Source organism: Scophthalmus maximus, chromosome 5 (assembly GCF_022379125.1).
Source record: "Scophthalmus maximus strain ysfricsl-2021 chromosome 5, ASM2237912v1, whole genome shotgun sequence".
Lineage (NCBI taxonomy): Eukaryota > Metazoa > Chordata > Actinopteri > Pleuronectiformes > Scophthalmidae > Scophthalmus > Scophthalmus maximus.
In genome coordinates, this window is record NC_061519.1 from 20382371 (window position 1) to 20522269 (window position 139899).

The window sequence follows — 139899 nt, forward strand, 5'->3', positions numbered from 1 at the left end:
GATTCCCAAAAGATGTCAGGAGATGAGAGGAAAAATGCAAACGCACCCAATTAAATTAGGGTGCAGAGGACTGGAACGTGTGAGCACGTCATGCTGCCGGAGTGAACGGTGAGGAGTTCCAGCAAAGACAAAGCTCAGAATAATTAGATTCAGGAGGCCCTTTGTCAAAGATAATTAAAGCTGACAGCCACTGTGGACTGGAGAAGAGGAGCAGAAAACCCCTTCAAAAGTACAAGCTTCACTTTAACACACTCCCTACATCGTCTTTAAGTCCCTTTAACACACACACGCACGCACACACACACACTGCAGTACCATTCATCATCCTGGCCTGCTTGGAAACTGCATCCTAGGCGATAAAATAGATGACAGATTAATAGTAAAAGACAGTTGTGGTATCTACACATCCGGTCCTTTTGAGCTCGAAATTATAACAATGTCATTATCAGAGGTGATGACAGTTACATTAGGTCCATGAATTGGCCTCGTGAAATTGATGCAGTCTAACTTGCTGACCAGCGACCCTCTGTGGCCACGTGATAATTACAGGATAATGGCACATTGAATTTTTCTCATTTTAAAGCCGCACCAATCAATCATTTTCATATCACCAGTGGATCAAATTAGGGCCCGAGCATTGCAACAGCATAATCAATTAGCTAGATTTTGTGAACATGTCAATTTGTGCAGAATGTGTCAACGAGTCGTGACTGTTTACATTCATCCCCACTTATGTCGGCTTCTGTGTCCGTATAATAATATTTAATTTAAGCTCCTCGTCATTTTGAATGAGTCACTCTCCTTTGGCCTTAAATTGTGTAATGAATACAGTGATGGGAAATCAATAACTATTACATCAGACAAACTTATAATAATAACAACTAATCTCTCCCTTAAAGTATGAAGACAATTTGGAATAATGCATTTGTGACATAAGATCTTCACGGTCTAAGGATACAACCCATATGTTTCCTTTTAAATTTCTTAACACATCTGAAAGCTCTCTCCAAGATAATGAGACAAACCGTAGATGGTTACATTTATTTTCATTTTACAAAATCATTTCTGAATAATCATGCAAATTAGGCTTTCCTCTACATTCTACCCGCCTAGTACAAGTCTGCAGGAATGCAATTTTTCATCCAGTTGTACATTTACTCAAGGTTTAAAGCAGCATCACATTTTCTTCAATTGTACCGTAGTTTTTTTTTAAGCTTGGCATCGACATAGACAATCTACGCTCTTGTACTCACAAATACACAGATCTACGGTTAATACAAAACCAGAAACAAAACTAGCTGAAGCCATAATTTTCCTACCAAACTGACACAAGTTCTCTGACTTAATTCATTCATCTCCAGTTTGGTTTTCTGACAGAAACCAGTGCCTTGTCTTACTGTCCACCAGTGTCCAAATGAAAGAGCCATGGAGGCTTAAGTGCGTCGTCACAGAGACCACCAGAGCCGCCGTAGGGAAGGCACTTGAGAGAAATTGTGATTGGCAGAGTTCTTTGTTGTAGTTGGTGACCTCCTTCCCTTTGTGAATGGAGGGGAGGGGAAAAAAAACAAACAATGGGGTAAATTTAAGAATACTGTTGGGTGAATTTCAGGTGGAACTCCTTGACTTTGTTCAGCAGAATCTGCAGCTTGTCTTTCAGTGGCAAGATGGTCATTCTGGTCAGAAGAGCGGAGGAAAGGGAAGAAAAAAATTTAATAAAAATAAATTCTGCTGGATGAATAAACACATTTTGAACTTTTCACCATTTTTGGACATACACAACAATCAAATCTTTTAATAGAGAAGATAATTGGAAGTTTAATTGATAATCACAAAGATCCGCAGTTGCAAAAAAATCAAGGGTTCTGTACCTGAAGTGGTAGGTTCCGTCCTTCTGGCCAAAGCCGCTCCCAGGGACGAGGCAGATTCCGGTCTCCTCCAGCATCTTCATGCAGTAGAACATATCTGGCTGCTGACCTAGGTCCTAATGGAGAGGAAGGGGAACACGATTGAACTATTTGACCTTAAATGTCCTGCTAGTTCAAGCAATAAGATGTAAATTGGGAATTTAGCAAACTTTTAGAACAAGTGCAGTTTTACTGTGCCAACAGGATAGAATGTCTTCATTAAAAAAATAGCCAGTGTCGGTTTCGTACTCAAAAGTGTTGTATGAACAGCCTCCTGTTTTGATTCACGACTTAAATTAGTGGAAAGGATTTTCAATTTGCAGAAGATCAAATCAATTTGAAGTAGAAGTGGGTCATACGACGACAGAAACAGCTCAACTGAGCATCTCTTTGTGACCAACAGTCCTTGCCAGTAATTATGCAGTCCTCTATTTCTTTCCTTTCAGAACTCTTTAAGTTAATTAATTTTCTACTGTTTCTACTTCATACTACAGTTTCATTGGGACAATTTTACCCCATTGTACATATTCAGAATTGTTTTAATTATCGTGGCCACAGTAAGGACACAGTAAAAGGAAACTGTAGCTTGATAATGAACAAAAAACTTAAAAGTAAGAGATGAGTAGTAATTAGGGCTAAAATAAATCTGAAGTATGTCCAATTTCCTTTGGATCAAAAGCTTTTGAAAACGTTATATATATATATATATATATATTAGTGATTGAGAATAGGCTTAACGAAATGCACAGCAGCTCTGGCAGTCGTAATGTTGACATGAAGAAAGTCCTGCGTCCAGGCGCTGCCTCTGACCTGACCCGACCCTCTGCACGACTAATCAGATTCTCAATGGCTCGCCTCGTTCACCCTCCATGAAATTCCTACTGAGCAGTCAACCACGGGACAGAATTGAAAAACCACGGACTATCGGAAATCAGTTGTTCCCTTTAGCCAACGGGGGGGGGGGGGGGGGGGGGGGGGGGGGGGGGGGGGGGGGTGTGCTGCTGCACAGTGTACCTGGTCAAAGTGATTAAATCCTGCACATGTTGGTTTTATGTCTTCCTGCACTATTTCCCCAAAGTAACTTAGTGCCGGCCGTGATTGCGGTGGTTTGAATTGGAACCGTATTTGTTTATTGAGGATTGTTGAGAAATAGTAAGGGGAATTATTTTAAGTGCACCAAATATTAAGTAGTATACTTATATTTATATCCTGCATAACTCAGAAGAGTCATCTATTTTAGGCCTCTCGTTCTTTCTGCCCCTGATCAATGTCATTTCCTTGAACCAAAAATACCATACAGATTTGAATCGCTGAAACATTCACAATAAGAAGGTTAAGGACTCACCATGGCCTCTTTGATGGCTTTTTCGGGGATGGTTATGCGAGGGAAGGAGTACATGGCACCCTGCACAGGATTGCAGCTGAGGCCCTGCACAGTGTTGAGAACCTGCTCTGTAAGTTTGGCCTTCTCCGCTAAGGCACTAAGGGTGGCTGTGCGCTCCTGGAAGTGGGAGGGAGAGAGCGAGGAGACAGAGAGAAAAATAAGCTGAGGAAAACCAAAGACAGAATCAGAAAAACACTGGCAACTACATCAGCAACGCATGTGACTGACAGCCCTTAAAACATTCGCTCAGCCCTTCCCATTAAGTGGTGTGGCGGAGATTTTTAGCCACAGAAAATAGTTTAGAAATAGTAAAAAGTCCTAAAGTGGTGTCAAAATGACCATTTCTGGAAATGATCACCTTTCAGCAATTGCAAGCAATTGTCCTTACTGTAGGGATTGAAAGGGAAATGCTGGCTCACTGTGTCTCTGGCCTTTTCTAATAAAGTTTTCTGCTTGAATTTTTTCCAGACATCTCGAAGCCGCGAGAAGGATGAATGCCCGTGCGAGATACGGAAGAACAAGTGTGAACAGATCATATCGAATGCGATTAAGAATAATTTTACTACACAAGATCATTTTTCACACCTACAAGAGGCCATGACTTTTGAGGGGTTTTCATGAGCAATCCACATAGTACACTGTAAAAAGGGATGTTGACGGTGTACCTTGATGAAGCTCTCGTATGAAGGCTCCCCCGGCTGCGGAGGGTTGACCACCAGGTCCATTAGAGCCTGACCAGGAACAGGAGGACACAGACGCACCGACACCAGCTTCGTCAGCTGGGCCTTCACCTCATCGTCCATGTTGATGATCTCCATGTAGCCTCCACGGAAGCCACACCTAAGAGGCAGGACAAAAACATTACGAAATGACCTACAGCAACAAAGAAAATGTACGGAAGAGAGAAAACCAAAGACAGAGAAAGAAACTCAACCAAACAAGTTACGGCAAACACACAGAGCTAGTCGTCGACATTGTTGTCACGAGGTCTGACAGATTAATCCCAGATGACTTACTCTCCCATGTAGCACTTTGAAGTGGAGTGGAAGGAAACCAGCTCCACTGTATCTGAGTACTCTGGCCCCATCTCAAACAGAACCTTCTTAAAAGAGTGGAACTGGCAACCGTCAGCGTACACATTGTCCTGGTACACCTGGGAGATGGGGACAGAGCGAGATTACGGCGAGAAATGGACAACGGAGCAGACAGATGTTAAAAGGAGATGCAGTACCTCATCAGCCATGAGGAAGAGGCGTTCCTGCGCTGCAAATCGGATTACATCTTCGATGCACTGTCTGCTCTGAACCTGACCTGTGAAACAAAAAGGAGGCTCATTATGGAGAAGGGATGGAAATGGGGATTTACAGCAGTTGCTGCCATCTAGTGGCTCCTCAAAGGAGAAGCACATGAAACCTGGGGTCATAGAACAATCACTTCAGGGTAGTATTCATCAATTTAACTACGTCGTCACCTACTGTTAAAATGTACATTTTGTCAGAAAATGAGGAGTTTAGAAGAATTCACCGGTGGGGTTTCCAGGGTTGATGATGCACAGGGCCCTCGGGTTGCAGTATTGCCGAGCTTCATCCAGGGCACGCTGCAGCTCGCTGATGTCCATGCTCCAGCAGTTTTCCTCGTTGAGATAATAGTTGATCTGCACGGCGCCCAGTTCGGCCAACGCTGCCGAATACAGGGGATACTGAGGTATGGAGATCATGACGCCCGTGCGGGCCGCACCTTCGCCGCACATCAGCAGCTTCAGCATGGTCTGAGAGGACGAGACAGGGGAGTCAGGTAAGACACAACACATGCTGTTGACTTGTATTGCATCACACAGAGATGTGTTTAGTCTACCGTTGTTAATAAAAAACAACAACTGTAAGTATAAGGTAGTACAATTAAACTACATCCTCCAAAATGACCACAAGTTCTGAAACAGCTTCAACAAAAAACGATTATAACCTTCATGAGCTGCTGTGTTAGACTGCATTAGTTTTAGCTGGGTGTCCCTAATAAACTGGCAACTGTGTAAGTAAACTCTTAAGTCATGGAATTTGAGCACCTGTTACTGCATGTGTGATGCGAGAGAACTCACTTATAAAATATGGACTTGAGACGACAGCTTCACACCTACACTTGTCAGCGCAGTTATGTAAATATTTGAGGTGACTCAAGGTCAAAGGTACAGTTAAGAGATGACGCCAAAGAGTTTTTTTTACCACAATGCCGTCGCTGGCCCCCGTGGTGAGGTAAATATTATCTGGGTCACAGGGCACACCGCCGTCCCGTCGCTCGATGTAGAGGGCCACATCCTGACGCACAGAGTCAATGCCCTGACTGGCGCTGTAGGAGCCTGAGGGAGAATTCACGAAGGGATAATGGAAGTCACTGTGACAACACAAAACAAAATACCACCGGGAAACATAATATTAAGAGTGTAAAGGTGATAATAAGCAGCCAGGGTTACAGAAAAAAAAAAAGGCTTATACACACCCATACTGTTCCCTCCACAGGACTGCAGAATGCGGCGGGCTCTACTTTTAGCATCCTCTGGGAATGTTTTGTCATTCAACAGTTCAGGGTAGGAGCACAGTGCCAACACCTTGAAATACAAAGGGACGTGGGAGTATAAAAGATTGAAGGGACATTATGTGCACAGATCACGGCATGACACAAGATAAACTGATAAGACACCAACTTATCTAAGAAGGAAGAGATGATTTTTAAAAAAGATGTTTAGACGTCAGAGGGGGAGGTGCTATATTTAGGTGACAGGGTATGGAAAGGGCTTAGGAGCAGACCTGTCGGAAGAAGGTGATTGGCTGCTGTCCCATAGCATGTGCGTCACCGATGTTGGCCTTGATGACCTCCACAAATGGCTTCTTCATTCCCTGCAAAGTATGAAGACAACGTAAAGATATGATTGTATATGTGAAGGGGGAGGGGGAGTGAACATTGGATATCAGTATTAAACTTATCATATTTTCAGAATTTTACAGTGACTGCCCATCAAAAAAAAGAATGGCCGTTGACTGAGAACCCCCGCTGCACCAAAACAACCTTGACCCCAGGCCTGCATGCATATATCTTCATCTCCATAAACACCAGAGGCTGTGAGCCCAGCAGCTGCGGAGCACACAGTGGGTTAGTGATTCGCTGGAATTATATTTAATGGCTGTTGTTTGTACTCAACCTCTTATTTTCCTGCAACTAAAGCAACTGAGGTTACCAAAAAATTCAAGAAGTTACAACTCTAAAAAGCTTGACTCTCCCTTTGACTTTCGGCGTCTACTCCCTCAAATTTTATGCTGTATGGACCAAAATTTAGCTCACGTAAGTGAAAAAGGTTTTTCCAGCTGCTTAATGACTAGTTACATGCATCCATTCAATTCCATCCTATAAAAAAAAGCAGTTCTCCTCCTGAATCTCTGATGAAACTTCACAAGTCAGATTTTCTGGGTAACAATATGAACTCAGCAAGACAGTTTCAAGGAAAACCATGTCAAATGTCAACTCTTCATTCTCTACTCTTCTCATACACAAAACGAGACAGCAACTGAGAATTCTCATGCACACACACATCTGTTCTACAAGGTGAACCGGGAGTATTCTGATGTTTACACAGCTACACTGTCCCAGGGACTTAGAGGTCATTGGTAAAAACACTTTAGTGCATCTGCAACAACCTTGACGTCAACAGTGCAGACGTGGGAACAAAGACGCGACCTTGGCAAACCACCTTATCATATCGCTACTGAGATGGAAAGATTGATGCAGTTGAATCAGGAAGACGGAGACCGTAGATGTCTTAAGCAGAAGTATTTGTTTCAGGAGCTCGATATTGAGGGGATTTCTAGTTCGTACAAATATCAAAAAAGTGTCAGTGCATGATGCCAAAAAGAAAAAGGATGTCTTAACTAAAATCTAAGACTATGGGGCTCAGAGACAGCGACGTCCAGAGACTGACCTGATCTGACCTGCCAAAGTTATGATGACCGTGCACAGTGCACCAAGAACAATCTCTTACACGTCCAGAGAGGAGGAAATTCTACCACATTCGTTAACCGCCTGACTGAAACACAGAGACGTACATTACACAGAGGTCGTTGACCTCTTTTGGTGTAGAGCGAAAGCAAAGCAGCAGTGAACCAAATTGTATAAATATATGTGACCAAAAATCAAGGTATCAGGTGACGCTCTTCCAGGCCAATAATATAAAATTTCAGAAAGATAATATCTCGGGCAGCTGTGAAAACTAATGAGGACAAACAGCAATGCAGGCTGACACAAGCACGAACACATGCTGTTAACATCAGATGTTAGAGACAGCAGGAAAAAAAAAACACAAGTGGAGCCCGGCACCCTGCTGTAATCAAAGCAGCCTGTGTGTTTGAATTGTCCGATCCTGTTCAGATTTTAGGAAATTGGAGTCTGGCTTTCTCATTGGTCGCTCGTAAGAGGCGTTGCTCAGCATGGACCAATCACATTATAGGGGGAGAATAACACCCCTGGGTTAAAGTACCGCCCATTGACCGAGGGGATCCTTTAGAAACGAACTGACCTCTGCTCCTGAGAAACAACTAGAAAGGTCAGTGCTTTGTAATCCTCCATCGGTGATAAAAAACAGCCCAGCAAACAAAGCCAAAGTCCCAGCAGAAGGTGAAACCCAGCTCTTGATGTAAAACCCGGCCAGGACTCCTTTTTCCCCCCTAAGGAATTGCAGCAGAGAAATTTCAATGAAGACGTAAAAACAGTGAAAGTCCTAGTAAACAACATTGTGACCTGAGCTGTAAAGTTCAGACAGTATACCACAATAAAAATAATAAATCACTTTGATCATTAAAATGTTTCCAGTTCTCAGCGAGTCAGTACTAACTACATCCAAACACTGAAAGGTGTCTTTAGAGGTTTACATGTGGCTTTTCACTCACGCAGAATATGTGGAAAGAATTTGACAAAAACTAGACTTGTGTATCGATGGTCTGTCCCACAGCGACTCTCTCAAATGGTCCCGCAATTGCCCGTCAGCAATTTGCTCATTAGGAATAAAAAAAAGACCCCAATTTATTAACTGCGTGAGAAGTTTTTATCTGTGCTCCTGTTAATTGGTAGACTCAAGTTGGCTCAAGGTTGGTCTTGTTTCTCTCCCCGTTTGGAAAAGTTCTAAACAATCCATCTCCAGTATCAGGGGAGGGGGAAAACAAAGAAGAACAGTGCATTCTTGTACTGCAAATGAAGGGGAGAGATCTCACTGGTGTGTCGGAAACCAGAGTAGAGGAGCAGAGTGTGCATTTTGTGTGCGTGTTTAATTCCCGGACAAAAGAGAGAAAACCACCGTGACCTGATTCCCAAAGAAACCAAACACCATCAAACAATTTGGAAAAGTACAGGCTCGTAAAATGAAAACAACTGAAACTCTTAAAAGCACAGTTCAATTTCTCCGAACACTCTTGGTGCACTGAGAGGACTGGAGCCGATTACTGGCGGTACATTTTTGCCTCCTGGCTTGGTGCTGTGCTATTGCAGAGACAGACAACGGGAACATCTGCAGTTAATGAATGAAGAAATTGCAGCGCCTTTACTTTCTGAAAGGGGAATGTGAAGAATAAAAAAACATTCGCAGTAGCACTAAGAAGTACTTTAACTATCTCATTGCCTCCGTGGAAACGCTCTGTCAACGCTCAATATCTTTTTACCAACTGTTTATAACATCTAAATATCAACGCGATAGTTTGCTGATCAACCTCTTACAGTGCTGAGAAGAAGAAAACATTATGTTGCGGGGGGGGGGGGGTCCAGCGTCAAATAAGCATTGTTCAGAACAAACAGAACAGAGTCATTGGTGCCGGTGGACCATCTGGTTAAAAAGGTCACTCCTGTCATTACGACAACTGCCGGCCATCGCCACTGCGCCTTTCACCTGTGCAAGAAGCTGTTCATATACTCGCCCCTTCCTGTGCAAAGCACTCAAGAGAGGAGAGTTTTCACACCAGACTGCACTCGGTACACTAACAGCTGGTTGCCACATCACCATAAACAGTGTCAGAAGAAGGGATCGCACTGTGCTTTAAAAAAAAAGAAAAAAGAAGAGGAATGTACAGAAAAAAGAAGAGGAATGTACAGATCATGTAGATTTACAATGTGTCAATAACCGGGAGAGGACCCAGGATATCTTTGATCTAAAACCAAATTACGAATTAAAAGTTCATACTTAAAATGCCTCAAGTGTGAAATAGAACATTTCCAGCTGATTTATTCTCCTCCTTTTTAAGTCTGAGACTACCATAACTACGTTCATGCTTTTGTGACAACTGAAATACAACTGTGGACACAGGGGCCAACTGGGACAGCTTGATAATTTGGACGTTGGAAACTTTTTAGAGGTCGACTGACACGTATCATCATCATCGGTAGTTCGGCAGAGAGTGAAACACAGACTTTAGACTTGTAACCTCAACTTTGCTATTCAACCAACCGTGCTTACAAAAACAGAGGAGGAAAGAAAACATGGGTTATAGATTAACACTGGGGACCAGCTGAAGACAGAGATGTTGAAATGTGTGGATTCATCACATAATCTGGAGCCCACCGGTCTATAAATCATCATACAGGGGGAATCTCTACAGGAATTACTAACTAACTGATGGACTTTGACACAACATGGGTGTGTACGCTGCCCACTCGAGTATCAAAATGAGTTTTTCTTTCGGTGGGGTAATGTTTGAATGTTAATGGTGAGAGGATTCTCAGGAAGAGAGAGTCTGTCAATCTTCAGTTATGAAGGACACTGGCCGGATTCATGGCCTCGCCAAACAACGGCTGCGTTCATCAGCAGCAAAACAAGCGTGCAGACTTCACAGTCAAACCCTCCATGTCATTGGGATTTTTTTTCAGGGACAAGTAAACGTGTAAGGTTCAAAGAGATTCGAGTTACAGTAAAGTAAAATAAAAATAAAATGTCTCTTAGAAAAGTTTCATACTGTCAGATGAAGTACTAGGTGTTCTCTCAAGAGACAAAAAACGGTGGATAACGGACGGATGTAATGAGTGACAGGCGAGACACACAATGGATTTTCACATGCAAAGAGGAGAAGATGAAGATGAGAGATGTGATGCGGAGCCTGGTCCACACGCACACAAACACACGCACGCGCGCGCGCGCACACGCACGAACCTCTGAGAGCTCGCGCTCCAGCTCCAGGGCCCGCTGCACGATGGGGCCCCGCACCGCGTACTCCACCTTCTTCACCGTGGGGTTCATGGTGTCGATGGTCAGCACCTTGGCCCGGGACACCACTCCGTTCTCGGACATCTTCCCCTGGGGCAGCCCGCGACGCGTGGCACTCAGACTCGACAGGGCCCTGCCGGGAGAGGAGGAGGAGGAGGAGGAGGACAGAGGGGGACAGGTCAGTGAGCGGACCCCGGGACCGCCGCCGCCGCCGCCGCCGGCGAACAACTCGGTCCGCCCGCGGCTCAGGAGCCGCACGTTTCTGGGTGACAGCAGCTGCATCCGAGTGGCTGACATACTGCAACAGAATTTGGCAACTTCTAAAAGAAAAAAAGAAAAAAGGAAGGATAAAAGAGTTGCGACAGCGACGACGCGCCGGTCGCTTCGCTCGAGGGGGAATGTGCTGCGTGGATCAAGTGGAGCCGCCGCCGCGCTCGGACCTTTGGACCCGACACGACACCAGACTACCACCGCTCCGCGAGGCGCCTCTCTTCGTCCACCTCGGACACTAACTCCCCCCACTGACTCGGACGGACTTTGTCGGGGTACATTCGCTGCGCACATGGCGGCGCCCCCCCCCCCCCCCCCCCCCCCCCCCCCCCCCCCCCCCCCCCCCCCCTTTTCTCTCTCTCTCCTTCTTTTCGCCTGGTCATCCCTCCCCTTGTCCCCCGGTAGACCTACCGCACCGCGAGGCCGTCCCTCAGGCTCGGTTCTCCGGTTACCGCGCGGGCCTGGACGCTTTTGGACTAACGCGCAGCGGTGCAGCCTCCGGACGTCGCGCCGAGCTCCACTTTCTCTTTGTTGTCCCGAGCTGCAGGCCCCTCTGGGAGGAGACTGCGGAGGACACTTGGAGATGACTGGTCCTATCTGGGGGAAAGTGTCCTTCATCTGCTGAGCAGGTTCCAGTGCTAATTCACTGGACAAGAATCTAATAAAATATAACATATGTCTATACATAGTGGCTTTAATGAAAAAACAGAACGAAAGGGGGGAAAGTTAAATGCATGAGGTCCCTGTTGTTCAGCTCGTGGGCCCCTGATGGGGTCAGATAGGGTCAGGATGAGTGCCTATAGTGGCACTGGTTCCTATTTCACATTTGTCGGGGTTAAACTTGGATCGGTCCCGTTCCCTCCGAGAACGTCGCCCCGACCACGTCATGGAACTCTAACGTACAAAATGAGCATTGAGAGCAGAGCATCTGATGGAAAACTGGGATTGGAAACTACTTACTGGTGCGTCACCGATTCCTCAGGGTGACTTTCAGTGACAATCTGCCTTCACACTGAAAAGTGAGAGCGAAAGGGTTTCTTCAAATGACCAGTGTGGATATTAATTAAAATTCAGTGTCACTATCATCATGGCATTATGTTATAAGCAAGACTTATAGAACAGATGTTTCCTTTAAGTTCAATACACTTAGCAGTCTAGTTCATCCATACTGTCTGCCGTCTCCGTTAGCTGCCAAGAAACTGTCTTGACATATGAAAAACATTGCATAATGACCATCTTTCATTAACAAGCAGTTTTAGTTGAAATATGAATATTAAAACAACTGAACCGAATCATTTTCTGCAAGTTTTGCAATGAAACATTCTACCAACAAAGTCCAAACGTTAATCGCTATCAAAACATTGGTACGGAAATTTGGGTTAAATCACTCAATGACACAAAAATGATAATAGAAACTGTATTTATGATCAGAACTAAGGCAACAAATCATTTAATACTTTCTGGGTTTTTTTCATTTTTATCCCAGTGTCAAATTTTCCACACGATTCTCTAATGCACTTACAGTGAAATCCAAGTTGTTAGTGTTAGTGTTCAGGAAAACCAACAGAACGATGCTGTGACAGAAACAGCTTTGGTATCAGTGACTTATCTCTTAAATGCAAAACAATGCTAAAATGAGTTCACCTTGGCATTTTCAATTGTTTCCATACTTTTGTTGCATGAAATAAGTAGCAGTAGTTTAGTAAAAATGCCTGGTGAGAATAACAGTGAGATATTTTTCTATTTAACTTCTTCAAGTGGTCTGTTAATCACACTGTCTTTAGAAAAGATGAAGAGGTGGAAGCAGATTTTTATATCCTCTGCTGTAGATCTTTTGGCCGATATGTAATTTTAGATGTTTGCAGTGATCAGTAAAATATATTGAAAAACTTAATATCAGCAGTGAGTTCACAGTACAGGTGAATAAGCTGTACACCGGGTAATTTATATATTATTAGGTCACATGGGAGGTTACAAGGTTCAGCCAAAATTGAAACCGTTCACTTAAAATCCAGTGGCTGCAACTATATCAGAGAGAGTCTGCGTGGCCACCGTGCGCAGAGCAAAGGTGGGGACTGATGGCGGGATGAGCAGAAAGAGCTGGTGCTGTGCTGTCTGAAGTCCGTAGCTTTTACACTCCTCTGTGACTAGGTAGCATTGTATTGGCTGGTGAGAGAATCCAAGGACAAAGTCTTCAGTGTTCACTCTCTGGGCCCTCTCCTCTGGGGAGACGCACAGTGTCTCCTCCTGGCTGAAGTAGTGCGTCGTGCTGAAGATGTAGAGCAGCTTCAGCAGCTTCCAGCAGCGGGCCTTAGAGGGCAAAGGAGGGTCGGTGGGCAGGTGACGGGTGGGAGTCCGCACACAGGAGACCGACCGACGCGTTTCACGGTTTATGAGAAGAAGTGCCAGCACATCGGGGCGCAGGGAGACGGACGCTGGCAAGCAGCGCTCTCCAACAGCCAGGCAGTCCCTCAGGGTCTCCACCAGTGGCGACCAGAAGCGACCCACCAGCCCACTCTCGGCTCTGTGCAGGGACGGGGTGGGACCACACAGCACGCACACGTCGGCCCCGGGCAGCAGCTGGAAGCGGAGCAGGCGGTGGGCCACGGTGGGGCTGCCGTGGGGAAGGAACACGGGGTAGTCGCAAGAGGCCGACCCAGAGGCCGAGAGCGACCGCGTCAAGGCAGAGAGCAGCACGACTTCCTGAGGGGCGAGGCGCCACCACTTCTCCGTGGCTGCAGCAACGCGCCCGTGGACAACAAGGCAGCCGAACTCGCTGTCGGCAGCCTGGGCGAAGCCGTCCACGGCCTCTTTGAGAAGAGCGGGATTGGGAGGCAGGAGTGAGTCGGCGCAGTGCGTCAGGTTGCCCAGGATGCCCTCTGGTCTCTCCTCCAGCAACTGATCGATGAGGTTGAAGCAGGACCGCAGGTCCCTCTTCAGCCTCTCCACGTTCCTGATGTTGGCCAGCTCCTCCTGCCCCAACACCAGCACCATGCAGTTCCACACATTCTCCAGCAGGCGCTGCAAGCGGACCTCCTCCTCCTTGCCGCCGCCGCCTGCACCACCGTGTCCTCCTCCGCCCACAGCGATGAGCATCACGCTGTCCCTGAACACTCTCCACACCACCTTGCCCCCGCCCTCCGTCTCGCAGCAGGACAACACGACCCCCTGGCCACCTCCGAACATGTGCACGCCGTTCAGGGAGCCGATGACGGAGAAGGGCAGCTGCTTGGCGGCTCCCCTCGTGAAGAGGGGGACCCCGCTGCTGGCGGTGAGGCAGAGCAGCTGGGTCGATCCGTCCTGGAGCATCATCGTGGGGGTTTAGCTAGCTCGTGTGACTCTCTCTCTCTCTTATAATTGAACCAGTCGACTGATGGTCTCCGTTGAACTGACTAATAAACTCACCCGCAGCAAACAGCTGTAGCCCTAGTGTTGCATCATGGGGGGGGGGGGAGAGACACCTTGCTGCACCATTAGCATCACGTAACGTTAAACCACGTTTCCTGCATCTGGATGAAACAGGTTCTAACCCAACAGCGAGAAGACAACAGATATCATGCAGCAAACCTGGCAACCGCGACCCCGGACTGAACGCGAACCACTGCTTTTTTTGTTTGGTTGTCGGCTAACTACGTTTAACATGCTAGGTGAACAAAACAAGTTACCGTCGTTTCCACAGTAACGCTGTCCCATGATTCATTCTTCACGAAGGCGAGGGCCCGCTTCGCATTCGGCCGGTCGAGCTGCAGTTGTGAGTTACGCGCGCTGATGTAACCGACGGAGCAGCGGGACGACGGCACCGACCTGGGTTCAGTTCATCCGCCCCGCCGGAGCGCGCCGCTCACGTGGCTCTGGCGCCGGTTAGCTCACTTCTCGCGATAGTTGAACAAACCAACCGAAGCGGATATTCAATTACTTGAGTATTGATTTTTGAACATTACCTGATTATTGCGTCAATTGTTTCGTAGCTGGGAGCCTTGATTCCAGATAAGAATTAATTATTTGTAACTTTTCATGAAAATATGAAATAAATAATTATATATGCAAAAAAACCCATAAATTACAATTTGACATGGTCAATTTTAATGGTTTGAACATTACGTTTTCTTTCATTTTCACAAGTTTCCAGGTCAATTTTATTCCCTTAAAAATAAATCTTCAAAATGCCCTTTTTAACTGTTGACAACAGCATTTTCCCCCATAATACAAGTCACATTTTATTTAGTCACTTATGTTAGCTGATAATATATCTGCTTTCTAGTTAAAGTTTGACCAGTAACAGAAAGTTATGTATATGTATTTATACTTTACCGATGTCGAGAATCTGAGATACTTCTTCCACCAGAGGGTTATGATCTTCTTCATCCCAGTTATGAGGTGGTAGTTTTTCACAAACTAAGAAGGCAACTGGGCCCAATTCTAACTCAGTTTTTAACATCAGATTTTTTTTCTTCCATTTTGTTTTGAAATAAACAGGTGGAACAGCAGGTAACTGCAAATGCCATGACCATAAAACATTGTAGTAGGAAAGAATGTTTTTATTCATTAAATACAAAAAGGTCAAGAACAGTGATGACTAAAATAGAACAATAGAAAAGGCACAATAATTTACTCAAAAATCACGCTGTGCCATGAAAAATAAAACTGTCCCCTTTCTTCTACTGTGGCTGAAAATAGATGGTCATCTTCCTGACAATGTGTTCTACACTCGAGAGATCCCGTGGCAGTATAATGGCTTGGCATGAGGAGCAGTGGTGAGGTCAACTTTTCCCTGTAGCATCAAAATGAAGGCCTGTAGAGCGAAAAAAAAAAAAAAGAGGCACAACCAGAGACAAAATTAGACAATACATTAGTCATTGAACTTTATCTTTAATGAATTTGGGTAGATTTATTTTATAATGGCTTCATTTTTTGTATGGTGTTCAAGACTGTACAGTCAGAGACGCACTGTGATTTCTCAACAGTGTAATAAAAAGGTACAAATCTATGCTTATGTGATAACAAACCTGAATGACTCCAAGTAAATCAATCATTTTAGTCCATAAATGGTAGATAATGGCCTTATAGTATTTTACCGTGATCTGTTTTCAACTGCTGCATCTTTGCAACATACTGTGTGAGGTACTTTTAAGCATCCCTATTGTTGGCAAAATATAGCAGCAGCAAAAAAAAGTAAATTATAATGTGGAGGTCAGACGTTTCTGTGGATGTTTAAAAGTTTTTTTTCCCCCACAATGAAAACATAACACAGCAATTTTCAAGCTGTACACAGTTTATGTCCTTTGTTGAAGAAACTACTGAGATTTAACAGCCATCTTCCAAAGGAAAATACCTGTATTGTAATGAACACCTGCCTGACTCAAGACACATTAAAGAAATTGTGCAAGAAGCTATTCAAAAATCACACCTATGTATGTTTGTATGTACAGTATATGTTCTGAGTGTGTGTCTGAATGTGTGAACAGGGTGGCAGACTCACCAATGAATACAGTGGTTTCACAAGAAGGAGCAGACCTTCTGTGGTCTGAAGGGGTTGGTGCTGGAGGACACGCCAGTGAGCAGAGGGTCCTGCAAGGCGTTCTGAATGCAAAACTGTTGAAGGTCTGCAGCTGCCTGGGAGACCTGGGGACAGAGAGGAGCCAAAATGTAAAACCTGGACATGGGGGTTACACCGAGGATGCTTGAACAGATGGGTAAAAGATGCACTCCACTAATTTTACACCGTTTTCTGTGGCTATGGAGGCAGCGTTTTAAAATGAAAAATAATCTTACCGATATGGACATTATTGGATCGAGTACGTTTTAAGCTTGATCAATGGTAGAGATTTAAAGTCAAGATATCTTGGCCCTTGGAATATTCTTGTAATTCATAACTTCTTAGTCATTAAAATGGACCATAAACATACATTTTTAAATCACTGAAACACTGGTCTGGAATGGTTAACATTGTTTTCCATCTTTATGTTCAAGGAACTCAAACCATGAGGGAAAAGAATATTGTATATGTATAATGAGTTGATGTTGATTGATGGCAAGAGATGTAATAATGACAATAATAATAATAATAATAATACCACAAAAATAACCTATTCTGATAAATTAATTAATTGTACCAGTCATTTCTTTCCAAGCAAACCAAATGAGGAAAAAAAAGGCAAACATTTCCTGGTTCCAATTTTTTCGATCATACATCGAAAGTAAACCGAATTTTGAAGTTATGACGGACATTTCTGCACAATTAAATCACCGATTTAAAGCTTAACTGACAGCTGACTCAATAATTAGCTGTAACCACACATCCCAATGCCACGGTGCTACAGTAGGTAGGTGCAGGTGGACTCTTGGCGATGATCACATCTCGTCCAGACAGTTCTCCAAGTTGTAGTTTTCACTCTGCGACCTTTGACTTGTTACGAAAAGCTGTTGGCAACGTGCGGGGGTGCTGGTGTTTCCCCTTCAGACAAGTGAACGATGAGGTTTCCATCGTTTTCGCGTAGATATTTCGCGACGCGTCGCTAGCTCACAACTTCACAGTGAAAAGCCAGCTGGTCGCCGCCACTCGTTTACAGTGTGAATATTATATCTCTCTTCTCAGATGTTGAGTGATTCATCTCATCATTTGACCGACCCCCCCCCCCCCCCCCCCCCCCCCCCCCCCCCCCCCCTAGCAACGCCCTGCTATGCCTGTTGACTATCGGCTAGCTTGACGTAATGCCGCTGCTAGCCTCTGGCCACTAGCTAGCTCCGTTAGCGGTTCGTGGTAACGGTCGACATTCTCGACACCCAACCGTCAATATTTTCATAGACAAAAATCAAACATGAATTACCTTCACTCTGTTGATGCTCGCCTCGAAGCGGAGCTGCTGTACCACTTTTTTCATGGCGACCAGATTTGAGGAACCCGACATTTTCGAAGTGTGTGTGTGTGTGGGGTTTTTTTTTCTCGCCTTTTTCTTTTCGGTGTAAAATGTGACGCCGAGCGGAGGGAGGGAGGAGGGAGGGAGGAAGGGCTGCTGCTGGAGGGAGGAGGGAGGAAGGGCTGCTGCTGGAGGGAGGAGGGAGGCTGAGACAAAAGCAAAGATGATGACATCCGGATTCCGGTTATTCACTTTCGAGACTGCAACTCCTCCTGCAATACACTAGTGGGCGCCACATTAAAGAGAAAAGAACGCATTTCATTAAAAATCTCTTTATTTTAATGCACCGACAGCAGCAGGGCAGATCATTATAATCATGAAGCAAATGTGCAGCAATTAAAAACTCATAGTTTATACATTTAAAATAAGTAATACACTAGAACTTAAGCATCCCATACCATAAATATGTAGAAGACATTATTCCAAATCTTTACTTGGTATATACCCTCCCCCTGAATATAGCTTAAATCTGCCAGTGTTGATTTGTTTGTAATAGAAGAAAAGGAAGAAATGAACAATGGCAGGTTTATTAAAGTGCTTTCTTGTTTGATCAGCTTTGGTGAATTAATGATTTGTCTGTGTCCAAAAAATGGAATTCAGCCATAAATTGATGCTCAAGTCCACTGCAGAGGCACAGGTTGTTCTTTAGGCGAGGTTGTTCTCGTCGTCACCCAGAGAGAAGATACTCAGGTCTCCGCACCGAACACGGTGTTTTGACTTTGCACGAGTGTCTCCGCCTTCGATGGTGCTGGACTCTTGCCAGCGTCCTCGATTTGAATGTCTGGAGCTATTAAAATTGGGAAAATACAGATTAATTGTATTAATAATACTCCACACTTCTACACTATCGGACATCTATGTGTTTTACAAGGGCACTTATAATATGTTGTGAACAGTTAAAGCACTCTTGGTAAAGTAACACTGCACAAAATTTAATTCCAGCACATGCCGAGGAAACACAAATTTATATTTCGCCAAATACAGACAACAGCCAGCAAAGTGACTCAATAATACCTGCTGTCTGGTATTAGGCGGAGTGTCCGGTAAAGTTCGGTTGTGGATGGCACAGCAGCACTTTGTGTAGGTTTAGGCGTGGAGAATGTGGCATAGGTTGATGATTTGGTCAGTTCAGCTTTCATGGAAGACATCCTCATCTCTGGCTCACTTCCTGCAATGCAGGAGACATTGAGATAAAAAATAAAATAAAAAATGAAATCAATTAAAATTATATATTGTAACCCCTTCCGGTTCATTTATGATAGTTACAATCCTAACTTGCATATTATAATAATTTTTAAAAAATGTAATTAATGAATGGACTTACTGATTGATAAGGCACTTTGACCATCTGATGAAGAACATCTCCTACGGTCTATGAAGGGAGTCATGTTCAAAAATTGATTCTTGAGCCAAGAAGCACGGTCCTCCTCAAAGGCCTTTTTCTGTGCGATATACAAAAAGACAAAAATTAATTCAACAGTGATAACAGCCCCGCACAATATATGCTGAACAATTTAGAGGTGCAACATCAGAAGAGAAGACTCAAGGACCTCTCGCCCCAGGCGAATAGCAGCCTCTGTGAAGTTCTTCCTCTCCCGCTCAAAGTTTCTCTTCTGTTCGTCAAAGAGCCTCCACTCCTCCTTGAGACGCTCCTTCTCCTCCAGTGTGTAGCAGTCGTTGAGAAGAGCTGCGGTATCATCGTCAAATGATGTGTGCAGTTGTTGCTGCAAAAGGTAGAAATATATATTTTTTTATTTCAAAGCAAATGATTATGTACAGATTTGCTCATTTATCTAAACTGCTTATTTCATCCCTTAATTTACACTCATAATGAGAGGCCTCTAACGTATTGGAATTAAAGTCTGCGGAGCAAATGTTTAACCGGCACACATCTACTGTCCATCTCTTGATTTGGAATCAGCAGATACTGACCTGGAGGAGTTGTTGTTGTGCATGAATGAACTCTTTGCACTGCTGGACTTCACACCTCATCCTCTCCATCTCATACTCGTGGGTCTCCCTCGGTATCAGCTCTTTATCGGACTCCAATTGATTTTGAACTTGAGATGCTTGGCAAACAAAAACATCGAAAATTGTTAAACTCAATTTTCTTCCAGGTATACGGCTTTCATTTAAACGCGAGATTAACAGCTAGGCATTTTTAGAGAATCCAACACTTTGATAACCTCACATTAGGGTGTTTGTAAAAGGAAAATATTTATAAATCAAAACAATGTATCTATAAAGCTACCACTAAGAGAGCTTTTGCAGTATTTGAGGTTATGCGACGGCGCTATGTTTACCGTGGCTGTCTAACTTCTCCATGTGGTTCCTCAACTTCCGCCATTGCTGGCGGATGCTGTTGGTGAGCTGCTCCTTAGCTTGCTCACAGGATTGGTCCAGTGTTTCCCTGCTAGAGTCCCCTGTCTTCTCCTCCCCATCTGAATCAGCCTGATCAACAAAACAAAAAGAAACAGGGTCGATTCGCAACATGCAAGCATCTCATATAATCACATGAGCGTGCTCACAAGAGCTCTTTTCAGACATGAACTCATGAAATGTCCACAAAAATTGAAAAATTGACATATTCCAGAGATTGCCTTTCCCATATGACAAAGGCAACAGGAGATTGTCCTAGTCATGGAGAACATTCTGTGGCAACTGGGGTGAGCATGCAGCAGATAGGGCATGAGGATAATTCTGCTGAGGAAAAGTTCAGGAAAATGTCCGGACTAGTGCACGTCTAATAGCAGCTGAGTTTTACATGTAAAGATTAATAAAAATGATATACAAACCGCTTGAACATCATTTAATTGTCCTCTCAATACTTCAGAGATAAACTTCTCAAACCAACATGGCAGGCTTATTTTTGTGTGTTCATAATGCCAGAAAAAGAATTATATAAATACCTGCTCTTGGCTATCGTTAGCAGTGGCTCCTCTGGCAGAGGGCTGGCGTGGACTTAGGATATGTATCATCTCCTTCTTCATCTGCTGGAGCACTTTCTTGAGCTCAGCGTTCTCTAGCATCAAGGACCTCTGACTTGCCTCGTAGTCACTGAGCAATGACTTGTACATCTCACCCTCATGGCTGCGGGGGGCAATTTCCGGATACATTCAGCCTGACTGACAGTACACATTCTACAAATTCTAGGGTTGAGAGGTGACATGGTGCCTTTCATAATACCTGGCTGTCGCTTTTGTCGTTTTCCAGTGGCTCCTTTTTCCATCTGACCGTCCCAAACAATTCAGTACATCGATAGCTAAAATAGAGAAGGGATGACAATAAATTTCCAGAATTAAAGACAAAGGAGACAAAAGCCATGAATTCATCCCATACACCTTGCACAGATGTATATAGTTATGGTAAAGATGTGCTTGCTTACCTAGTTTTTTATCCTTTCTGTCGATCAGTAGCTGGCTGAGGCGTTCCTTGAGCTTGGCACCCTCTCTCTCCTTTCTCTTGGCATCATGACTGTACTGAGAAGCACGGCTGGCAATGATACTTTGGAGCTTTTGCACCTGCACAGAATAGTTGAATCGTGATATTTCGTCAGGCTTGTGCACAGGCACCTCGACACTCTGTATAACTGAAAACATTAATGTTGCCAGTTATAGGAAAAAAGGAAGTCTACCTCATCTTTTTCAGTTTTCAAGCAGCTCTGCAAAGTCTTGATTTTGAGTTGTAGCTGCCTCTCGGTCTCGTGTAGACCTGACTTCTCCCTTATAGACAGTTCCAATTGATCCTGGAAGGAAGTACACATTACTCTTATGAGCCCAGTCAGATGAAGCATTCGGTTCAGGGTTGGAACTACTTGAGTCGATTCCTGAGCAAAATCCCATCCTAAAACTGGTAAATGCCATCTGATGATATAGTAGGACTGACTATAGATATATCAACAATATATAACCACACCGACAAGGTAATTGCCATTTTGATCCCCTTTCTCACAAAACTGAAAATGTGTGCTATGAGTAACTCAAACTAACATTCCTCCTGTAACATTCCTTATTTTCGACATTTCATTGTGGGACTCATAACCTTGTATTCTTCTTTGGTGGGTTTAGACAGAAGAGATATGCGTCTCATGGAGATTAGAAAACATTTCTATCATTGCAATACAAAATGTTAGGAATAAGTGAGACTTTTTCATCTCTATGTAACATTTGTCAGTTTTGTTTTTGTCTTTGTCTCCTTCCAGAAAATTAGGTCAGGACATTTTACAGTTTGCCTTTTACATATGATGGACGTAGCAGGTGATTGTCCGGGTGAGAAATGACAATGCCAACGGGAACATTTACAGAGCATTTTGTGGCCCAGCTAGACAGAGGACATGTACACATTATATTCTGTGTGAAAAATACATCATACATGCCTTGAGTCTGGAATTGCTCATCTGTATGTGATCCAAAGTGCTGGATTTCTTCAGCTGCTCTCTCTCCAGCTCCTCTAAAGTGCCCATATTCCGTCTGTGAATCTGCAGTAGCTCGTACATGGCATTCAAAGCTGGCACCGTGTTCAGGGCGGCTCCCCCCGGTGAGCTGGCCTCGATACATGTGGAGGAGAGACCCAGTGAGGCAAGCTCCTGTGAGAGAAAGGACTTTTGTCATTGTCCTGGTTTCGTAGTGGGTCATTCCCGCAGAAATGCACAGTGATTTGAACCACATTTACTAATCAAATCTAATATGAAGGATGACAAATGCATTTAATTTTTATATTAGATTAACTGAAACTGGACATTTTCTTACCTGGTTGATGTATAAAATGCACTGAGGGACATTATCCTCTGTGCAAAAGGCACTTATCACACTGTAGGAGCTTTTGGACAGGGGCAAAGGAGGGTTCATTGACACAGGGTTGTTATGCCGCGAGGGTGACATTGTCACATGTGATATGCTTGAGATCTCATAGTTTCCTAAAAGGAGGAGAGGGAGAAAAGAGACAGGAAAATTATGGCAAATGTGTGTCGACTCTGTTACCGTTGGGAGGCTTGAATTAGGCTGCTACTCCAAAACGAGGACACAAATATGGGTCACCTCTGGCACATCCTAAAAACAGCAAAGCTGATGGGTCTGTCCATATTTAGAGTATTCTAGCCTGATACAGAGAAGATAGATTTACCTATTGATGTCTCCGTTGGCACGCTTGTCCACCACTCTCCCATGTCACCGACACATCAGGACACGGGCATTTGTGAGGTCATGAGTTATCTACCAGGAGGTGGACTACCAGCCAGGCAGTGGATCAGCGGCTTCAGCTGGAACAGAGCCCTGCAATGGAGCATCAAACCATGAGATAGACCCGCAACAGATAATCTGGTCCACCGCCACACAGGATTAACCGTCAATCGTGTGCATGTGGGGTTAGATTGGGGTTTAAGAGGGGGCCCCTCCCCATTGGTTGCCAGCATCTAAATTGCAGGGTAGTAGGATGACCTCAGCTACAGGCGAATGGATTAAAGAAAAAAGATACGAATGAGGGAATCCATTAGAAAGGGAGTCTAAATCCGAGCGGGAGCATGTCTATTTTTGGACTTTTGGTTTTTATTCTTAACGTGTTGCGGTGAAACAAGTTGAACCAGCCATCTACACCGACTACCCCTCCCACAGACTCCACCGAAGTACTGACATGTTCAGGCTGTCGCGCACATCGTGCGGATCTTGTTGACACAGGAGAAGAAAACATTTGTGCAGCCACTCGAGTTCGAGTGCACCATGCTGGTGAGGCCGTAACTACCAGCTAACACACCCGCCTGCCCACGTCGCGTCGGCGGGCAGCGCGGAGAGAACTCCTCCGCGTTGTTATCTCGTGAACCAGAAGACACAAACACAACTTATCTAGAGCCGCAACGACCGACTGACTACTGAATACGTCAAGTACTCATACTTCGTGTACTTTTTGTTTACCTTAGCGTCACATGCTGATATCACAATTGTCCACGGCGAGTGTACGCTTGGCTAACGTTAGCTAGCTTGCTAAATTTAAAAAAGAAAAAAAAAAGAAAAGAAAAAAAGGGGTCGAACAATTCACCAACCGTATCGTTGTGGGCACTTGAGCCACAGGTAACTTAGCCCCAACAGTCCTGCGCTGTGCGGTGAATGTGACGTCGGCTACACTTGTTGAATGCTAATATGCATTTTATTAAAGAAGGAGCACATTTCGCGTCACACCTGCTAACCTGGATAACAGCTATGCTAATACTCACCGGTGCGACGGGGAAAAGGGGGTCGACAGTTGCCAAGTTCGGTGATCATCGAAACGCTCCCTTGTCAAAAACACCAGCAAACAGCCGTGTCGAGTCCAGTTGTCATCGCGATGTCAAGATATACATTTATATTTATATATAAATATATATATATATCACCAGCTGTTACATTCACAAACAGCGGCACTGTGGTGTTGTTGCTGCTGAGCTCAGGCTTCAGGCAGCAGCTGTGTGTGAGTTTGTATTTAAGTAGCGTCTTCATCTGGCCGCGGACCAAACGTCAACGTTATTGGCGGCGGCGTTGTTAGGCAACCAGCACGCGAGCCGTCCATTGGCTGCGCGCGCCGTACGCAAGAGGAAGATTATGCAAATCAGAGGTCGGCGACTGTCACAGGTGTCACAAAGCACTGCAGTGACGGAGACACTTCCGCTCCTCTGACCTAAACTATATCGCCTCTTCGTTTTAAGTGCAATATTCTTTCCATATTCTCTTTTATTTTTTTAAACTGCGGCTTTTCCGGTGGCCGCCACAGCAGCCAGTGACTGACCTGCGGCTGCAGCTGCCACTGTTTGTGGCGGCAGCCGCTAAACAGCCACTGCGTTTGTGTTGTACTGGTCTCAGGTCAAAGCCGGAAGTGTGGAGGGGGCAGGACCAGTAAGGACTTGACACAGGTTTCAGGAAATGAAGTGAAGTAGTGTTAAAGTGTTACCTTAGTTACTGTAAACTACATTACATCACATGTTTTCTCTTGGTAGGCTATTATGTTCAGCTCAGGAGAAGTAAATAGGAACAGAATATAATCTGAGAAGCAGTTGGAATTAACTTGATTTAGAAAGAAAGAAAATACATTTTGTCTGAGGGGTGAAAAAATACACAGGAGCAGAAAAACCCATAAATCCACTGATATATATCCACTGTTCATATATCAGTTTAGTGTCAACACATAGAAAGGAAGAAAAGCAACAATAACAAATTACAGTATATATATATACAATATATTTATCTCTACGGTTTGATTTTAAAATCAGTAAACCCCCTTTCCTTTACATATATTTTTAATTGCTGAACTGTTTGTACAAAGTAATGTTGTTATTGTGCAGTCAGGACAAAATATAATCCTCCTTGAAAGGGAAAGTCACCAACCACTGGTAATGCTTATAAGGTGACCACAGTCTTGAATAAATTTTTTTTGTAATCCTCTCCAGCAGTTTCAAATGAGTTCAAATAAAGCCTTCTCCTTCAGTAAGATGAAAACCATTGGCCAACACCCTGCAAAGGCGCATGCTGCTCCTCCTCACGTCACCCGAAGCAGCAGCACGGAGACAGGCAGAAGCAGGAGGCCGGCTCAGTCTGGTATCTTCCAGACTCAGGCTGGTCCCTGCACTCTGCAACAAAGGCCTGAAGCTGGGACACTGGGACCTTGTCTTGCTGGTGATGCTGGAAAAGCAACATTGTAGAGTCATTGGGCCAATCTAGTGCGACGGCAATATAAGATATTGGGGCTGTAAATGGATGAAACAGGTGACAAGACAAGACTGACCTTGATGGTGTCGTAGGTGTCAGTGATGACAGCAATGAACAGGCTGAGCACCATGTAGATGAAGAGGGATATGAAGGAGTAGAGGTAGAGTCGGCTGAAAAGCCACACCATGTAGCTCTTGTCTCTCATCTTCAGGAAGGTGGCGTACATGTCGTCCCCGTTGATGAGGGAGAAGAGGCACTCTGTCACCCTGTCGAGCGTCCGGAACTGGGAAAAGAAACCCCCACAACATTTTGATGATTGAGTTTCTAAATTTCAGATTAGAAGTATTACAGAGCATCACAATACTTGGGAGAATTTATTTGGGTACACTAAGTCTTGGCATAGATTATGATTTTCATACTTTGTCATGGTAGGGCCCGAGCACAATCCAACCGCAGAAGCAGTAGCCAAGGTAGATCATGGCCGCACAACAGCAGAATCGGATCACATTTGGAAACGCCGCTCTTAGGGTTAAAATTAAGATCTGGATAGGAATTAATGTTTCAGTTCCTTTTTATATGCATTTATTTGGCTGATGCATTATGTCAAAACAATAGGCAGTGTCAGTTCTTACATTGTATTTCTTGAAGAAACCAAGGTAACGAATCACACCAACCCAGACAAGCATTGTGGCTGTTCCCAGCAGGATACTACACACATCGTAGTTTGTCAGGAACTGCAAAAGAGATGCGTGGTATGGACCAAGTCATTTTCATAGATTAATCTACAAACAGAAGGGCTTTTATTAATGTTTCCAAACATCATAAATTACATAGTACCTGATTTCACATCATTTATCTTTTCAGGATTTCCTTTACCCTCAGCCAAACATTTCTACAGTGAATTATGTGTGGAAATATAAACAATGAAGCTGAATAAAAAACAAACCTTTGTTTGAATTCCAATTTTGAGCACTGACCCAGCGATGGACAACGTGTCGCTGACAATGATGAGGATATACCAGCCATTCACAAACTCCATGCGGTCTGACCAAGTGACAATTCTATTGTAGTATGCATGGAAGAATGTGTTGAACTCCTGCAAGTGATATGAGCATATTGTAGAACACATCAATTAAACAAATACACTCAAACCCAGGAATAATTTATTTACATGGTAGTCACATTGTTTAAAAATCTAATTATTAATTTTCACAAAATTCCACATCCACATTTATACTTGCCTCAAATTTCTGACCATGCACACAATGAAAAAATAAATTATAAACATAGATTCAATATTTATATATTTGTTTTAACTGATGATTGACATTCTCTGTACATTTTAGTTTTCAACATAAAGGTCTATGCTGTTTTCCAGTGGTCTGTGGGTGAATGTGCAGTTTTGTGAAACTGAATTTTCTCTTACCGGATGGATGGACGCACAAGGGACGAACAAACTAAATCAGTAATTTATTACTCAATGAATAAAACTTGTCTAAAATGTACCAAACTCTTGTGTGTTAACACAAGTGACTTACAAACTGGAGTTGGACGCCATTGATGACAGATCGTGTGCAGAGGATGAGAGAGATGAAGCAGGCGAGGATGACCACAGAGTCAAACCACAAGAGGAGATAGTCGTTTTTACAAGCTACAAATGAAAGCCACAGATTGAAGGTTATATATTATTTAATTTTCTATTGTTGTTGTTGTTGTTGCTGCTGCTGCTTTTACGTGGCTGAGACATAAACTTATATTTTCTTGGACAAACCAGCTGCTGTTAGATCAGACAGTTGTCACGGTTACGGAGTTTTGCGACTGTGCCCCCTGCTGGCCAATTGAAGCAATGACAGATACCAGTATTTGGTTTTTGGTGTCATAAAGCATCAAGAGTTTGGATAAATACTTACAGGTGCCTTCCACGTTCCAGTCTCTGCATTCATTGATTCTTACATCATTTTCAACATCAACCATTATCTTCCCACTGTGTGCGTGGTTGTCAAACGTGATCTGTGTAAAAACAGAGGAGAGTCATTTGTTAGAGACATAGCACAAGTTAATTCTGCAAAAATAACAAGACCAAATCAGGGTGTGGCAGTTCCCACACATTGTCACCAACCTTTATATGGAAGTCATAACAGTCTGGTAGCTCATGGTGCCGCACAGTCTGCAGATTGATGGTTTTCAGTGTCAGGTAGATGTTCACTGATAGCAGCCTAGACACACAAACACATATTAGCAGGCCACACTCTGGCTTCACCTGGCATGGAACCAGTATTTTCAGTTTGGTCACCTTTTGAAATCTAAGGAGAAGTTGAAGTGTGGGACTGAAGTGCTGTTGTCAAGCGGCTGCACGGGGTATATGGAAATACAGTCTGTGAGAAGGAAATACAGGGCGCTATGTTGAAAAAGCACTCGCATTTCCCTCGACTGTTCAGCAGAGGAACAGTTTAACACTTTTTCCCCCCTGTGACTCCACTATGCCGTGCAAGCTTCCTCTTTTTGAAAGAGTCACATGTAAATCCACATTGTGATAATGTTCCATTATTTCCATGAATCAGCTTCCATAAATATACTTGATTAATAAAATACAATATGAACACAACCTAAGGCAGCTACTGTATTTACGTTCCACAGCTCATGTGACTCTACTTGATGGTTAAATTATTTTAGATTTTTTTTTTATGGAAGTTTTGTGCTTTGGTACCTTTATCAATATGTGGATCAATGTCAAAGGTCTCATTCCCAGGATCAATGCTGCTGTTTCTGTAAAAGTCTTGACAGAGAGACAAAGGAGTGAACTCGCCGTCAACCCTCTCGTACGCAAGATTACCCACAGTCAGGTTTTGAAGACTGATGTACTGGGGGGAAAAAACACGGTGAAGAATTTTAAATTATTATTTTGCCATGAAATCCCACAGATGACATCATCATCGTCAATTTCTCATGCATCTACATGGTCACTACCCTGTTCACAACATGGTGGATGTGATCATACACATCTGCCCTTGTGTAAAGTGCATAGGGTCCAAGCGGTTGATCTTTGTATCCTTTGAGGAACAGATGTCTGAAGGCCATCAGGTTGTCTTCTTTGAAGGTGACCACCATTTCGTTGCTCAGGCCAAAAGACACTAACTGGCCGAGGCAAAAAAGGGGGACAATTATTCATATATAGGGACAAATGGATATCTGCCGTCTGTACGCATTCATAGTCACTGAAAAATAAAATAGTAACACTTTTTTTTTTACACTACCTGAATTGTGATGATGGCAATTTTTACTATTTGTAACATCAGCTTCCAGGGTTTGCGACCTCTGGCTCTGTACTTCTCACAGGGGTTCATGAAGAAGTACTTGAGCCTCCGTCTGAAGTCCTCCACCACCTTCGACTCCAGAGTGCGAGCACTCGGTCTGCAGTGGCCGTTCTGCCTCCTCTCCTCGGGCCTCACCGGATGTTGAGGGTCCTCCATTTAACTGAAGTGCAGAAAAGAAGTGCACTATTCTTTCTTTTTTGTGAAGACAGTTTTGGAATACTTATATTTTGCCAAAGGTTCAACGCACATCAGCAATGTGTTGGAGGTAAGGGATTAGCCATTCCAGTCATTCTGATGTTTATCAAACTGGTTCTCCTGCACAAGCACGCTGCTGTCATTCTGCCTTTTCAAAGTTATCCAGAGCAAACTAATTGCATTAAAATGAACTACTAATTCTCTAGGACACCACAAAGGTATGGGGTTATTTGTGTGTCATTTTGCCAATTAGTCACAGCCTTGCCTAAGTTTAAAATATAAATATTAAACTATGCAATAAAATCCCAACAGCTCTAACATTACAGATACTACAAACTAGTGCAATGGTTTATATTTTCAATTCCTTTCTAGAACATAAATAGTAAAGACATTGGAAGACAATTTGAAGAAAAGTCAAGATACGTATACACTATATATATATATATAAAATAGTAATGAAAAAGTGAATTACCTACGGTCTGCAGTGCACCAGCGAGCCACAGAGCAACTTGTCTGACAGCAGCATCAGTGCTGCGTGTGAAGACGAGGCGGCGCAGTCGCCAGCCTTCACCACGATGACTGTCATCTGCTCTGCGTCACTCTCAGCCTTTCCAGTTTTTCCAAAACACGGGACAGAGCTCACAGTTACTGTACAGCTGCAAAATCCAGACACTGATATTATATACGGTCTTCTGCCAGTCAGTTTTTTTTAAAGATTTGATTTCATCAAGCGCATGTGAAGAGTCTCACATACAGTTTTTGCTGGAAAGCAAATGAGTCAAGAGTTGTGGGATTTGTTCGCGTTACCTTAATATTGTGTCCCTTACTATGACAGATGAAATCAGCAAAGACAAACTGCATCAATGATTTTCAACAAACAGCCGCCAAGAAAAAAAACAGAAGAACAGTTGAATTCAGTATGTATTGTATATTGTACAAGACCATTGAACATCGTAAAAAGCAGGACAGATTTTTGTATTTCACAGTATTTTACGTGACGCCTGTAGTGATGACAATGTAAAGCAACTTCGTCTTGACGTGATGCCACACAGAGAAGAAGAGAAGCGGAAAACATCCTTTGAAGCTACGGCGCTCAGGTCAAAACGCAGCGTCTTAAAAAATCAGAATGGGTCATTGTACATCGTATGTGTGCTCATGGAGTCGATTCAGTGTATATGACATTTTTTTTCCTGCTACGCATAAACTGTAGCTGCCGCGTCTTCACACTATTCCAAGCAATCACATATTTGATAAGAGACGTCAAGATTGTCTTAGCTGACGACGTACTGAAGCATTTCACTATTTAAGAAATCTAGGGAAACACACTTTTTATTTTACCGATATATTTATTTGTAGATATTTTCTTAGGATTTGAATGTATTTTTTACTGTTCTCATTGCCTTGCACTGTCCTTTTATTATTCATATACACACACATTTTTTCTTCTATTTTTAATCTTGTCTATATGTCTTTCACACTTTAATTAATTATTGTTATACATTTACTGTATTCTTTTATTGATTGGCCTTGGTGTATGGAAAGTGCAAGACAAATAAAGTTGCCTTGCCGAAGCAGGGAACTGAAGCTAAATACATTTTGGATGGCGTCTCAACTGTGTCTTTAAGAATATGGAAATGTATCCCGTACTAAAAGCTTGCACCAAATGCCTGTACACTCCAACTCTGCTTATATAACAAAATAATCTTTCAATTTAAACTCTATTTTATTTCAGATCTGTTCTTATACGTTTGATTACGTTTACATTTTTGGAAAGGATACTCTCAAAACTAAGGTCTAATTTTGGCCTCATACCAAAAGAACGGATACAAATTGACTCCACTATTTAAAACCCTCTAACATTACTCCTGCCCCGGAGACAAAATACCTGTAATATCTGTCCATAAAAGCTAAATGGTACAATGCCAACATGGAGTACATCCCCCATGTGCAGCAATTTCTCACAAACTGCCTAATCACAGGCAAGAGCAACGCCAAAAGGACACAACAAGAGAGTGTTTGTATATGAGATGAGTCGAGTGGTTGAGGACTGTGCCAGTTTGTCCCACTAACTGCATGAGAACCGTCCCATTGAGGTGTGACGTTAAAACATGTGACTATGGAACGTTGGGGTGAGCGAGCGCGACCTCAGGGGCTGGAAGTTCGGGTCGCCTCCGCTGCTGGTGCACCCCGGCGCAGCGACATCAATGCTGGAGGGGGATTCCACCATCTCCTCGTCCGGCAGCGGAGGAGCTCCGGGGTCTCCGGGCCTCGGGAGGCTGGAGGAGGTTGTGGAGGAGGCCGCGGGGATGCTGGCACCAGCCACGGAGGACAAGTCTCCACCTCTCTGCAACGACGGCAGATTGAGTGAGCCTGCGACGTCTAAGGTGGAGTGACTTCGTTCTCCGTCGGGGTGGAAAAGCAGGGTGGAGTTGTTGGAGAATGTAGTGGGGAGGTCGCTGGTCGAGCTCGGGGTGCTGAGGTTGCTGTCAGATGGGGAACTGGAAGCAGCCCCTGCTGTGGAGTGACAGACGACGGGAGGAGAAGAGGGAAGGACATGGGAATTAAAGCATCACGAACATAGAGTATGATTTTTAAAATACACAGCAGATTCCATCGTGATTTTGGCCAACTAACCTCTGAGCGACTCGATCTTCTCATTTTTGACCTTTTGCACCTCGTCCGTGATCTTGGTGATGATAAAGTTTTGCGAGCGCAGCTCCCTGATGGAGTCGATCAGGGCGTCCAGGCCCCGGGGGTTTTCGGCCAGGGTGTCCAGCAGCGTGGCCGTCCTCTTGGTCTGCGTGGTCCTGCAGCTGATCTCCTCGGCGTCGTCCCGCGTCAGGATCCTGCGCGAGCGCAGGTAGTCGAGGTGGCGCTCGGCCCGGATCTTGTCGCAGAGGTAGTGCCGCAGTCGGGTCAGCACCTGGGGGAATCCGCGGCGAGGGCAAACACAGGAGAACACGGTGAGAGCACGCAGGGGCTGATCTGTTCTCGATCTGGACAGGGATCCAGGGCAAACGACGACAGCGGGTGGTCTGAAACCACCTGCGTGAACCGGTCTGGTCCTTCTCTACGTGACACAGATGTCCACGCTTCTCTCAGCTCTGGTGGATGTTTGTTTTTTGTTTTTTTTAAATAATGCAGACTGACCAAGTTCTGTCTGTATTCACCAAACTGTTCAACGCTATGTGATGTTCTCTGGTCGTACAGTGGGTGACTGCATGTTGGCACACGGAGGGTGTGGTGGTTTATTTCCTCCTTTCACAGGCCGAGGTGCAAGTGAAGTGACAACACACACACACACAACACACACAACACACACACACACACACGTTGCCTTATTTCAGAGGTGGTCTATCAGGAGGCCGGATGCGGCTGAATCTTCGTACTCACGTCTTTTTTAATCTCTGCCATCTCGTCTTCAGTGAGGTGAGGAACATCCATCCCTCTCACCCGCAAGGTGGAAATCCAGGTGTTCCGGGGTGACGAGCGACGACCAAACGTAAAGTGATTAAAGGAGCTCTTTCGTGGGCGTCGATCGATTTCCTTCTCCTTCATTACATGTCGTCTAAAGGCGGCGCGTCCACTTGTCCATTGAAGATTTGCGTTTCAACAATCGACAAAACAAAAAAACCAAAAAAAAAAATCCCCCCCCCGCCACCACCACTTCCTGATTGAGTCAGGGAGGATTTACGTCGCGCCGCCTACGTCACCGCCAGAGGAGAAGGGGAGGCCGTCGTCAGCCTGTCGCTCAGTGTTCGTAGATATGTGACGTTCAAGTGGACTTTTGACAGAAGTGGCCACTTCTACGACGCGACGGTCGTCGCGCGGACTCGAGCCGCTTCGTTTCGTTTCCAGCGTTATTCACGTGTTGCTGACACAGATGAGGCGCTGTTCCGACACCGTCCGCTGGGGGGCGCTGCTGGACCTCCGCACACAATGCACTCCACTGCATTTCATATTGTACTTTTTATTCAACCACAATAATCTCGTTAGAGACAACAATGCTACACATGATTGTTTAGTTCTCATAGTAGGATTATTTACAAAGAAAAAAGGAAGTTGCCTGATGATAACCTAATGATTTATTTGCCATAAAACATAGTTCCCCGGTCCGGGCTCCATCCATGATTCAAGATTTACTATCGTATACCCGATGACTGTACCAGTATTTTTTTCTCCCTCAGAACTTTACAGTTGGACGATTGTACAATAATATTGTGGACATAAATTACAGTGACATTAATTTGTATAATAAATAGAACAATGACATAAATAGGGTTATAGAGGTAAAAAAAAAAAAAAGAATTCTATAACAGTATAACATTTTTAAACAGTAAGAGAAAAAATGTAAACAGTTGTGAGAAAATATAAGTTGTAATTTGAAAATGTAAATGACACCCGGCCTCCACCAGGTTTGGTGGAAGTCGAGTTTTTAAAAAAAATATTTTTATTGGTAACATACATTGAGTTTGATGACTTTTTGTAATTCCCAGAATACAGTAGTTCTGACCACCTTCAACGTGCACAGAGATCTAATCAGAGAAGAAAAATGAAAACCCCCGTGCTATAATGCAGGTTCTTGTAGAAGAAATAATACCTCAGATGATATATTTCCTACATTATTTTTTTCTGATGCATTAACATTTAGGAAAATATCTTAATATTGTAGCAGGTCAATCTGGAGCTAACTAGTTTATGAAGTGCCGTGATGTTTTTCAAAAAAATTGCATCTTATTTTGTCAGCCAATATAAGATATTTTGTTTGTAAAATCTTGGTATGCGAAGTAGTAACTAATAGCTGCAACTATTAGTACCTTAACAATTTACTTCGAGTATGTAACAACACGTTGTGCAGATTTTCAAGTACAAGTTACTGTTGTTCAAATTATACGTGCATCATAATTTGTCAGATAATATATCATCCCAGCCCGAATGTACCTTTATACTATAGACTTACCAGTCACAACGCATTATTGATTTGTGTTGTGTACTATGTTCATCGATCTATAAATGAAACTGAAAGGTCAAGGCATGAGATGACATTGAACATAAGATCAATAGCAGCAGTTACACAGTTAGCAGTATCTGTAAACTGAATTGGAGCAAAGAGAACATTAAGTCATGCATGAGAAGAACCAAATAACAATCCAGTAAACTTGAAATTATTTTGCGAAATGGCAAAACATACCATGTTACGATTTTCACTTCCCTCTAATCAGGAGATGCCATGGACTGTTTGAGGACAGTTGCCTGAGGAGATTGTTGTCAGCTTGTTTCGTCATGTTCTGCAATGTAATATGTACGGCGTAGCTGGGAAACACCAACCTCAAGCACGGAGAGACATCTTTACCTACTTTGAATCAGACACAAGGCCGACTGTTGCTCCCCTGAGGGTCTTTCTGGGTAATGATAATGGTTTGAAAGAGAGGGGGAAATACAGGTTCCAATATCTGCGTGAGTGCTGTTGCATCCCAGCAATTTCTGGGGGAGAATTACAGCAGAAAGATGCCCTTTAAATGTCAGGTGTTGAAAGGTCAGACTGTACGTGGATCAGCCTCTTTACACAAGAAAATAAATAAAGAAAGATCTTGTAAATGGCTACAAAGCATCCACAGAAACTGAGAAATACGTGCCCCAGAAAAAGCGTCATGGTTATTCTCTTGATTCATGTCAAACAGCAGAGAGCAGTAGCCTGGAAATAATGCCGAATCAGCTTGGAGATAGATATTCACACAAACCCAGTTTACTGACTCGCGAGCGGGATCCGCAGGGGGGGGGGGGCAGACAAAGGGAATCATTTATAGAAATGACGTAATGAGCTGGATTTGTAATCATATCTAGACAGTCCCTACAGACGTTGTCTGTCTGTGGTACAGAGTATGACCTCACTCTCACACAACAGCCAGAACAAGTTTGTCTCAGACGCACTGTCGTTTCACACCGAGAACTGTCGCTTTAGTGCCTTTCCATAACCTGCAGCCAACCATTTAAGACACGGCATCATTTTTAATCCAATATTTTATTTATATAGAGTATCACAAAGGGACACTTTTCTTCCTTCCACCAACCAAACATCACGTATCCCCCCACCCACCTTTCACTCTGACTGGTCTCCATAGCACTTTTAATGTCATCCTCACTTCCAAGGAACATGAAATTAACGGAAACTGTATGGACTGATTTAATGTCAGTTGGATGCTTCACAGTACCAAGTATCAAGTGGAAGTGGAAGACAAAGACAACAAAGGCCCTTCAGGATAATCTGCAGGATGTGTCATTGATGTTGGATAACATTTATTATAAAAAAGTAAATAATTTACATTTGGTGTTGCAATGAATGACCACAGGAAGAAAAAGACGAAAAGACTTTGAATATGGTATTTTAACTCATATAGTAAAATGTTTAATCCCTAAAGGCTTTTGAATCCACATATCTTATATGGTGCTATCTTTTCAATGAACAAATGTTTTCATATGACAAACTCTTAAATCACACAATCATCTTGGTGAGATGAACTCTTGGACTCCCTAATGAGGAAATCTTTCCCATCCATCCTATGTCGTTGACCTGACATCAGCTCCATACTGAACCCACAGAGTGGTGTTGATACTCTCATCTGATTCCTATTAAGAAAGCGAATGAAGTATATTTCCCAAAATATTAAACTATTACTTTAGGTTTAGTTGTTGGGCTGGCAGTAGCTGGTGGAAACATTTTTTTTTACTTATATTAATAGTAGAATTGATGTAATTTGGAGATACATTCACATGCTTCACATACTTCAGGAACAGAAAAAGGCCCGTTGAGTTTCAAACAAAGTCAGCTTAACGTGCAGCTGAAAACAATCCTTTGCGAGTCCTCCAGCTGCATGTTATAGGCTCTACTGTACATCCGATGTTCTCATTACCTAACATGGTTCAGCAAATTCCTATATATCACGGCTTTGGAGGAAAAGTTTCCACTCCCAAACTACAACAGTCAGCGATTTCCGGGCGTCAGTGAATGCACCGCGGCCGGCCAGTCTCGCTTGTTCACTCTTCATCTGCCTGAGCTGGCTCTGACTCAAACTGGCTCCCAGTAAGCTCAGTTGGATGGAGGAGGATGTGCCAGTCTCCCCCGCTCAGCCTCTGGTTCTCACAGGTTTCTAATGAAAAGGAAGGGTTATCTTTCCTTGATGATTTCCATTGTTCTTTGATGTGGATAAAAGAAGATGCTTTTGTCCTGGCAGCTATTTCAAAGAAACCTGCAATGTTCATCCTGAGAGGAATGTTGCTGCAGGCATCGCTCAAGTTTTCTTTTGTGTGTGTTTCTCATTCAGAACCAAACAACGGATTCCTGAGCTTCCTTTTTGAAATATATTGAATCCCGACAATTTCTGATCCGTCCCCAACCCTAAAGGGCGACTGAAATGAATTTCATCTGTGAATTCTAACACCAGCAAGGTTAGAAGCCGATCACAGACAGCGGGCAGCAGTCTAAACATGGTTTCGTTTGAGATAGAAATTCTGTTGGTCATAGAAATATTTAGCTTCTCTTCAATATTTATATCAGAACTTGTGGTGCCCTGATGTTGAAACCTGTGTGGCTCTGCTCTCGCATGTAAGGAGGCTGATGACAAAATGTTTCAGGAATCAGGTATGAATGTTCTCCATCTTTTTCTTTTTTTGGTCCATTGCATAATCATATTGTATTAAGTCATTCTGCTATTCCTTTTGCTTAGTTTAACCAGGAAAAGAAGAAAGAAGCGGAACACAATGTTACAACATACATCATTACATCAACTGTAAAATGATTACAACAATTTCACATTTAAAGCAGAGATTAGTTATAAATGCATTATAAGCAATGTTGAATTTATATTTTTTGAAATTGGGAACCAGTATATGTGTGCGAGTGGGAGTATATACATTTCATATTATTACAGAAAATGTTTGTTATTCTATTTATTCTTCTATTTATGCAATACTCGTGTTGTAAAAGACCATTCTACGTATTTTAATTAGATCTCTCTCTCTCTCTATATATATATAAATATACACTTATTTTGGTTTTCAGCATTTCTTCCAATTTTTTTAGTTTACCATTTTCATTGTTGCGTCTCAATTTATCTTATTGTCTGCAAATTTTCTTGGGGGATGTCTTCAATGTACTGTACATGTGTAATGTTTGGGCTCTTTCTGTTGTCACTGTGTGGCTATGTGCTTTGTACAAATAAAATATCTGAATAAAATGACACTAAATAAGATAATCCAAGAAAGAAAGAAAAAAAAAGGTTGTTTTCCTGATTGTAAGAAGATTAGTTCACGTTCCTCTTCTTGATTATACAACGGATTGGATTGGAGCGAAAGCCGCGGCTGGATGGAAATTAGACAGGGTGGTTCTTGGCTCACAGAGTGCAAGGAGAGGAGAGGAGGGGGGGGGGGGGGGGTGGACCTTTTTTGGGTTTATGGGAGGACGCTGGGAGAAACATTCCTGTCATAGTTTCGGGACACTTCTCCAGAGTATATAAAAGGAGATGGGCAGAGCAAACACTCCTCAACTCACCGTCAGGTCTGAAGATGATGTGGAGAGTCTGTGTCGGGATCCTCTGCGTGTCGCTGGTGAGGAAACAACCACCGCTCATTAACAAGTTGCCTGTTTTTGGCTGATGGTCGCTTCTGGGAGCAAAACTTCTGATTGGAATTTGTATGTTTGGAATTGTGTCTCGCCTCAGGTGTCGGCCTCGTGCCCCAAGCGCTGCCGGTGTCCCCTTGGAGTGGTCCCATGTGCAGCGGGAGTCAGTCTCACGCTGGACGGCTGTGGCTGCTGTAAGGTTTGTGCCCGGCAGCTCTTTGAAGACTGCAGCAGCATGCAGCCATGTGACCACACGAAGGGACTGGAGTGCAACTTTGGAGGGGGATTTGATTCTGCTAAGGGCGTCTGTCGAGGTACACTGACCTCTGCTCTCTTCGGGTCTATTTTGTATTTTGTATTTTGTATCTTGTAATCAATTTACTCAACCGCTTTCTGTGTTTCTGTACAACAGCTGTATCGGATGGAAGAACGTGTGAGTACAACAACAAGATTTACCAGAACGGCGAAATCTTCCGTCCAAACTGCAAACACCAGTGCACCTGCATGGATGGCGCAGTCGGGTGTGTTTCCCTGTGCCCGCATGAGCTCTCGCTGCCCAAACTGGGCTGCGCCACACCCCGGCGGGTCAAGGTGCCGGGTCGGTGCTGTGAGCAACTCGTCTGCCCCAAGGAATCAAAGCCGGAGAGTTCCCCAGGGAAGAAGCACAGAAAAAAGGGAAGCAAAGACGAAGTGTCTGACGACGACCTCAACAGCAAGAATGAGTTGGCCCCTGTGTGGAGAGAGGAATCAAAGCCATTAGCTGGTAAGCAGCACAGTGGTCACAAACTCCCACCTAGCCAGGGCTGGACTGGCCATCTGGCCTACCGGACATTTTCCCAGTGGGCCGACGCACTTTTGGGCCGAATCGCCGATATAATTTATAGGCCTTTTTTGGGGTTTTTTTGGGCCACGCCGGCCCATAAAGAAGTGACAGCGGCCCATTGGCTCATTTTCTTTATTGGCACTGGCCTGACCCAATCAAATCCAGGGAACCCCTTTCCCCACTCCCGGCCCCAAAATTTACGAAGCCGATTGGTCAGGGGATAGGACCTGTACAAATGGGGTTACGTTACCTTGCGTACGCATGGACGCCTGGGCAATAAATAATATTGAAGTCTGACCAATCACGGTGGGTGTGGGCCGCCTGGGCCAAAAATGCCAGGGCCGATTTTTTGCCCCAGTCCAGCCCTGCACCAAGCTGAAGTTACAGTCCTTTAGATTGATAAAGTGCATGAGATGTCAGATGTCATCCAATCTTTTTACCTGATTCTTCACTGACCAGCTTTCAGGAGTCACCCAATGGGCCACACGGTTGCCAAAGGAGTCAAGTGTGTGTCTCAAACTTCGGCCTGGTCTCCCTGCTCCAAAACCTGTGGCGCGGGGGTGTCCTCCAGGGTGACCAACAGCCATACTCAATGCAAACTGATGAAAGAGTCTCGGGCCTGTGAAGTCCGCCCGTGCAACCTAATGACCTTCTTCAAATCGAAGGTACGCTCCAAACCAAGATTCAGTTTGACTATTTCATTTTGGTCCGTATACAGTCTGCATCATTTGTGGAATCAAATCTTCTCTCTGAATTTAATTTTCTTTCTTCCAACAGAAGGGTCAGAAATGCATTCCCATGGAAAAGGCCAGTCGCCCAGCCAAACTGTCCTTCGCAGGCTGCCGTAGCCTTAAAAAGTTCCAGCCCAGATACTGCGGGTCTTGCTCGGACGGGCGATGCTGCAGGCCTCACCGGACCCAGACGATGCCTGTGCGCTTCCGATGCAGAAATGGAGAAACCTTCAGCAGGATGGTGATGATGATTGAGTCGTGCAAGTGTGACCTCAACTGCTCCGGCAGCAGAGGAAAGAAACCCGCCCTCCACAGACTTTTTAATGATGTACACTAACTTAAAAATGGAAAATCACCCATTCTTTTGTGGAGACAACATCCACTAAGTGTTGAGTGACAGAACAAAATGACTGTGAGGTTGCAGACACCTGACGGGATGAATTGAGGGAACGATATTGTTCGGGCTCTCGCTTCATAACACTGGAGCCTTTGAGTTTGCTTCTTTGTGAAGCTGCTTTTTTTACATTTACCAAAGTTATTATTTTTCTAGTTAAACCAAAATTGATTGTACCTTCTATTGACATAAATATTTAAACCTCTATTGACAAGACATTCCAGATGTTTGCATTGAAACGATGTAAATAATAATGGCAGCTACTAAATAATTAATTACACTAAATGTTGCTTTGTTTGTTTTGATTTTCTGTATTTTTTTCATTGTATTTATAAGACTCTGTATTTTCATATTTCACTTAATGTATTCCTGTATTTAATCCTGGATTACTGTACAATAATATCGCTTGGGCATCCCGTTCTCTGCCTTTGCTTGTTAATGCAAAATGTTAAAATATAACTTAAGGCCAGGCAAACTGTACATTATGAAAATGGCCAATTAAATGTCTAATCTTTTTCTGATATTGTGTCTGCAATTTGATGATTCAGTTCATTTTCCACAAATAAACGCAAGGAAACCCAATACAATTTAGCAATTTATTTTACTTTAGGGAGAAAAGTAAATACACAGGTGGGCTGCTCTGCCATGATAAGAAAACTGGAGCTTCTCAGGGGGTCTGTTATTACAATCGTCAGGAAATGAGCTATAATGTTTCAGCTGCATATGGCTGACCCACTTCAGAGAGGACAGACATGTCTACATGACTAGTCGAGGGAAGGACTGTAATGAAAACCTTCGAGTGGTTTTCCTGCTGTTGGGCAGATGAGCAAGCTAAAGGATTTTTTTTGTGTGAAAAAAAACCAAAACAAGTTATAGCAGAGAATAATCTGAAATTTACTACAAAATGGCGGACAATCCCTGAATCTGAAATCAGTTGCTCCGATTTGGATGACTTCCCTTCAGATGTTGACTTTTCAAGTCAGCTTCCAATTGGCGTTTATTTTTGCTCTAATTTGAAATATGACTTTGTCAGGCTGCAAATATCCAAGAGTTATTTTCCAAGTTTATACAACAGGTATCTGTGTTATTGTATATGTCCTTGTGGAAATAATTTCAATACACACAAATGTGAAGCCTCGGTTTGTTTTGGATAATTGGCCCGGCAGAATAATAGAGACAAATGGGCCATCCGACTCATCTGAGCCTAATGAGCACATAAGCCGAGGGTGTGTCGATCATGCTCCTGCACGGTGATACCAACCCAACCTTCCAGAAGTCAGACGTAAGCTTATTTTCCAGCAAAGACAAGCAAATTCCCAAAGTATGATCAACGGAGTTACGTAAACGGGGCAAGACCAGGAGACTGAGAACAAGTGCGAAAGGGAAAAAAAAAAAAGCAGGGTTACTGACGCACGCACAGATGAAATGGTTCCATCCGCTGTCGGAGAACACAATAGAGCTTTGTCTTTGAGAACTTGAGAGGAGCAATGCTCACACGGGGGGGAAAACGTCCGTGGCAAAGACACACCAGGGCCTCACAGCGGTCCTGGACGATGGTAGTTTATCACCATAGATACAGTGTGGGACCACAAATCGAGCAACAAGACGCACAGCACAAGACAATCACGGCTCCGATTTTGGGCAAATCGTGCTGCAGCAGATACCTGAATCCTTCTGTGCCCCAGAGCATCAGTCTTACAAAAAACTTCCAAAACAAAAGCTTGAGCACAAATCAGCATCGGTGGTTTGGAAATATCCCAGAGTTGCATGTATCTCAGTAATTGTGTTTGCAACCTTAAAGGCACAATCTTCACATCTGACAGCTAAACAACTGATTCTCAAACTCAATTCATCTCAGGCCAACTGAGAATCAGATAATAAACACGTTCAATACACCTCCTTATTATTGCTACACATACAAAGTAATGCCAAAGTGGTTTGGAGCATCAGTGAGATGAGCAGCTGTGTGTCATGGCTCCAAGGGTCAGGGTCATCATAAGATGCATGATTTTCAAATGGGAGCAAAAGTGGAGTATATTTATGTTAAAAGGAGCACCATGTTACACATGGCTGGGACATACGCACTGACACAATATTTGGTATTACAGCACCACTTGGTTAATCATTGTTGTCACAATTAGATCTATGTATAGCTTCAAAATATGGCAAGAAAAGAAAAATCCTCTTCTATTTGGAGCCAGTTGCACTTTTCTTACACTTGAAATAGACACGGAACTTTGTGTATGTTTAGCGAATGCGATGAGATTGACAAGCAAAGGACTGTGGGTAAACGACTCCACTTGACAGGGGAGAAAAGATGGCTAACTAAACAGTCCCACCTAGTGGTACATTACTTTTACCAGCTGGAAAGTATTTATTTATTCTATGTATTATGCAGTCTATGCAATATCAGATTCATCAGTTAAAAATTGCTGGTTTTATCCCACCAACAGTACAAAACCAAAGTTATCCCAATTCAGTCAGTCATATAAAAAGAACAGAAAAGCAGTTAATCCCTTATTTTTTTTTCAAATGTGTCTCGGATATGATTTCCTAATGCACAACTCGTCGATCATACGGCTGTAACATGCCAGTCTTGGTCGACACAAAAATGGGGTTTGTGGTAGTTTTTTTTTAGAAATCTAAATAAGTAATTGAGTAATATTCATGTAACAACAGACACGACTTAAACTGCAATCTGAGACTGGTCTAAAGTTCAGGCTTGATTTAAAGTAAATTAATGCAACTGGCTCCTTGTTGTACGCGATTAAAACACAGCAGCACCAAGGATTCACAGTCCAAGATTACCAAACACATGAGAAAAAATTACATAATCTTTCTTGGGACATTAAATAAAACAGGTATTGAAACCTCTCACAACATCTGGGGGGGAAAAACGTTCATATCTAAATCAGCTAAATGAAGAAGTAGATATTTTAATGAAGCCCAGAGCTATGAAACAAAAACAACCCTTTACTTCCTCTAAAAATGATATCAACTCTTGCCTCCTTTGTCTGATTAAAATTAAACTATTCGGTATTACAGTGCACACACAAAAAACAGATAAATAAATACAAACTTTAAAAAAACCCATCATCAGATGATTCCCTCATCATCTTAGAAAATATGACGATCCAAAATTCGAGGTCTGCAGTCCCTCATCGAACATCGTCTTGTAGGAGTTTTTCAGGAAATCCACATAGTTCTGAATGCTTTGTTTGTGGCTCTCTGATTGGTCCAGGCTGAGCTGCAGGTCCTTCACACGCACCTCAAACTGTCTCTCTGCCTACAGATTCAGACGGAGGCAGTGGTTCTCCTCAGTACAATCAAAGGACGACATTCAAATGCATTGTATGTCGCAGAAAGGAACAATACTCACAGTCATCTTGCTCTGGCGGAGAAGCCTCAGCTCATTATCCCTTCTGCTCTTCTCTGCCTCCAACTCCAGGATTTTAGTCTGAAGAGCCTCCTCTCTGGAGAGAGCTTGGTCTTTTACTTTTTTGACCTGGACACATGGAAAAATTTGAATTAACAGAGGAAGGGGAAAGACTTGGAAAAACCACCTACGGCGTCGGAGACTGGGAGGGCTTAAAATAAAGGTTTCAGGAAGTAGACACAGGCTTAAATGTGCGGTGTCGGATCAATCGGTGACAGAACAGCCCGTCTTTATAATGATGTAGTATGTTTCTGTAAAGTTTAAAATTAAAGGATAGTGCTGTCAAATATTACAATTTGAACACTTGCATTGCTGTCGACAGGGAGGAAACATTCTGACTGTTTGGTTGCACCTGTCCTGGTTTACAGCTGTTAAAAGAAAACCCTATTGGTCAACTGACGGCATTTAAGAATAAGAAAACACAAGTGGCAAGTGACTTCATGTTACCCTTTGGTTAGTGAGTTGCTGTTTGGAAGCCTTGAGTTTAGCATCGTGGCAAGCGCCATCGGAAGTAACCAATATTTGCACGCATTGGACTGCACACATTGGACTGTACTAGCTGTCAATCACACTGCATCCACCAGACCCCAATGCATACCGTGCTTATTTTACTCTAAATGGGAGCATCATTTAATAAACGAACGTCATGCTGTATTGGAGACGACTTGAAACTAGCGATTAAGACCATAAACTCCTCAGGAAAATGTTTACAGACGTTATAAATCAAGTGAGAAGTGGAGTCCTTCTATCATAGACTTCTGAAGAGACTGACGTCTTTTTGAAACCAGTGGAATCGCCCTCTGCTGGTCATTCGAGAGAATATAGGTTTCGGGCACTTCCCCCCCCATTGGCTTCTCTTTCGGGACCCGGTGCCTGCTACGACCATTTTTATAGACAGTCTGTGGAATACACTCGATGTTTTGTCACCTCTGTTGACGATGGACGGGGCCAGTCGGACTGTGTTGTGAGCTGTACCTGCTGTCTGACGTCTGATATCGCTGCCTCCAGCTGCCGGCTGAGGGCCTGGCACTCTGACGAGCGCTGATCCAGCTGCCGGTTGCTGTAGCTCAGAGCCTCCTCCTGAGCCGCGAGCCTCCGCACGAGCTCCAGGTTCTCCTGCTGCAGCTTGTCCATCTGCCTACAAATATACAAACACACATTAATGAAGATTACCTTTTTAAATCTGTACAACACCTGACAGCCTGGTCACGAGTCAGTGTTTGTCTTACGTTTGAACGGAATTCACTTTCTCTTGCAGTTTGGAATTGGCTTCGTGAATGGACTCCTTCATCTCCGCAGAGGACCTCAGAACTTTAGTCTGGCTCTCCATCTGTGAATGCAAATGGGGTTCACATAACACGCACAGCTGGAGTAAAAAATAAAGCTCATTCAACACTTCTCTGCCACAACCTTGTCACAAAAACTGAGCAGTTTTCAAAATACAAATTCAACATGGCTGATGATGGTGATTAAAAAACGACTCACACAGCACAAAACACTCAATCTTTCCACTGCAATCAGGGATCCCCCCCCCACAATCATTAAAACTCACAGCACGACCAGAAAAAACAAGACACGGCAAAAAAGACAAATGGGGTTGTACTACTGCCTAGTGGTCAGACGGAGGAACATGACCACATTTCACATTGTCGGACCACCACGGCTTCACGTTGCACACCTTGACCTGCAGTTGCCTAATGGATTCTGACTTTTCTGAGCACCTCCTCTCCGAGCGTCGCAGGTTCTCCTGGCACTCGAAGAGACTCTGCTCAGCGGCACTCAGTAACTCAGGGTAAGCCTTCAGTTCGTCCACTCGGGCCTGCAGCTGCTGCCTCACCTGGGACTCCGGGGGAGGGGGTGGCAGAAGGATCGGAGCATTGGGAGTAGACACAACATTAGCCTGGAGACTGGTCAAACCTCTCAAAGTAAACGTTGACTGCTCAGAGATGCACATGCGAAATGTACATGCACAAGCGAAATGTGTCAAGTGTCCTCCTTCGGCTGAGCTCGGGAAGTGTTTTGCTGTCCAGAGTTACAGAAAGAAGTTTGATTCCTTCTGTAAGATTTATGCAAACACATGCAGGTGCAGGTGCAGCAGATGTTTGTTGTGCAACTGGAAAAAGCAGTTGGAAAATCTAACAGCAAAGTGACTGGAAATTCAGCAGCGAGAGGAACAGTGCTGCAGAGGTGCAACAGCAATGCTAGAATTTGTTAGAAAAGAGAAATATTTCATATTGTTAAATGTGCCAACTGGTATTGCATTGCGATTAGTGCACATTATAAGAGTTTAAAACTTTCAGAATATATAGAAAAACATTTTTTCTTTACACGGAGAGGCAGCAGGGTTACCTTCTCAACTTCTGCATCTTTCCCATCGCTTGTCTTCTCCGTCTCTCTTAAAATAATTGCATTTTTTTTTCTCATATCATCAATCTCAGCTTGAAGTTCTGCGACCTAGAAGAAAAATACAGAACGGTTTAATCAAATCCGTTGTGTCCTTCAGCTGAAAACGGCAAACTGGCACCGTTGCTGAATCATTCTCCATAGACCACATTCAGTGCAACTGTAATCCCGATAAAAGGCTCGTTAGACCATAGTCCTCTTTGTAAAGCACTTTCCAAAACACTGCTGCCTCGGGGAGAAGTACTTAAAACCAAAAGGATCAAGTTCAGAGTAAACATATAAATCAGTGTTAGAAAAATATTTTAAAAAAGGGGCATCATTTGTAGTCTTAAAACTTTGTGGTTTGTTTTGTAAGATGTCGATCGTTTCTTCATGCTAAGTATTTTCAATTTATTTATGAAAATTGCATCTGTAGTTCATACACGTTTAAAAACACTTCACACTTTCCTTTCAGGCATTATTGCAGTCATTAATATGGCATTGGTGATATTTTTAATCATCACAAAATCATTTAAATCAATATTTACTACAACAAGTGTGGGGGTCAAATATGGTTAAATGAATCAATAATATACTAAATTACTCGGACAGTATTCACCTGATATTGACACTGTTCTGCTTGATGTTTCCTCTCCTCAGACACAACCTTCTCCTCCGCCAGAGCAGACTCCCAATTGGCCAACTGCTGCTCCATCTGAGCAACTGATGCCTGAAATCAGACAAACAACAAAGTCATTGTAGTGAGAGAAATTAGAGGAAGAGGAAGAGAGAGAATAGTTTCTCCATTCTTGGATATTGGCGGCGGTGAAGCATATGTGGATGCAGCAAGACATTTAAACAGACAGTTGTTCATTTGACCAAAAAGGCTGTAGGAAGAATCGTGGAGCACATATTCATTCACCAAGTGTTTTTATGCCTTCGTCTCGTATGTGCAAGCTGTGGCAACTTGTACCTGGAGTGCTGCATTATTGACGCGGAGGTCTCCGTTTTCAGTGCTGAGTTTTTCAACGCGTTGCATAGCGCTTTCGTTGGCCGCGATCAGCTCATCCTCCTCCTTCTGCAGCCTCGCTGTCAAGTCTGTGATTTGACTTCAACGGAGATGCAAACTTAGCATTAATCGGTGAAAAATGTTAGTCGACACGCGGCGTGCGTCGATTTCCACTGCGTACCAGAAGTGGTGTTGGTGGTGGTGTGTGTAACAGAAAAACGGCCAACCTTTTCAATAACTCCACATGAGCCACGAACTTGTCTTTCTCACCCGACGTCTGCTCCTTTTGCTGTCTCCTGGAGTCTCTTTCGAAACGGGCGTTGACCAGCTGAGCATCCTATAGCCCAAGCGGGGGAAAAAAAGAAAAAGACAGATATTGAATGATGTGACCATGATTGGAAATGGGAATATAGAAAATAGAAAAAGAATAACATTTATTTCGAATTCAAACCTTTTCTCTCAACTGTGCATAGCATTTCTCAATGGCAGCTTCAAATCTCTGCGCTCTCAGTTTCTGTGCTCGTGTGGCTTTCTTCAGAGATTCTTTGTCCTGTGCTGCCTTCTCAGTCAAAGAGGTGATTGAGCCTCTCAGATCATTGATCTCCATCTTCTGCTCAGCCAGGGTTCTTTCCAGCATCTAGAAGATAGCATGATCCCAACAAAGTTTATAACATTACACATTTTCTAAAAAGAAAAGGACAAACCTTTGGCCACTATTTTTTACCCGTAGTTGTGCCGTCAGACGATTGTTTTCCGCTTCCCTGTTGCGTAGCTGCCCCTGCAGGTGAGCGCGAGTCGCCTCCACAGACTTGGTCATGTGAACGGCAGTCTTCATGTTCTCCTGCGACGGCCAACATGGACAGATGCTTTCAAATGCAATCATCTCATTAGTCATGCATGAACATCCACACTCCTCTACGGCTTACCTGCTCTTCTCTCCGCAGATCCATCAGCTCCTTGATTCTTCTTTCTGTCCCACTCAAATCACCTTTTAAACGCTTGAGGAGAAAAAGCACATCAACCACTGCTTGATTAAAAACAATACATATGATGTATTTATGTCACGTCTTTGGTTTAACTCAAACCGTGACATTAATTTGACCTGCTGAACCCTCCATGGGGTAATACACAGTATCAGCCATTTAGCTCACAAGTAGAGAAACAGAGTTCAGAGACGAAATCTCCAACCAGGTTGCCACATCCCTAAGCCCAAAGTATTGCTTCAATGTAATGAAACACACCTCATTTTCACTGTCAGCCTGCGTGATCTTCTTCTGTAAGATTTCAATCTGTAGGTTGGCATCAATTCGATCGGCCTGCATAAGATGAGTCATGAGTTATTTATGCAGAACAAGTTCAATGAAATGAAGAAAAAAAACATACATCTTTACATGTTGCATTGGCTGTCATTAACTAAAAGTGACTACAGTTCTACTGTGCACTACTGATCTCGACACATGACTCACTGTGCTGAGAAATACCTCATTGGAAGGGTACAGTAACCAACCTCTGCTTCCTGGACCTGTTTAAGTTTTTGTCGGACAGACTTGTTTATTCGTCTGAAATCCTCCAACTTCCCCAGCAGAAGTCCCCTCTGCCTCGTAACTCGCCGTTTGTCCACGGCAGACGGTCTCGAATCCTTCGTCGCCAGAGAAATAGAAACAGATGTTACATCATTGGGTGGCGTGGATATTAAAATGATGAACAATGTAAAGGTCATTTATTCTGGCTTTCCCACACAGAGAGACCGTGTTTGAAAACCGTTTGGTGGTATTCCAAACTGCAACAAACGTACAGCAAGCTCATCTTCCATTGCATCTTTGAAAGACACAAGTTGTACAGCAGCGGAGTTGGCAGCCGCCTCTGCATCCATCAGTGTTTTCAGAAAGGGGCTATTTTCACCGACGCGGTCTCCGTGGCTAAATGAAAAACAGGGAGACAAGGAAAATGCTTTAAATCACTTAGGCTGTGGCTGCAGGTGAGTTGATGCTCAGCCCCACAGATTAGGATCTAGGTTGTTGTTGTTGTTTTTAAACGCCCATGCATCATAGGAGCTCACCAGCTGATGCCAGCCTCTGGCCTCCTCGTCTGCTGGAGTCTGCCGCGTGGCTTGCTCCTTCCCCCCAGCTCATCGTGGGCGCGATCTGGATCTCCACAACTCGGAGTGAGATCCCCCAGCGTAGAGCTGCAACCACGGAGGGGGCTTTGGAGTTCGTCCCCTGGAGACATACCTCTTCTGAGCGCAGACACGACAACACACACATTGGTTTCCACACGCAGCGGAGTGCAGTTGGTTAGTAAGCTCGTAATGAATGACGTTTTAAAACCACCGTAGTTATTCTGCTTAGCCCGGTTCGCACGGTTTTGTGAAGCATGAGTCGGACCTGTTGTCAAGCAAGCTCACTAAGCTTTCTCCTTGGCGACAGACGGGATGAGTGGCTGCCAAGGTTTACGCCACACAAAATACAGCAGCCTCTCCACCAAACACATGACGTTTTGGCCTCATAGAAATAAGAATCAAATAACACGTCGCAGCGCAATACCGCGGAAAACGTAAATATTACTCACTTAAGCTTCCGCCTTGTATCGATTGTCCGAACAACGCCGCTTCAAAACCGAAGAGCCCCCTCCTCACAACCGGATTGGTTAGCGCCGAGGTGACGTAATGACGCCGACTGGCGTACTCGCTACTGATTCGTTCCTGGCGGGAGAAGTGGGCGGGAGCAGGTTTGATTTAGGTCACGAGCAACCAATGAGACGAGGAGTCCGCTTGAAACCATAGAAACGAAGCGGAAGTTTACTGCCACAGAAGGCAGATCCTCCTCGGGTAACGTCAAGTTACGGAGATTCTTACTAACAGTTTGTACATTTCATTGCGTGACACCCCGAAACCAGTATAGAATTGGTTTGGATAAGTACGAAGCTTAAAACTGACTGAGTGTTATTGGACTTTGTTCCGTTGGCGCAGTTTGTTAGCATCAGACAAAGTTAGCCGGAAAGCTAATGCTAGGCTTCCGTTGAGTGGAGTGGAGATGTTTAAAGCGAAAATACTCTTTATTGGTCCCAGCGAGGTAAGCGACGCCTCTTTTGACTCTCAGATGAAGGTAACCAAATAGTTGAATCGTAACAACAACTTTTATTTGTGTTGCTTTTTGTGTAGCTAATTGCATCGTGTCCGGCTCCAACTGAACCTGTGTTGCGGTAAAAAAAAAAAAAAAAAAACACAACAACATAAACAAGTGTTTGTTTGAATAAAAAGAAACTCACCAGCGTGTGAGGGTTTGATTTAAGTTGACCAGCTTCATATGTGCTTGTGTTAACTGAGAAGGAGGCAGTTGTGAAAGGCAACTAAGCACATTTACTCAGTTTTTAAATGTACTTAGCTTAAACATTTCCATCTTATACTACTGTATAATTCTTTCCCACCACATTTCCAACTCGACCGGCTACAACATTAAAATCCTGCTCACAAATTGAGGTTAAAGTATGATTTAATATTCCACTGAATGATGCAATTCTGTATTACTTTTGACACGTGGAGTACATCTCGGTAAGACTACTTCCATACTTCTTAAGTACTCTGAACTGAAGTAAAACTAGTAATCTACCTCTTTTTCACGGCACACATCCTGACTTGTCATTGCAGGATGAGGACAAGTGTAACTAATAACATTGACGATGGCTCTGCTCCCTGTTGTAATGTCTTTCAGAGTGGGAAAACGGCTCTTGCGAATTTTCTCTCGGACACAACGGAAAATGTGGGAGGTGAATACAGACCTACTCAAGGAGTCAGGTACAAACTGTTCGTCAACTTTTCTGCTCATCACCTGGGTAGCCCAACTGTATGACATCAGTAGAAAGGATGGCAAACGATTTTACAGCAAATCCAATATTGTGATTGAGATTATTAGCTCTAACCTGTCTTGATTGGTTTGAAGTACTGTACAACATTTTCAAAATATCCAGAGAGGTATGACTCACTCATGCTTCACTGACCAGTGCAAATACTTCAAATGTTTTAAGGATTTTGGAATTTGAATCGCAACCTGAAGGCAGCGGTGACAACAAGTCATGTGAAGTTGAACTTTGGGACTGTTCAGGAGATTTCAAGTAAGTTAAATATCATGAATAAAGGACAGGCCTGTCCTTTTTTCCTTTCCAAATTCTTATTTCCAGTTTTCTTCATTCTCTTCATCCAGATTTGAATCATGCTGGCCCGCGCTCATGAAAGACTCCAGCGGCGTGGTGATAATTTTTAATCCGGATGTTCCAAGTCACCTCAAAGAAATAGAGACGTGGTATGCGATGTTCATCTCTTCTCAGGGTTTGTTGGACAATCAGTGCTTACTCATAGCGCACCACAAACCCGGCAGCGGAGTTGAAGACGAACGCCTGTCTTTAGGTAATCCCAGTGCAGGCCACCCAGAGCTGTTGTATGATTTTTTTTATTATTACTATTCTCCTTCCACTAACATGTTCGTTCTTTTCCATGCAGCTTCACACCTGAGCAGGCTGTCACTTGTTCACTCCAACCTGGAGGAGGAACCAGAGGATGTGAGACAAACTTTCTGCAGATACTTGGGAAATGTTGTGAATACAATGTCAGAGAGTCGAGAGCGTGAGGAGATGTCGATCATTACGTAATAATGAGATCTGTAAAATATGCAGATTTTTGGATTAAAATGTTGGCAATGGTAGTTCTCTGTTGAAGTAACATTTATTGTTTTCTGTTTATGTAAATGATGTGATTCAGAGCTGACTGCTGGCCTGTAATAGTATTTCTGAGTTGTGCTACAATATTCTGCTCACTACAGTTTTGTGCATTTCACTTGTTGGATTTGTGTTGTTTATGCCCTTCTTGTATACAAAGTGCTTATTGATTAGTGAGTAACTGTCATATGTTGCACAATTTGACTTCTTCCCAATTCTTGATAATCTTGAATTGAAATCCTATCAAACAATCACTGTTGATGCAAGGATCAAAGGCACACACACTTCTGTTGTCTCATCATATATAACACTTAGTGAAGTCCTAATCTCGACAAAGGCTTTTTATAGAAGAATCCTCTCAGAATCCCATCTTCTGAATTATAATAGACACATGTATACAGAAGTGACTTTGCATTTGTCATGCTGAACTGCATCTAGATAAACAGTCTAAACTCTAGAGCTGAGCTCCGCATCCCTCCCTTGTCTGCACACTCACCTGAGCACAAATTTAGTGTCCTGATCCGACACCCTGAGGCAATTGTTGCCACACCTATTGATCCACAATACACACCATCACACACGACACTTCCCAAACTCCCTTTCAAATGTATATATATTTCCCGACAGGTAGATGTCCTTTTGTGAATGAAATATAACCATGAATCTGGAAATGAATGCTCAAGAAATAAAAAATATACATCTGACTGTACATATATCTGTTTATTTGCAAATTTGATGCTGGTTTTTGAGAAAGTGACGATTAAAAGTGCAGAGGAAGAAAAAGCTGTTCAATATTTAGACGTCGTATCCAATAATGCCTCCTCTGCCAATGCACTCTCCAATGTAGAACCACATCAGTATCTCTGTGGTCACGAGTCCGTTCCTCAAGGCATCCTGTGAAAGTAATAAAACAAACACCGTCAGTCAAGAAAGCTGCTTCAATGAGTCAGAACGAATTGTAAAGTACAGAGTGGCCCCTGTCCATGCCCAAAATTTACATGCTACCAGTCACAAAACACTATGAATACACACGCACGCGTCAGTTTCAAGGATTTCATTTTGTATGAAGTTTGTGTAGTTATTCACTTTTGATGCCCGACATCTTAGCACAAATGTAGTATTTTCCCTGAAATTAAATAAGATGCCCTACACCAATTTTCTTTCTATTGTCTTATTTTGTCATTTTAACTGAACTGTGCAACTGGTGTATGCGACACCCTTGACGACTGGATATCTGAGGCAAGAGAACCAGCCATGTGCGGTCTCTAACATGCAAGACTTCAGTCACATCATGATATACGTGATGCACACGTTTGTTGGTGCTGCGGATTTTGACTCAGATGCACTATTAAGGTTTTCTTCTCGTCAGTGGTGTTGGGAAGATTAGACAAAGGGTAAGTTAAGAAAAGATTAAGATTGCGACGACAACAACCGTGTCCAGGCGTGTGCATCACTTTTAAGTGTCCTCTGGAAACACTTCCGTTTCGTTGCGGTCTATTTGTGCGATGTTTGCAGCACGAGCTGTCAAACTGATGCAGATGTTTTCTTCAGTCGCAGCGCTGTGGGCCCTCAGGGCCACCGTACAAACACCGTCACGTGTCATTAATAGCCAGACAGGTGAGAGGAAATTACAAATGATCTACTCCCGATTCAAGCAGGTGTGTGTTTTATGAATAAAACCGCTACAAGTTCAAGTAGTGAGTCAAGTTGTGGTGCAAGGTCTCACCTTTACTGTGGTTTGTCCCAGGCGCCCTGACCGGTAGCTCTTGAGGAGGCCTGAAGCGGCCTCCATGGCTCTGGGGATCTCAGCCGGGGACGGAGGGACGAGCTCCACGCGGGCATAGTGCCAGAAGGTCGCCAGCCGGGGTTTGGAGTATGTGACAGCGGCTGCAGGTGAAAACACAAACACAGACCTGAGTCTGAGCAAACATGTTCCCACCAACAAGCGGAGAAGCTAAAAGCCACTGAGCCATTTCGCCTTTTCTGCAACGTCGATCTTCCAAGAACAAATTTAACAACGTTGAAACCTGTCATAAAACTTACCGCCGACTAAAGTTGGCACTTTTGCAGCGAGTTTCTGGACTGTCTGAGCCATAATCGAGCCCGAGGTCGCCAAGGGGAAGGAAAGAAAGTGACTTAAGAACGTTTCCGGGTCGTTGATTTCAAAATAAGAGGCGTTCAAAAGAAACGCGGAAGGCATTGTATTTTCAAAATAAAGGTGCTTGAAAGCAAAAAGTAAATAAATAAATCAATGAGGAATATTATTGATTTTGGGTTCATTTCTGTTGTGTGAGTGTAGCCAGTCAGAATCAGAAAGACGAGCTGAACTCATTTATTTCATGATTAAAGAGGTAAAGACAATTTTATTTATATATCTGTGGCGAGTCCAATGGTTAACAGGTCCAGCTTCAATTATCGGCGTCCGGCTTGTTTACTGCATGTCTCTCTCCTACTCTCTCCCCTATGTTTACTGTCTCTTCCCAGCATTTCTATCCAAACAAAAGTCAGAAAAACATTCTTCGAAAAAGAAGACAACAAAATAAAAGTGTTGTAGAGAAATCACAACTACAGAGTAACAACCGAGTTTTTAATTTAGTTTTTTTAAACAGACAAAAATCACTGAAAGTGAAACCTTCAAGTAGTGAAGTGGCTCTAATCCCTCTGATTCTAAACCTAGTTGTTACTGGAATAGTTTGTCTTACTGGAAACTTTAATCGTTGTTTCTACTGTGCACAGGAAGCCCATAATTGGGTGCATGGTGTAATTTCCCCAGTACAAGACAGCCTTTAATGATGTACAACCAAAATGGCCTTATGAAATGGGTTATTGTATGATCGGTGTGTGGATGTGCTTGTGTGTGAGTTTTGAAAATTAGAGAAAGAAAGACATGCACCTTCTTGACTATTAGATGGATGACTAAATCATTATTCACTCTCCTCACTCATGCTGCAGCAGAACAAAAAAAACAGGTACAGTGACAATGTGAGAACACAAATACAGGTTACACCTGCATTTTTCAGGGAAAAAAACCATGAGCTGGTGCAATCTGATTTATTAAAAGCTCGAAAGATTGTGCTGATTTATTTTATAACTAGTTATCTTACACATGTGAGTATGCTATTATTAAAGGCACGATTTCACAGGAATTCAACAATATTGCAAGTTGACAGGTAACTATGAGAGTTTGACTTCTTTGATGGGTTCATTATTTTCCAAATCCCTGCAGCACAAGGCAGATGCTCACCTGCCCATGGTTGATATGTGGTGTCATTAGATTTGAAAAGAGTAAATCACTAGAGGGTGCTCTCTAATAATTTACTGAACAAACTATATTAAGTTAGACAGCGATAAAGAGCTGGAAACTGTCTTTGTTTAAAATTCTGAGTACACGGAACTATCTTGAGTTTAGTTGAACAGTTTTGGTATTTTAGTTCATATTATTCTTTATCCCCCAACCCCTCCTCATGAGGGATCATTAAATGGCTTGTAAGTGTTTTACGAAGGGCTGGATGTTTTTGTACTTTTTATTATTTTATTGTACTTTTTTTGTTGTTTAATGAACCATCGCACAGTGAGTTTACCTGTGATGGAACATTATTTATAGATACATTTTCCTCACCTTGTGTTGCCTCATGGGGGAGTTTGTTGCTTTCGTCATTATAAACTCATGTTGCACATGAAAACACAACCCACAGAACCTCAAATTACCCCATTTTCCAAAAATTTTCAAATATGTACAGCCGGAATAAGGAAGAAAAAAAAAAAGAAGTCGTCAAAATTCTTTTCTTTTCCAATGTTACCTAAGATTTAATTGAGAATAAGTTTGACAGCTGCATACATTGCTTCGTGTCCAAGCAGAAGCCAAAAACGCTGTCAGAAAGTGTGGAAGCATTTTTACTATAACTTTGAGAATATATCTGAGTAATCTAAGTCAATTTTCTCATAGACTAACTAATTCTTAAAGATAAGGGCAGGATACATTGGGAAGACAAAATAGGAAAATAGAATCTGGCTTTTTGCTAATACTTTTTCCCCCCTACAAAGTGCCTATAGGGAGAATGACCTTGATTCATTAAAAGTAATTTTGAGAAATGTAAAAGTCTGACTTGATGCCTTTTGGATATCCTGACCCTTCCGCAAAATGGCCTTTCGGTGTTAGTTCCACACTTTTAAACAGAAGGACCGTGTGAGTCACAGAACCAAACTGAAACGGACAGAAATACACAAAGACAGACGGGAAGACAAAAACAGACAGGAAAGGAGGCCGAGTAAATCTTGCCTTTCATGGCCAGAAAATGCAGATGAGATTAAACCAAATTACATCACTATACCTCAGCGTCGGCAATCGACACAGACACACACATTTAGTGACAGAGCAGCCGCACAGAGCAGTAATCAGTCTCATCCCTCCGCGGGGCAAATGCAGACAGATAAGGACACCATCCAGTTCTCCGTTGGTCTGAGGGGAAGTGTCGAATTGATTGCCGAGACTGAGGTGATGAAGTCATTTGTTTGAATCTCACATTTCAGACTTTCGGACACCAAACAGACTTGTTCATTGCGTGACTGTTCTCTCTAATTATTGCCTAAATTCAAATCAGCTTTCCCTCCCTCTAGCCCTGTTCGTATGCATCTGTATCCACGTGGTTGTAGATATCTTATAAAAAAAACTAACTGCAGGTCACAACTTGTGTAAAAATATATCTCAAATGCACTCTTATTAGGTTCTGCTTAATTGCGTGCAGATTTTATCTGTGGGAATCTGTTTAGGATGATTGTGGGTACTGCCAAATCAGATAAACCCAAATAAGGACAATTTTGATGAGAGAGAAGCAGATAGTGGATGATACAGTAACCGAATCCGGTAAGATTTGTTTGGCACTGCATTTTCACCGTTGAGAAATTCAAACCTTTAAGCTGTTTAATCAGTTCATCTGTCTGATATTAAAACAAAGTTGCCGTTTTTTTCACAGTTTGAATTAATTAAATTTCTACCCTCCGCTTTGGCAACATACCATTTGCCTTTCAGCTGCATCAGCAACATGTTTCCACACTCAGCTTCTTCAGATAATGCACTTCAGCTCCCGACTCCAGATTTTGTTTTTCAGCTTCCAAGTTTTCAAAGCTTTGTATTTTGGATAACACCAGATGATTCAGATATTTTCTTATTCTGTAAACGCTTACACAATATGACTCTCAGAAAAATTTCTCAATTTTCCACAATTCACAATTTCATGTTGTTTTAGACAGGTCGTAGTTGAGTTTGTTTTCTTTCACACAAAGTGACTGTTAAAGCACAGTGACTTACAGGATTTGAACTACGGTGACAGGAGAACCCTCGGAGAGCCCCCCGATATATATATTTGTGTGTGTGTGTGTGTGTGTGTGTGTGTGTGTGTGTGTGTGTGTGTGTGTGTGTGTGTGTGTGTGTGTGTGTGTGTGTGTGTGTGTGTGTGTGTGTGTGTGTGTGTGTGTGTGTGTGTGTGTGTGTGTGTGTGTGTGTGTGTGTGTGGACAACATTCAGATGAGATCGTCGCGTTATGCTTATTGTTATCCCTCACGTTGTCTCATTTGCTGTTTTATTTTGACGCCTGCGTCTCGTTGTTGGTCACGTCCTTTGCAATACCAACCCCTCGATTACCTGCTTCTGCCCTGCGTCTGTTGATGCGCCCTGTTCACGTCTGCTCACGTTAATGTCCCCGGATCTGTTCTCCATCGTGTTACTGCTTGTTTGTTTTTTTGCCTCTTGGCTTTTGTTTTTTTAAGTTTGTCTGCCTGCCACCATGCCTGCCTATTTTGTAATATTAAATTCATCCATCTTCACCTACCTGCTTGCTGGCTCGCTGTGACTGCATTTGGGTCCAGCCCATTACAAACTAAACAGAGAAATTCTCTTCTCACACAATATAAAGCTTCAGTTGATAGGAATTACAGTGTCCGAGTGATAAGCCAGAGTTGGAGAGGTGTCTCTCGTCCTAATCCCTGTTTGAACGAGGTGCAACAAAGCAGCTGCCATCGCTACGGCAACCAATAACTGCAGCTGAACACACACACACACACACACACACACACACACAGATTCAGATCAGATGATTAAACTGCACAAACACAGCACACAGATAAACAGACACAGAGTTTGAATTCTGACTTTGACGATCATCTCAAGTAGGAAATGAACAATTGATCCATCACTGATCAGCAGTTTCGTGGATCCTTAACGGACGTGTCTGTGCATTCGCTTCCTAGAAGGATATCCCAGTCAATAATGCCATAAACCTTTGAAATGTGAGGTCATTTTTACAGATTCACACTAAAAGATAAATGTGTGAATGTTCATTGGCAACTGCCCTTAGTGTGGACACAATTACATGCACACACCCTTATCTACTTGTGAATCTGCTGTGAGAGGTGTGTTTTGACTTCAGGTTCACCCAGAGCTGAAATGTGCTCCAGCACACACTGCTGACATTGTGCGATGATGAAAGAAACATGGCACCATCCGCAAACGAACAAATATTCCTCTCTAACGTAGGCCAGACACTCTCCAAACCTAAACCTAAATCAAAGTTGTCAGTGAATCCCACAACGACGACACTGATAAGCACTGTAATGGGGCCAATCATGGCGACACTCCGATGTTTGTGTGGCTGTAGCAGCAGCGATGTGACCATAATGTCAGGGTACTATAGTTGTAGGATTTACTAATCCTCAGTGTGTCTTGATTGAAAGGATGATCTTCAGCGGATCTCACAAAGCCTCTCACCACGCTGACTCATTCTACGTTACATGTTCAGTAGTGTAGACGGTTTTACCGTTTTAAGATATTACTCCTTCACAATGTGGTGGTTGAGTTAGGACAACATAACATCCCGGTGCAGACATTTAATAACATTAAAAATAAAGAGCAGGTTCATGGGTTAGTGTTGGTAGAAGAGGTGTGTGATTTATTTCCAGTTGACGCTTGGATCAAGCATGAGAGTTAATCTGTGCATCCTCGCAAAACAGATTGAGACGGTAAAATGTTGACTGCTCACGGAGGTAGAAGGTGAAGGAGCACACAGTGATACTAAAGGAGCTTTTATTGGGGTGCAGTAGCTGACATAAAGCACGTTTTCATCATATAAGTTACTTTTCCTCGGCACAGCTTATTCCTCCTACACGATGAACAGGTTTTGGACTTTGCTTATGTCTGGCCAATGCCATAATTATAAAACACCTATAAATGTATAATACCAAACCTAATTTTCAGTCTTATTTTCAGTCTAATATGCTATATTAATCACGATCAAGTCTTCTATGTCGCTGTCCTGCCAACAGTCCAACAATGTAGCATTCGGATGACTTTGTATAGGAATATTTGTGGGGAACTCCCTCCAACTGGTCGCGGGTCATATCAGCTGTGGGCCACAACCACCAAACTCACATTTGCGGCTTCAAATGCACGTTTGTGTAAGTCAAGAGTTTCCCTGTACTGCTGTTGGACGAGCGCTTTGAATGACGGTATTCCTCGTTCTTAAGGACTTGATCTCCGATGAACACGCTGCTTCACGTCTCTGATCTGAAGTGTTTGCCATTGCTGTATGCTAACATGCATTTCGTGAATCGATATCATGAGTCTTTTCAATCTGCGTCCGTGGGCTTGGCAACACGAGTAATATTACTGCCTCATAACATGTGCTCTTATGCTGCTGTGCATTGATATTTAATGTGAAGGACTTTCTTGTCGTGACAGAGCTCAATTTCCTTTTGTCGCATGCACTCTGATGACACATGGTTGATTAAGATACTGGTAAATTATGAAACGTCATGTATTTTGGCTGTTATGGTTTTGCAGTACATTCCTCCCAGGGTAGACACACTTTTTTTTTTGGAAAGAAGGTCCTATTGAGTTTTTATAATCCAGACCTCTTGTTAAAGACAGTAATATATTGATTTTTGTTTTCGTCATGGCTTTTTCAGTTACCTCCTGCTGATTTTTAACTATGGATTCAAAACGCACTCCAACACCACCAAACTAGTTTGAGTTTCCCTCGGCTGGGAAAAAAACCCTCATTACCCTGACTCCTCTATTTCTGCTTTGCTGACTTCGTGTTTGTTTGCTTACAGGTGAAGTCAGAGCCCGTAGCAATTATGTGTTATCATATAATTTGTTTCCACTTCAGTAAGAACCACAAGCTTGACCATGAAAATTTGCTTTTATTCTAAAATATCAGCATTACATGCAAAAAGCCAAAGCCATTGCACCAAGCTATCAGAGCTAGGAAGAAAAAAACACTCCACACAAACAGAACTCAGTCAGAGAGCACAGTCTGAATCTGTCTCAGAGTTTTGTGAAGCGTAACTTGCACACTGGAACCAATTAAAGAGCCTTAAATTGCCTCGGAGTGTATTTTTTTTATCTCATCTCTGGCTGACTAAGGGAACACCCATAAAAGGATTTCGAAATGCCACAAATGTTTTACCTTTAAAAAAAAATGATTCATTCCAAATTGGCTAATTCAAAACTTCTTCAGTCTCTTCAAATACTCAGTTGGGACCCATATTTCATATGTGAACAATTTTATAATGTGATTAAATAGTTCAATCCAAACCCAAAGTCTGTTTCAGAAAGACCTGAGTCCTCACAGCTTTAGTCCTGATGTATATTTGTCAAACGGTTGCTAAGATACACCCGCGAAGTGTCATGTGTGGAAAGGTGTGTGAGTCTATTCTAATTATCTAAATTTTAGACATCATGGGTTTGGGTTTGAGGCTTTCACAAACAAGTCTGACACACTTTTACATGATTTATTTTCATATTGAACAGCGATTGCACACAACACGTGCGCGCATGCTGTGGTTTCTCTCAGATAGGAAAAGATGGTCTGTTGTCACGCGAACTCGCTCCTCCTTCAGTGTGATATTACAGCTGCGTTTTTTTACTTCCTTTACTGTCTATCTTGCAAAAAGTGATGCTTTATCGCAGTGTTTTTAAAGGTTCAGGGTGAGAACGCAGCCTATACTGTGTGTAGCTAGCATGGATGGTCTTGGTGGGTTACTCTTGCGGCATCTGGGATTGGGTATGGGGTACCTCTGAAAAAACTGAGGTTTATGTAAGAGTGGAGTTTGCGTGGGTTTGTGTGTACTTGCGCACATTAACAGGGAGCTTCTGTGTGCTGATTCAACAGGCCGCATGACAAACAACAACAGGTTCATGACTCATAGTTTGCCGAATCTATACAGAGAACGAGGGCGAGCGGATGAAAAGCTTAGACATAATCACAGCTTTCCAACATCACATTTATTTAATGTCGCTTTTATCATCTACCCACACCCCCCAAATCCATTTTTTCCCCCAGTTAGAATCACGAAACTCAAAGTTGCTGATTCATGCACATAATTTAATTAATTTCACATTTTCACATTTCACATTCATTTCCTCTATATGCATATTGTTGACTTAAATCTTTGTCTAATCATTGACCTACAGTGCAGTATTTACTGGAGGAGTTGCTGTCTCTGGCGGTGCGGTCGTGCAGTGCGATGTGGAGAATACAACTGGAAAAACTCTGCTCCTGTGATCTTTCAATGATGCCCAACCAACAGAAGCAGATTTCCTCCATCATGAGCTTTGCAGTGAGAGGTTTCAATTCAGAGAGGATGTGTGGGCACATTTATGTAAGCTCCGCGCTTCCTCAGCTCTGATTATGGATGATTACTCTCTGGCAGTGGCTTGAAGAGACCTTGTGGGGGGGGGGGGGGACGACTGTCCAATAGCCTTTTGGAGCAGTAAAAAATACTGTATGAGAAAATACAATACCAGCCATTTTGCTGAATGTGCCGTACAGTGTACATGGCAAATACAGATTACACAGATCAAATACCGTTGAGCGTATTCCAGTCGATCCCCCGTCTCCCGCTGTTTCTAAAGGGCCTAACTCCGGTTCCTGCTGAACTGAGCCAGTGCTTGTTTATCATCTAACTGTAATCAGCTCAGTAGGCACAGGAGGTTGAGCCCAGGCACCTGCACCACCCTGCTGTCACCACAGGGGGAAGCACACGACAGGTACACTGCCACAGGAAGACCAAATCAATCAGACCCACAGCTCAAGACACAAAAGAGAAATTTGGCGTCTCCCCAGGACCTGAACTTAGAAAAATACACATTAAACACTCTGAGGCAACTCCTCTGCTTTTCCACTCCTATGTCTGAAGTGGTATCAAGCCATGTTGACAGGGGTTTTGTTTTTGTGTCCAGCTTTTTAACGTGAAGTGTTAAGTGTTTCCAAAGACTAAAACGCTAAGAAAGGAACAAAAACAAATTGCACTTATTCAACAGGGAAGTAAAAATGGAATACATGAAATCATTTATAACTAAATAGAAACATATTTTAAAAGCCAGGAAAACACAAATACAATATTCTTGATACTATATTCTAACATACCTGTAGATTATTTTAACAGTTGTTTTGAGATCGTGAGCGAGATGGTGTGTATTTGCCATGTGATCATCTAAGTGACCGGTTGAAATCTTTTCTGAGGGCCGGTGCCATGGACACATTAAAGACTAAAACAAGAATCTCAATATTAATTGCTCTGAATACAGAGCTATCATTGTTATCCACTTTGTAGGTTTGTATTGAAGACATGTTTAAGTTGGCCAGTACAGTGTTCCTTATTTGGCTAGAGGTAGAAAAAAAGTCTCTACCAAAACAATACATTCTGACAGCTTTTAAAAATCCTTAAATTTTTAAAAACAACGGACAATGTCAGCAGGAAACTATGGTCATGCACCATTTACAAGTCTTTTTTCCCCTAAACACATGAATGGCTGCATGTTTGCCTGTAATGCACGCACGCACGCACAATGAGTGCTTTCCCTTCATGACCACCCAGACAGTAAATGAGCTCAGGGTTCACAATCACAACGCTACTTGTTTTCCCACTGGGACATTTCCTGTACTTCCTTCCTGTATGAGTTAGCCCTCCCTCCCCTCCTCTCTCGCCAATCTCTCTCTTTTTTTTAATACCCTGGATCCTTGTCTCCGTCTTCTCTGAGAATGCAGCAAATAGAGCTGCTGTTCCCCCATCTGTTGTGAAGAAAATATAATATAAAGAAACGGACAAGTGAGTGCATTACTGACGATCTTTGAAACTATTGTGGGGTTTAACATAACGGACGTGTGTGGTGCTTCTTACTAGGACATTGATAGAAAATGTGCTGTGTGTAGTGTGTCAGTTGTCAGTAATGCAAGCAATATGTCACTCTCGGTGTGAAGCAAAACTCATTATTGGGAAAAGGAGGAGGAAAGATGGAAATCCAAAACCCATCAGTATTCATATACTCCTTGAGATGAAGCTCCTTACACTGATGTATAGTGGGGTTGTGGCGACACATCATTCTTTCCATGATGACTTCTTACAGCTGTCATACCAGCGGTAGTTAAAAGCTGAAAAGGCTTGTGAGGAGCGGAACTTAGCCACTGTGAACACAGGCTTTCACTGAACTGTTCACGGAGCGAGCTAAGTCCTGCACCTTCGCACAACCCAACACAAAAAGTCTGGGCGAACACGAAACTGAAGGCGTCTACAGCGCTGGTTTTTCTTCCCCTGTCTGCACCTTTTTAATACTGCGGACAAGAACAGACGCACTGTTTGACATAGCAGGTGAACATCCTCTCATTCACTCTGTAGGCAAAGCTAAGCAAAACGAAGCAGATGCTGGCAGGAGCTTCATATTTACCATGCGGACGAGAGAGAGCGCTGTAGTAGGCTGTTAGTCTGCTCATCTGACTCTGCAGTGAAGCAAATTATAACGTTTCCTACAATATCGAACTCTTTCTTTAAAACCTATGGAGATTAATTGATTGGTCATTAAACATTTAAAAGGAAGGATTTAGCGGTGACTTCAGCGAGCGTGGGTGTTGTGAAGCAGCCACCAGGTGAAGGAGACTATAGCGTGGGTTTCAGCTGTAGCTGGTTGGAAATCCCTGGCAATGTGATTTACATTATATCACATCAAAATCACTCTGCCAGGAATCCCTCCAGCTAAACCAACCATTCAGCGGTCCTGTCTGGGAAGAAGATGGAGACATGGGGGGGGGAGAGACGAGTGACGACAGTGAGAGAAGTGCAAGTGGAAATACAGGAAATAACTAGAAGGGTGAGATGAGTGAAGGTTGCAGGAGAGGACAGAAAGAGCAAAGACTGCAGGTGTGTATCCGCGTGGCAGAGCACATTTTCTCCGTCATCGCTATGTAATTATGGGACACACACATACACACAACCTTATACACACACTTTTAAATGCTAACATATGCGGAGCCACAGAAGCACGCATGACTTTCCTTTTATTGATGCACCTGGACAAACAGAACCTATAGGCCATCAGTGATAGTGGGCAAGAAGGCGGGTGTGCCGACGGATGTGTGCGGGATTGAATGTGACCTGAGAATCAGAATTTCTCTTCGATTTTTCCTCAGGTCAAATCAGGCCAGGTAATCTTAAACATTCTTTAATAGGTTAGGTTGAACAAAGAACAGGAAACAGTGGAAAAAGCTTTGTCCCTCTTAATTGACATTTTCAACTCTTTTGAGGCATTTTTTCAGAGTTGCAGGTGATCAACCCATAATGTGCAAAGTGTTTTTATTTCGAAATGGCCAACTTCTTTCAATGGCTATATATCTTTTACCCAAATGTTTTTGGCTTGTAGCTCCTTAAAGACGAAGCAATATCTCATCACAGGTTGCATTTGTTAACTAGTCGTGACATCAACCAAAGAGTCATATTTTTCATTGTTTTAATTGGACATTTTATTACAAGTAAAAGTTTGCCTTTATCAATCTTGTTCAAAATGCCAAAACTGTTTGTAACCTGTAGCTACATTTGAAAGCATACAGTGCAGATTAAAACTACATGTGGTGATCCCTGTCGCAAAGCACTTGAATGAGCTGGTGAACAAAGGAAGGAAAAAAAATAAAAAGTGAGACTTACCGTAGAAGAATTCATGAGGTTCAGCAGCAACAACACTGATTAGTCTAAAAGGCACTCATTATTCAGAATGACACTCAAATGACTAAGCCAACGGTTCTCATTCCTTTAAAAGAACAGACTGTCCTCGTTGCTTAATTGAACTTGGTTCTAAGTGAAGCGGGAACCACGGAAACAGGAGTCAAGAGGGGCATGTGGCCCGTCCTTGCAAATATTTATCTCAACACGGTGTTTGATGGAACAGTAAATATGAATGAGCAATTCAGAGTAAACAGCAGGCCTCCTTTCGCCTCGCCACTGATATCCTCGGTTAAAGGTTCCTGCTGATGCAGGCCAGAATTTTTAGAATCACTAACGCAGATCCGTTTGCTTTCATCCATGCAGAGAGCGAGGTGGGTGGTGATCTGCTTGAGTCGGCTGAGGGCTCAGCACACACGCACACATGCTCACACTAATCATCATCTTGGACGAACCATTAAAACTAATTTCTGGCCTTGGTAAATTTGTGAATAATGACAACCAGGTGGTCCAACCCTTATAAATTATAATATTAATCTTTATCATAGCACTATTATTATCACTGTCCCAAGTCATCATTATTTATTCATGTGCAATGTCCCAGTGACATTCTTTGCTTTGATACAGTTGGGGACCTCAACCACTGGTCATGCCCATCTTTGGCTTTCCCTTCACACAATGACAATAGAAAGACCAAACTACAGCATCAAAAATGCAAATAACAAAGAACAACTAGCACGGCTTTAAGCTGCTTCAATCAACAGTTCGAATGATAATGTAGGTGAAAGGAGTCGATCTAAGGGACAAGTCCACAAACATTTATCACCAGACTCTGCAGCTTCCTCTTTTGTGTCCGTCAGTTCATTGTTTTGGTTTCGGCTCACTAGTCTCATCTGCATTAGACCTGGAAGTAGCAGGCAGGCGTTGTTGGCAAAAAAGAAACGATCGAAAAATCAACTGCGGGCCTTTGGTACCTGGAATCAAACAGTGAACAAACAAAGTTAGCGACAAGCAAAGATAGTGGAGCACTTAGCTGCTAAAAGCAGCCAGATATTTCCTTCAAATCAGGGCGAGGAGAGTGAATAATGGACTTCACGTTTGTCACGTGTCCAGGAACGTGACTCTAAATAAATGTACATGTTTCTCTGGGAGTGCTAGATATGCAAGCAGCTGTTTATTGACAAGTTTTGACATGTCAACGAAAAGGGTGATAGCATCAGCGTTGCGTTCGCGGTTTGTTTCTGCTGCCCTTTAGTGCCCCCCCCCCCCCAAAAAGTCTCTTGATTCAGGTTTAATTGCTCCACGTCAGAGATAACCCCTCGAAGGCGTCTTGTCGTCGTCGTCGGATTCTTTAAGTTCCAGCGGAGCAGTACTTCCATTGTCTGTCAAACTTTCACAGCTGGCTGACAATAATAGCCTGGAGCTACAGTACAGTCTGTTTCTGGGCTCAGCTTTGACAGTCTGTCACGATAACTCAATGGCTCGCTGCTCTTTGTCTGTCTGTTTCCATCTCCGTTGCGCTCTCCGTCTGTTGACTGCCAACCCAGAGTGGTGTTTTTGGACAGTGATGTGCACTAATGCAGTGCCACTGCACTGCGTTAATGGCGGCATGAGTGAGCAACCTGCACATAGGAACTGCGGTGCAGCTCGTAGTTCCATCTGCAGGATTTATTTAAGGACACACCTAAAGTGACACACAGCAATTTCAACTTGGAGGGGGGGGAAAAAATAAATCCAAATTACCCCTGATTATAACCACAGAGGACAGATCACATGTCTCCAAAGAAACACGCTCACGTGACAGCATCAAAAATGAAGTCTTACATTTCGACCGGGATAAAACGTAGTCACTCCTCGCCTGTGGCTACCTCTTGGGCTATAGCCGTTTGACAGCTAAATGAGCAACAATTGGCCTGGTCGAGGTCCAGACCGCCCGATCTACTCAATAACAGCAGGAAGTATGAACATGACTAATACCCTCCACATTGCTCCATTTCTGTTCTCGCTCAATTTTCCGTCCTCCATTCTTCATGCAATAACTACGACTGAACAGGCAAATGCTGCCCATCACGGCACACGACAATGTTTTTTGTTTGTTTTTACGAAAGACATAAAATAAAGCCCCAAAAATAGACTACAGAGCCTAAATTAGGGTCTTAAACACAACTCTGCTGAGCGCTCACGGCGACTCAGCCTTCAGAGCTCGAAGGGAGGCCTGCTCACGAAAATCACAAGCATTTCTACAAGAATCTGAAGTGCATAGCGGCCGCTATCTCCACAGTCTGGACACCCCAAGCGTTTTTTTCACTCCACTGCGTGCCTTCAGAGTTTGGTGTTTTCAGGAGCACCTGGAGCTGGTCTGCTGGTCTATCTCGGCAGAAGACAATAACTAGAATCCCAATACACAAGTGCTGGGATGTTCTTTAGAATGCCAGTTCGAGAGTTTGCAGACAATAGTTTTCACTCGCCGCCCGTTCACCGGGTAGAGAGGTGTGCTTGAAACAGAGTACTGCGATCCATTCCAAAAAATCAGCAGCTACCCCCTCAATCTGGGAATGCATTAACCTGACACTCAACACGTAGATTGGCCTCATGTAGGGGAGCCCTCGCTCACGGCCAAACAATGTCTGCTCCTCCCCAGCTAACATTTTGCCTCTCTGGAGTGCTACAAGCCAGCGCCCTTCTCTCGTGATCACCCCGTGATTTTAACAGCCTCAGCTGTGCTGTGCTTTGGCTAGACACTTTTTTTTTTTTTTTTTGGGACCTGTCCAAGGGCACACATGATTGGCCAGGGTCTGTCTGGGGCTTGCACATGCTTGGTTTTATCCTAGTGTGACCTGTGGCATTCAGTCACCTGCACTATAAAAACTGTAGCTACTGGATGCTCGGATCAGTTTTTTCCACGTTGCTCATAATGTTCAAAGGTTCGAGTCGGGACTCTGTAACTCGATCCCTTGTCAACATCCTAGCGTGGCCTCGCTCCAGAGCCACAAGTGGTGGCGCCACAGTGTCCACGTCAGTGTGTGGACAAAGGAGGCACTGCATCATCGAGAACCTTTAATAGAGGATGAGGAGAGGGTTTCCTGACGTGCCGTTACAGTTGGCTTTGTGCCAAGTGTGCGAGGGGGGGGGAACGGGGGAAAGAGAGGCAGACGCAGGAAGAAGGAATACACGTTGGTCAGACAGAAAAGACATGACGTAAGAACAGACAGTGAGAACTTAAACTGGACTAAATACAAGAGCTTTAGAGATGGAGGGATATAAAAGTGGATAGCCTGTAGCTTCCTTTTCCATAGCCAAATATGAGGACCTGGTCAGCATGCAATGTTCTAGACACGAATCAGAAGAAGACAGAACGTCAGAACACATCTGATTTTACAGACTTCACTTGTATATCAGGATGTACCTCCACAGCCCTGTCAGAGGAACTCTTCATCAACCCCACCAAACATGTTCTTTTGACCCATTTGAGCCATTTATCCATTACTGTCCTCCATCGACCCCACTAGCACGAATAAAATTTGGTTTGAAAAAGTGGAGGTCCTCTTATATTTGAGGATTAGACAACTACGTGTTCACAGCATCGGGTATTCTTTTCGAACGGAGATAATATTCGCTTGTCAGAGTTTGTTTTTTTGGTCCAGTGTTTTCTGAAGGCTGGTGTGATGTGTTTTGCTGCCACGAATGAAATGAATTAAGTGAAAGTGAAAACAAGAGCGTCGCCTGACCTCCAGAGACAAAGTCTGTCAAACAACCAAGTGAGACTTGGATGCCACAGATGATGAAAGACAACTCTACTAACTTTCAATACAGATTTTCTGATTATTGGTTATTTTGAGCTAACTCGTGAACTGTTTCTCAATCACTTTTTACTGCATATTTGAGAATAAACTGAAATGATCTTCAGATGTTGAGCGTTTTAGCGCCATGTCAGAAGTAATCTCCGTGCACGCCAACACACCTGAAAGTGCATATCACGTGACCATTCATGTACTCATGTATTCATGCGTGTGAACAGGACGCCGATTGTATCTTCTGTAGTCGGTTGCTTAGTTACAAAAAAATACTACCATCAAGAAACGTCAGTGGTAACAAGTAAGACAAGGGATTTCTTTTCTTGGACAGGAAGCGCGAGCAACACATGCCTTCGCCACTGAGTCGTGACTGATAAGATCCAATCAGGAAGCAAATGCAGGCAACTGCGTCATTATTCCCAAACGTCTTCACTCCTGCCCATCGACACTATAATGCAGGCCCAAGAGTCTTCAAACTAAAATGATCCAGTGGCATTTCAACACTTTTCAGTGTTTAGGCTCTTGAAAAATATTAGTGAGGCTAGTGTGGAGGCAGCCTTAGTTAACTGTTTTGGCTTCTTTACTATCCTGCTGACTAATTTCCACACTCTTAATTGCAGCATGTGGTGTCCATGTTATCAAATTAGCGTAGCTATTCAAAAATCTTTCCATGTATCCTCGGGCAACTGTGGAAGTCGCACTGTTTGGGAATCAAAGCTGTACACGTTCTTGGGACTTCAGACATAAAACTGCAGACAGCCCATAGTAGAGAAGATTAATTCATCCTGTTTCATTAATCATGCAATGAAAGGTTTTTTTTTGTCCCATCTGACACAAACACTGGTAAAACAACCAGCAAGAGGCTTTACAGTAGTAAAGAAATACTCTCAAACTTTCTTTGATCTTTTACTTTATTTCCAGGGATTATTATACGTTATTAAAATGAAACATTGAGAGACTAGTGTTTCATGATGTTTACTCTCCAACTGGAACATAAGGATTCAGATAAATGTTTATGAGCTCTGCTGGCCCTGTAGTTGGAAGATTTGCTGCTGGGTCTACACCTTTTTCACAGATAAAGTTTCAAATGTCAACATGTATGTAAAACTAAATGGAAAAACTTATCCTAACACAACCCATTGGACGGTTTACATTCGCCTGTGAAATAAATCAACAGAAATGTTTTGGTTGAGCTTTGGCCACTGGCGGCCGAATCACCTCTGTCGAAGATATTCCTTGCCCACTAAATCTCCTTCAGGCCCACGTCCCAGCGAAGGTGGAGACAAAACAGCCCTTAAGGAGTCCTTAACTTTATTTACCTCTCGACATGGCGGCGGGGTAATGTATGGCTTAGCAGCTCTTTTTTAACAGCCCTCTGTGGAGTTGAAGTCTCGGATCATGCCGGGACTGGAGGACCAAATTAATGCTTTGGGTGCTTGGAAACGGATCATTTAAACTATAAAGCTCTATACATCACACAGAGTGGTCCAGAAATACTTAACAGTGGTTTCATATAGTGTGTGTGTGTGTGTGCGCGTGTGCGTGTGTTTTCAATTTTGTTGTCTGTAAAATTACAGATACAGCTAAGAAATGTGTATCATAAGTTGAAAGAATTAAAATATGTTAAAGAGAGGAGAAGAAGAAGAGCAGCAAGTCCTGACGTTTGAGATCTTTTAGCCCCCAATATTGAACCTTTGACTCCTTGATGCAGTGTGTTGTACTAGAGTCCAGTTTCAGTGCTCGTGACTCAACTTGGACTTGAGCTCTATAGTCACTTGGATTTGAACCGACTGTATTAGAATTTGGAATTTGGAGATACAGCATCTTTTTTCTTATACCGTTCACGTTCATACCATCAGTAACAGTTTGGGCTGGTAGAGACGCCCCTAATCATGCGATTTGCTTTCATAGATTTCACATCCAACATCAACCTTGACGACTGGGACTCGAACTACACAGGACTTCGACTGAGGTGAAGGGGACTTGACATTTAGATTCACCTTGGACCAAGATGAGACCAACCTTCAGCCAAGCAGCAGAAGCAATCATACTTTCCCACACATAAATGAAGGTATAGGGAGTTTATGGGACTCGGAAAAATGCAATAAAAAGTCTTCTGTGAATGCAGACATCTGTGGAACTTAAGAACTTCCTGTAAACAAGAGCAAGGAGAACAAATCCTCTCACACTCTTCCAACACTCTACTTCTGCCTAGAATTAGCCTTTCATCTTTGTTTTCCTCCATTTTTTTTTTCTTTCTCTTCTTTGCTGGTTTCCGCCTCAGGTCTTTGACTCTCAGCTTTCTTTCTCTCCGCCTGCCTCTCAGTCACCTCTCCCAGGCTGTGTCGGTGTCTCTCGCTCCTCTTCCTCGCTCGTCATTCCTTCCTTCCCTGACTTGTCCTCAGAGCACCTTGCTGACGCAAATGTGCGGTGTTTTTTTTCCCCTAAATCGAATTCCTTAGAGTCCGCATTTTGTTTTTGCTTTTTATTATTATTATAAGTTCAAAATTGCAAAAAAATTGTCATTGCCAGTTCTTTTTTTGTATATTATATATACAGTATATGATTATTTTTTTTGGGGGGGGGGGGGGTCGGTTACAGTACATTATATTTTACAGGCTCTGGCAGATGGGATATGTTATTAATCTAAAATATTGAGCACTGAGTGCACAAATTTAGATATTTATATTCCTGGCTCATTTTTATTTGTGTGAGTCCATAAATGTAGATTCAATTTTTTTCCCGTCTAAAAGTAAATTTTCATATCTTACAAGCTGTTGTTTATAAACAACATAGTTCGTGAAATAGCCTGAAACATGACATATCTGATTTACGAGAATTTCCCCAGTTTCCCCTGTGCACATTCAATACCAGGCCTGGTATAATTCAATCAGCAGGGCCTGGACATTGTCTGAGTACACCTCCACTGATGTGTTGTATTTCATGAGATCCAGAGATGATGTGAAGCAGTTTTACTGAACAGTGTGCTGCAGACAAACTGCGTGAAATCCAGAATTCAGAATTCTCTGTTTCTTAGAGAAATGCAACTAAAAACTAAAAAAAAGAGTGTAATCTCACAACAGCCAAAAAGAAGAGTATTGTTCATTTGAAATTTTAGTTCATTTAATTTTAATTTGAATTTTTTTTCTGGATATGACACGATGAAACAGAAAATCCCCATCGGCTTGAACTAAATATTCAAAAAGGAAACTTTAAGCTTTTGCTCAAATAAAATAAAATTTTAAAAAGCGAAATCATATCAAGGAAAGCTGCAGGCGCTTTGAGCACAGACCTCATATCACAACGTACTCTCATGTCAGCAGCAATTTGTCGTCGTGACATGCTGCTGCTCCAACCAGCCCTTTGTTCAGTCTGTTAGAGAAGTTAAACCGACTCTGGACTGTCTCCCCCCCCCCCCCACACACACACACACGCACACACACACACACTTCTAACATATAGGCGGAGGCAGGTGTGTTTTCCCAGTCAGAGTTTGGTGTGTGTGTGTGTTTCTCCAGTTGTTGGGACAGTATCAGTTTGACTTTTACTTTTATGGAGGAAACCCAGATAGACTTGACACGCAGGCAGTGAATCGTGGGGGAAACCGTGAAACTGTATGTAGTATGTGTAATTGCAAAATGATGTCAGGTGAAAAAGCCTGGCTGTACTACCTTAATCTGTGCCATCGTTTAACGTACGGAGGGAGGGAGGAAGAAAGAGTGAGAGAGAGAGAGAAAGAGCAGAGAAGCCACATGGTCCAGTTCTTATTCTTTGTTAGTGGGGTTAGTGCTCATCTGAATTAACCAACTTTCGGTAAAAAACACATCCCTCCAGCTAAAAGTTAAGGTGAAACGCGATCGACCTCCGGTGACATTGAACATGAATTTCATCCCAAAGAAAGTGAATCCTGCTTTTGGAATTAAAATGGCGTTTTGTTTATTGACGAGGAGAGCCGCAGAGGAGGGCCCAAGAAACGATGAATGAGGGAGCCAATTAAACTCCCATCAGTTCAGACAATGGAAAACTTTTGAGTTTGGGCAAAGGGGAAAAGCGTATTTCAAGTATATTAACAGAGCCAAAAGTTACATTATAAGTCTGAATGCAAAACAGTTCATATGAAACTTGCATAAAAGATACATTTGGCAGCATTAAAACGCCGAGAGTTGAACGTGCCGAAACCCGCCACGTACACAACGGATCTGATTAATATGTTTTCGACTACTGTTGTCACAAACATCGCAGTCGGTCTTCCTCACGCGCTTTTCATGTCGTACGAGTTCCTATCAGAACACTTACTAGAGACTTTAGCAAATAGTCTGATAGACAGTCAAATTAAGTTAAAAGGTGGGAAACTGTATTTTTTGTCTGATGTTTTAATTTCTATGATGCAAATTCAACTCCTCACGCCAGTTAACATATATGCTTCCTGGTGCAATAGCAACTAGGAATTATTTTTTTTATAAATCTTAAAATATGTAGAAGCTTGTAAAAAAAAAATGTAAAACTAACAAATGTAGGGATGAAACATTGATAATTACATTTGTTTTAAGACATGACTGTCTTGCATCACTTCAATTCCAGTGTATGAAACTATTCCGCAAAATGTACTCCATGAAGACAATTTCAAACAGGCACAACTCCGCCCAACATGTCACAGACGCCCAAACTCCCACGACTCTTTCATGTTCACCTGTACAGCAGCCGCCACCTGCAAACTTCACTCACCTCCCAAACTTCGGTGAAGCAGAAACTGTTCTTATACTCACGCGATCTTTGAGTCTAGGCAGTCGGAAAAAAAAAAGGATACAGAAAGAAAGAGAGGAAAAAAAACAAAACCCAAAAAACCCTGATGCCTCTACTCGCTTTCACTGAAGAGATCCCAAAAGTCACGGAGTGCAGCACAAAGAAAAGCGCAGGTCACAGCGTTCGTACATGTCGCCTCCAGAAGCCCCAGAGCTCGAGTCCACGCTCAAACTGTGCTCCAAGCCTCGCTTTGCTCCACCTCCTCCCAACTCCTCTTTTAGCTGAAGGGTGTGGATTGATTCAGAGCTACGACTAAAGAGAGTCCACATCATTCAAGTTTTGCCTCTTGAAAAAACCACACCCAGTTAGAGCGAGCGAGCGAGAGACAGAGAGAGAGAGAGAGAGAGAGAGAGAGAGAGAGCTGAAAGGGAAACACAGAAGTTTTCCTTAAATAACAACATAGGAGGAGGAGTGAGGAAACTTCTGGTTCCACGGTCACCCGGAGCCCTGAAATAACCGGGCAGTGGGCTCTGTTATGAAAAGAAAATTATGACGCAGAGCAGCGGTCATCTCAGGATGTTTATGTTATTTAGCCGAGGCTCTGTACTTTTTTTTGCAGACGGCGGTAGGCGTACGGTGGGCCCTGACGTTAAACATCAGATTACCCAGATAAAAGGGATTAGTTTTTGCGTGTGTCCGTGTGTGTCCGTGTGTGTGTGTGTGTGTGTGTGTGTGTGTCCGTGTGTGTGTGTCCGTGTCCGTGTGTGTGTGTGTGTGTGTGTGTCCGTGTGTGTGTCCGTATGTGTGTGTGTGTGTCCGTATGTGTGTGTGTGTGTCCGTGTATGTGTGTGTGTGTGTGCGTGTGTGTGTCCGTGTGTGTGTGTGCGTGTGCGTGTGTTCATGCCTCCACATGCTCCCGTGTGTCTTCATGGCATGTACACTCTGCGAACATGTGCATACGTTCATGTGTGTTTGAGTAGGCACGGCTGCGGCCTGCAGTTTGGGGCTGCCTGCGCCTCCATGCTGATGGCTAACAGCTGCCATCCCTTTCCTGTCTGAGTGGGTATACAATCCATGCCATAATGCAGTAATCATACAGTACGCCGACATCTGTTTGGCGTTAACCAAACACGTGCAATCCCAAAGCGATTCGTCCGCCCCTGCCGTTTATTTGATCTCACTTTATTACAGCATCACATAAGGGCCTTTGGTGGCAGCTTTCATCCACAGGGGTTTTTACAATTCTATGAGTGCAAAGAGTGGCCTGGCCCGGAATAAGACTCCTATTGTTGGCAGTGTCAGCGCCACATTATTCCATTTCAGACCACAGTCAGTTTCACAGCTATGGATTAACTTCGTCAAAACTCGCTCGTACCGGTAACGTTCAATAACAACGCTGAATACACGTGTTTGAACCAAGCCAGGCCGGGTTCTCTACATGTCTTACTTTAGTGGATAAGACTGACAACATAGTTGTGTTGTCAACAAAACTATCAAAACTAAAAAGACATCACTTCGTTTCCCATTATCTTCCAACTTGGCCTTTGGCAGCCATTTGTTTCTACCAAAGATACATTACAAATACATCCACTCGTGTTTGAAAAAATTAATAATTTTTTCGAAAAACAGCTTATTTTTTTTTTCAAACATTACAAGTAAACAGTGCATTCATTGGGGACTGTTTCCAGTTGAGGGTTAGTACACATTTGGCATTTAGTGATGGTATACAGCTGCAGGAAGGTGTAGTTCAAATCCTGTACAGTGAATGAGGAACATCTCGCCCACTGCAATGTTCAAAGGCTCATAGGTGTGTTTTTAATACTGCTGAACGGTGAAATAAACATAACAGAGTTTGACTACACGGACTATGATATAAAACCAAAATATAAAATATCAGTAGACTTTGAGCTTTGAGATGTGAAATCAATAATTCCTTTTATTTTCGTTCATTTATTTTGTAGATATTTGATTTTGTTGATGAGCACTCAGGGGGATTTATCGTGTTGGTTTGTTGGTATAAAATGATCTGACGTGCCCCTTCTCGGATTATGTCAAATAAGCTAAACTGAAAAGCTCAGCACTGACCGATCAAAAACCTACTATTTATTTGAGTGTCAACTGAAAGCACAAAACACAAATATCTCAAAAATCATTGCCCTAATCTTAAAAGGAACAAAAGATTCAGATTCAAACACGACTCCAGACTGATGACTTTGCAGCTACAGTGTGAAAACAAACAAACCTCCTTTCCTCAACTGTTTAATATTTCCTTTTCCATGGATTTCCTCTGACTTATGTTAACAAAACAACTGTGGCAAAGTTCAGACTTGCTGCGTTTCAGGAATAATCATTCATAAGAAGAAGAAAAAAAGAAGAAGAAAAATGGCAGTCGCAACCAGAGGCGGTGTTTGGAAGTCAGTCGGGCCGGGCAACCGTTTGTCCATTAGTTTCTATTTATGGCCAAATATTATGTTGCTAGGGAACAGCCAGCTCTATCAGAGTTATCAAATTAGCACTAGCTGCTCGGCAAGTGGCAGCAACGTATATTCCATATCTCACCGTGTCTCTCTTACAGTGGCTGTGACGCATAGAGACAAAACAAACAAGTGTTCCAGAAAGCTGCCGCTGGTAGTTTAGCTGACCACCAGCAGTGATACCTGGAGCCACACAAACCCCAGTAAATGCTGTTTATCTGTCTGACCTACGTAATTTACTGTGACCCGAATGGATGCTGCGATATTGACAAAGCCGTTCAAAGGAGCCGCATAAAAGTGCTATCTCACAAAAGAGGGCTCTAGAAACACACTATGAAGAGTCCGTGTCTCATTTGGTCTGGCACGTTGCACGCGGTAGATGGCAAGTGAGAACAGCGTTTTTTTTGACGAGAGAAAGACGGAGAGACAGGCCGCGCTGCAGACAAAAACCGACGGAGCGCCGCTGGCAGAAATCTGCGTGAGTGTGAGCGGGATATTTACTTCCTGTGACGTGTCCATTGAACACCTCCTGTACTTTCACACAGTCGCATGCCTTTGCCTTTACAGAACTGATGTCTTTTAGAAAGTTTTTTGTGTGTGTGTGTGTGTGTGTGTGTGTGTGTGTGTGTGTGTGTGTGTGTGTGTGTGTGTGTGTGTGTGTGTGTGTGTGTGTGTGTGTGTGTGTGTGTGTGTGTGTGTGTGTGTGTGTGTGTGTGTGTGTGTGTGTGTGTGTGTGTGTGTGTGTGTGTGAATGAGTCATCCCAGAGTGACCCCACCCTACGTGGGCGGTTGATTTGGCGTGCCGGGAGTATTTGGCCTCTGTCAGTCTGCCTGTCCCAGAAAGAACTGCTCACATAACTGGCCTCTTTGTTCCAAATGTCACTCCCCTCGAAGGAGGGAAAGAGATCCCGTCGCTGCGTCTCGTGCCCTTTCCTTCTGTCTTTCTCCGTCGCTTTGTGCTGCCGCGGCCCACCGAATATTACCGTAATACTCTGCTTGAACCAAACGCATCATTTTGACACCATTTCATTTGTGCTAAAGCAGCCTCAGGGGTCTGTCTCTGGAGCGTATTAGCCATCACAGGAAGACACTTGTGATATCAAAAGCATTATCTGCGTTTGCCTGCGCAAAAAAAAAGAAAAGGAGGAGAAGATTCCACACAGAGCAGTGACGACCGAATGCACTGTAGGTCCTCTGTTCCTTCTCATCTCGCTGTGTCCTCCTGCAATAGTGGGCCTCTCATTCCTTTCATACGCTACTTCTGCACATGACCGACTCAGATGAGGCTTTTGAGTTTGTGTTTGAAGTTTATTTTGTTTTGAACTAATTTCGGCTGAGAGTTACGTAAATGTCAAATGATACATACTGTATGTGTTGCACTCCGGTTGAGGAGAATGAAGTTCTTTAGCGGAATGCGCGGGGTGTCAAATGGGTTTTTTAAAACCCCTTTCATGTTGTTTGATACCAGATTATAGCGTCGTGTCACCCTCTCCAGTATTCAGCATCGTGGCCGCAGTTATATTTTATTCTTTCTCAGTTACAGTGACTGCAGCGTTGTTGTTGTTATTTATGGTTTTTGCACATTCATATTTCTACAAACAGCCTGGGACAGAGGATGGGTGTTCACTTGACTGAGATTAAGGTCTGGCTGTAAGCAGGTGAAATGTTTGAATGGTATTGTGCACGTGTTGCGCCTCTCATTTCCACTTCCTCAAATTCAGCACCCTTGTTGCAACCATGATTAGGAATATGGCGACCTTAGATTGAGGGGAACATGGGGGTGATTACGAACCGATCCCCGCAAAATTAGAATCTTTTTTTATACAGTAATCCTAATAACCCAGCTTTATATAGTGATCTACCCAAGACGTATATGTTTCTGTTGGTGTGGCAGTGAGTAAGGCAGATGATTTTATCATCGTTACAATACAATACATTTAAATTAATATTATTCTGTAATGTATTTTTTTTTGTTAGCGATGAGGCCTGGTACCTGGTACCTGGTACCACAGATTCAAAAGGACGATAGTAACTCCCGACTCCATTGAAGCGACTGAGCAAACGTTCTTTTAAAGCTGTTTCATTGTTTCAAGAGTGTTGCACAACAGAATCATCCCAAGTTGTAGACGTGTACAAACCAAGTCCAGTTTCTAAATGACCTCACCTGACACTTCACTGAGGTCGGCACATTAAAACAGTCTCACGGGTCAAACACGGGCCTAGCGTGGGCTATTAGTAACCTGATTTCAGGGACAGACTCAGTGTATTCTATTATTACTGGTGAAAGAAAAAAAGAAAAGAAGCGAATACCCCATCGCATGTACACACTGTACTTTCTGCCACGTTCTTGCCGTGTCATTAGCTGGAACATTTCTACCCATCTTCAAATATCAGGCGTGAGACCATGTTTTGGCAAATCGCTCCTCAAACGCAGATGCTGCTGTCACCCTCCTGTCCCGCCATCACTGCTCATTAGGAAGAGATGGCACTCCGTTCTGTTGTGCGCTTTGCTCTAACGGAGCAGGTGCCACTGAATTCACACTGAATCTTGCCACAGCTGCACTTTTCAAAGCTCGGCCGAAAAGCAATTTACGATCGCACTTCTTCTTTGGAAAGAGATTGCAACACCTGAAAACGTTAGAACAAGGTGGGGTCCTTATCAAGGCCATAAAAGAAGCAACCACTGTGACTGATTCCTGTACACACCCCTGTAATAAACAGATGATTAAGTGGTTTGTATTTGTATTTTAAGATGGGGCTGATTGAGCTCAATTTTGAGTTGTCATGAGAGGACCCGAGAGGATTCGGACAAGGCTGCAGAAGAGGCGGGACGATCAATACCTGAATACATTAATCCTCTTTGAATGAAATTATTCATGACGATGCTGATTCACACAGTTTTCAAATGAAAATGATCAAAAGGCCTCAAATTATTTTACACAAGACGGAAGGTGGAAGCAGTTCAAAGGAGCAATGATGGACAAAATAATGATGTACTTATAATTCATGTTGCGAAACGTAATCCTAGATCTGCACTCTGGAGCGCTGCATGTAGGTGATGGGATAATCTGTAAGTAAAACAAAAAATAAAAAAAAAAATACAGTAATGCAAGAAAAAAACAAACAGGTACGGTCATTTTTTTTTCTTCTAAACAGCATCTGCGATATGTCACACAATTTAAAATAACTCTGTTAAAAAGTTAATCAAGATATTATAGAAATTAAACTGTGATCAAAGTGACCATATTTGCTGCTTGGCTGTCTCCCCCCCCCGCCCTCTGAAGACTTGAGTCACATATTGTCTGTCAAACACTGCCCCGGTTTCACTCGTGCTCGTGTCATATCATGCCTTTTAATTAACATTTGATAGAAGAATACTGCAATGCTCGTCAACATCGGGTCATCGCTGGTGTTCTGTTACACTGACACATGCTAACGAGACAGATGTTAACCCGTCGGCGTCCGAAAAGAACCCTGGCTTCTCGACGGAGAGTGTTGCAGTGTCGGCCCGGAAACCCTGCGTTTTAAGTGCAGTTTTCGACCGAATTGTAACCACTTATAAATGACTGTATTTTGTATTGTGACAGCCAGTGAAGCCGCCTTGTTATTTCCAGCACGTGCCCGAGCCACACTTGACAGAGTTGCACTCTGCTTGTAGTTCGCAGGCTAAGTGCATCGCAGCTTAAGCGTAGTCACGCCTTTGGGCTCCTTTCTACGCTGCAGTTGCGACCCCGTAAGGGCCTCGCCTGTTGAAAACCCTCCCGCTCTCAGCTCGGCGCCATCTGGTTCTGGAAAAAGGCGGCGTTTCCGACGTGTCAGCGTGTCGAAATAGACTCCACCGCTGCTGCACGAAAATACAAAGAAAAAAAAGAGGGAAACATTCTCAGACGCACAACAAGCTGCTGTGGGAGCAGGGTGGCTCCGGTTCGCTCTGGTCCCTGTTGCGAATCTGCGCCGCTCGTGCTCTGACGTCGCCGTCTTTGAAGTTTCAGTGTGGGCGGAGAGGCTGACGACCAGAGTTGCCGGCCAAGCGCGGGGATCGAGTAAGTGTGCGGCCATGTGGACCTCTCAATTCCCCCTTTAATGCCTACAAATAGATTTCGGCCTTGGGTGTCATGCCAGCAGCTATCCTGCAGCAAACATTACTTACATTAAAAAATTCGAGTAGCTACCGGTAACACTTGCAAAACATTTTTAATGACATGTTTGCTGGTTACTTACCAACTCTCATCCCTGCGTCCATCTTTGCATCGCTCAGACTGATTGGCAAACTTGCTGTTCTTCTGCTTTTATGGTCCTCACAGTGTGTCGCTACCTCTTCAACAGTTATAGGGACACCGAAACAATACGTGTATAAGAAATCCTCAAAGGACTCCATCAACAACACAGCTGGAAGCATAGAAAAAGTCAATGAATCACCAGGATCAGACCTGCACATTGAAATTCACGAGCGCGCTAATATCCTGGCAGCATGTGCACAGAGAAGTAAAGGGGCTGTGTTACTTTATCTGTGTTCCGGTGCCAGGGAACATTAAGCTCTCCCAGTGTTTAATAGCACGTGAGCTGGCAGGGCGGAGAGGTCAAATGTAAAATGTACAACTTTAAGGCAATCTGGCAATATGGGAACACTTAGATGGAGGCGGGTTTGCTCCATTAGTCCTACACAGTGTGTACAACCGCTGAGTGAAACCAGCAATCGTCCCACTGATCAGATTTTAGGGAGGCTAATTATCTTTGTCACCTGAATTAGATTATGTCTTCTTTTTTCTTTTCTTTTTTTAAATGCGCCAAAATATTCAACATCGCCGCTGCGGAGTGAATGAATGTAAACAGTCTGGAGAAAATCATTGCCATTAACCAGCAGACCATAAAACAAGGCTCAAGTTTCATACATACGCTTCATGCATAGCTGTCCAGACAACATTTGTAGAAGTTATGAAAACCAAACACGGATCCTCTGACCCCCTGAGAAACCAGATATGGTTGTGAACATCAAAAGGGGAGAGTCGCGGAGCGTTTGCGGCCGCAGTAATGCAGTTGCGGGCTCAGAAAGATGTTGATGGTGAAGAATTGGGATTAGAACCGGGACGCGGATTTCGCTGGAATAAATGACGACTCAATTTAAGCCAAAGAGGAACCGCGTCACCCGTTGTGTGATCGGAACACGGAGGAGAATAGTGTTCAGATATTGGACCAACTGAATTGACGAAAAAAGAATCCCGTTGGCGGAGGAACAAAAGCAGGTGAAGTGCTCGAGATAATTTGTCCAAATTGGGATCTGCACGGTGGTTTTCTGCTGCGGACGGTAGCCAGGCTGCTGATATTGATGCCACGATGTTCACGCTGCCACTTGTTAACGCCGGGAGCCAGAAAACGGGAGAAGAAGCTTCAGTGCACACACTACTTCAAGGTTAAAGGAACCAGTGTCGGCTTTTGGGCGGCGAGAAGAAGACAAAGGACACCTACGCACACATGTTGACCATCCTCTGACTCAATTCCTTACAGGTTCAAGGATCTACAGTGATTACTTCATGTTCCCTTTGTCCACAACAATAACGGCCACTTAAAGACCTCTGATGTCCTCACAACAACTCTGATGAATGCATTTCGGAAATGGTGAACTCCCTTTGATTTGTGGAACTAATTGCAGCTACTCACAGTTGTTCGCGACCAGAAGTAAAACCCTACCTTCCAGCAGAGACATAAAAACACAGCTGCTATTTGTCCAAAGACACAACAGATGGGATGAATAAAACAAAAAGGCAGATGTTCTTTTTGTAATTTACTTGCCTTTCAAAAAAACAAAGGATGACCAGACTGTAGATAAATTGCAGACATCGGATAATACGATTCATTTCATTTCTTCAGAAATGTAAAAGAAAACAACAGGGAGCTGTAACATTTGGCTTCCACACGCTTTCATCAATATTAGTTCGTGATGAGGTGAAGTACATCGTGGAGCGTAAATGCTTTGGACACTACCTTCTTGTACAACATGATGGATAAACATCACATTCAGAATTCCCAAGACTCAAATGAAATCACAATCTGCTCTTCAATGCACAATACCATAACATTTGGTGAAGTTACTGTACGTGATCTCAATAATTTATATAGAAAATTAAGGGACATAGCTGTTCTAATACACAGTCGTTGTTGCAAGTGATGCCACATTAGCATGTGTCTGAGCTTGTGTATATGAAATGCATGATGTCCATCAGAGCCCCAAAGTATTTAACTGTGTTTCTTTTGCCTTCGCCTTGTTCCAGCGTAGACATCATTTTAACTGAGGCCAAGTGACTCAATCAGACAAGTTCAAACAATATGCTATTGACTTGGCTAACTGACCGGTCACGCCCAACACCTACCGGGATCCCTTTCACTGTGGGCTCCTGTACCGACAAGAGTGTGGCAGAGAATGTAAACACCGTGAGTTACACCAGGGGCTCATGTCAAACTGAAAAGCATTCTGCGAACAAGCGGCAGCACTGTGGGTCAGCGACTCACAATTACCAACCATTTAGCCTCAGCTCTTGTTTGCGGCGCCCCCATCGTCTCTCCTGTTGGCTCCCTCTGATCGATGGGCGTCGGGTCACAGGTGTCCAGGTGACCGATGCTCCGACAGACACAAGTTGTCGAACCCAGCTGAGGCGCGGCAGGTTTTAAATCCCTCGGTTGAGAAAAAAGGGCATCTGGATGCTGTCGTTCTGGAGCAGTCACGTCCTCTTGAGACGAAGCCTGTTTACAAAGTTTGGCTTTTTGTAGTTTGGCACACAAAAATACACATTACGAATGAGAAAACAAGCGCCCTGCCGCCTCAGCGCTTCATCTTATAATCACTTCTGTGATTCTGTGTTAGCCATAGAGAGATGGATTTGTAAATAGCTCTTCAAAGCTCCGTGATGGATTACTTCCCCGTTCTGATTAATAACAAATGATGGATCATTTTGAAAGGCGCATGCATATTTTTTTGATAATCCCCCCTCCTTCCTTGTCCCAGTTCTTCAGTACACACTGCTCTTTGGTTCATGTGAGGCATCATTCACGGTTAATGCCTTAGTGGCCAGTCTCGCCCCAAGCTTTCTTAGTTTGTGTTTGTGTATGCCTGCCTGTGCCCCCCTCGTCCCAGGACCACCTGCTTCCCAGACTCCCTCGTGTCCGCTCGCCCTGACCTAACCCTCCATCGATTTCCCCTTCACCGGACTCTCCGCCTCCTCGCCTGGACTCTGGATTCCCCCTTTTCCCATTGCGTCGCTTAGTTCCCCACTACTTGTGGGCTGCTGGAGCTCAAGAGGTAGAGAGGGGTTGTCCACAAACCAGTAGGATGGGTGGTTCGATGCTTGCTTCCTCCAGTCCGCTTGCTAAACTAATTGTTTTGTTTGTTTTCTTTTTCTGAGTTATCTCGATATTTTGTTCCGTTAACAACGCCACTCGCATCTGCATCCTGTGCATACACATACATGCTCATATTCGCCCATGGCCAAACGGCATGGTGTGACCTCCCTCTTTGTCTCTTGCCACTCCAGTTTGAAACAGCAGAATACGTGTTATGTTTGTTTAATCTCCAACTGTGTTACGTTGCGTTTTCTTCACCTGTCATTCCTCTTTAATAACTCAAATAGATTTTGACAGATGATGTGTGCTTATACCCAACATTAGGAAACTTTACGTAGGACCCAGCGACACGTGGATGGATGGAAACTTTTCTTCCAACAGAAAATATGTGCCCAAGGTTTTGATTTAAAATGCAGAGAACTTTATTCCTTTTAAAAACCCTGAGAAAGTTGCATTTCATACGGACCCGTTCTTCACTTCATTCTCTGAAGCAACTACATAAGCAGATGGCGAAAGTTTCAGGTTGGTGGATATCGGTTTTATAAAATCCCTTACTGGCAGCACACCGCGGCACATTAAGACATTTCTGATGGAAACCAACATGTGTGCCAGTGCTCAAATTCCACTAATCTAAAACATGGTTGGTTAAATCTGTTGTAGCTGGAACATTTTGATTCCCGCCAAAATACTGGAAAAAAAACATCATAAATCCCGGGCACAAAATTATAGGCTACAGAGTAAACAATTAAAACCCATGATACTGTACTTCTCAGTGTGTATATATAACGCGGCTGGTGTCTTGAAGTGTGTGTGTGTGTGTGTGTGTGGCTTTTGTCGCTCTTGTTTTGGTTCTTAAGGTGAATTTGTGAGCATAGTTAACGATGCCAGGACTTTGACGTAAAGTCACCACTGGAAAATCACTCGAGTCACACCTGAATCCTTTGTGTACCAGTGCTGGGAACACGTGCGCGCACACACACACACACACACACACACACACACACACACACACACACACACACACACACACACACACACACACACACACACACACACACACACACACACACACACACACTCACACACACACACACACACACACACACACACACACACACACACACACACACACACACACACACAGACAGAGAGAGAGAGCAGGGCCTGTCGCGTGAGCCATGTGCTTGTGGATATCTGTTGGCATCTGGCTCTTATTTCCTTTCTCCATGTCACAGGCGCAGAGGCTTTAAGCATGAGTCACAACCCTCAGACCTCCGGGGCATCCAGGCTCGCTGCTGAAGACACAATACATGATTACCGAAAATGTCACGACCATTTTGCCCCCGATTACAGTAACACAGAGTCAGACACAACCTTTTAAGAAAGTAATGTTTTAACACCACCGTGGGTCTAATCTGCTCGCGCCAGATGTGAACAGTGAACTAGGTTCAATCCATTCCTCCTCTCAACGTCGTGTCCTGTCGGTGTGTGCGCTTCTGTTTTGGAGCTTTGATTTTTTTACGTTTGCAGAGCTTGTCTCTCAGCGCCGGAACAGTTTCAAACAGACACAATCGGCCGTTACTCGAACGTCTCCTCAACAGATCGCGGCCGTGGATTCGTTTCTGCCCCACAGCCGTGATGAGCATGCAGTGTCCTCGTGTTTTCCGTCACTCTCTGGATCCGCTCTGATTGCGCAAGACGTCAGCAAACGCTTACGCAGGAGAAATAAATGCGTAAACAGAACCCGGAAGAATTTTAAAGGCACTCAAATGTAGGCCTGTTGTGTCTGGATCTAATGTTCCAGACTAATCCAAGCTAATAGACCTGAAAGGTTAAAACGGGGTTCACCTGCTGACATCACACCATTTGGATTTTGACTCATTTGACTAATAGAGATTAATCTCACTGTCTTGAATTATTCCGTATGATTACAAAGCGACTCTTCCACAAGTGTTGTTTTGACGCAGACATCCGAGCCGCCCGTGTTTTGGACTCGTGATTAGCGCTGGAAGTGTGGGAACAACACCGGGGCCAGAGGCCATGCTTTGTTCTCCCGCTGCTCTGGTCTGGTCTGGCCTGTGGGGACCGTTTGGAGGAAGGTGGCCAAAACAATGATGCACTGACTCACCAGTGAGCTGCACGGGGCCATTTCCACAACGCATTCAGATCTGCGGCGAGATTCCTGAAAGATTTTGGGGGTTGGGAATGTACAATAAGCAGACAGCGAAGAGAAGGAAGAGAAGCGCAGAGAAGCTACAACCTCCACTACTGCCAAAGTAAAAAGGGCTTATGTGGGCAAACAGTTCTCAGATCCTTTACCAACATTACATTGAAATACCTGTCAAACTCCCGCTGGAATTGCAATACTCTTTTTTACATTTGTCTTGTTGTTAACAAAGCCCGTGAAAAGACCAACACCCACCATGTTGCACTGGTTGACACGATCATGTATTATGAGTTGGTGTGAGTCACTTCCTCTTTGGCCTCTTTTCAAAGACTTGTGTTTTCACTGGAAACCACTGAGCTGAGACCCACAGACAGACAGACAGACAGACAGACAGACAGACAGACAGACAGACAGACAGGGTAAAAGACAGGACAGTCACGTGTTAGGAGTTTATTTTTCAGATTTAATGAGAGTAACAAAAGTAAGGAATAACTATTTTTTAATAAGTACCTATTAAGTAGCTACTGTATTGCCATCTGCTCATATCTTAAAAGCTATTCATGTGGTTTTTTTTATATTTATCTGTAAAGTAAGTGACGCTGTTGAATAAATGTAATAAGAGGTGCAATATTTCCTTTTGAAACTTGAAATACAAGAATGAAACAACATAAAATTTGAACTCTCAACTAAAGGAGTATCACAGTTTTGCATTTCTGTATGAGTGTTGATTAATTTCCAACACAGTAAATAAGTAGACCGTCAGAAACAAGGTGAAAATAAAGCCTACGACACAGCGGGTCAGGGATTCTCTGGACTGACGCTGCTTCAGAAAGCGTTGTGCTGTATTTTAATTTTTTTGTATCTTGTGTTGACCAATATTAATTATGTCTTATTAATACTGGACCCTCAGGCCTTAAAATGAGTATCTAGCATCCTTTACATGACCAGTAAGAAGGTATCAAAGGTATTACTTTTCATGTTAATCTTCTTATTTTTGTAGATTAGATATCATGCCTTGGACTTTTATTTTCAAAACAAAATTGCATCGTTTTCATTTGCAATCTCATACCATCTTCATCCATATCTATCTATCTATCTATCTATCTATCTATCTATCTATCTATCTATATATATATATATATATATATATATATATATATATATATATATATATATTACATAATACACATTCTTTATGTCACAACCAAAGCCGTACAGTTGTCCCACCCTGAGGGTCAGACGCAGCAATAACCTGCCTCAGTCTGCTCTGGTGCAACTGTACTGTTGTCCAGTCAGCCAGCTGGTCCGGACTGTCAGCAGGACCTCGGCTCGAGCGGCTGATGGCAGCCAGATGGGGAGGCCCAGACACACACACACACACGCACACACACACACACACACACACACACACACACGCACCAAACAACATGCGTGAGTACTACATCCTCCGCTGCGAACGACTCGTAGCTACCTCAGTTGACCTCGGCCACATGCCGTTTTTATTTCAAAGGCATGAGGAAGAGCTCGGAGGGAGAAACATGAACTGTGGCTCAGAAGTTACTGTAAATGTGTAACATCAGTAAAACACTTTTACCGATTGGAGAGAAGTCGCAACAGCAGCGAGTTCGACGATCAGCGAAAAAAACTTAACATTTTTCAAATCCAAAGTTGGAGGGTTTGGTGGTGATGAAAACATTTTACTGATCATTTAAACATATCATTTTAATAGGAATATATAGAAAGTAAAAACAGAGAAAAGACTCATCATCACCTTAATCTTTTCATTTTTGATTCAAGCTGGTTTTTTTCATCTTGAAATTTCTGGATATGTAGAAGTGATGTCTACTCAAAATCATATCAAATAAAATGAAACCATACAGTACTGGATACAGTACGGTTTTTTTCTGTGGAAAAATGTGGAAAGAAAGTTTTTGTTTTGTTTTCATCAATCATATATAGACCCGAAAAGTTTAGTGACTGACATTAATTGAAAGTAGATAACAGCGTTGTGGCAGTTGATAAAAACTATGATACTAATCATGTATAACAATGAAACATATCCACCACCAATTCCAGGCCTCAAATGGTTAAAATCACATTTGTTCGTGAAGATTAATTATTACAATCAATAAAAAGAAATAGAAATGCACATGAATAGATCGTTTCAAACGGATGTTTGATACGTTTCACTTACATCGTTCATATTGTCTGCGAGTCATGTTTGTCCACGCTCTATTATCACCCCGGCCACTGTCGTCGCTCGCGTTAATAAGAGGGTTTGGAGCGGGCCCTTTTCAGCGTGATGTTTGAGCAGCTGAAACGTCGAGGCCGTGACCTCAGAGAGGAACCACAGGCAGAGAGACGGGAATAAAAGCTCAGATCATTTGTGGTGCACTGCTGTTTTAATGCTCAGAAGAAGAAAAAAAACCCTGCTGTTTCTTTTACTTCTGTGTCGCTTGCACACAACGTTGAATAATGCATCGATGGAGGCAGGCTCCTGAAGTCCATTCATTTTCTTCTCCTTCTTTCTTATCTCAGAAACACAACTCCCTCACTGGGATGCTCACCAGTCGAGGGCATTCCGCTCTGGATGGTGCCTCTGGTGAAATGGTTTGGCAGACAGCCGCGGTGTTCAGCTACAACCATCTGGGGATGCTTGAGCATTGGTAGTCAAAGACGACCTCGACTACTACTGTATGTGCGTCTTATTCCCCCAAAGTTCTTTTATGCCACACTTTTAAAGTGTGTTTGGTTTTTCTTCTTCTTCCTCTCTGCAAGTAAAGGAACTATTATCTAATTCAACTAACAACACTGGGGTTTAGTGGAAATTATGTTGACATAATATGAAGTAATGATAATCCGTCAGCGATTATTATTATTATCATTATTTTTTTTGATCGTTCTTATTGCCAACCACGGCAATAACATAGCCATGGAACTAGGTTCCCCTACCTCGTCTGAGGCGCGGAGACCAAAGCCAGTCTCTTGTTTTGCTTTGTTCATTGTATTCTTGTACTCCTTTGAATATTTGGGGCACTGTGGATCTTGCATAACAATACTTACACAAAAGTGTAATAGTGCACCTGCTAGGAAATATTTTTCATCTTCAGATGAACACACATTTGCCAGACAGGATGTACAACACCTGTGCGATATTCTAAAATACAGCGTCAGCAACAATTTTTTCATGAAAAGACCCAAACCAACAATGTGTCCCCAAGACCATTCGTTCCTACTGAAATCATGATTGTTTAGATATGAAAGGAGCTTTTTGTCACAAAGGAATAAATGGATGTCTTCACGTGAAGTGCGAAAAATAGAATTACACCGTTCTCTAAGTTAAGAAAATGAACTATTACCTGAGGTCTACCTGTTATATAACACGTTGTGCTCCGCTCAATATTTGGAAGAAGCGCACAAATGAAACTGTCCGACCAATATGTCTGAATGAAAGCAGTGTTTCGTGTTTTTCACTATACTTCGCCACTGTTCCAACAATGTTTTGCTTTCCTCCGGGAACACAACCCCTGAAGTCTTCTCAAAAACCGTCCCAGAATCAAACTGAAATGAATCTTCTCTCCGTCTTCCCCGCAGAAGGATCTTCTACAAAGGGCTTCACAGTGGGGACCACCGTCGGTGCTCGTCATCCTGACAGTCTCTGTTTGTTATTCCAGGCAACTGCACTGCCTGATGGGCTTCCAGCGCCCACAAGCAGTCTGCCTCAAAATGCGTCCCTCTGATTCCCCGCCACAAACTGTTCCCTGTGACTTAATCTGTCCGTTCTCTGCCCCCCCCCCCCCAGCCCTGCTCATTTACCCGTGAGTCATCGCTGAGGTTTGGACTGGGGATCAAGAGGGTGCAGATGGATGAATATGTCTCGAAACACAAATGGAGTTAAAACGCAGGGTTAAGGGGGAAGCCTGGAGGCAAACCGCTACAAAACTTCTCAACTAAATCATGAGCCAAAGTTGCCGTCCAAGCCTTTTTTTTTTATTATTATTATTTATTATTATTATTAGTGAGGGAGAAAGTGGAAAAACCAGGATGTGTGACTTTTTGAACGTGAGCGGGACGACGGCCCAATTGGAGCTAAATCCATCGTCGGTGTGCATCCGACCTTAAAGAAGAGGTTACGATGTGGATGTGAGGCTCGGAACTGAGGAGGCAAAATGATTATTAATGATATTAATGATATTAATGTTGAAAAGTAAGGTTCAAAGATGGTATTAATATATTTTCAGTTTGCAAATGGTGTCTTTATGCGCAAGCATGGATTCAAATCTCTGGTAAGAAATGATCTCTTTTTAATGATTTGATTTAGTTTTAATGATCCAGAAAACCTTTAATGATATGGAACCGTCCCTGTTGCACTTTCTCTTCATTTCAGATTAGAACATGAAATGCCTCAATGTGACTATGAACATATCCAAGAACAATCCTGCATCATTTTACCACAAAAGCAAAATGTAAAAAGAAATAACATCAAATCTGTTGTAAACACCGCTTTGATTTTGACCTTCTCTATGCAAGTTTTTTCCAACAAAATGAATATTTCCAGTATAATGAATATTTCATAAACACTCACTCCCAGAATTTGCTTCTGAAAAAATCTTGTTCAAATAATGTGGTAAACTTAACAACCATTTTTATGATTCCCCAAATGATCTGTTTATTAACCTGTTGGCAGTGAGGGAACTACACCTTCAACCTGTCTCACTGTTAGAAGGTTTTTGGTTTTTTTAAATGGCAGCACTCAGTTTTAGCTACGGCTAAAGTCTCCGGACATTCTAGAAACCCGTTATATATTTCTTTTAAAACGCAGCAAACATAAGCATCGATGTTTTTTTGTATCGCTCCGCCTCTCGTGCTGCTTCCTTCTCCGAGTGTTTGGGAGGTCGGCAGATCGCGATGCCAGTGCGCTGTGGTGTTCTGGCAGCCACGTTTACGGGCCGCCGAGCTGAGGGTGAATTTGAAAGTTGACTTTACAAGCCACAAGTGGCGAAATGCTCCTCATTACGCATTTGTAAGTGTCATATTTAGCATTGTTTGCGTCTCGCTGGTTGTAAATCTCTGGCGGTACTTCGGCTGACGTCAGGATATTTAGCCGTCAGAAGGATTAGTCACGATATCTGCAGCTCCCACCGACTTGGACTCGGACAGCTCGGACGGACTAACTCATTTTACGCTAATAAGGTTTCCCTCCTGGAGACGTCCAATTATTTTCCTGTAATCGGGTGGAGTTTTCAGGGCCATCCGTTCAGTTCTGCCTAATTGGTGTGCGTTTTTTCACGAACAGGCTTGACAGAACCGGGTGAATCGAATGACCAGCCACCCTTTAGTCCCACGTCAAAATATTGAATCCGTATCTGAAGCGCATTAAATTGCTGAGGGTTAACGTGAACCAGATCGTAGTTAATCTCTGCTCGAGTCGGCCCTCATTATGAGCCGGCGGGGGAGAGATGCAGCAGACCCCCGAGCCCCAGCCTGCAGCCCTGTCGTCTACACATGCTGGATGTGGGAACATTAGTACTGACAGGGACATATATTGTTACCGCCGAAATTGCCGTGTAGCACAGACTACCTTTGTTTTGCTGTTGTTTTCTATCTGAAGGCAAAAGAAAAAGAGCTTTGAGAAAAAAAAGGGGCCAGTCCCAACCCGTACACAAATATTTTCCCACTATGTTTCATTTTTATGGCCTGTTTTTCCACATGTTTGCTCCACACGATGTCAAACACTAGCACAAGTTCACTTTGTACAATTTGGATTGTTGCGAGTGCAAATTCTTCACCGGTGAATGTGAACATGAGGCTGCCACGCTCTTCTCCATGATCAAATCCAGGATACGACCTGTGCAGCCCTTCGTGATTTGATTTCATTTTCACATATTTGTCTATTTGTCAGAGAGCTGGGGGTGGGGGTTAAGATTGTGGCAGTGGGTGGGAGTTGTATCTCATTAGCTTATATATAAAAGTCGTATCATGTCAATTGTGCCATGTTGTACGGTAATAATCAGCTAGGTATTTCAGTATTAAACTGCAGGAGCATGCAGCTGAATCACAAACAATTTTTAACTCTTACCTTCTGCTAAGGAATACAACTTCGGATAGACATTTCACATACACAAAGCATGTTGAAACCCCTCGGATGGCTTTATAAGTGGTTTCATTTCACCTTTAGACATCTGTTTCCTACCTGTTTCCTGTCTCTTCTAACTAACGGTCTCCCATTAGCCCACCCCTCTCATTTCTTGGGGAGAAAACAAATCTGTATTTCACAAACATCTAATCCTGTTGCATTGAGGTATCGATAAAAATTCGGACTTACATTTTATGATTCGCCACAAAAAGTACACGAGACCTGGAAATGTACCTACCTATTATCTAACCACAGGTTTTCAATATGTTGACCAGGAATGAAAGCGAACAAGTGACAAATAAATTATTTCTCCTCACTGCCAGCGTGGCGTAAGAAGTGCCTATTTGAATCGACCACACCCTCTTTTAATTCCTCTCCCTCTGTGGAAATAAGGGAAGTGTGCCATCCGGTTACTGGAAGTGCCAGCCGACCATGTGGAAAGTCTGCCTCAGAAAGGCTTCTTTTTTTTTTGTTCTTCAAAGACCCGGCCATGTTCGCTCATTCTGAAGCATGAGCCTGAATATGTGGGTGTGTGTGCATGGGGATGTTTGGAGGGAAATCTTTCTATCTTGAGTCACTGATTGGACTCTGCCCTGTAGCACGTTTCCAAAACAGCATGTCAAAGAATCGGTCCAATGTGGATGTCAAACTGCACAGGAGTTTACAGTCTCGAGCACGGAGACGGTATGAGAACCAGGACAGTACTGTAATACATGAGCGCAACCGTGCAGCGCCACAAGATAGTTCAGCAATATCTCAAACTTGGTAAATGTGTGAATCTAATAACTCAAAGCCAATAAAGGCCGTGTGCAGTGTGCCAAGCCGTTGGACTCCTGCTCATGAATGTAACATTAAGAAATGAATGGAATTAACTTGAACCTGAGGCTTTTGTTACTACTGTAACACATGTCTTTAGGGTAAAGCATGAGGACGATGTTTGTGGGAGAGTATTGAGTCGAAAGACCTGAAGAATATTGCTGCAAGACACTGAAGCAGGCGTAGTTTTGTTTTCTGAAAGAGATGGCAAATATTTAAAGAATATCCAAAGCAATTTATTAATCTTAAGACAAAATTTTCAAATTAAAGGGATTGCAATGTAAGAACCAACAGTTTGGTCACGGTTAGCCTTCACCAGGTAGACAAGCATCACAACAGCTCCACATACTGTATATATAATGTCACTTATCTAATCAAACTACAAAAAGGTTGTGAATTTGCGAAGAAATCTGACCTTGAGATCATACACACCTTGCCGGCCGAATGATGAGAAAATTAAGTCAATTCTATTGTGGCAGACAATCCCATCGATGCAGTGTTTTAACCTTGTGAGAGGATGAAGGTGAGCGAGAGATACAGTGAAACATCACGTCAAATCCTTCAGGAAACCCCGAATACACAATATCTCTCATGATATTTCCCCAAAATCCCTGCTCGCAGTTGTCAAATTTTACAGGTAAAAAAAAGCAAAAAACGAGACTGATGACGCACAAGAGATGCGTGAAGAATGCCATGTGTTTAACTTCCACCCGCAGGTCTTGTGAGGGTTATCATTTCAAAAGAAATGTTTTGGTAGTGGGTCTGGACTCCACAAAAGAAAATCTGCACTGCTTGTGTGATGAGACAGTTGTTTTCAAGATGAACGCTGATAGACTTGCATTTGACTTATTGTTATTCTTTCATTTTTTATTCATGCCACCTTCGACAGGCCCCCCCCCCCCCCACAAAAAAAAAAATCAGCCCATCATTTAAGGTCAACGCGACTGTCTCAACATGTTGAAACCTGAAAGTGTGTTCCTGACTGTTCAGACTCTCTCGGTCTTCAACGGAGCTCTGGCGGACGTTGCTGCGGTGAATAGCTGTGGCCCCTTTGAGAATCTATTCCTATTTAGCGGCGTTGAGTGCTGTAATTGAGATGCAAATGGCATGGAGATAAACGGTGCAGAGAGGGCATAACGCGGCGAAATTTGTGCCCGTGATGAATGTGAAAGGCAGATTTATGTAGAGCAGGGGCGATAATCACTGTGTGACGTGTGGCGCACCTCGCACGGCGCTGGAAGGCATGCATCCACTTAGATTAAATGCTCCAAATCGTGGATGTAAAACATTGTGGCTGGATCACTCATATCGTGAAGTGACACGAGAGAATTCAGCCCCTGCTGGCTTGAAAAGTATCTCTGAAAAGTTTGTGTTTGGCTGCACCATTCACTTTTTTTTCTTCTCTCGGGACATAGCAGTGCACCGGTAGTTTGATGTGCCAATGTTTCGGTTTTTTTTTTTACATCACTGAAATAACCCCCCGGACATCTGAGTGCAATTTCGATTTTCCAAGGGACGTCATCAGCCGCCGCACAACAAACCCGCACCCAGTCGGAGCAACGAAACATGTGGCATGGTCCAGAGCAGTGCCAACATGTCGAACACACCTCTCCACGTTAGCGGCAGCCACGTCGGTTGATGACGAGGAATGCTCCGACCGCCCTCCCGTTGGGTTCTCCTCCCTGTCAGTCATCTTAGGTAAACTGTCTGTGATTGGCCCGTCCGGCGTCAGTGACCGATGGAAATAGAACCGAATGGGAAGTGGTCAAGTCCCATCTGTGAGGGTGAATGAATGCGAGTCCGCCGACTGGTCTGGTTTCCAGGCTGTCACGGAAATCCATTGTAAATTAAATCTGAGCTAGCAGGGGCAGTTTCTCATGGAGTAGAAAAACTGCAAATGGTTTACAGCCACATGTCGGGGGGGGGGGGGGGGGGGGGGGGGGGGGGGGGGTGAAGGTTTGATCCTCCAAAGACAGATTTATCCCCGCATTTGACTTTCAAGGAGATCTGGATTATGTCTCTTTCAGCAGCTTTAGTGATCCGACAAAGTTCAGTGGCTCACTACCACACACGGTTCACACGTTCAAATAAGGAAACTGGGCCACACACTTATTTCTGCTCTGGAGCAGATAGATGCCACTCTCGGGTCGGATCTGAAATGAAGCCTACCAGCATCTGTCATTTGAAAACGTATGTGATAACTTGTATTGTAAATCTGCACAGAAACCAAGGCTGTTACCCCGTGCTCCCCGTCACTATGCCGAGCTCGCCAGCTGCAGATATGAGAGTTGCATCAATCTTCACGGCCGCAGTAGCTGCTCGCCGCTCACAGACGTGCGCCGACGTCCGGACATTTCCCTGATATTTTCAGAAGGAGCTGCACGTGAGAACGTGAACGTCCACAAATGCTGCTGTTGTGGTGAGTGGGCGTGGTGACGACTGCAAACATAACGCGCTGCCTTTCCGCAGCAAAAACGATCGTCGCGTCCTGGCTGGCGCTGCTCTACGCAGACACCGCCGAGGGGTTCCGGCAACGGTCCCGTTGGTGTGAACGCGCCTGACTCGGACAATCCCCCGCTGCGCTCGTCGCGTGTGAGAGGCAAACTCCGGAATAAATGGCCGGACCCAGTTTTCCGTACATTCAGTTCTAAAAACTCAAGCACAGCTCAATTTGCGTTTTCCAAAAGTGTCGAACCGTTAATTTTCCTATACATTTTGATTGTATATGTTCTATGTGAAAGGTGAACTCTGTACACCTTGTGGAAAAAAACATAAAAATGCATTTACAATCCGTGTGTAACTCTCAAGCTGTTACGTGGGAAGGTTCCACTGTGACGTCATTCAAAGAGACCAATTGTGGCACATTAGCTCTGGATGTTACAGTAAATTGCAGGAAATCAAATGTCAAGTTTTGACCGTCTCCCCGTGCATTTTCATTTGTGAATTTTGTGTGTGTGAGAGAGAGAGAGAGAGAGAGAGAGAGAGAGAGAGAGAGGGGGAACGAGAGACACACACACACACACAAAGAGACAGGGAACCGGTTGAGTGACTGGTACGTGTGTGTGTGTGTGTGTGTGTGTGTGTGTGTGTGTGGGGTGTGACCCCAGTGACTCAGCCACCAGCAATGTTTTCCTCAAGGTGAATGAGTCACAGCCCTGCTCAGTGGAGACACTTCTCTTTCCAACTAATATCTGGCTCCCTGTCAGAATCTGAACCCAGGCAGTTGTGAAAGACGTGGACCTGATAGCTCAAAATACATCCTGTGAATTTACACATGAATGTATGATTTCTCCCCACGAAGGTATGAATTCATTGTTTTAGATTCCCGAGAAGCTTCATATGCATTTTTTTTTTTTAAATTACCAAAAAGCTTGTCACGGTTCATGGAAAACTTAAAAGTTTCATGGCCTATAACAAGCTCCAGAATAAGTACAAATCTTCAGATTTTGTATAATGCTTTTTCATCTCAAATGAATATTTGATCGTATTAATCCATTAGTATGAACACACTGACTTAGCTTCTCAACTGAGAAAAGGGAGTTACCACACTGTAGGTCTGTTTACCATACACTGCATTCCTGCTCCGCTTAAAATATCAGAACTACTGACTCATATTGTTTTTTTCTTTTGCGTTAAATTAGCACTTAGGCTAGCCCCACTTAACTCCACTTCTTTCTCCTTTCCTGGCCTCTTTCGAACTCTCCTGAAAACCGATTTGCAGGCTGAACGTTACTCCATCCAGCCACCGTAGACCTGTAAATATTTTCATTGAAATGTTGGATGGTCGCCATGGTTGAAGTGTTCTCATCTGTTCTAAAAAGGAATTCTGCCCTAAAAGGAAGACGTGAAATTCCATTTTTTTCTTCCACTACAGTTTGATATCTGGAGCAGGAACAGAAAACACCAGTTGTATTTGTTTGCAACCAAACGTCCATTTGGAGCAGGATGTGTGTTTCAACACATCGGGCCGCTGTCGGCGCAGCAGCTGAATGAGCCACTTGTTGAGAGTACCACAATGGTGTGTGGCGAAGCGCAGGAAGAGGGCAGACAAAGAGCCGAACCTGGTTTTCTGGAGGGGGGAAGGGGGGGGGGGGGCACACAGGAGGTTAGTCTGATCGATGAGGTGATGGCTTCTCTTTGTCCCTGATGGGCTGAAGGAAGGACAAGACGGAGACAGGAGAGATGCACCGGCAAAGAGGGGACTGAGGGAAATGTTGTGTTATCTCGCTCTCAAAGTCAAAATTATATTTGAAATGTCCTCATGTTTTATGAAAATATAGGATGATTCTGCCCCATTCTTCAAAAGACAATACATTTGTTTTTTGGGACATGGATCAGGTGTAATTGTTCGTCCCTGCGATATGGCGACCTGTCCAGGGTGTGCCGCGGCCCTTGAAGGATAAAGCGGTAAAGATAATGGATGGATTGATGTTTGCTAGCTGCGTTGTGAGACATACACAACCGTATACAGAATTGAGAATGTAGCCTAAAAATACGTTTGCCCTTTACAATTTTTAAACAGGTGGCAGGACACGTTGTGCTGGTAAGTTTGTATTCCTCTTCACAAATGGAAAACTAGCAGGCAAGGCTAATGAGTATCCCAGCTCCTCTTTTCAACAGCAATGGCCGCCTATCTTCCATGCATCCCGTTGTCATGATAAATGACCGGCCTGGAACTCACAACGCATGGTCGTCCACATACGTCTGTATGTTTGTCCGTGATTCCAATCATAACACAATTAACTTACTGCTCCAATAAGCAAACAATGAGTAAGGTTATAGTATATTCATGCCACATTTAATTCCAACGATGTCAGTTGTGACCAAAACTCTCTCCTCTTGTGTTTGAGTGTGGCCCAAAAACTCTATGTATTCTTTAGAGGTGGTCACCCACCAAAAAAAAAATTAAAGAAATTAAATAATGAGTACTATTATAAGTCATTAAGCAAAAAGAAAACGGAGATGAGTAAAGTGGTGGACAATCAAAGGGATGGATGAAGAGAGGCAATTACAACGGCAACAGAACAGGGCTAGAGAGAACTCACCGCCTGCCCTCCAGCCGCCGCACATATCCGTTCTAATACCCTCTGTAATTTGGTTTGCATGTGGCACGTAGCCACACTGGAGTTTTCAGGCGATCCATGTTAGTGTTCCCAGGCAACAATGGCAATGATCAAAGTCCTGTCAGGAGGGCTATTTGACTTCGCCTCATATGCCTTTTTGGCACCTGAAATAATGGAAGTTACAGTCGCTGCGACGGGGGAAAGGCAGCGCGGCTGAACAGGCCCGTGGCACATTACTGACGTGGGAACGAGAAAAGTTTCGAATCCGAATGCTGGTGATTTTTTTTTTTGTCGAGGGCGAGGAGTGAATGTGGGCCCCTATTAAAGGAGTAGCTTTATTAAAAAGGATATGTGTGAAGGAGTCTTAAATCATCAAACATTTATTGTGAGGTCACGGAATACAGATTTAGATTATTTGAAGCTTGATGTGGCATCAGACAGACATTCTGTACTTTTTTGGATTCATTTTGTTAGATTTATTTTCATACATGCAATTCTATCAGTTTGCATTTCATCCATATTTGATGCCGTACTGTAGATTCCCCCCAGTATTTCATTCCACTAAGGTTATGTCATCACATTGCCCTTTTGTTTTTTTGTCAGGGCCTTCAGAACAATAAGGATTGTTTATAAGCTCACGAGCTGACTGGCTGCTAACACTTTATCACTGAAGCGCCCTGTTGTGATCAGTTGAATGTGGATGTTTCGTTTGTCAACTCAACTCCATTAAAGCATCGCACAGTATTTTTGTACTTTCCCCTTCCTCCTCTGACAGCTTTATTCATTGAATTGATTTATGCCTGGTCCCTCTGCAAGTTTTGTTGTCTCTTTATAAACTGAACTCTAACATAATGGCAAATATCTAAGGATGAGGAAATCGCCAACTGTACTTCACTGCTTGAAAGTGTTGTCTTTGTGTCTGTTGAATGGGAAAGTCATTTCAGGACACTCACTGCAGAAGGACACCTGTGTGTGTGTGTGTGTGTGTGTGTGTGTGTGTGTGTATACAGTATACGCCAAACTTTTTCCACTCATGTAAATGTGTGTGTTGTGTTCAGCGAGGCTGCTGGTTGTTATTTTCTTCAGGTTCACGTTGGAACAGGCTGTTTCACAGTTTAAAGGGTCAGTCACCGAAAAATGTGTCTCACCTCAAGTGAACTCTGAGAAATTTGAGATTTCAGCTGCTGCTCTAATTAAATAGGAAATGACAATTAAAACAAAATATACTGTAACAACTGGGTTTTTTAAGAAACAATTTTCCAGTAACTAAGTTGCTAAGTTTCTGTAAGGACCTCTTTTCTTTACAATGTTTTTTTCTTAACAATATTTTCAAATGCATTTTTTAAAAAATGCTAACATTAAATCAACACCAACAAAATGACATTCACATGCACTGGAACTGGTGTGACAACAGACACACACCAAAATCATCATAGATCCATTCCACGGGTTCTAATATACAATTGTAAAAGGTATGTGATTATTCCTATAGTTATTGTATTATTGTTATTCTACAGTGCCATTTTGGGTGAACCCATCCTTTGGCTGCCTACACTGTACATTTATAGAAACTACATTAGATTTGTGAGAAAGCATTTTTCCGATAACCGGATTACTGTGGATTGAAAAAGAAATACTATTATCATTATGCTCTACATCGCCATCGGTCAGAAAATGTTTTGAATGAGTCAAATGATCAATACTGATCCTTGCGCTGCACCGAGGAGAGAGGTGAATTCATAACAGTTATATAGACTAAGCTACAAAATAAACGCTTGTGGCGTCACTGTACAAAGTTCAAATCATAACAGACTTTGATAAGTACCAGAGAAAAATCTGAAAATACTGAATTAGCCCGATTCCTGATAAATGTTTTCACACTGTGTGTTGACATGATTTACAGTCAGAGAGTGTCCATCAGTTATTAAAGTAATAATTCTTTGAAATAACCTTTCAATTAATAAAAATACCAATTCCTTCTAGTAGAAAAATGTTTGCACAATGACAAACGTTTTTTTCATATTTTGTCAATTTTCAAGATTATTTTTGCCTCTAATCGCTTCTTCTTCCCGTTTTTTGTCAGCGAGTTGCATTTGTTCATATAATAGAAATAATAAATGGTAATTTATCACTGTCATATTAACAAGGAAATAAATACCATGCATACTATGTAACACAATATACTGCATATCCTGTAACAAAATGTAATTAAGATTGCTGTATGAAAAATTTATTCAGGGAAGAATTTTAATCAGTCAAATAATTTGTTTAAAATATTGAAACTGTGTTGATATTTCTTTATATTTTCAAATTTCTGTCATCGTTGATTCCTGATCATTAATAATGATCTGAAATGAATGATGACTACGTAAATGAGATTGCTCGGTTGAGTGAAAACATAACTTTCATTTCTGAGGTTTGGTAGCTTTTGAAACGAACTGAACACATTGTTAGTCAATTTAAAATGTTGTTAAAACATAACAACTCATTGCTGCGGATCAAATCATGACGTCAAAGTGCTGCCAGCGTCTCACACACTTGACGCTCGTGTACAACCCCGTCCCTCCTTTGATCCGCCGTTACTCACAAAAAATAACAAGGGGCAAATCCGCCGCCCTGTGTCCTCTGTGTCTGTTTGACGCCAAAGTCCACTCCCCGGCCGAGAGCTCAACGCGTACGGTGCACTGTGTGATGAAAAGTAAAACAGTGTATCAGGTTGAGGGCGACTGAACAGATGAGGCAATTGTCAGGACCACCGTGATGGATTACACAGCAGATGGGAAAAAATCCACACGTTTAGACAGACACACTCACAAACACAGTGTGTAATCATCGGAACACATTATTACATGTACGTCCTGTCGGTGCACTGTGCAGCCACAGTGCACTTTAGATAGGCGGCCATTGTACTAGGGTTCAGCTCGTCGTGAGAGAACTGAACTTGCAGAGGGACCGGGCGCAGTGGATGTGACAGGAAGTTCAGGTGATCTGATCCCAGAGAGTCATGACACCTGAACCAACAAGTGAGTCATTCAGTGTTTCATCGCCTGATGTTGTGTCAGCCGAGCACAGTTTGACACTCGCGTACATGTCGACCTGGAGACGGGGACGTGTTGCAGTGGAAAACACAGGCAGTGGTGCCAAGAAACGGCCGGACGATGAATCCCTCTGTGCGCCGCCGCTGCTGCCGCTGCCGCTGCTGCTGCTGTCCTGTCTTTGTTGTGGCTATTGAAAAATACTAGAGGTGACTGGAGCGGCCACTCTGCTCGCCTCTCTGATAGAAGGCAGAACACAAAACGCACAATGTGGGGTGAACCCGAGAGGTTTGTATTGCTTGAGCTTTGACGGGCTTCCATGAAGGTGTAAACACACACACACACACACACACACTCAGATCTGTGCCCAGACAGGCATGTTTATACTAGACAGAATGGCTGCATTTTAAGTGTCTCTTGGCACCAATCATTAATGATACCTGCACTGCTCCAGGTGCCTTGGCATGCTCTCCCAAACGTGCACACACACACACACACACACACACACACACACACACACTATACATATATATATATATATATATAACCATGCAGACAGCAAATGTTCTGAGCGCTGTATGACAATTTAATAGCAGCCCTAGACGTGAGGCGGCGGTTACCCGCTTGATTTACTTCATCCACGACGGCGCTCGGAGCGATCTCGGAGCAGAGGTCAGAGAGTTGATTTTTTTGTAACAGACACAGTGTTTGTTTTTTTGCTTTTTCACGTATCAGTGAGGTGAGATTCATGTCCCCAGATGTTTCCGTGCGCACATCGTCCTTTGGTCTTACACGACTGCAATATACATCTCGCTGCTTTATATTTATTTATTTATTCATTTTTTACACCTCAGCCAAACGCAGCAGGCATCTCCCTCAATTTTTTTTTCTTTTTTTTCTGAGAAGCGGCAAATTGTCCCACCTCCAATACGTAAAATATGAGAACATTACATTCATTGGCCCGAGTACAGACATTTTCTTTTGTTGTTTAAACAAAAGTGTGAAGAAAAAGCAAAAAGAGCGGGAATGAAATGTGAATAGGTGGACGAAAGGTGTTTTGGGATGTTTGTTGTCGTTTAAATATTCAATTTTAGTTTTAAATTGTTCTGATTTTAAAGGACATCTATCATTTAATATGTACATATAAACATCTACAGTTAAATTCAATCAAATTAATTTGCGCCACATAAGCGAATTCTCACCACTGGCAACACTTACTGTGACTTCGCTAATAGAACAAGTGATGGACGATGGTCAGCACATCTGACCTTAAATGTAAATTGTAAAAAACTGAAGTTGGGTTTAAAAAAACTAAAAAAACATCTGATATGATTGGCCTACTAATGACAACCTTAAACCATGAACTTCTCTTGACACTGGAAATAGTCCCATATGGGGGTTGATGGGAACATTTACTTTATTTCGTTCTTCTTTTCTCACACTGCTGGAGGCCACACATACCGCAAGCTGCTGCAGGTGCACTTTCTGAATGTTTACTGTCAAATAAATGTTTGCACAATGATGTTGAATGTATGAAGCTGACCCCTCGGTCCAAATGTCACATCCTTTGTGCCAGAATATCTCCTAGATGGTCTGCCATTATTTTCCCTTCCCCGGCATCCCCAGCATGCATTTAGTGACACTGACGCCGTTAAGATTTTATTCACCGTCATTTTTTATTCCATTGACTTTGTCTTGAAAACTCCAGCAGAGAAAGTCAATTGTATTAGAACTCACTTTCCATGAGTCATTAGTAATTATCATACTTCACACACGCACACACACACACACGCACACACACACGCACACACACTTAGAATAACAGTGGGGGGAAAAAAATGCAGCTCTAAAGTTTCAGTTCACCATTTAATTACTCAAACATTTAATTGCCTATAGAGCGGAGAGTCGATGGTCTGTATAGTTTCCGTAATCAAACTGGCATTTCCCCTTTAAATGCAGATGTGCACCTCTCGATGTTACCTCACCTTGTAGAGTGTGTGTGTGTGTGCGTGTGTGTGTGTGTGTGTGTGAGAGAGAGAGAGTAAGTGTGTGCTGTATGGGGTAGTGGAGGCAGCGAGGGGATACAATATTCATTTTCAGCTCAAATAACCCTGGGAAATGAATACAGCTCTCTCCTCTGCACCACCGAGTCGCTACGTCACACACACACACACACACACACACACATGCAAACACACACACACATACTACGTTGTGTTTATGTGCCCATTACTCCATTTATTTTTAGACCAGAGGCAGGATATTGGGTTTCATTAAACGTCCAAGACCCCTTTCTATTCCTCTTTCCCCCCCACTTCCCCTTCCATTCCTCCACCTCTTTGTCTCTCCCTCTCTCACTCGGTCCCAGGGGCAAGGTGGTGGTGTGGTTTCCTGCCTGTGTTGTGACGTGAGGCGGTCCCGCTTGCTCGTAGAAAGGCCTCTTTGTGCCTGACCGTCTCTGCCTTTCCCCTCTTTCCACCGCTGACAATTATTTTCCCCTCCAACCCTCAGCTGACAATTTGGTGTGCTGAGCCACTGTCGTCATCCTTCGCCCCGCTATTTGGGAAAGAAAAGAAACAAAGAGGGACAAAGACAAGAAAGAAAGATTGAAAGAAAGGGGGGGGTGGGGGGGGGGGCAGGACAGCAACAACTGCAGGTTTGTATTTCGGCAGCTGCACTTTTCATTTTTCACTGCTCGGGGAGCTCACCGGTTGAAGATGGTGTCAAATATTAGCAGCAATTGTTGCATTTCATCCCACGCCAGACCACCCAGAATCATACAACTTTCGTTTCGATTTTGGTTTATTTTATATTTATCACGAGGCCTTCCAGGCAAAGACCACAGGGCACTTTGCATGTCCACACAACAAGGAAAACATTTAGCTAGTGATGCCCAGATTTGAATTACCAGTCGGTTTGCACAAAATGCAACAACCCTCTGAGCATGGAAAACCTTTCAGTTGACTCCAGCTGCTCCGTTACGCATCCCGAGCCCCGTCTCGACGGGGCCCCCCGAAAATCCTCTGAAGTGGTTTCTGGGGGCCGGAGCAGAATCTGTGGTGTCAACAGTCAAACTCTACGATTCTGTTGCAGTCTGAGCGGAGACCATTTTTGTCTGTCTCCACAAACAAACTTGACTGGCAGTTTTTCTTCCACGGACCACGCACCGCTGCCAAGAACAACTGCCACAGATCATTAGACGTCTGCGCTCAGACATCCTTTGTCTCCAGTTTTTCTCCTGGTGATTTGCCACTTTGCAACTTTGAGCGTTTCTCCCAAGTGACCCTGGCTCTCTGTCTCCCTCTTCAGGAACAGAAGCTTCTCAGCTCTCAGGAGATCCTATCCATACTTTTCTTATCTCGGTGGTGGTTCTTCCGACTGCTACTATCGTGAATTCCTTCCGGAAGAGTTTTTCGGTTCTGATTCTCTGCTGCGCTCCCACCGAGTGCTGCAGAGCTGAGAAGCTCCAACTGTGGTAGAAACTCCTCGGTATCTCAGCCGAGGCCGCGTTTTTGAATGAGGTCAACCGTAGCAGTGGCACACTCATCATGGTGGCAGGAGCGAGACAAGAAACCAGTGACCCTGTGCAACACGTGACGCGCCCCCCCCCCCCCCCCCGAAGCAGCAGGCCGGACGTGTAATGTTGCTCACTGTGGTTGGTTCCCGGCCGGAGTCGTGTCGGACTGTAACATTGCCAGAAAATCTGCCACGCAAGAAAGGGCAATTTTTGACGCTGGCTGCGGAGATCAGGAGTTGGTTATTCGGGATGAACGGCGGCTGGAACTTGTCTAGTTGAGAACGAGATGATATAAAATAAAGTGACACATTTAAACCTCACATAAAAGACGTCGGCTTGAGTGTTACAGTCTCCCCCGTTCCTCTTAAACCTCTGATGTTTTTGTGTGCCACAATTTTTTTTAATCTCTTCGCTGGAGCAGAAACTGAAGTGATGTGATCTGCGTCACGCTTTATTTGCTGACTCTGTTTCCAGTGCACTTATAGTCCCATTTGTTTTATCAATAGAACTTTTCTCACATTTTAAAAAAAACTAAACTAACAGGTTTCTTATTGTATACACACTCTGAAAAAAACCCCACATAAATCATATGCATGGAACCTTCCAGTCACCCTGGGCCCCGGTCGGTCATTGCAACAACAACAACAACAAAAAACCCTCCATCAAAGTCTTGTGTCATAAATGAGTGACGTCTTCAAATCTTTTTCAGACGACATGAAGCCAAGTCTAGAGATGGAATTGCTTTTGGCAGTCATTCGCGGTAGAAGCTTTGCACTTGACTCAGAGGAAAACACTCGATTCCCGAAGGGGCTTCTTCTCCGCAGACAAATGGATCTTTCATCTTTCAAACCTCCGGAGGGTTGGCACACGAGATTGATGAAGTCAGACACAATGGGACTTTGAACTTTAATTGATCGCCTGTGCTTCACCCAGTGATTGATGAATACGTTGACGATCTCATAAAATATACACATACATACAACTCTATTTACCAGCAGGTGTAGGGACATAATGGCTGTGTGTATGTACTGTCAAGTGGAGCGACTTTAACCGGGCCGGATAATGGAGGCCCCTTGCATCCCTCCTGGCTTTTCTCCACACAATGTTTTTTTTAATCATCATTGTTGTTACATTTTCTAATCTGAAGATTAATTTCCTGTGGGAGCAAAGCACTCTGCCAGGCGCAATTAATAATCATGTAGAACAGTTTTTGTTACAACAAGGGGCGGCAGGACGGGTTTTGAACGATCTTGAAAAGTCTGTTTGACAAAAGCCAACGGCTCATCTGCAGTGCCTTCCCCCCCACAGACATATAGACATATACCTTCAGATCAACATTATCCACTTTCTTCCACTTGCCTAAAGCGCCACTAACTGAGATGTCTCAGCTGCAGTGAGGCCCATAGAGAAAGAGCAAACGGTGCTATTTGTCTGTCACGACCTGACACGTCCACAAAACAAGCGGAGGCAGGTGGGGGAGGGACAGACGGGATGTGGACGGATGGTCATCTGTCAGGAGCGTGTGAGTCTGTGAATCGGAGAGCAGTGACCCGCCACAACTTCAGGAAAAAGACATTGGTCACCTCACGGTTGAAGCAGTTTGAATTTATCAATACGTGTATGTAAGCAATGGATCAAATGCAGTGGTGGTGTCTCTCACAGAAAGAAAGGAAGCCTGTCCTCATGAAATAATAATGCCAACAAAAACCAAGTGTATTATTTTGAGTTTTGCCATTTCCCTTCTAATGAACTCACAGTTTCATCTCGGTGTCCCTCTGCCACTATTTTGCCACACACTTGAAAGAACACGACTGTCTTAAAGTATCACTGTATTCTAAGGGTTAAGATTTTCAAAGGCATGACAAAATACATGTCCGATGTACAATCTAATCTACAATCGTTCCCATCAGGTTATGTATGGATGTATATCCAGAGATACAGTTCTTGATTTGTAACTCATCGCTAATGTGTTGGGTTTCTTTTGAGACACAAGTCAATGAAAGCTGCAAAGGAGCAAAACTGATTTGTTACTTCAGCTTTGACGCCACAGAATAACACTCGAGCACTGTTTATCCGCCCGAGGAAAATTGACACCATCACTGCGATGACTGGCTCAGTCGTCGTGTTGCTCTCTGTCGATTTTCTTTTACAAAGACTTGGCCCCTTTCTTTGCAATGTGCGTACTTAACCCAACGAAGTGGTTCGACAAAGAGACAGGACGGCTTGTATAAAGAGCTGAGCAGGATAGAAGATTGAATAACCGTGAAAAGAAAATGAACAAGCCTTTTAATAGAGGAGGAAGAAAAGTAGTGGCGTAGAAGAATAGTGTGACTCAGCTGAGAACTCCATTCTTTTTTTCATACTTTTTCACTCGACAAGTGATATAACCATGGTAGAAATAGGCTGCGTCATACTTCAACAGCCCTGTGAGGGATTAGTGATGTAATTAAATCAGAAAGGCAGCAGTAATAAAACAGCGCAGAAGCCCCGTAATTAATCCATAATGTGTCGATATCAAGCTGCCGGTGGTTAATGTTATGAAAATGACTTTTTAATGGTGAGGACTCACTGGGCCGAGCGTCATTCTGCTCCTAATAATCGTTAATGAATTGAACTGAACCGCTTCAGTGTGTGGGATGACAACCGACAGGGATTTTTTACTCATACTGTCAAAGTTAAGAAGAAAGTTTCGAAAGAAAGCATACAAAAAGAAAAAAGCATAATTAGCTGCAATAATCTAACCTGTTTCCCAGTGAGGCTGGGCGATACTTAAGGAACACGGCATGACACAGGTGACTGTCATCCACTTTTAACTTTGTCAAAAGAGAGGATGAGTTTATTAAAAATGTACTGGTAGTTAAAAATCACATGTTGTCCCTGATGGTGGCTTGAATGATTGCTGAGTTGACCACGTGAGGGTTAAAGGTGCTGTGTATGGTCAATAATCTGCGGTATGATTACCATGAATGAATCTCACAATATCAATGCTCGGTTCTGTTTGGTGAGAGTTGTATGCACTGCGAAAGTAAAGACAAATCATCTTGATCGCCCCCTGGTGGCTGGCTGCAATATACGTCATAAACCCCTCCATGTTGGTGGATGGGACATGGACCCAAACTAAAAAGTCAGATTACAATGGTATGACAGTAATTTTATCCCACATATTGTTTCTGTTGTTCTAGTTAGTTTCCATCACGCTGATGTATGTTGAGGGGTTGATTCTTTGAAATGAGTTATGTTATTTCATTGTTGATCCTCACCATAAGGCGACGCAGGTATTGGTGCAGGATCTTGCCAGCTCCTGTCTGGAATACTGCAACTCCCTCCTAAAGCTGGTTTAAGAGATTTCGAATCAAATCTTAAAATAGCTGACAAAATGGACGCTGCTGGGCGAAAAGGTGAACAGGAAATCTTGCGTTCAAATCTCGCTTTTGTCCAAAATCTGCGCTCAGAAAAGGCTTCTAGCGTCCGCAGAGAGAGGACCTTAACGAGGTGAATGCATCACGGCTGACATCCGAAGATGTGTCATAGAGGAGAAGACGCAGCTGCAATGCACTGGGGCCTCGGCGTTTCTGGCTTGGAGCTTTCCAGAATGAATCAAGCCTCCCACATTCCGACTGGTCGGCCTTTTCCTGCCGCCTGTATTTAGCTCAACCTGGCAATGAACGATGTAAAACGACTCCGGGACGTGTGCATGTTTTTTGTTTTTATTTTTCAAGACACAGCTAACTCACTGCTTAATGGACACCAAAGGAGTTTAGACTCATTATTGTTGCTTAGGTCCTCACACCCAAGTACAATGGCACAGTGTGGGCAGATCTGTGGCTCAGGAATGGTGAGTCACCATGGGTTGGTTGCATTTCTGTCTGAAACTGAACTCATCACCATGACGCGAAGCTTTTGTTTTTATGCTCCGGACAGCTGATGGCCAAATGTCACTGACCTGACGAAGACATTTCCATCACCGGTTGTGTACTTTGTGTGATCCTCTTTTTAATCACTATTTCTCATTTTCGTGCTGGGACTTGTCTGTGCCTTACTAGTCTACAGCCACCCTATAGCCACTCTTCCTGCTCCTGGTGTACTTCTCCAGGGGCTGTCGGGTGTGGATTGCCACACTCATGCCCCCTTCTGCTCCTTGTTAACCACCACATGTCTGGTCGCTTGGCCGGCAGCTGTTTGTCAGTCTAGCACTTGAAGTCCCACAGGAACTCAGCTCTGTTGTTCTCGACCAATTTCCCTATGTCCCGCGGAGTCGTTCATGGATGGGATTTGAACACTGTTCCAAAGGCAACAACACCGCCACAGTGCTATTTATACAGGAGATGGTAGAAAGGACATAGCACAGTTTGCTTGGTTTGTCTGGTTTTCGACTTCTAGTCTCAAAGTTGCATGAATTCCTTTATACAAATGTTTTCAAAATGCATCAGGTACATTTGTTTGCTGTCTTTTTTTAAACAATGTTATTGGTCTTTTTGCATCCAATTAAATACTAATAATAGATAATAAAAGAGTAACAGCAAATCTGGAAGCCCCCTCCCCTGACAAAAAGAAAAACAGCGCTTCCAGATGATTTCAAGCGATTGTGAAATTGAATAGTGACATCTCTGTTAGCAGCATGATGCCTGATCCCACCACCATTTCCGTTCAAATGTTAAGAGTAAAACGTGGCGCGGACCTAACCCTGAGACATTATGAAATAATCACTGCTTGTCATTTCTCACCACAATGACATTTTTTGATATGGCTCACCCATACGTTTAATTGTATCTGCAATCTACTGCACAAAAAGGCTGAACCCAACCTCTTGTTGAACCAGCACAGACATTTAATTTTAGAGTCACAATGTCAGAATGAGTGTAGTTACAAGAGAAAACTTGATGTAAAGCAGAAAAACAAAGCATACATATTATTGATGAGTTTTGGTTCTAATGGATTGACACAGTTCATGGCCCCGTGGGGAGGTAATGCATCACAATTAGCACACATTAAAAATAAATAAGCCGTCATTAGTATTTAAGCATGTTGTACAGCAGCGCTCGGTTAAAAGTAAATGGCTTTGCAATGTACTTCAACCCTTCCAGCCCATTTCAAGCTGAATTTGCTGATGACAGTAGTTGATTGACATTTCACTTGTGCCTATACTGTATGCTGAATTAAGGTGGCCATTATTACATCACTTTGTCTGCAAAATATGCCCAAATGTGTTCTCGGTTAAAGGCAAATCCTTGAGCACCGTTCTGTTATCTATTCTATTTTATTCTAATTACGCCAGCCAAAAGCACTCAGTTTTCCTTTCAAGACACTTTGATGTCATTCAAAACGGAGCCCCGTTAAATCCAAGTCCTCCGGTATCTGCAATTCAAATAGGAACTGCATTAGAAAGACTTTTTCTTTGTGCCCATTTAATAGGATTTTCAATGCTAGTGTGTGGGATGGACAGAACGGTGCTGTGTCTGGAGGGTGGAGAGCTTTCAGGGCCTCTGTTCATTTATCAACAATGACGGGCTGTCTGTTTTTCATCGACAGATAGTTGAGCAGGTTCCCCCTTCAAAATGGTCTCCAGCAACCGGACACGAGTCTTACTGGTTGCCCATGGAATTGAGTCCAACAGACAAGATTGTACAAGGGCTATTTCCCTCATGGTGTCAGCGATGTGACAACAGATCCCAATAAACAACACCTGGATTGGCCAAGTGCATGTCTGTGTGTGTGTGTGTGTGTGTGTGTGTGTGTGTTTCTACTGTTGTGTGTGCACTTGTATTGAGGAAGGTGTGAATGCTTGTGTATCGGACACAAAAGAAAAGGTAAACACTGTGTACGCTTCACCGGCTCTAACCCCCGCTTCAGCCATCTCCCACTCAACACATCTGGCAACAGTGAAACACACAATTCAACTGGAGTCTGGCTTTTGTTTGGTTTCATTCTCACCGAAGACAACGTTCTGAATTCAACCCCGAGCTCAACGTCTTCGCAGCTGGTTGACTGTGGTTTAAAAAGAAGAAGAAAAACATAATTTGTTCTATTTTTCAGATGTGGATCCAGTGAGGTTTTTATGCGTTGACAGCAAGATATAGACATACATTTTCAAGGTATGGCGTTGACACGTTGGTTTGCTACAGAAAGTTAGATAAGAGGATTCGTACCACTCACAGCTGCATTAATGCCACATTCAAATCCTGTGGGATTAATTATGGAGAGCATTCACGTCATCGGACGACTCAAGACATTTGTAGGATGACTGTGTTGGACAGCAGGAATTAGGAGGCAATGAGTTCAGTTCAGCATAAAGACTGGAAACAGGAAGTCTGGTTGTGTCCAAAGTAAAAAAGAAAAAAAAAGTCTACCAGCAACATTAAAGTTCACTTTAAAAGCAAAAAGTAGAAAGTAAAAACTATTTATTGGTGAACAATGATTTTGGAAGGAGCCCGGCTAGCTGTCTCCCCTTGATTCCAGTCGGTATGCTAAGCTAAGCTAATCATCTCCTGGCTCTAGCTTCATATTTATGAGAGTGGTATTGGTCTTCTCATCAAACTCACGGCAACAAAGTGAATTAACACGTCGGTAATGTGAAAACTATTCCTGAAAGTGTCTCCAGGTTGATTATTCTATTTCTGATGGGGACATTTCAAAAATAGATAAATAAGTATCTATTCTAGATTATTAATTATCCGATCAAAATGTACATCCAGTGTTTGTATATTCTTTAGCCATCAGCTGTCCAAATAAGACGCGATCGGCTGTATTTCGTCACTTGGCAGCTCGGCGGATGACACGCTGTGCCAACGCAGGCCGGCCTTGGCGGTGGAAATGCAAACATATTGTGCCAAACCATATTAGACGTCTGTGTTTCCCAAATCGGTTTGTATTCATCGACACAAATGAAATGTGTCTAAACATCTCACTGATAATCCCTTTGAAATCAGCCAGTTGCTCCATGAAGTCCCCTCGCACAGTGAACCAAAGGCTGGCGCTTATTGTGACTGTTATTTTTCTTCTCGCAGCGCTGGCTCATTCATCCCATTGTCCTTTTTAATTCGCTCAGTTGTTGTTGATGCCTTCCTCCGCCGCGACGAACTTGATCTCGGCGTTGGCAGTCCTTGACGCCATGCTGCTATCTCTGACTTTGTGCTTGAACAGGAAGGGAAAGGTCTTCCTGAAGGACTTTTGGAAGCTGGCTCCCATGAATCCGTAAACAATGGGGTTGACTGAGGAGTTGGCGTAGGACATGCAGTTGGCCCACGTCTTGATCTTGTACGTGACGTAGTTTGGCCGGTAGTTCGGATGGAACGACTGAAAGAGGACGAAGATCTGGATGGGTCCCCAGCAGATGGCGAAGAGGAAGACAATCACAACCACCATCTTGGAGACTTTGCTTCTGATGCTTATAGTTCTCTCCGACAGCAGGTTGACCTGAGGAGCCGACGAGAGGGTGTTCATTCCTACATTCACTCTTTTTGAAAAATCGTATTCTCTAGTTCCCTCTCGGCCAAAGGGAAATATGTTTTGTTTGTTTTTTTATCTTTGTCGGTTATGTTGGTTTATTTCTTTGTGGTTTTACTCAAAAACTACCAAACCAATTTCCATCAAAGTCATTAGAGAAATGGAGTCTGGGCCTGGGAGGCAGCCATTGACATTTTGGTGTGGATGCCTATTAAGAGGAGAAATCCAGATATCATTTTTCACTTTCTTGACAATCATGTAAAGGATTGTTCGGCCTTGGGGGAGGTATGTATCATAAAGTGGGCCGTTTATACATGTTTGATGATGTTGATATTATTTTTTTAGAAAAAATTCTGACAAATCACCAAACGGGAAGTGAAACGCAAAACTATTATTACTACAAACATTTGATAGAAAATTACCTTTTTAAATGTAAATGAATCCAAAAACATCGGTTGCCAGCAGTTACGATACAAAAATAGAGGAGAGAAGTATATAAAACTTTGAATTAGATCACAACTAGTATCATTCAGCCATATCTTCAAGGTAAGCAGTTCCAATTACGCACACAACCAACCTTGGCCTCACCTGATAGTTGTTGTCGACAGGTTCCACGGTGGGCTGACCCACCCGCTTCACCATCAGAGTGTAGCAGAAGGAGATAGTCAGGACGGGCAGCAGGTAGGCGGCGATAAACTGGTAGAGGATGAAAGCCCGCTCCTGCGTTTTAGAGGGAAATCTCTCCATGCAGTATTGTCTCGGACCGTACCAGTAGCCCTCCTCTATGCGCTGGTACATTAAAATCGGGGTGGACAGGACGAAGGAGCCTGGGCGGGACAAGGACTGTGTCAGTCGAATCGTACATTTCTATCATAACAAAAGAGTAGTTGTTATTTTTTAATCAGACGATAAGGACTGACCGATCCAAATGCAGACGCTGACGATCATGGCCACTCTCGGGGTGCGGTGGCGGAGAGATTTCAGAGGGTAGACGGTGACATAGCAGCGGTCTCCACTCATAGCAGTCAGAGTGATGCAAGTGGCTTGGACAGTCACCTAAGAAACACAAGCAGACGTGTAGAAAATGTTTAGCACTGTGGTTTCAAATTCGTTCCGCGTCGGAGCGGATTCACTTGAGTAATTGAATGTTTCTACTCCAACCAAAGCCCGGGACAGGTTCTCGCAGTGCTGAAGAATCCTTCAAAAAGCTCCGGCCTGAAATAGGATCACCTGTTACCATGGCGGAGACCTATCTTTGAAAAAGAACCTTTTCAAGTCATTTCATAGAAATGAGAAATAAAGGTCGTATTTTGAGAAAGTATATCACGAACTTTTAAGATTGTCCTGTGCATCCCTTGTTGTTCACCCCCCTTTTTTTTTTACGAAACAAAGGAGAAGTTCAAGAAATGTTTTTTCCTGAAAGCTGCTTTATTCCCGACCTTCACTCCCACTTGTCGGAGGTTTTCTCTAATGAGCTCCTGTGCTATCACACTGAAGAGCACGGGGGGAGAGACGGATCGAAAGAGGAAATAGGAAGCTGCGATAAGTGTTCCTAATTAGCATGGGAACAAATCATTCAATTTAATTTTAACAGGGTTCAATAATGCTTGATTCAATTAAATTCGGGCACATGAGCAGAATGCTGATTCAAGGCAGGATGCATGTCACAGCAGAAATGTCCGTGTGGCGACACTGACAAACACAACTTCTCTTTGAGGGCTTTATTCAAAATATTTCCTAGACCTGTTCTTTTCATAAACAATTTTACTTTTGCTCTTCCGTAGGATGAGGCACACAACAAGCCTCACACATTCTTCTCATCCTCTCCACCTCCTTGTTCACTTCACAACACATGGACCTCTTAGGGTTGCACTGTGGGGAAAAGAGAAATGCATATCGCTTTGGAATGTGCGCAGCAGGCTGAGAAATGAGAGGTCGCAAGTTCCCCCTGTGCCTCTTTTCCAAAATGACATCTAATTGTGTCCCTCTTCTGTCTCTGTACCGTATCTGCCTCTGCCTCTCTCCTCCTCTTATCTGCGACTGTGAAGCCGGCAAACCATTACCTTCCGCAGGTTTCTGAGCTGCACACCAGGGCTTTTTCAGGGATATGATGAGAGAGACAGAAAGGGGTCAGGATGAGTTCAGTGTCCCTCAATTTGCAGGACACCTGGAATCTTGTTATCTTTAATGCTTGATCTCTATTCAAAGCAATGACAGAGAATGTATGTAGATCTTGAGTGCACTCGATGGCAAAATGATTTTCATTCCTTTAAACTTCCCTTTAATGAAAAATAGCTCTATCAGGAGAGTGAACAAAATCCCGTTGCTATGCACGGTGAGGAGGAAGTGATGTGATAAAAATGAGGGTCTATTTTTAGACATAGGCTTTATGATAGAATGGATCACTGGGTCCAGACAACGAAGCCAACGAGAAGTGCCTGAACCCTGTGTTCTCTGGAATCGCCGGCAGAGGGCAACTCCGCTCGCGGCAAAAGTCTGTTTTTCTATAGAAGTCAACGAGGAAACCACTTTCTGACCTGATTTATAACGTCAGTGAATATTTTCCCGGAGCAGGTTATATCTCAGTCGCTATAGTTTCAAGTCTTGCTCTCCGATACAGCACGATGACGGTTTGCGTAAATGGCGGTCCATTTAGAGTGAAATGGACGACGAAGCTCTGTTTTTGCATCGGGGCGTGGATACAGCTCGTGACTGACAGCTAGTACCATCCAATTTGTGCGTGGTTGCAGGTGTAGGTGGATGTGCAGCGGACGAGCTCTCAGTCAGACCCAACCCATGGATGAGCCCACGATCCTCCAGACTCGGTTCCTATCGGTTCCAAAAAAACCAAGGTGCCAAACTCGAGGCTTCGAAAAAAAAACGGCGGTTTTGTTGCATGACGTCACGGCGGGTTGCCACTTATAAACCTTTCGTCGAGAAAGAGTTACCATTGATCACATACGACTATTGATTCGTGGAGCTTTAACCTCAAACCGAAGCCTGAGCAGGCCCAGGGTCCCTCCGCCCCATGTCTCCTGAACCCTCCACCGGATGCCCTCAGATGTTCCTCCCTGTCTCTCTCGTCCGACAGGGGCACACTCACCTCACCTGTCCACCTTTCTCCACTCAGCTCACGGTGTGAGGACGCCAGCCACCTCAGTCATTTGGCATTTGGCATTCATGGTCTGCATGTTGTTATGGACTTTATTTTTTTTCTTGCCATCCTGTGACCTGGTTGTAGTTACCGAGCGAAATCACTGATAGATTCCTGTTGTCTGCATGTGTTGTACGAACTGGAATCGTTTTTTTAGTAAGTTCTCAACTGACCTATCCTAATGGAACATGAAGCCCAACGCCTCCTCACCAGCGCGCAGCCGAGATCTATACCAACATCGCACGAATGCGCCGCCGTCTTTGCAATGTGCTCCGGCGTCGAGCTAATGAGAACACAAGTATTTGAAAGGGAGAAAGGGAGCGGGTAACGGTTTTTGAAAGACGAAAGGTTTTGCCCGCGGCTTCCCAAGTAGCGGTCGCTCCATTAGTGTTGATCTACAATCTTGTCAAAAGCCTCGGTTCGCGACACCAGCGGCTTTCCTCTGCTTGTTTTCATTGCAGTGTAGAAATTAAGAGAAAACTCTCAGGTTAACTAACTGAGTCCATATTGCTTTGAAAAATGTGCAAGCCAGTTCTCCCGTCGCGGTTTAATCATTAAAAACCTAATTACGCCTCTCCAAAGTACATGCAATAATAAAATGACGTATGGTTTCCCGTCACAGAAAAGGAACATTTTAAAACGCAGGCAGCGCTGGATGATAAACAGCAGAGTAAATGAAGGAGTAGCTGTGAAGCTGCGCGACAGACCTTGGCTCTTCTCCATTTTCCTAAAGACAAAGTTCGGGGTCAAGGATCAAAAGTCTGGATCATGTCTTCATGATTTCAATTTACAATTGCTTTTAGCTCCTCTCCCTGCCTGCGTTCCCGCCCTGCCCCACAGACTGACACATTAACCCCTCAATGCTCCAATTAGCCTCGTACTTCTCGTCATCCGGCGCTCATTTGCCTTCTTGAGCCTGACACGTCGTCCCCTCCTCCCTTCCCACTCATTTGCGAATGAGGTACCCAGAGGTGAACTGTTTTTGAAGCTGCAATAAATCTACTCGTTTGGATTCACAACGGATCAAGGAGCCAGATTGTCCCCCCCGATCTCTTCGCAGTCGGCCTCCGAAAGGAAAGCTCCGTACTCACTGTGCACTTCCTGCTCCGCGCCAGACTACAGACAGACGGAATTAGAGACTCAGCTGGTGAACGCGCTGGAGCATTTGGCTGCGACAGAACCAAATATGTTATGTGCGGCTTCCCTGTGTCGTTGTAATTTGGACTCAGAGTCTCAGAGAGTGGGAACGGGGGGGGGAGGGGGGGGAATCAATCCAGTGAACTCAAATTAGGGCTTTAATTAAAGCTACACGGATCAATATGTTCTAATGTTATCACAGGATCAACGAATCACGCGTGTGAAGGAGGCCGATGGTATTGTTTCATTTTGTGTCTGTTGTTATCCTCATGGATTTGAAAGGGACGGACAAAATAATAGCAATACTTGTCAGACAAATGCGGTGTATTAGACTGCATTTGCCTCAACTTGAGAAACACATTTCACCTTTTGCTTTTCCCTCCCTTTGATTGTTTGTCGGATGCTTTTTTGTTTCCTTCAGTTTTGTATTTTTGACTTTAACTGTCAGCTGTCGTCTTCGTCGCGGGGGCTCTGCAGCGGGTCTGAATTTTAAAATCCTTCTTTATTTGAAACTCTTCTCTTCCTTTGTGGATCGCAACTTTCCAATTTGTTTTCATTTTTCTTTTTAAGGAAAAGATTCAACCTTCAGCCATTCAACCAGAAATCTGGCTTTTCTTTGACACGCAGCTGAGTTTTGAAGTCCCAACACATTTGACTTCTCTTATGGAAAAGCATTTCACTGCATCAGAGTCCTTAACGTTACTGCTGCGAGCAAATATATTCAATGATAAAAGTTATTATGGTCATGGTATGGTATGTTCAACTTTTAATTCTCCTTCTTTTCTTTTTTTCATTCTGAAAACTTGACAGATGGCGTTACCTGCTGAAGAAAGGCGACAAACTTGCACATGAAGTTGCCAAAGATCCACCCGGGGAGGGGGTAGAGTGTGGCGGTGAAGGGGACGCAGCACACCAGGAAGATGATGTCGGTGGCGGCCAGGTTCGCTGCACACACGGAGAACAACAGCAACAGGCAATGAATTCTGGAGCCAAGTCTACAGCACAATGTTTTCAGATCACAGAGATTCTTTCAGTATCTCAGAGGATACATTTATCCCCGTGAGCTCTCAGCCGTCCCACCATTCAGACCAGTGATAATAATGAAAGAATCATTTAAGTCATTTTTCAAGCAAAAGTGCTGAAACAATATATTTGAAAAGTGAGTAATTACTGGTTTTCTTAGTCTTCTATGAATGATCTGCATGTATTTGGTTTGTTGGATGGACTCACAGACTTCTCAGTAAAGTGCAATGTTTAGTGTTTATTTATTCAGTACATTTTTTGGACATTTCATTGGACAATCGATTATTAAAAAAACATCAACTGATTGATTTATAATGGCAATAAGTAACGACCCTGCGCCACGATCAAAAGTTACATCAGATGAACAATGTACAATAATCCCGAAGAATCCCAACGAAGCATTATCAATTCAGAATTACTTTGTGGATATTGATTTCTCTCAACTAAAAAATGAATAAAAATCTCTTCGGTGTGCTTCTGGTGTGTTACATGTCTGATGGTAAGTCCTCATCATGACCTTTTAATAGATTCACATGTCAAGAAATATTTGGCAACAAAATCCTTAGAAGTTTAAAAAATCCTACTGTGTACTCCCAGTGTTATATTCCCTACCAGGCGCTGACATTAAAAGTAACAGCATCTGCTCAATGTGATTCAATTCAGAGCATTTACTCTTTGGTAAATTCTGTCTGCCTGCAGGAAATAATGTTCGCTTTTGATATAACTTGTCGATTGATCTGATATTTTTGTATCCACTTCAGGATTTTATTCTAAAACGCTTGATGGTAAATAATGTCAATCTGGTGTTGACTTGAAGAGCTGTAGGTCGAGAAGTTCACACACACACACACGCACACACTGAAATGCTCATTTTAATTCCCGTTGGCTGCCCAATATTCATATTAATGAACACACAAAAAACTATTTCACGTCCAGAGAGTACCCCACACAGAGGCTGCAGTGATTGCCAATCACATCTGGTTTTCTCCATTTAATCTGTCACTCTGACACACACACACACACACACACACACACACACACACACTATTTCCTCTTTGTTTTACCTGCGGATCTAATCAGATTACAGCAGCCGGACCATTATGTTGAAAGGACGGGCAGATGGTGCAGGCGGCGCTAATCTAATGTTGCTGAATATTAAACAGTTTAAATTCTGTGGCCTTGAGATATTACCAAAGATGAAATTCCTGTCACATCCACTGTGGCAAAAACACGGTAAATCACACGGCTGCACAAACCTCTTTACCTCATTTACACGTCAATGGACAAGCTATTTTTTTCCTTTTTACATATCTACAGTATTTATGGGACATCTTGACATGTGACATCTCATCTTCTTTGGATTTAACCTCAGTTAACAAGGCCCATTTGAATTCGCCTGTTGTGACAGGTTGGCGTCACAGATCCATTAGATGTGCTGTAATTGACCTGTTCAACCGAAATCAATCACCCGGGTTTCAAGTCCGTGTGCATTGAATGCTAATGGAGAAGTGAGACAGGTGCATGAAGGAGGTTTTCCTTTGATTTCCCTTGTTTTATTGACACAGAAGATTAATGCCGACGTGTTTTACAGTAGAGAGCATATTTTCATATAAAAAAATGACATTTTAAAAAATACAATAAAAAGTTTTTATGTCTTGTTGAGATGGAAAAGTGAGAAAGAACAACGGAAGACGACTCGGTGAATAAATCATGACACGTTCAGCCATTCAGTGTTCACCAAAGCTGCTTCGCTCCACTCAAGAGACAAAGACTGGCAGCAGATGAAACGCCAGATCTGTGGAGCGACGGAAAGCCTGTCATGTTTCTTGAATTAACACAAGGGACAAACATAAATGCTGCATTTCCATCATACATCATACAGCCATCTGCCTTATCGCAAGGATTTTAAGGGATTCACACAAGATAATTGGCACCATGACAAACCAGCCTCCAGTATTCACACAACAGCGGTGGGTGGAAATCTGGAAATTTATTCAAGTTTGCACAACGTTTGGGCAAATATTTTTGTAAAAAAATAAATGAATGAAAGAAATACTGTATCAAGTTTATTTATCGTTTATTGCTGATGACTTTAATAGCTTTGACCCCCGTAGCATTTACTGAGGAGCCAAATTGCAAATAAGCAGAAACAAATAGAGCACGTTTTAAGCCCCGAGCAAAAAAATATTTCTTGTACAATCTAATAAATCCATGCTTATATGTGCGGCACAGACAGAAGCACCCCCAGCAGAGAATTATCATACCTGCTTGATCCTTTTTTTTTTTCTCCTTGGGAGCTCAGGTGAACATCTCGGAAACGATTTGCACTCACTTGTGATTCAGAACACCGCTCAACACCTGTCTCTCTCTCCGTTGGCAAAAGTAAAGACCTGTAATGAACGTGGACAGTCTTGAATACATATATATATATATATATATATATATAGCTGAGTGCTGATTGGACAAAAGAGCAGCGCCTCCTCGTGAACCGTCTTTTGAACCCACCATTGGCATGCGACGGAGTGTTACAAGGGAGATGAAAGAGACACACATCTGAAGATGAAGTGCATTTGATGCGACTGAAGTTGATATTGCGTCTGAGCCCACTGATCCCCCAGGATGTCCTGCATTTCAAACTGTTTCCTTTGCATCGCAAGGCTTTCACACCAGGAACCAGAAACGGCAAACGCACGCACGCACGCACGCACGCACGCACGCACGCACGCGTTTTCAGTTCTCAACTCACCGATGTAGAAATTAGTCGCCGTCCTCATCTGCCTGTGTTTGGAAACGACATAAATGACCAGCGAATTGCCCACCAGTCCAACCAGCATGATGAGGGAGAACAAGAGCGGGACCAGCCAGGCGTCTGTGAGGAAGGGGTGCTGCTCCCCGCTCTCCTCCTCGCCGTCGCTGCTGCGTCTTCCCAGGGAGAAGTTCACCTGGGAGCCGTTGAGCCAGACGTGCTCGGTGGAGTTCCAGAGCTCTTCGGGGGGGTACATTTCTGACAGGACGGGGGGGGGGGGGAGGGGGAGGAATGTGCAGGATGGTGAGGGTAAAGGCACTGAGGAGAGTGGGGATGGCAATTAGGAGTAGGGCTGTGCAGTATGTGCACGCTTGCGTCCTGTCTGCCCCTCGGGCTACGAAAAGGAACGAACGGTGGATATTGTGAGATGGAAAAGGAGGAAAATAGATTGGGAAAGAGAAAAGTAAATGAGAGTGCTGTAGGGTGAGGAGAGCTGGCTCTGGAGCGGATGAGATGGTGAGAAAATTAGGCTAAGACCCGAGTGTGTCCGAGGATAAAGTGAAACCGGCACGGAAATAAATGAGGGAGTGGAAGGAAACACTCAGGTATCAAAGGGGAAGAGAAGGACGAGGTGGAGAGATGGAGACAGAGGGTTGACGGGGTGAGGGAAAGAAGATCCCAGAAGTCGCAGAGAGATGTTCATTGCACCCCTGTTTCCATCTCAGACCAAAGCGGAAACGAGGGAGACAATTTAGACGCGCTCATGTGAAGGGGACGCAGGAGAAAACAGCCGGCACATGGAGAGGAGATGATGCTTTCTTTTCCCCGGGCTGAAATGAAAGCTGCCACCACATCAGCCCCTCGGAGCTCCGGCGCCCGCCGTGATCCTGCTCTGGGAGTTTGTCGACTGCGCGCTGAGAGGCAGGCGGGTGCCTTGTGCCAGATCGGCCATCACGTGCCCCAAAGTAAACAATCCACGGTACGCTCACAGCTTTTCTTTCCGCGAGCTCGCTCCCGCCTCTCTCTCTGTCCGCTCCGCCGCCCGTAGCGAGGTCCGAGCGTTGCTTCCCTCAGTCTTCCGTCAGGGTCCTTTTGTTCCGGAGGGATGATTGGCTGAGCGGATTCAAAGAGGACAAGGTCCTGCGTGGGAGTCGCTATTCGCTCTGCAACCTTGACAAAAGTTTGCCTGTGAAAACGCTTTGAACGAAAACAAAGGGGGGGGAAAGAAAGCTCAAGTATCATCCGATGTCCGGTCTCCAGGCGCAACTGGCTCGTGCGTAATTAATGTTTGGAGACAAACCTTGACTCAACCTCGGCACAGAGAGAGAGAGAGAGCAGAGCAGAGCAGAGCAGAGCAGAGCGAGGGAGATGCTGACGGCTTTATAGTATACGAGCAGGAGCAAGGACACAAAGACGCAGTGGGAAGAGGAGGTACACACACACACACGCACACACACACACACACACACGCGCGCGCACACACAGTGAGTCTGGACGCACGTAGGCTCCTGCTTGATCTGAGAGAAAAAGCTAATGTCAGGGTCTCCTAGCAACGTTATCCCTCTCTCCATCTTCTACAAGTGTTTGTAACAATTTGCCCAAAAAACCCCTCTCTCTTCCCTCTTCCCTCTCTCTCTCTCTCCTCTCTCACTCTCTTTATTCTTCTTCTCATTCTGTAATTAGAGTAAAGATACTCCTGCTGCTAACAGTTTCATTTTCAGGTTAAATCTCAGGTTCAAGCTTTAATATATATGTACTCTATATATATATATATATATAGCGTAATCGTGTTAGTTATTTTCCGCCTTTATTGACTGTAAGGAGAGAACAGAGTCAGTCTACCATGAAAGGGGGAGAGACAGTGGCAAACTTTTAACATAAAATCATTAGCGGGAGGTCATTACTTGTGTTGCTCCGGTGGTAAAGAGCACCGGATCAAGGAGTTGGTGGATTCATCCCCACTGACCCCACCGCCCAGTCCACATAACAAGGTGGGCAGTAAGGTGTGTGTGTGTGTGCCTGCCTGCGTGTGTGTGAGAGTGTGTGTGTGTTTGCGAGAGAGATTTGTTCAAGCACCCTGCTTTCCATAGATAAACAGAGGCAATCGTGTTGGAGAGGCAGTTCTCTATTGTCGGTATAATGAGACGGGACAATTGTGGGTGAAGTGGAGCCACTTGTAAGATCAGGTGGGTGTTTTGTGTATTGTCCCACAACTGTTCATCAGTGATGACTTTCACCGTGTGACCGAAGAGAGCAACATGTGTTTTCCCACATTTCGTTGTGAGAGTCATCACGTAGTTTTAAATTCACAGCCGGAACGCAATCTGTTGACACGATGGTACATTTTTGAGCAAATCTTTCTTTTCGCCTTGTCGGAAGATTCATTTGCAGCAACGATCACGGGGCATTTCCCCACAAACCAACATAGCAAAAAGAACATAAGCAACACTGACACCAGCGTTGCATCACGAGGCAGTTGTGGATGGATGGGGGAAGACATTTGGTCCAGAGCAGCCGGGGGGAGGGGGCAAAAAAACATAATCACGTACACACACTGTTAAAACACGCAAACGGCAAGCGTGAGGCGCTGCAGGGCGGCCGCACAGACCGGCGGCTAAAGCACGCGACTCGGAAAGACGTTTCTGTGAAGCATTGGTGGGAAAGAGATGAGGAGAATTTGCAGTTGCGCTCTTAAAGGTGGGATTCGCATTCACGTCAAGAGCCGTCCCAGGGGCCTGAGTGGCGTTTGGCCCGTCAACTCGACCAGGGAGCACTTTATGAAATACAGGGGTTGACTGAACTGTGTTGGAGGATGTTGAATTGGAGGAACTGTACGACACTGGAGTCGGCCTTTATTGAAAAACTATGTGATGCACCTGTCAGTGTCCTGACAGTTTGTCCAGCATGAATGGATCTGAAAGTAGATTTTTTTTTTTCACCTTTAAAATCCAACTTCAGGATGAAGATGTTTTTTTATTCCCAGATATCGATTTCGATATCGGCCTGGAACCGCCAGCATCGGCCAGGCTATACAGTGAACAGCGCTCCATCAGCTGGGATTCAAACTCACGACACGTGTGGTCAGTAAAAGTCGGGGGGCCAGACTGAACACATCGACCTGCCGAGGCTCCGAGCTCTGCGCTGGCACAGCTGAGGCACTATTTGGCATTCTGAGGACTGAGGACCTGAACTTTGGGATCCATCGATAGAAGACGCGGAGGAAGAAACGGGAAGGGAATGAGTAATCGGAGACAGTGAGGAGACGATATCGGACGGAAAGGAGAAAGAAGAGAGGAGGGGGGCTGAGAAAGGAGAAGACAGACGGGAGGTGTGGACGCACCAGAGAAACGTGGCTGACTTTTTCGCGGATTCGTTGCGGGAGCGGTGATTGTGTCGTGAGCTGAGAAACACCAGCAGACTACAACTAGAGATTAAAGTGCAGTGCAACTCGAGTTGCGTCTACGCGCAACACAAAATAAACGATGTGTACGAGTGCAGAAGGCGTATTTTAACTCCGAGTGTCTGAGTGAAGGGGAAAAAAATCAATCCAATGAATCAAACTCAATAAAGTATTGAGAAGGTTTCTAGTGTAGCCGCGCCAACCAATGTTTTTTCACCAATCAACGTTCTCAGTGTCTTTCAGCTCATTGTTTTGGTTTCATGGCAACTGGATGCTGAACACTGAACAGGTTCTGCTGCTAAAAACTGATATTTCCTTCAGAGCTGGTGGAGACTAATTCCAACCATGTAGAAGGAGACTGATTATGGGAATTACCAGCAGAGACTCACTTCTATATATATATATATATGTACTGTATACTACGGAACCGACAGCAGGGGAAAACAGCTTCACCAGTAAATTGGAAGTCCTTTGCCCTTGCCTCAGAAATTGGGATTAGGTTGAGAACGGTGAGTAGAGTACATTGTATTTGCTGAGCAGGCTTTACAGCATTGTTTTCCAAATGCTTCATTTACCCCCCGTCCACGCTAAAAATGGAAGGCTGGTGTTTCGTCATTTATCCATTCCAGAAAGCACTGGAGGATCTCATTTACACACACACACACACACACACACCATGTAGTGTACACACATTCATCCACACACAGACCAGAGGAAGAACGATCAAAATATGTAGTGTGGGGAATTTTAAGATGCTGACATTGAGTGAAGTGTCTCGTGTGACTTTCTCCAACCAATCCCGAAGGACCGGTCCAGATTTACAATGGTCGTCTTTCTTTTTCAAATGAAGTCCTTGTATGTATGAGCATCCAGTATACATAAACATGTCCATGCGTCTGTGTGTGTGTGTGTGTGTGTGTGTGTGTGTGTGTGTGTGTGTGTGTGTGTGTGTGTGACAGAAGAGGAGGGAGTGAGAGACGTGATCGGCGTTGGTAAATGGTCATTGGCAGTAACACTACCCTCGAGCAACAAGTACAGAATCTCGTTACTGTCATGATTCACTCGACGGTGTTTTTTGAGCAGAGAACATGTGTTTTTTAAGATCTTTTGAGGTTCGTACAAAATGATTGAAAACATACATCGCGCTCACTTCACTAGTGTCACAGTGAAAGTATTTGCAAGACCGACTCTCGAGAAGATCTGCTCACAACAGAAGGTGGTCTCCAGCAGAGACGCATACTTACATGCGTGTCCTCAGAATGAGAAAATCAGAGTGACAGGAACCTAAAGTACAAGAGTAATAATGAAAAACGATATAATACAATTGTATATATATAAACAAAAGTCTAAAAAATGCCTACGCCTTCTTTATTAAAATTAATATTGAAATTATGTTCACCGGGTGTCCTGAAACGTAATTTTTACGTCGACCTGTTTGTAAACTTGTGCTTCATTGGCCAACTTTTGTAGACAATAATGTCAGTTTTGTTACACAGCATCTCGCTGATATTTGTTTTGAAATGTTAAACTTTAAAAAAATACTTGAAATGACTTTAACTGCAGTGATAATACCTTCTGCACACTGCTATTCAATAGCTGCAGAGCTAAAATGGCCCCTTCAGTGCGAATGGTAATCGATCTCTTCAGTTCGGCTCCATCACTGAGCCACTGGAATGTTGTTCAGGGGTCGATCACTGTGTAATTATTAGGTTTTAAGAAAATGCCATCAGCTCCTGGCTGAGATCTTGTTCAAACTTTAGATATGAAGCATGTATTCATAATCTGACGCGTCCGGCCCCAAGGTTTTATAACTCAGACAGTTTAGTTGCAACAAAGCATATCGCTCTCATGCGCTTTACCTTTCAAAAAACTTAGGGCTGTCTCCCTTATTCTGTCAACCTCTTATTGTTGAACCTCCAACCTGTCGGTAGTCACAGTGAAGTTATTTAAAGCCTTTCAAATATACATTTTCATGGAAGAACTAAAACACAAAGACCTAAGCACCAACAAGCCTTTTAGTATGATTCAAACACAGTCGTTTGATCTGCGAACAGTGACTGAAACCCCACAGTTTTCCAGACAATGATTTTTTTTTTAGAGGAGAGGCCGTTCGAAGGTTCACACCATCATGTCAATTTCAACAATTTATTGTGGCTGACCTCCCTTTATGATATCAGGCTTTTTGCCCCACCTTTAATGCTGCATTTACACCGGACGCGACGCGTCATTCTCACACACACACACACACACACACACACACACACACACAAACTGTTGAATGACTTTGTATGTAATCTGCCTGCGCGGACATTTCACGTCGCGTCCGGTGTGAACGCACCATAAGTGTGGTTGTTCAGAACAGGCATAGCTTTAAATGAAAAATGAAATTATGCCTGTATGTTACTTAGAAATTACTTTGATTAACAAAACATTTGCACTGCAATGATGAAGAAAAATACATAAGTAATGGGAGCCACTTTACACAACCTTAAAATGTCAAGTCAGTCCATTCCCGATTTAGGTAATGATGCAGTCAACGATCACTGGCACGACAGCGTTCCTGTCCCTCGGGAAGATTAAGCATGACTTTGGCTCATCAAGACATATTTGAGTCAATCAAGGCTGATGGGCTGACAGCAGGAGTTACGGCGGGGCGAGAGGGGGAGAAGACAGACAATAGGCTGAATCAAGTCATTTTTTCATCTTGCGTTATTAGGATTTGGTCCTTTCATCTCAACTCTTCCATTGAAGAAGTGTCAGGTTTCTCTCCGCAGGCAGCATTTACTGTGCAAGTGGTTCACCTTATGAAATAGTGATGTCAAGTTGACCGCAGAACAAATTCAGACAGTTGTCAAGAGGCAGGTGACCAGAAGGTGACGTTTCTTCTGTGCGCCTACGTCCGGATTTTTGCCAAGTGGCTGCTCTCCTGAGATCGGCAGTTGGTGTGAGGCTCCTGGGACAAAGACCGCCTCGGCCAATCGCTGCTTGTGGTGTCATGACAGAGAGCTACCCTTAACCCGAGCCTCTACAAAATGTCGGTCTCAGGGCCGCAGCCACTTGGAATAATCAGGACCTCCTGACAAGTGAACTTCCCCGAGCGGGATGAATGATTATAAATATTCTATTGTATTCTCCATAACGTGAAGGGCAACAATGACAAGAGCAACCATGACATGAACTAGTTTCTCAGCCCAGTCCGATCAAAGACATCAGAATCTTTTCTGCCAGTTGTTTTGAAACACTCGACAGCAGTCGAGCCAAAGGGGAGCACATACTTGATCACACACATCAAAGTGCAGGGAAAGATTTATAAATGATTGAAGTGTTGATTCATTCTAATATAGTGGTACGGTGGTTGATTATACAATCGAATGTCAGGGACAGGTCTATAGATTGTACATAGAGGGGTATTGGTTACATTTTTACAAGAGCAAAGGTGAAAAAAATATTATTTTATATTGCATTTTGTTGTACTGCAGTCCTTAATATTACATGGGGCTACATTGAAGATTGCAGTTGCAAATAAATTGAAGCATGTTCTTCAATAATTCACGCTCTTGAAAAATCAATAATGTAATATCTTATCGAATTATCATTTCTATATTTCAAAGAAAAAAACAGCTCTATGGTGACCACACTGTGGCCTTCATCTTGTGAAAGGCCCTTCATAGTGCTTTTTGAACTAAAAAAAATTATGCATTGATATTTTATTAATGAATATAGCTGTTGCAAGAACATCAGCACCCATCATACTATTGTTCTGTAACAGATTTGGTAGTGACATTAAAGATTATAATAGGTTATGTAATGAAGAAGTTTCACAGTTTTGACCACTTTTGATTTTCTGGCTCAAACCTTGCAGAACATTGTTTTCTCACTAAACGTTTTTTTCTCGTTGATCCGTCACTACACACAGTCGTGATGCGAGAAGATAATAATAATAATATCTTGGCTCATCTGAGATGTTGAGCTGCCCGCAGCTACCACCATCCCCTCAAAGCCCTGAAAGGCTTAAGAAGCCGTTTAGCTGAATGCTTCTCTGACGTCTGTTGCCCCGGGTTTAACTTCTCAGTCTTCGTACGCTGAGGGCTGTTGAGGCTGTTTGACTACCGTAAATCTAGAGACAAAATATGAGAGTACAGCCCAGCGCTCTTTGTTGGCTCTTGTCTCAGACTGTACATGCTTTGCTGTCAGTTCCTCATGTAGACATTCACCGTCCTGCACGTTCAAGCACGATATGATTATTTTTCCACAGTGTGTCTTGTGTGCCACGTAACGACCCGGCATTATTATTTTAACGTGGTTTAAATATAGAGAAGTCTGACCTTTAGAAACACATGGCATAAGACTCCATCCGAGTCCAACGCAGGTGACAACCACGAGCTGAAATGTGTCGGTCCTCTTCACACAGTGTGTTCCTGATTATCAGAACGATGGCACGTTTGGAAAAGACAAAATCACTGTTTCCGGTTCACATTTTGGTAACGGTTGAGCCGAAGTCAGGCCAAGTGTGCAGCTAACTGCCAAGACATTTCAGAACACTCCATAGTGGGTCATGCTGACCTGCAGTTCTCTAGTCAACATCATAATCCTGCATATTTCTTCATGAGGTTTTTATATCCCAAAAAACCACCACAAAAGTTCAAAAGACTGTACTGAATGTTTGAAGTTACATCATTCACAGTGAGCGTTGTCGTCGTTGTCGACTCGATCTCAGAAATGCTCAAACTTAGATTTGACTTTGAATCTTTACTAAAAACCCTGACGTTGCAGCCACATGATCGTCTTTTATCTGTGGAGAAGGGGCGATTAGTGAAATATTAGACGTCGACCACCGAGGTTCAATCGTACATGGTGTACGATTGAAATGAAAAACAAAGGTCACGTCCATGCCATGTATTTACCCGAGCAGACCTGGGATACGGACAGAAAAACAAGAGCCCGAGTTGAACAGAATGATTCTTTGGAAAATGACACATGCTCAAATGAGCACAGTTGATAAGCTGGTAACTAAAGCAGCAACCTTCTTTTTTTTCCCCCGCCTGCCATTTAGACTCAATGTACTTTTATAAAAATAGTTCATTTGTGTGGCTACAGGCATTGATGGACTCATTATTTTGTTATGCAAAGGGGAGCAGCATCTGTAGCATCCGGAGACAAAATTATAGACTCCCCGATGTCAACGAGTAACATGAGTGACGATTACATATACAGAAATGGGTTCTGGGGAAATTCCATGCACACTCAACAGTTGGTGTGAAAGCTTACACCCTGATTAAACGTAATTTTACGACACGCAGTGTCATGTACCTCATATCAAAACATGTACGGAGGATTTGGAATAAATCTTGAAAACCCGTGATATTCATGTGCGTGTTCATGTTCCGGCACATCACCGTAGTGTTTGTCTTAATCAGGGATTATATAATATTGTTATGAATGCATCAGCCGAAAAAGACAAAAACCTGAGCATCCCGGGGAAAATAACAGGGTGTTGACGTCCTTGTAAACCCGTTCACTGGGGCTCTGTTAATGGGGCTTGATGACTTTGAATGGAACATTTTACATTCTGTCTCGTCCGTTTTATTAACCCTTGGCATTTGTCAGCATCGTAAGAAGACATTTGCATTTAGAGGGTGTCTGTGCAATGGAAACAATGTGTTTGTCTGTGGGGGGGGGGGGACACACGTTGCATTCTCACATGTATAAAAGACATGTGAGAACGCAACGTGCTTTCTCCTAATGAAACGTGAAATGAATCACTCAGTGGACTGCACAGCAGATTGCGTATGTGAATTAATTGTGCATTTATGATCATGACCATTTTGTGGTTATCAAATTTTTTTGTGTCAAGTTTTCCTCCTGGATGTGAAAAGATAAAAGTAGGACATTTTCTTACTATGCTCCACAATTTTTTCAAGATACTCACTGGAGAAAACGTTTGAGAACACCTCAATTTTTCCAGCTGTTGTTCAAATTTACATAATTCGGTGTCTCAGTCAAACAATGTGAGATTTTAAAAACAAAGAATCATAGAATATTTTTTCGTTTAACTACACGTAATCTAATTTTGTGTTTCCACTTGCAGCTTGTTCTGCTTCCACCTCTCGTCCAGTTCATCTCAGAGCAGCTCCACAGGGTTTAAACCTGGAGACTGTGCTGCTCTTCCATAATTTGAAGGCATAGATGATATTTTCGGGTCATTATCTTGCTGTGGGATGAACCTCAGGCCAACACGTCCCTCATCTCAATATTTTCCAAATGCATCAGAATGTGTAGGAATGCCAACACTGCCTTCGTACAGACAGTTTGTAAGTAATCAACAAAAGTTGGGAACCTCTAGGAAACGTTTTGCATCACATTTTAACGTGATTTTCTACCATTGCTGCAGCTGCATTGCAAACTGCAAGTTGAGCAGTTTTTAATGACGAATGAAGCCTGTTTTTTTTTTTTATTATACTAAGATTTGATTGATCCAACATGACAAACTGTTTTGGCGTTTTGTTTTATCTCTGACAATTTACTGCTTATCTTTGTTGGAATGTGAGCTGTTAGAATTTGAATAAAAATATTATTTTACCTTTTTACTATACTTCTGATAAGCAGTGTGTGTATTTCAAACTGATAAAAGTGTGTGTTTCATGCCATTTAACATCTGACCCCAGTTGTGAACAAAAATAAAAAGTGATAAAGCAACATTATGGTTATAGAACTGTGGGCACTGGTACATGCGTGCACCTCATCCCGTATACAACTGTCTTTTTTATTGTATAGAATACTGTACATTTTCTGTTTCCATGACAACATTCAGGTTATACAATTTATACTTTTGGTTTGGGGCATGAGGAGGCATGCAAACGGCTCCATGAAAACAGGTGCTGTTTTACAGAATATAGTATGTGCATGTAAACAAATTCATAGACACAAAACTCTCTGGTCTACTGATATGGGAAGACATGCCTTGAATGAGAAGGGGTCATTTAGGACAATGTATAGTTGTGATTTAAGCTGCATGCATTAACATTAAGGGCAGAAAGGGTCACTTATGAAATAAATCTAATGCAATGTTCAGTAAGACGTGAACAGTCATAGTTAGGTGTTTCTTTGCATTCCAGTTTGCTAAAGAACCTGCTCTGTGGTTTACAGGAATCACTGTCAGTATGTGTTACACTACACCACTCGAACTTTAACACCCATTTGCACTTAATTAATATCTCTTCATGAAGTCGTGGGAATTAATCTGCTGCATCTCCGGAATGCCTCTCAACGACGTGAACAACAACGTGGAATCTGTGAACAGGGATTTTTCTCCATGGAACCAGCAGAGGACTGGTGAGGTTAGTTGAAGCCTTTCTGGAACTTGTCTCCGTGAATGACTTAAACCATGAAATACTCAAGGGACTACAAATACAGAAAACTGTACATCCAGAGTAGTTTTGGCCATTTTGTGAGTATGGTGTTAAGCATACATACTGAGGAAAATTTGACGTTTTCCTGCTGCATGTGCTTAGTAAAGTTGACATTTAAAGGGATTCCTTTCTATCCACTAATATTCTAATGATAATGAATGGGTAACTAATGTGTTATCTCCAGCCACAAATTAATTTCCAATCAAAAGCTGCATCTTAAAATGTCATTGAAACCAACATGCGTCTATACAAACAGCAGAAAAGGTCAAAATTAACGTAACCTGGATGTGTGAACAGAAAAACTTCATGGAGGAGACAGATGAGGTCGGCGGCAATGTTAGTGCTTTAAGTTCAAATAAGCAGGCACACATATTGGTACACAACGAAGAAGAAGAGAAAGGGGAAGAAAAACACTTTCCGTCCTAAGCAAAGACATGTGGCGGCACCATAGGGTGGCACAGCAGAGTGGTGTGTACCCTGGATAATTAATGAACAGTTTGGTGTTACAGCATAAGCACAGGACGGCTGTCTGTGATTTATTGATGGCGAAGGCAACGATTAATCCAAAGAAAAGAAAACTGTGGAAAAAAAAGATCTAGCATCTAAAATATTTAAAATATTGCTTTAAGTATTCAATTCGTTTTTTGTGCAGTTACATGGAATACTCATAAGTTCCTTGACATATTTGGACAGTTAACAGTTTTAAAGAACAAAGGAAAGATGAATCTCTCTGTCTGTCAAGTTTTTTTGGAATAATGTTTTATTGTATTTTGTACCTTTTTCTTTCTTTCTTTTTTAAATCTTCAGAAAATTGAGTTTGTGCACGCTGTGCTTTAACTTTACATGAGGGAGGTTGAGGTGACTTTCATGTAAAACACTTATGAAAAGTGTATATACTTAACCATGGACACAATGACTTTTATTGTATGAATGAAAAGATGAGTGAATATGTCTTTTCAAAATTTAATACCACTTGGATCATGCATTTCGCAGACTGATCTGATCTTTATTGATGTCCACTGCTTTTGAAATTGATCGCTATGGATAACTGTGTTGACATTTTGTTAGTTCAGTTTTATATATCATCACACAAGCATGTCTGAACAAACTACTGAGACAGAAAAGAAACAAACTGTGAGAGAAATTATTTTTTTCATCCAGTGATGGAATAAGCTTAAATTCTGTGATGCACACAAATTAATTAATAGATGAAAGAAGAGACCGAATGGTTTCAGAATAATAATTATAACAATAACAAATTGCAAAATTTATGGCAAATATAAAGTCTAGATATGTGTTGTGGTTGTTGTTGTTGTTTTCATGCAGGACCAGACGGCACAACGCATACAGACTGACAGCCAGGCGGCGAACAGGGAGGCATTCGATTGAGAGAAACACAGCCTTGGGTTATGTGCAAAAAAAAATCAACAGTTGTAAATAAACACAGAATATACTATATTCCCAATCTCAACAACTGTTTATAAGCATGCAAGGCTTTTCTCTGCAGGGGCTGAATACCAATGGAGGATACTGCCTCTGTTCTAAAGCCTCAGCTTTGTGGGCTGCATGGCTCAGAGTAACAGGCAGCAGCAGCAGCTTCTTTCTGTCCATTTTGAATTCCTCCAGCAATAAGAGGGGGAACCATTCACATCCACAGTGGACTTATGGGTGAGGAGGGGAAGGGTTTGATGTTGTATTTTTCTTTTTTCAAAGACGGCTTTTGAGACTGTTGGTATGTCCAGATAGTAAACCCCCTGAGCCCGGACTTGTCGTATGCAACAGAAAATGCGTCATGTTATTAAAGTTCTCACATTTGATTAGTTTATGTCAGCAACTTATGGTTTATTTTTCTGAAATGCTAAGACTTGCGCTGTTCCTGGAAGGGCTTCCGTGCGATCGTGGCCCTTTCAGAAGATTTTACGTGTCTTTTCGAAGACTTTGTACAACATGTCCATGGTGATAAATCCAACATTGAATGACTTTTATGATCATTTTTATCCAGATTTTCTAGACGTAAAATGCTACTGTTGTTGTTAGTGGACTTCTAGGCGTCCATTTTGGACACACTTTGACCAATCAGAGGCTTTGTTACTGACTGGTCAAAAAAAACTAAGATTTTACAGTGAAAACAGGACCTCTCACTCCTCCTGTTTACTCCGACTACTACTACTGACACTGCTCTGTGTCACTGCAGACAGGAACTGCTTTGCAGAATGGCATTTTTGTACCTTTTACCATCTTCAGTTACTTGTGACGTAAAAAAATTACGATTTTACACATGAACATCTTTTAAAATACGATGCTCTGTTAGGAATTAATCTATCCAGCACTGGATCAGTTAGTTGATTTATCAGTTTGTCATAACCGAAAAATATTTGAGACATTATTACAGCTTCTCAAATGTGAGGAATATGTTAGATGATAACATTTTTCATAACAGGAATCACAGTATTTCTGCTGCTTACTTTTCTGAATCGTTTTCTTTTAGCGTGGGCCATGACGTTACAACAGTGACATCTAGCGATCACTGCCCATTACTGCAGGCGACTCTCACTGGTGTCGAATGCAGCCTTCAAGGACGCATTCGGTTTCAAAACGAATGGATTTATGGGACTGTCTATACCACATTATGGCTTAAATACTACTACTTCGTAATAAACATGTGGTGGAAGAAGTATACACATCCTTTACTTAAAGTACAAATACCATTATGTAAAAATCAATCCTAAACCCCATCTAATTTCCCTCCGAAGTAAAAGCACTAGTATTATTCACAACATGTACCTCAAATATCAGAGATAAAAGCACTCCTACAGAATTATAATGTACCATGTGACTTTTCACTGATACGCTGTATTCACAGTTAAATAGTTTAGTCCAGGGGATCCTATAGGGGTCAGGCAATCCAAAGGACCACAAGGAAAAACCTGAGAGGTCATGACATGAATCTATTTTCAATATTTAGACTTTTAGCTTATCTTGTTTTTTAGTGTAATATCGTCAATTTGATGATTTGATGTGAGACTATTTGAGGGTAAATTTTGTTCCTCTTTTTAAATTGTATTTTTAAACGATGAGTCGTGACGTGTGTGTGTGTGTGTGTGTGTGTGTGTGTGTGTGTGTGAAATCCTCATTTCAAAAGTAGCCTGTAACTGTTATGGAATAAATAAGTGCAATATTTCCCTCTGAATTGTTGTAGGAGTAGAGAAGGAAGGTAGTATAACATCGAACAAGTAGTCCAACGCTTGTACTAAGTACAGTACTTGAGTAAGTGTAGTCAAAATAAACTTACACGTCGATGTCAGGAGTCGAAAATAAAGCAGAACGGAACGCGGCCCACCGCTCCCCCGGTCACATGCCAGTGGAGCGGGATCAGCTGACAGCGCTCCGCTTCTCCTTTTGATGCTCTTCTTCCTCCTCCGTCGCCTGACTGCGCTTTCTTTTTAAAACCCCCCCACCCACTATCATTTCGTTCCCTTTTGCGTGACTGGCGTCAAATATTAATATTTGAGCCGAGCTTATCTCGCTGATCCCGCAGGTGAGGCCGCCGGATAGATGCTGTTGGAGTGGATGATGAACGGACACGCCATTCTGTACACGGGGGTCACTTTGGCCTTCTGGAGCACCATACTAATCGTCGGTAAGATCCACATCCCCCTGACGACGATGAAGTCCTACACTTCTTGGACTCGTGCATCCAAACGATGAGTAGATGAAGGGTGTTATTTGCGGTCAAAGCGCGGGGTTTCCTTCAATTTGACAGCTTATGTTTTGGGACCAGGCTAACTCACGAGACTCTTTCCGTTTTTTGTTTTTTTTAGCTAGCATCTGCTGGCAGGTCAATCGGCCAGCTAGCTCGACGAGGTTTGTTCACGCGCGGTGCCATTCGAGTTGCGGCGGAGGAATTGTGCCTCCACACGCGTCGCGTGTCACACATCATACGAGACGAGCAGCTCTCTGTCTTTTGCCCCGAGTTAGCATATTCGCTAGCTGTAAGTCGGCGCTAAGCTACCGTTAGCTAGCCACCGTCTCGCTAACGGCTAACGGCTAACCGCTAGCAGCATCAGCTTCAAGCGATGGACGCCGGTGTTTGTGTTTGATGTTGATTTAATACAGATGTTCTCTGCTCGGAGTTGTTTTTTTTGGTACCATGGATTAATAGTGGGTGTGTTGTTTTTTTTCGTAGATTCAAGTCATTCATTTCCAGCTAAGATAACGTTAGCATGTTAGCACGTTAGCACGTTAGCAGCAGACCGCTGGCTTGGGAAGCGCTGCAGTCGTTCACGTGAGGGTGAACCATCAGTTCACCGCGGCCGCGACTCCTCTGCACGACTCTGACACATTGGTGTGACGCGGCCTCTCCCCTGAGCTTCATGAACACAGTCACATACAGTGTCACTGTGTCCTAATGCGTGTCAATCTTGCAGCAGGGTGAACTTGTGCTGCCAATCAATCTGTCGATGTGATGTAATCAAATGTACAGGTGATTGACACAACACAGGATGTTGAGAGAAAAAAGACTTCCACCAACAAGAATTAAGATTTTATTTTGTGTGTGTGTTTCTTCAGGAATCTGCTATACCATATTTGACCTCGGCTTCCGCTTCGACGTGGCATGGTAAGTAGTGTTGGCACAGACCAACCGTCTCTCTTCGAAAAATGATATCCATTTGACATCATCGTTTGAAAAGGTGGTGTCCAAGAGCGTGTTGCCAGATCCTTGACAAACCTATTCTCCGAAGTTCAACAGAAAGTTTGGTTCAATGGCCTTTTGGACAAACAATAACAAAGAAGTCCACCTTTTCAGAAGGAATGTCGTGAACCTTCTTGACAGTATTACAGCCCAGAAACGTGGATATGCAGGTGACTACTAAACCAACACTGTTGCAGTGGTTGAATTAACTTTTCCAGCATTGCACAATTGCAAGGCGACCGTGTACGGCAGCGGAGCAGTGGTGCTGCTGCCCAACAAACACTGGTTTCACACTGTTCAAGTGTCGCCTTAGGCTTCACACTGCTGGGACAGAGTCACTTCCCTCCATCTTTGAGAGTTTGATAGAGCGGCACTGAACCGGTTTGCAAATGACAGTTTCACAAGTCGTCTTTTTTAAGTATACCAGGAACAAAAAAGATGATGAAAGTATAACTTGACCTTGGGTTGTCAACATTGTTTTTATAATCCTAATTTATGACTCATTTAGAGGCCAAATTTGATATGAAGTATAATGCAGTTATACAGCAAATTTTTGTCAAGTTAATTAAACATCTTTTAAACAACGATGTTGACATTCCTTTTTAAAGATAAACTTTACACTATGCTTGAAATTGAACATGTTTATATGGAACATGTTGCATGGTAAATTGTTTCTTAAACAGTTCAAACTAAAACATGGATTATATAATCTGGAGCTTGAGCTGCAGTTATTTATTTGAGTCTTGCGCTATTATGTTTAGCACAAACATTTTACTGCTTGCAATGTGTTACTTTGAGAAGATACTGTAAAGGTACCGATAGGGTTTCCCAATAATTTCGTGTCTTCATCAGCTGCACTTGTTTACTCACAGGTTCCTGACGGAGACTTCTCCTTTCATGTGGGCCAATCTGGGTATTGGCCTGGCCATTTCCCTGTCTGTGGTCGGAGCTGCATGGTGAGTTACCTAACGACAAACATGGTTTAATGTGTATATTCTGCAGCATTCTGTCAGGTATTTTAAATGATCTGGTTGTGCTTGAAAAATTAAAACGCACAACTCTTAAAAATGATTTCCTCTTTCTTGAATCACTCAGGAAAGAACATATGTGTAAGTGTGGAACTGGGGAATCATAAGATTAGTAATACAGGAACATTGGTGTTCCCTTTTTAATTTCCACAGTTAACTGGTGAATCATCAAACGACCTTCATACGACATAAAAGTAAAACAGACACTTCAGATGAGATTTATTCCTTTTTAAAAATTAAAAATTAAATTAAATATTTGGACAGTTACAAGTTTTTGTCCACCAAGTTGTGTGCCGGTTCCATCGGCAGCGTTAGCTGCGCAGGCCAGACAGAACCACCAACGTGTTAATTTTGCTTCTCTTATTTCCCTTCGTCACAATCACATTATTTAAAATTTGCACTTTGTCTCATTTGTTTCCCCATCCAGACAAATCCTGACATTATTTGGTTTTACATAAATTGTCTGAGGCACTTGCTTGTTGTGCTCCCTCTGCAAGCATTTGCTTCTAAAAATAGATGTGTGCCTTCTGCAAAATTAATTTAGTACCACATATGCTATTAAAATTTCAGCTGCAGCAGAGCCTCTATTTAGTTTTTTTCAACCAAGGTTGAGTAAGCAACAACAATGACGACATTGCGACCATTGCGTTGAACCAATGTTGTCTGCCACGCGTTCCTCTTATGTCAGATTTAGATAGAATAAACTTTTGAAAACGTTGGAGCTGGAAGGAGCTCAATTGTATCAACTGGTAGTTTTCACTGATGTTGAATATATTCTTCTTGTTGATTTTCTTTTTTTCAGGGGGATTTACATCACTGGCTCAAGCATCATTGGTGGCGGTGTCAAGGCTCCACGAATCAAGACCAAGAATTTAGTCAGGTGGGCTCAGGGAATAACAAATCTAATGAGTTTCATTGTGTCTACTTCTCAACTGTTGTACATTTTGTCATCTACTTTTTACTTAGAAACAATAACATTCTCAGCTGTGCGGTATTACCCAGTTGAACACACTTGAATATTGCTTCTAAACAAAGAGTTCTATGAGTCTCCTATATACTGAAATAATGACCAAAGGATATTTATAGTAGCCATTTAACACCAGCATGTTATGCCAAAACATTTGTACTTCTTCGAGTCGTGCTGTTATTAGCAAAACCAAACACTTTGCAGCCATTGAGCGAACCTTCATGAGACTGTCAGGTTAGCCAGTGATTTATAGTTTCCACCAAGCATTCGTGAGTTTATTACTGTTGGGTGCACAGCAGTGGCTTTGAGGAGACTTTGCAGAAAAAGCTGCGTGTTTTAAAAAGCACATAGTTTTCACTCCATTTATTTCTGCGTCTGTGGTTTTACTTTTAATTTGTTTTTTTTAATGTCTCCCTCTAGCATCATCTTCTGTGAAGCTGTTGCGATCTACGGGATCATCATGGCCATTGTAATCAGCAACATGGCAGAGGTGAGAAATGTTTTGATGTTCAATAAAACTTCTAGTTAACCATTTTGTGTTTCTGGGGAATTTCAGACAACGGCACTGCACTGGAGAAAGCACATCAATAAATCGTATAAATAATGCACTTTACACGCAGGATGTGAAAAATGAGCTAGACACCAGAACAATGATTGTTGGTCGGTTCTTAAAATCACCTTTCATCTTGCAGGAGTTTAGTGGAACAACCCCAGAGACCATCGGAGCAAGGAACTACCAAGCTGGTAAGAAAGGCGTCATAAAGCTACAGAATGCAAATCATAAAAGAAACTTCAACATAACTTCTCATATGTTCACTCGTGCCATTCAACTTGTGGATTAGTCCTGGATACCTTTTGAATCGTTTGATTTCTGTCTCACCAGGTTACTCCATGTTCGGAGCCGGCCTCACCGTGGGCTTCTCTAACCTCTTCTGTGGCATCTGTGTCGGCATCGTGGGCAGCGGAGCAGCTTTGGCAGACGCCCAGAACGCCAACCTCTTTGTGAAGATTCTAATTGTGGAGATCTTCGGCAGTGCCATTGGCCTGTTCGGTGTTATTGTAGCCATTCTGCAGGTGAATAAGACAGATCTTTTAACTTTTTTGTCTTCACAGTTGTTCTTTTTTTTTTCCTTAGAGGAGAAATATATCCATAGTTGGATGACAAACTGCGAAATGGCAGTTCAGAGGCAGTATTTATTTCAACAAAGCTCTTGATGGATCTATGTATTGATTCTAGCTGTGTTTGCATTTAAAATTCTCTAATAACTTGTATGATTTTTTTTCTTCTCTATCGCACAGACGTCGAAAGTAAAGATGGGCGACTAGAAGGCATTCACATGCTGAGAAGATGAAAAGACACTGCTGGATAACAAAACAAAAAAGATGGATTATTGTGTATATACATCGTAAATTATTTAAATGTCTCTATTTGCCTGGTATTGTTTTTAACCCTCATTCATGCAAAAATTGTCGGCGCATCCTTTTGTCTGGTAAAAAATGCGACGGTGGAGCAGGAAGACGTGATCATATGATCAATGGTGAGCATAATGAGTTGTGCAAACAGAAACATGATATGAAGGGTTTTACATTAAGATCTGTTGCATAAGCCTTTTCTGACCACTCTTGGATGAATGAGGAGTTAAAAATGTAACTAGAGTATTTGAAAATGTTTGTGTGTGTGTGCGCGTGTGTGTGTGTGTGTACACTGGATATGTGATTTTTTTTCTTTTTTCTATTTTCCTGTGAAGCATGAGGGTGTTTACCATTGTGTTTGTAGCCTGGTCTGTCTTTTTATTTTGTTTTATTTTTTTTGCATCTGTTCTTTGCTAATAAGAAAGTGGTCCTTATTCCACATTGTCGCCCCAATTACAGTGTTTGTCAGGTCTCCCTCTTTGGAAGTGAGAAAGAAGTTTTGAATTAAGAGCACCGCTCTGAAATCATAAGTGTGGTAACAGGTCAGTTCGTATTTGAACATCTGCTCTAAATATGTCATCCTGTCATTCATTCCCCTTTTTTCCTGATACCGCTGGCACTATTCTATGGTTGAGCTTCCTGAATGTAGCTGCCAGCCACAACTCCCAGTTTTTCTCCAAAGTCTCCGCAAAAATTTTGATCCAGTTTTAACCACATCAAACACTTTTCAGTGTTTTTTTTTTTCATGGGTAAATCGAGCATAGGAAGACGGGGAAGTCAAACGATAGTGGGTAACTAGTATACCATTCTTTTAAAAGATCCCTTGTCCGAAGCGTGGTGCACAGAGGCCTTTAACAAAGATAACTGGTTTTAGCAAACCTAAGGTCGTATGAACAATATCGAAATGGTGTCCGCTCTTTCTCAATACATTGTTCAGAGAGAAATGGGGGATGATTTGTGTTAGAGAGCCTTACACTAGTGTTACCTTATACCCTGTGGTAACAGCTCTTTTGGGTATAGATGCAATGGTCCTCTGATTGTATTTTAAAAGATTTTGTGTGGACTAGTGCCCAAGACTCAGGGTAGAAACTGAACTCCATTACATCATCAACGTTATTGATACAAAATTTCGATTTCATTTTTTCACACAAAAATCTCAACTGTTTTCAACTGTTCGTGTCTGGGTCCTGCAAGTATTTTCTAACATTCCTTAAGATTTTTTTTTTCGTGTCTGTGTGTTAAACTGAGTTGTGTGTGTGTGTGTGTGTAGAGTTCACATGGAATAGCAGAAAAACTCCATCAAAGCTATATAGTCTTGAGTTTGTACAGACACTCGTGTCAGCTGGCCGCTGTACAGTGTTTCAGCTGCATCCCTTTTTATGTTAACTTGGAATCTGGGCAAAAGGTTATTTTTGTCATTAGTTTCCTGAAACTGGTTGCCAGCTCCCAGTATAATTAAGTGGATCTGGGCTTTGATTGCAAAATGGTCCAAAATTCAGTCTAATGTTTGTTAATGACATATTTAGAAATACATTTTGTCCTTGAGGCATCATTCCACAGAGATGACAGACCACAGCTAATTGTGAATTTGATGGAAATCTTTCTTTTATTCCCTGACCCTCCTTGTGATGTTCTGAAAGAGAATAATTAACATTGAATCTGACATGGGGAAACCGAATGGACCTAAAGAATATTTAGACCTGACCTCCCTGGGGTGCAACATCATCTTTGCCCTCACGATGGGTTTTATAATCAAACCTAGATCAAACTCCACCAGGCTCTTTGCCAAACCCCTGGCTTTCAGTGACTGTAGTTGGTACCGTGTGTTTACTATGTTGATGTGATGGTGATCGAATATTAACAATGTTTTTGACATTGTGTATACTAAGAAAAACAGATCTTCCTTCTGGCTTCATAAATGTCCTTGAGAAAATAAAACTGTCCAATCAAGACCTTGTTTCTGTTTGAATCCATTTGCGTTTTCCTCTCGTTTATTTTAAGTCGTATCCAAAGGTCTAGGTGTCTTGAATAGACCCTTGTATTTCTCTTTGAAATGTGAGTCCATGGACCAAAGACTTGGATGTGTGACAGCATTTCTTCCATGTAGTCAACCTGCAGTTTGTTCTTATCTCCACTAGATGGAGCACACAACCACAACATCTGTCTCACTGATTGAACTGGTATTGGACATACACACATATATTCCCAAATTAAAGAGACTACAGTAAACAAATAATGAAATCAATCTAAATCAATAAAACATGTTTAATCTAATCTTATCACTTTTATTTATGTATTTCATGTTTTCACATTTAGACAATTTTAATGAAGACCAAACCGTGTTTGCAGGTATGATTTCTTGTCAGATTTTTTGGAACCATTTTACTTTAATTCCAGATGAATATAAATTTCTGAACAAACAGAACAATCAATCT

The 139899-nt window shown here is 43.1% G+C and overlaps 12 protein-coding genes and 1 long non-coding RNA gene across 23 annotated transcripts; 4 read left to right on the top strand and 9 right to left on the bottom strand.

Annotated features, from left to right (window-relative positions):
• Positions 1-1027: 1027 nt before the first annotated feature.
• Positions 1028-14626, bottom strand: gpt (glutamic--pyruvic transaminase). Of its 6 annotated transcripts, none has more exons than XM_035633022.2 (14): positions 14452-14598; positions 11747-11798; positions 11198-11350; positions 10463-10836; positions 6090-6179; positions 5782-5890; positions 5508-5641; positions 4813-5056; positions 4520-4599; positions 4305-4441; positions 3954-4128; positions 3250-3405; positions 1869-1981; positions 1028-1673 (listed from the first exon to the last, which is right to left on the bottom strand). In XM_035633022.2, the coding sequence occupies exons 4-14, from the start codon at positions 10811-10813 to the stop codon at positions 1583-1585; spliced, it is 1680 nt and encodes a 559-aa protein (XP_035488915.1). In that variant the 5' UTR covers positions 10814-10836; positions 11198-11350; positions 11747-11798; positions 14452-14598; the 3' UTR covers positions 1028-1582. The 6 variants fall into 6 exon arrangements, with proteins under 6 accessions (XP_035488915.1, XP_035488917.1, XP_035488918.1 ...); XM_035633024.2 differs by having other exon boundaries at positions 10463-10649; positions 14452-14596; XM_035633025.2 differs by lacking the exon at positions 11198-11350 and having other exon boundaries at positions 10463-10649; positions 14452-14596.
• On the bottom strand, positions 12190-14445 carry fuz (fuzzy planar cell polarity protein). The gene has a single exon (XM_035633031.2). It carries the CDS (start codon positions 14096-14098, stop codon positions 12791-12793), a length of 1308 nt encoding a protein of 435 aa, XP_035488924.2. The 5' UTR covers positions 14099-14445; the 3' UTR covers positions 12190-12790.
• A 680-nt stretch (positions 14627-15306) lies between the features above and the next one.
• LOC118310261 (guanine nucleotide-binding protein G(I)/G(S)/G(O) subunit gamma-5) lies at positions 15307-17810 on the bottom strand. Its single transcript, XM_035633035.2, has 3 exons — positions 17614-17810; positions 16266-16408; positions 15307-15578 (listed from the first exon to the last, which is right to left on the bottom strand). The coding sequence occupies exons 1-2, from the start codon at positions 17692-17694 to the stop codon at positions 16283-16285; spliced, it is 207 nt and encodes a 68-aa protein (XP_035488928.1). The 5' UTR covers positions 17695-17810; the 3' UTR covers positions 15307-15578; positions 16266-16282.
• A 149-nt stretch (positions 17811-17959) lies between these two features.
• ssx2ipa (synovial sarcoma, X breakpoint 2 interacting protein a) lies at positions 17960-24153 on the bottom strand. The gene is made up of 14 exons (XM_035633027.2): positions 23909-24153; positions 22825-22973; positions 22452-22618; positions 22079-22288; positions 21338-21448; positions 21089-21224; positions 20890-20965; positions 20613-20793; positions 20007-20154; positions 19636-19772; positions 19254-19427; positions 19028-19145; positions 18718-18871; positions 17960-18490 (listed from the first exon to the last, which is right to left on the bottom strand). Exons 2-14 carry the CDS (start codon positions 22865-22867, stop codon positions 18349-18351), a joined length of 1797 nt encoding a protein of 598 aa, XP_035488920.1. The 5' UTR covers positions 22868-22973; positions 23909-24153; the 3' UTR covers positions 17960-18348.
• A 568-nt stretch (positions 24154-24721) lies between these two features.
• Positions 24722-29506, bottom strand: LOC118310257 (mucolipin-3). The gene is made up of 13 exons (XM_035633028.2): positions 29355-29506; positions 28628-28847; positions 28341-28508; positions 28081-28234; positions 27667-27748; positions 27493-27589; positions 27284-27383; positions 26912-27024; positions 26320-26469; positions 26006-26107; positions 25793-25915; positions 25450-25656; positions 24722-25346 (listed from the first exon to the last, which is right to left on the bottom strand). The coding sequence occupies exons 2-13, from the start codon at positions 28841-28843 to the stop codon at positions 25209-25211; spliced, it is 1650 nt and encodes a 549-aa protein (XP_035488921.1). The 5' UTR covers positions 28844-28847; positions 29355-29506; the 3' UTR covers positions 24722-25208.
• A 284-nt stretch (positions 29507-29790) lies between these two features.
• Positions 29791-32754, bottom strand: bcl10 (BCL10 immune signaling adaptor). Of its 2 annotated transcripts, none has more exons than XM_035633033.2 (3): positions 32276-32754; positions 31517-31805; positions 29791-31393 (listed from the first exon to the last, which is right to left on the bottom strand). In XM_035633033.2, exons 1-3 carry the CDS (start codon positions 32438-32440, stop codon positions 30984-30986), a joined length of 864 nt encoding a protein of 287 aa, XP_035488926.1. In that variant the 5' UTR covers positions 32441-32754; the 3' UTR covers positions 29791-30983. The 2 variants fall into 2 exon arrangements, with proteins under 2 accessions (XP_035488926.1, XP_035488925.1); XM_035633032.2 differs by having other exon boundaries at positions 29791-31396; positions 32276-32749.
• Positions 32755-37325: 4571 nt separating this feature from the next.
• Positions 37326-40021, top strand: LOC118311056 (CCN family member 1-like). Its single transcript, XM_035634565.2, has 5 exons — positions 37326-37486; positions 37600-37813; positions 37912-38262; positions 38782-38987; positions 39100-40021. The coding sequence occupies exons 1-5, from the start codon at positions 37445-37447 to the stop codon at positions 39388-39390; spliced, it is 1104 nt and encodes a 367-aa protein (XP_035490458.2). The 5' UTR covers positions 37326-37444; the 3' UTR covers positions 39391-40021.
• An 8-nt stretch (positions 40022-40029) lies between these two features.
• Positions 40030-48947, bottom strand: LOC118311055 (outer dense fiber protein 2). 2 transcript variants are annotated; one of them, XM_035634563.2, is made up of 17 exons: positions 48843-48947; positions 48334-48510; positions 48070-48193; positions 47782-47913; positions 47516-47590; positions 47201-47272; positions 46999-47115; positions 46726-46911; positions 46502-46611; positions 46239-46374; positions 45885-45995; positions 45233-45337; positions 44562-44720; positions 44113-44213; positions 43859-44021; positions 42827-42952; positions 40030-42733 (listed from the first exon to the last, which is right to left on the bottom strand). In XM_035634563.2, exons 2-17 carry the CDS (start codon positions 48501-48503, stop codon positions 42560-42562), a joined length of 2061 nt encoding a protein of 686 aa, XP_035490456.1. In that variant the 5' UTR covers positions 48504-48510; positions 48843-48947; the 3' UTR covers positions 40030-42559. The 2 variants fall into 2 exon arrangements, with proteins under 2 accessions (XP_035490456.1, XP_035490457.1); XM_035634564.2 differs by lacking the exon at positions 44562-44720 and having other exon boundaries at positions 48843-48946.
• A 115-nt stretch (positions 48948-49062) lies between these two features.
• Positions 49063-51693, top strand: ift22 (intraflagellar transport 22 homolog (Chlamydomonas)). 3 transcript variants are annotated; one of them, XM_035634566.2, is made up of 5 exons: positions 49063-49378; positions 49985-50067; positions 50298-50384; positions 50474-50676; positions 50770-51693. In XM_035634566.2, the coding sequence occupies exons 1-5, from the start codon at positions 49307-49309 to the stop codon at positions 50916-50918; spliced, it is 594 nt and encodes a 197-aa protein (XP_035490459.2). In that variant the 5' UTR covers positions 49063-49306; the 3' UTR covers positions 50919-51693. The 3 variants fall into 3 exon arrangements, with proteins under 3 accessions (XP_035490459.2, XP_035490460.2, XP_035490461.2); XM_035634567.2 differs by having other exon boundaries at positions 49063-49345; XM_035634568.2 differs by having other exon boundaries at positions 49080-49101.
• LOC118311059 (ATP synthase subunit g, mitochondrial) lies at positions 51686-53184 on the bottom strand. Its single transcript, XM_035634569.2, has 3 exons — positions 53028-53184; positions 52711-52871; positions 51686-51878 (listed from the first exon to the last, which is right to left on the bottom strand). The coding sequence occupies exons 1-3, from the start codon at positions 53182-53184 to the stop codon at positions 51780-51782; spliced, it is 417 nt and encodes a 138-aa protein (XP_035490462.2). The 3' UTR covers positions 51686-51779.
• A 7269-nt stretch (positions 53185-60453) lies between these two features.
• On the top strand, positions 60454-69892 carry LOC118311389. The gene is made up of 2 exons (XR_004793977.2): positions 60454-60641; positions 69677-69892. It is a non-coding gene; the product is annotated as an uncharacterized LOC118311389 (long non-coding RNA).
• Positions 69893-109662: 39770 nt separating this feature from the next.
• On the bottom strand, positions 109663-118810 carry kiss1ra (KISS1 receptor a). Its single transcript, XM_035635230.2, has 5 exons — positions 118555-118810; positions 115606-115730; positions 111415-111550; positions 111083-111321; positions 109663-110464 (listed from the first exon to the last, which is right to left on the bottom strand). The coding sequence occupies exons 1-5, from the start codon at positions 118808-118810 to the stop codon at positions 110093-110095; spliced, it is 1128 nt and encodes a 375-aa protein (XP_035491123.1). The 3' UTR covers positions 109663-110092.
• Positions 118811-132722: 13912 nt separating this feature from the next.
• Positions 132723-139416, top strand: atp6v0b (ATPase H+ transporting V0 subunit b). Of its 2 annotated transcripts, XM_035634540.2 has the most exons (8): positions 132723-133003; positions 133933-133981; positions 134929-135012; positions 135887-135964; positions 136472-136541; positions 136744-136795; positions 136935-137125; positions 137351-139416. In XM_035634540.2, exons 1-8 carry the CDS (start codon positions 132919-132921, stop codon positions 137375-137377), a joined length of 636 nt encoding a protein of 211 aa, XP_035490433.1. In that variant the 5' UTR covers positions 132723-132918; the 3' UTR covers positions 137378-139416. The 2 variants fall into 2 exon arrangements, with proteins under 2 accessions (XP_035490433.1, XP_035490434.1); XM_035634541.2 differs by lacking the exons at positions 132723-133003; positions 133933-133981 and adding an exon at positions 134165-134226.
• Positions 139417-139899: the final 483 nt, after the last annotated feature.

Coding starts and splice junctions, on each gene's coding strand:
- atp6v0b (XM_035634540.2), top strand. CDS start 132,919: ATGCTGTTGGAGTGGATGATGAACGGACACGCCATTCTGTACACGGGG. Junction 133,004..133,932: donor GAGCACCATACTAATCGTCG/GTAAGATCCACA, acceptor GTGTTTCTTCAG/GAATCTGCTATACCATATTT. Junction 135,965..136,471: donor AAGACCAAGAATTTAGTCAG/GTGGGCTCAGGG, acceptor GTCTCCCTCTAG/CATCATCTTCTGTGAAGCTG.
- LOC118310261 (XM_035633035.2), bottom strand. CDS start 17,694: ATGTCGGGTTCCTCAAATCTGGTCGCCATGAAAAAAGTGGTACAGCAG. Junction 16,409..17,613: donor CGAGCATCAACAGAGTGAAG/GTAATTCATGTT, acceptor CTCTGTCCCCAG/GTCTCCCAGGCAGCTGCAGA.
- ssx2ipa (XM_035633027.2), bottom strand. CDS start 22,867: ATGGGAGAGTGGTGGACAAGCGTGCCAACGGAGACATCAATAG. Junction 22,619..22,824: donor GCCAACGGAGACATCAATAG/GTAAATCTATCT, acceptor TCCTCCTTTTAG/GAAACTATGAGATCTCAAGC. Junction 19,428..19,635: donor CACAACAACAACTCCTCCAG/GTCAGTATCTGC, acceptor TACCTTTTGCAG/CAACAACTGCACACATCATT.
- LOC118311059 (XM_035634569.2), bottom strand. CDS start 53,184: ATGCCTTCCGCGTTTCTTTTGAACGCCTCTTATTTTGAAATCAACGAC. Junction 52,872..53,027: donor AGTGCCAACTTTAGTCGGCG/GTAAGTTTTATG, acceptor TTTCACCTGCAG/CCGCTGTCACATACTCCAAA. Junction 51,879..52,710: donor TGGGACAAACCACAGTAAAG/GTGAGACCTTGC, acceptor TTACTTTCACAG/GATGCCTTGAGGAACGGACT.
- LOC118311055 (XM_035634563.2), bottom strand. CDS start 48,503: ATGTCTCCAGGGGACGAACTCCAAAGCCCCCTCCGTGGTTGCAGCTCT. Junction 48,194..48,333: donor CCAGAGGCTGGCATCAGCTG/GTGAGCTCCTAT, acceptor TTTTTCATTTAG/CCACGGAGACCGCGTCGGTG. Junction 44,022..44,112: donor AAAGTGAATTCCGTTCAAAC/GTAAGACAAACA, acceptor GTATATTTGTAG/GCAGATGGACAAGCTGCAGC.
- gpt (XM_035633021.2), bottom strand. CDS start 11,080: ATGTGCGCAGCGAATGTACCCCGACAAAGTCCGTCCGAGTCAGTGGGG. Junction 5,891..6,089: donor CAATCACCTTCTTCCGACAG/GTCTGCTCCTAA, acceptor TTGTATTTCAAG/GTGTTGGCACTGTGCTCCTA. Junction 4,129..4,304: donor TCAAAGTGCTACATGGGAGA/GTAAGTCATCTG, acceptor CCTGCCTCTTAG/GTGTGGCTTCCGTGGAGGCT.
- fuz (XM_035633031.2), bottom strand. CDS start 14,098: ATGATGCTCCAGGACGGATCGACCCAGCTGCTCTGCCTCACCGCCAGC.
- kiss1ra (XM_035635230.2), bottom strand. CDS start 118,810: ATGTACCCCCCCGAAGAGCTCTGGAACTCCACCGAGCACGTCTGGCTC. Junction 111,322..111,414: donor CAGCGTCTGCATTTGGATCG/GTCAGTCCTTAT, acceptor TGTCCCGCCCAG/GCTCCTTCGTCCTGTCCACC. Junction 110,465..111,082: donor CTGTCGACAACAACTATCAG/GTGAGGCCAAGG, acceptor TCGGCTCCTCAG/GTCAACCTGCTGTCGGAGAG.
- LOC118310257 (XM_035633028.2), bottom strand. CDS start 28,843: ATGGAGGACCCTCAACATCCGGTGAGGCCCGAGGAGAGGAGGCAGAAC. Junction 27,384..27,492: donor GTTATGACTTCCATATAAAG/GTTGGTGACAAT, acceptor GTTTTTACACAG/ATCACGTTTGACAACCACGC. Junction 26,108..26,319: donor AAATTGGAATTCAAACAAAG/GTTTGTTTTTTA, acceptor TCTCTTTTGCAG/TTCCTGACAAACTACGATGT.
- bcl10 (XM_035633032.2), bottom strand. CDS start 32,440: ATGAAGGAGAAGGAAATCGATCGACGCCCACGAAAGAGCTCCTTTAAT. Junction 31,806..32,275: donor TGGCAGAGATTAAAAAAGAC/GTGAGTACGAAG, acceptor GGATTCCCCCAG/GTGCTGACCCGACTGCGGCA. Junction 31,397..31,516: donor GAAGATCGAGTCGCTCAGAG/GTTAGTTGGCCA, acceptor GTCACTCCACAG/CAGGGGCTGCTTCCAGTTCC.
- ift22 (XM_035634566.2), top strand. CDS start 49,307: ATGTTTAAAGCGAAAATACTCTTTATTGGTCCCAGCGAGGTAAGCGAC. Junction 50,385..50,473: donor GACTGTTCAGGAGATTTCAA/GTAAGTTAAATA, acceptor CTCTTCATCCAG/ATTTGAATCATGCTGGCCCG. Junction 50,677..50,769: donor AGACGAACGCCTGTCTTTAG/GTAATCCCAGTG, acceptor TTTTCCATGCAG/CTTCACACCTGAGCAGGCTG.
- LOC118311056 (XM_035634565.2), top strand. CDS start 37,445: ATGATGTGGAGAGTCTGTGTCGGGATCCTCTGCGTGTCGCTG. Junction 37,487..37,599: donor GGATCCTCTGCGTGTCGCTG/GTGAGGAAACAA, acceptor GTCTCGCCTCAG/GTGTCGGCCTCGTGCCCCAA. Junction 38,988..39,099: donor TGACCTTCTTCAAATCGAAG/GTACGCTCCAAA, acceptor TTCTTCCAACAG/AAGGGTCAGAAATGCATTCC.